Here is a 121,058-nt window from a genome sequence, read left to right as displayed (position 1 = left end):
TGCCAATTTTTGACTCGCAGACCTGTCCGCCTCTCAGACTGGAACTGTCTTCTGTCCGGACAGCCTCCAAGAGGGTGACACACATCAAATTGCTGGTGAACGCAGCAGGCCAGGCAGCATCTATAGGAAGAGGTACAGTCAACGTTTCGGGCCGAGACCCTTCGTCAGGACTAACTGAAGGAAGAGCCAGTAAGAGATTTGAAAGGGGAAGGGGGAGATCCAAAATGATAGGAGAAGACAGGAGGGGGAGGGATGGAGCCAAGAGCTGGACAGGTGATTGGCAAAAGGGATGTGAGAGGATCATGGGACAGGAGGTCCGGGGAGAAAGACGTGGGGGGGGCAAACCCAATGGGCAAGGGGTATAGTGAGAGGGGCAGAGGGAGAAAAAGGATCGAGAGAGAAAGAATGTGTGTATATAAATAAATAACGGATGAGGTACGAGGGGGAGGTGGGGCATGGTGAACCTGTTTTCAAGAGGTACATCCCCCGTAGTCTTCTGTACTCTTCCCTTCCTCATCGTCGGCCCCCCCCCCCTTCCGGTATCTTCAGTGACCGACTTGCAATATTGAAAAAGTAAGTAAAGAGAAATGGTACTCCATTGGTATAGAAAGGTGGGGAATGGTTGAGTGGAGAAATATGTTTGAAAAGAATGTAGTAACTACACTTCAAATATGGCTCTATATTACAACACCTGCGACCTGAGTTCAATTCCACCTCAGTCTGTAAGGTGTTTGTACGTTCTTCCTGTGATCATATGGGTTTTCTCAGTTTGCTGCAGTTTCCCCCCATAGTCCAAAGATGTACGTGTCAGCAGATTAAGAAGTTAAGAAGTTGCTTACCCTGCCAGCTGTTGAGCATATCGGTAATTTGTAAGTGAGGAATCCAAAATGTATGGAAGAGTTGTCAGACCAGCATTTGTGTTGGTGAATACAAAATTAGATACAGAAACAGCCAATCAAGAAGGAGGGAAGGGATTGAATCCCGACCGGGGTTATTGTGTAGTATGGACAAGTGCAAGTGAATGAACTTTAAACAAAATTACTATTTTCTCAAAAAGAGTCAGAAATTAAAACTGTGATTCCGTAGCAGTGATATTGGTCGCCGTGTTGGAAATTTCTATCACGATGCAATGTAAACAGCATTCATCACCATCATCATTAATGGAAATCAGGAAGCTGAAGCCCTGCGGCTGAAGCCTGGAGACTGGGGATTGGAGAACCGGATCTGGACAACTGTCCGCGTGTGGGGGTGGGAGGGAGGGTATCGAGGAGAAAAACGGCTCGTATCGCTGTTGTTGAGTTGTGTTTCTGTGTTGTTTTTCTGAACATTGTGGTCATGCTATGTTGGCACTGAATGCGTGGTGACATTTGTGGGCTGCCCCGGCACATCCTTAGATGTGCTGGTTGTTAACTCAAATGATGCATTTCACTGTGTGTTTCAGAGTACATGTGACAAATAAATCTGAATCTGAAAAATAGGAGCAGGAGGAGGGTGCTTAATTATTTGAGACAGCCCTGCCGTTCAGTATGGTTAGTATCTACCTCCATAACTCTTACCTGCTCTGTCCCCATACCCCCATTAACTTTTGCAACTAGAATCTAACAAACTTGAGTATATTCATCAGTCTGGTCTCTGTAGTCCTCTGTGGTAGAGAATGCTGCAATTTCACCACTCACTGAGTGAATAAATTTCTCCTTATCTTAGTCATAAATGGCTTATCCCAAGCCCTAAGATCCTTGTTCTCAACCCCCTTCCACGAAGATTAGCATTATTTGTCACGTACATTGAAGCATACAGTGAAGTGCGTCACTTCCGCCATTGATGAAGACAGTCTGGTGCCGTGCTGGAAGCAGCCCACAAGTGTTGCCACGCTTCTGGTACCAACGTAGCAAGCCCGTAGTTTACTAACCCCAACCCAGGGGTTCCCAAACTGGAGCCCACGGAGTTTCTCATACCTCACTGGATAACTCCACATTATACTGCATATACCAAATTGTTGCTCACTCACCCACTGTGTAACTCTCGTTAAAGTGTCTTTATATGCAGTTCAGTATTTATAATTTCGCTCAGTTTAGTGTCATCTGCAAACTTTTGAATATTGCATTCTCTTCCTTTATCCAAATCATTGATATGTAGGTTAGGATTAGCTGAGGTCCAAGCCCTGAGTTACTTATCTCCAGCTATTCCAAAAACTATCTTCTTTTTCCTCTCCATCAACCAATTTTCAATCTATGCCAACACAATTCCCCAAAAAGCCCATTTGCTTTAGAGTCGTAGAGCACAGAAACAGGCCCTTTGGCACATTTAGTCCATGCCGAGTTATTATTCTGCCTTGTCCCATCGACCTGAACCAGGCCATACCCTCCATACCCCTCCCATCCATGGACTCCTATCATCCTCTAGCTTGTACTCCTTCTCCTCCTGCCTCCCCACCTTCTTTTCTAGTCCTGATGAACGGTTTTGACCTGAAATCTCAACTCTTTATTCCTCTCCCTAGATGCTGCCTTCCCTGCTGAGTTCCTCCAGCGTTTTGTGTGTGTTCCTCTGGATTTCCAGCATCTGCAGAATCTCCTGTGCTTATCAATATCAGTAGAGCCTTGCATTATGAAGCCATTATCTCCATCCCTACACTGTCTCTCCCAGTCATCTATCGTCCATTATAATTTTCTTCAACCTGTAAAAAATTCAAAATATTGAGCCAGGCACATCTTTCGACTTTGGTGACAGCCATCTGCTTCCTACAGTGCTCCCACAAGCTGAGGTTCCTCTCTGATGTCTTTTGGGAATGCCAGATTATGCATCCAGCACAGAAAGATGCACATCGACAGAGCATCTGCAGTTCTCAGTGAGGAAGGCAATCAAAGCTTGCAGCAGGATCTGTACCAACTGGAAAAATTGGCCAAAATGGGCTCGGCATTCAGGAAGAGGTAGCAAATTAGATTACACCTTGGCTATATGGGAGAAGCCAGAGAGTAGGAATAGTGGATGTCGTTCTGACTAGAGGCCTGTGCCAAGTTGTGTGCCACAGGGATTGATGCTAGGTCCATTGTTGATTGTCATCTACGTGTCAATTTGGATGATAATGTGATAAATTGAATCTGTAACTTTATGGATGACACCAAGTTTGGGAGCTTAGTGATTCAGTGAGAAAGACCATCAGAGCTTGCAACGGGATCTGGACAAACTGGAAGAATGGGTTTCAAAATGGCAGATAGAATTTAATGTGGACAAAAGCGTGCAGTGTTGCACTTTGAGAGAACAAACCAGGGTAAGACCAACACGGTGAATGGTAAGGCACTAAGGAATGTGATAGAATAAAGGATCTGCAAATACAAAGGTCCAAGGATTCAAAGGTTCAAAGGTCCAACTTAATGTCAGAAAAATGTATACAATATACATCCTGAAATGCTTTTTCTTCACAAACATCCATGAAAACAGAGAAGCGCCCCAAAGAATGAACAACAGTTAAACGTGAGAACTCCAAAGTAACCCCCCCAATGCGTAAGTGGCAGCGAGCAACAATCCCCCCTCCCACTGGCAAAAAAAAGCAATCATCAGCACTGCCCCTGAGCACTCAAGCATGAGCACAGCAATAGCAAAGACACAGACTTGCAGTTACCCCAAAAACTTCACGTTTCATCCGGCATTCGACATATCACAGTCTCTCTCTCTCTCTCTCTCTCTCTCTCTCTCTCTCTTCCAGCAAGCGGGCAGACATAACAAACAACTCGCTGGTTTACAATGTTAAAAAGAGCTCTGTGCCTGAAGATCACAAAGATCCTGGGTCTGCGGGCACACAGCAGCAGTAGAGTTTCCGGCTCCCCCTACAACACACGGGTCTCTTGCCGTGACACCGACCCTTGATCTGCCAGTCTCCAGTGCCCCCTCAGGCTTCCAAATATGAGTCAGACTCTCAGACCGAACCCTTGGCATGCCGAGCAATGGCCGGTTATGAAACCCCGAGAGCGCAAAGAACCGAAGTCAGTGTGTAACTCCAGGTCAGGGTCTTCAAAAGAACCCTGAAAGGAAAAATAAAGATATTAAAGATGGAAATAGAGCTGTTTCTGAAGATGCAAACAAAGGAGTCGCCATTTAGCGCTATCTTAACTCCGCCTCCATCTCATAATACAGGTCCATAATTCCTTAAAAGTGCCTCACAGGTAGATAGAGTCATGAAGAGAGCTTTTGGCACATTGGCCTTCATAAATCAGAGCACTGAGTACAGGAGTTGGAATGTTATGTTGAAATTGTATAAGACACTGGTGAGGTCTAATTTGGAACATTGAGTGCAGTTCTGATCACCTACCTACAAGAAAGATATCAATAAGTTTGAAAGCGTGCAGAGAAAATTTACAAGGATGTTGCCTGGATTTGAGGATCTTAGTTATAGGGAAAGGATGAATATGTTAGGACATTATTCCCTGGATTGAAGGAGAATGGGGGGTGATTTTATAGAGGTGTATAAAATTATGAAGGGTATAGATAAAGTAAGTGCAGGCAGGTTCTTTCCACTGAGGTTGGGTAAGACTAGAACTAGAGGTCATGGGTTAAGGATGAAAGGTGAAGTATTTAAGGGAAGCATGAGGAGGAATTTCTTCACTCAGAGGGTGGTGCAAGTGTAGAATGAGCTACCAGTAGAAGTGGTAGATACATTATTGTTCGACTGTAACAGTTAAGAGAAATTTGATTAATTATGTGGATGGGACGTGCATGTAGGGTCATATGGGTCAATGGGACTAGGCTGAATAGCAGTTTGGCATGGACTAGATGGGCTGAAGGGCCTGTTTCTGTGCTGTACTGCACTATGACTATTACTCTGGAGTTGTAGCATCCAAACCACATGCAGAAGACAAATGATTGGTGGTACAAAAAAAGAAATTTGTGGAAAGATTAAAGAAACTCCAGCTGTCAAGCCTACAAAGGAATCTGTTGCAACATAAGACCATAAGACCATAAGACAAAGGAGCAGAAGTAGGCCATTCGGCCCATCGAGTCTGCTCCGCCATTTTATCGTGAGCTGATCCATTCTCCTATTTAGTCCCACTCCCCGCCTTCTCACCATAACCTTTAATGCCCTGGCTACTCAGATACCTATCAATCTCTGCCTTAAATACACCCAATGACTTGGCCTCCACTGTTGCCCTTGGCAACAAATTCTATAGAGTCACTATCCACTGACTAAAAGAATTTCTTTGCATTTCTGTTCTGAAAGGGCACCCTTCAATCCTTAAGTCATGCCCTCTTGTACTAGACTCCCCCATCATGGGAAACAACTTTGCCACATCCACTCTGTCCATGCCTTTTAACATTCGAAATGTTTCTATGAGGTCTCCCCTCATTTTTCTAAACTCCAAGGAATACAGTCCAAGAGCGGACAAACGTTCCTCATATGTTAACCCTCTCATTCCCAGAATCATTCTAGTGAATCTTCTCTGTACCTTCTCCAACGTCAGCACATCCTTTCTTAAATAAGGAGACCAAAACTGCCCACAGTACTCCAAGTGAGGTCTCACCAGCGCCTTATAGAGCCTCAACATCACATCCCTGCTTCTATACTCTATTCCTCTAGAAATGAATGCCAACATTGCATTCGCCTTCTTCACTACTGACTCAACCTGGAGGTTAACTTTAAGGGTATCCTGTACGAGGACTCCCAAGTCCCGTTGCATCTCAGAACTTTGAATTCTTTCCCCATTTAAATAATAGTCTGCCCGTTTATTTTTTCTGCCAAAGTGCATAACCATACACTTTCCAACATTGTACTTCATTTGCCACTCCTTTGCCCATTCTTCCAATCTATCCAAGTCTCTCTGCAGACTCTCCATTTCCTCAGCACTACCGGCCCCTCCACCTATCTTCGTATCATCAGCAAACTTAGCCACAAAGCCATCTATTCCATAATCTAAATCGTTGATGTACAATGTAAAAAGAAGCGGCCCCAACACTGATCCCTGCGGAACACCACTGGTAACTGGCAGCCAACCAGAATAGGATTCCTTTATTCCCACTCTCTGTTTCCTGCCAATCAGTCAACACTCTATCCATGTATGTAACTTTCCCGTAATTCCATGGGCTCTTATCTTGTTAAGTAGCCTCATGTGCAGCACCTTGTCAAAGGCCTTCTGAAAATCCAAATATACAACATCCACTGCATCTCCCTTGTCTAGTCTACTGGTAATTTCCTCAAAAAATTGTAATAGGTTTGTCAGGCAGGATTTTCCTTTAAGGAATCCATGCTGAGTTCTGCCTATCTTGTCATATGCCTCTAGGTACTCTGTAACCTCATTCTTGACAATCGACTGCAACAACTTCCCAACCACCGACGTCAAGCTAACAGGTCTATAATTTCCTTTTTGCTTCCTTGCCCCCTTCTTAAATAGTGGAGTGACATTTGCAATCTTCCAGTCTTCCGGAACCATGCCAGAATCTATCAACTTTTGAAAGATCATCGCTAATGCCTCCGCAATCTCCACAGCTACTTCCTTCAGAACACGAGGGTGCATTCCATCTGGTCCAGGAGATTTATCTACCTTTAGCCTATTCAGCTTCCTCAGTACTTTCTCTGTCGTAATTGTGACTGCGCACACTTCTCTTCCCTGCCACACTTGAGTGTCTGGTATACTGCTGATGTCTTCCTCAGTGAAGACTGATGCAAAATACTCATTCACTTCCTCTGCCATCTCCTCATCTCCCATTACAATTTCTCCAGTATCATTTTCTATCGGTCCTATATCTACTCTCTCCTGTCTTTTACTCTTTATATACTTGAAAAAGCTTTTAGTGTCCTCTTTGATATTATTTGCTAGCTTCTTTTCATAGTTAATCTTTTCTCTCTTAATGACCTTCTTGGTTTCCTTTTGTAAGGTTTAAAAACTTCCCAATCCTCTGTCTTCCCACTAATTTTTGCTTCCTTGTACGCCCTCTCCTTTGCTTTAACTTTGGCTTTGACTTCTCTTGTCAACCATGGTTGCATCCTTTTTCCACTCGAAAATTTCTTCTTTTTTGGAATATACCTGTCTTGCACATTCCTCATTTCTCGCATAAACTCCAGCCACTGCTGCTCTGCTGACTTTCCTGCTAGTGTCCCTTTCCAGTCAACTTTGGCCAGTTCCTCTCTCATGCCACTGTAATTTCCTTTACTCCACTGAAATACCGACACATCAGATTTCGGCTTCTCTTTTTCTAATTTCACAGTGATACATACACAAAATGCTAGAGGAACTCAACAGCATCTATGGAAATGCATAAATAGTCAACATTTTGGGCCAAGACCTTTCTTCAGGACTGGAAAGAAAGGGGGAACATGCCAGAATAAAAAGATGAGGGGAGGGGGGGAGGGAAGGAGGACCAGCTAGAGAGTGATAGGTGAAGCCAGGTGGCTGGAAAAGGTAAAGGGTTGGAGAAGAAAGAATCTGATAGGAGAGGAGATTGGATCATGGGAGAAAAGGATGAAGGATGGATGCCAGGGGAAGGCGATAGGCAGGTGGGGGGAAGAAGTAGGAGGCTAGAGTTGGGAATAGAAAATAAGGAGAGCAGAGCAAAAAAAAATACTAGAAGGAGATATCAATGTTCATGCCACAAGGTTGGAAGCTACCTCAACCTAAGGAGACCAGAAGACACGAGAGCAGAATTAGCCCATTTGGCCCATCGAGTCTGCTCCACCATTCAATCATGGCTGATCCTTTTTCCCCTTCTTCAGCCCCACTCTCCGGCCTTCTCCTTGTAACCTTTGATGCCATGTCCAATCAAGAATCTATCAATCTCTGCCTTAAATACACCCAAATGACCTGGCCTCTACAGCTGTCTGTGGTAACAAACTACACAAATCCACCACCCTCAGGCTGAAGAAATTTCCTCACGTCTCTGTTTTAAATGGATGCTTCTCTGTCCTGAGGCTGTGCCCTCTTGTCCTAGACTCTCCCACCATGGGAAACATCCTTTCCACATCAACTCTGTCTGGACCTTTCAACATTCAAAAGATTTCAATGAGCTCCCTCTTCATCCTTCGAAATTCCAGCGAGTACAGACCCAGACCCATCAAATGTTCCTCGTATGATAACCATTAATTTCATTCCCAGAATCACCCTTGTGAACTTCCTCTGAACTCTCGCCACTGCCAGCATATTCCTCTTGGATGAGGAGCCCAAAACTGTTCACAATACTCAAGCTGAGGCATCACCAGTGCCTTTTAAAACCTCAGCATCACATCTTTGCTCTTATATTCTAGACCTTGTGAAATGAATGGTAACATTGTATTTTCCTTCCTCACCACCGACTCAATCTGCAAGTTAACCTTTAGGGTGTTCTGCACAGGAACTCCCGGGTCTCTCTGCATCTCAGATTTTTGGATTTTGGATAATAATCGGCACATTTATTTCTACTACCAAAGTGCATGACCGCCCACTTTCTGACATTGTATTCCATTTGCCACTTTCTTACCCATTCTCTTGATCTAAGTCCTCTGTTGACTTCCTGTTTCCTCAATACTACCTGTCCCTCCACTGATCTTTGTATCATCTGCAAACTTAGCAACAAAGCCATCTATTCCATCATCTAAATCATTGATATACAGTATACCATAAAAAGAAACACTCCTAACACTGACCCCTGCAAAACACCACTAGTCACTGGCAGCCAACCAGACAAGGATCCATTTATTCCCACTCACTGCCTCCTACCAATCAGCAAATGCTCTAACCATGCCAGTAACTTCCTGTAATACCATGGGCTCTTAACTTGGTAAGCAGCCTCATGTGTGACACATTGTCAAAGGCCTTCTGAAAGTCCAAAAATACAACATCCCTACATCCCCTTTATCATTCCTACTTGTCATCTCCTCAAATAACTCCAAGTTCGTCAGGCAAGGTAGTCCCTTAAGGAAACCATGCTGACTTTGTCCTATTTTGTCTTGTGTTACCAAGTAAGTCCTCTTTTTTGCTTTTCCATTAACTTTGACTCCCTTTTCAGCTGCAATTTTACTATTTTGATATTTGAGTATTTCTTCAATTTTGCAATAGATCTACCCTGCACCTTCCTCATTTCTTCCAGGAACTCATGCAGTTGCCGCTCTGCTGTCATGCCTGCCAACATCTGCTTCCAATTTACTTTGGCCAATTCTTCTCTTCTCTCATACCACTGGAATTTCCTTTACTCCACTGAAATACTGCTACGTCAGACTTACTTTCTCCCTATCAAATTTCAATTGAACTTAATCATATTATTATCACTGGCTCCCAAGTATTCTTTTACCTTAAGCTTCCTAATTGCCACTGGTTCATTACAATAGCGCCCAATCCAGTATAGCTGATCCGCTAATAGGCTCAATGACAAACTGCTCTAAAAGGCCATCTCCTAGGCATTCAAGAAACTCAGTCTCTTGAGATCAATTACCAAATTGATTTTCCTGATGAACCTGCATGTTAAAATCTCCCATGACTATCATAACGTTGCGCTTTTGGTACGCCTTTTCTATTTCCCTTTGTAATCTGTGGTCCATGCCCCAGCTACTGTTGGGAGGCCTGTATGTAACTGGCATCAGATTCCTTTTACCTTTGCAGTTTCTTAACTCAACTCACAAGGTTTCAAAATCTTGTGATCCTTTGTCACATCTTTCTACTGATTTGATGCCATTCTTTACCAGCAGAGCCATGCCACTCTCCCACCCATTTTCCTATCCCTTAGATATTCAGCTCCAACTACAATCATCCTTCATGGGCACAACATTATTCCTGACAATCTGTAATAGTGCTAACAAGATCACCAACTTTATTCATGCATTGAGATATAACACTTTGAGTACTGCATTTGTTACCCTTTAGATTCTGCATCCCTAATACCCTCATATTCACTCTGCTGGCTGTAATTTTGTCCTATCATCTGTCTGCTCTTCCTGACAGTTTGACTGCCCGCTATCTTTGCTTTTTACCATCCGTCCTATCCTGAGTCCCTTCACTCTGGTTCCCACCCCCTGCCAAACTAGTTTAAACCCTCCCCAACAGCTCTTAAAAAAAACTGCCCGCAAGAATATTGGTCTCCCTCGGGTTTAGGTGTAACCCGTCACATTTGTATAGGTCAGACCTACTGCAGAAGAGATCCCAATGATCCAAGAACCTGAAGCCCTGGCCCCTGCACCAGTTTCTCAACCATTCATTTATCTGCCAAATCAACCTGTTTATACCCTCACTGGCTCATGGCACAGGTACCAATGTGAAAATTGCTACCCTGGATGTCCTGTGTCTCAGCTTTCTGCCTAGCTCTCTAAATTCTCTCTTCAGGACCTCCTTGTTTCTCCTTCCTATGTCATTCGTAACAATATATACCAAGACATCTGGCTGCTCTCCCTCCCCCTCCAAAATGCTGTGGACACGATCCGAGACGTCCCTGACCCTGGCACGTGGGAGGCTACATACCATCCAGATGTCCTGTTCATGTCCACAGAATCTCCTGTCTGTTCCTTTGACCATTGAGTCCCCTATCACTATTGCTCCCTTCTTCTCCCTTTTTCCCCTCTGCACCACAGACACATGCTCAGTGCTGTAACCTGGTCTCCGTGGCATTCCCTTGGGAGGTCATCCCCCACAACAGTATCCAAAATGCCATACTGATTACTAAGGGGAATGACAGGGGTGCATTGCACTAACTGCCTTTTCACATTTCCACTTATCCTCAAATGAGATGTCATCTCAAAACCCTGAGCGTGACCTCATCATTGCAAAAGAGGAGGCCATGGACCGAATAGGGATAGGAATTAAAATGGTTGGCTACCGGGAAATTCCGCTTTTGGCAGATGGAGCATAGGTGTTCAAAAACGTGGCACCCAATTTACTTTGGGTCTCTCAATGTAGAGGATGCTGCATCGGGCGCACTGGATTCAATAGGCGACCCCAACAGATTCGCAGGCAAAGTGTTGCCTCACATGGAAGGACAGTTTGGAGCACAGAGTGGAGGTACAGGTAGGGTTGGATTTAGTGGGGTCGGGGCCCCTGGGCTGGAGGCCCTGATGGGCCCCTGCCGACATCGTAAAATGCTGCTGTACCAAGCAAAAAAAGGCAAGAACAAGAGCAAAGGTCGTACTGGTCTAAATATCAAAGCCGTGGACCAAGACATTGGTTTAGTATAATACATAGGCTATAAACTTACATGCCTTAAGAGGGAGGAGAGAAAGTAATGCAGATTCTTAGTTTGAAGGACAGCATCTAAAACACAGAAAATAGAACAGAACAGCACAGGAACAGACTCTTCACCCCACAATGTTGTGGAAGTCAAATGAACAAACTAAACTAATTCCTTCTGTCTAGATAATCTTTCCATTTCCCTCACATTTATGTGCCAATCAAAACGTCTCTTAAAAATCCATAATGGATCTGCCTCTACCAGCTCAGTAGCCAACACACTGCAAGCACCCACCACTGTGTAAAAACTATTGCTTCTCTCATCTCCTTCAAACTTACCCCCCTCAACATCTTGTTAGAATTAGGGGCTAAACAGCTTCTTGTATTGCTGAGTCACATTTAGTGTGAGGTCTGGGGGTAAAACGAGCATCATCATTTTAAAGTGAGAGCAGGGTCAGGCCCAACATTGACAGTTGTTGGTAAATTTACATCTAACTACACCATTATCTCATTATTCAAGTTTAAGTTTAGTGATCATTCAGCCCTGCATGAATACAGCCAAATGAATCAGCATTCCTCTGCAGCCAAGGTACAAAACACAGCACAACAGTTACATACTGTACAGCACAAGACTGCATTCTTGTAGCCCCGATCCCCCCGTCACCTCCTGTCCTGTATCGAATTAAATCTCGGTTGCAGAAGACTAAATAAAAACTTTGCTGATGTTGACTGTCAATGGGGAATAAATGTTCTGATGTTATTTTTTCATCAGCAGCAGAGGCGCTGAAAGTCCATGAAAGGAGATGACCCGCTGCCTCGTCCACTGAATGCCTCTCCAGACATTGCTGGAAGACGGATGTGATCTTAAAGGTGAGTCACTCCCTGACTGGGTGACAGGCAGAAAGAGGTCAACTGTCCAATAAAAAGCAGCTCGTCGATCAATCCGCTGAATCTTCTTGCCTCAGTTTCCAAGCACAAAGAAGTAAAGAGAAACAGGTAAGTGAAGATGGTGATCGATGGACTTGTGTGAAGTGGTGCAGTTTGGAAGGAGGTGGCTGTGTAAGTAGGAAGGTTTTGTTATTTTGCTTTTTATTCGTCTTTTTGGGAATATTTGCATATTTCCTCAGGTGTGTGGAAAATGTGTGACATTGCAGTACGACTGTGACACTCACTGCTGCCTGTCCATCAGCCGGAGAGCATATCCTGAGGCACTGAGCTGCTCAGCAAAAAGGTCCAGTGACTGATCGGAGTCGAGTCGAGTTGCAGAAGGAAAGGCTACGGCTATTGGAGCCGCAGTTGCTGAGTGGTGAGTGCCTCCCCAGGATATGCAGTGGGATGGAATGTTGCAAAGTTCGTAACAACTGCTGGGTGAGGGACCTTGGCAGAGTGATGGGTCAGCTGTCACGGGGCAAGGTGGATGGAGGGGAGGTCGGGGCCATTGTGGGTGGGGTTGGGTCTTGGGGGTTGAAGGTGGGGCATTATGGTGAGGGGCCACTGGTGAAAATGGGAGACCTGGGGATGGTGGTGGGGAGTTAATGTAAGTTTGAGTGTGAAGACAAAAACAAAATTCTAATCCTGTTCATTATCGCTGAGATATGTCATGTACATCATTCTCTCTAAGCTGTGCGGATGCGTGGTCGTGCAGTGACTGAACTGCTACCACACACATAGCCTTTGTTTTACGCAGCTGAAATTTTCTTTTAAAGCACCGTGCTGTTTTCAGGCCGCGTGAAAATTTCCTGCTCAGAGCAACGGTTGGTTTGCGCAGCTGTAAAAAAAATAGGGGGAGGTTTGGTCATGAAATGTACTGTTTTGTAGCAGCAGTACAGTGCAAGGCATAAAAATGACCAAAAATAAATAAAATAAACCGTGGAACGGTTGGGTACCATGGACTTTTCAGAAATTGGATGGCAGAGGGGAAGAAGCTGTTCTTAAAACTTTGAGTGTGGGTCTTCAGGCTCTGTACCTCCTCCCTGAGGTAGTAATGTGAAAAGGGCATATCCCAGATGGTGAGGGTCTCTAATGCCACCTTCTTGAAGGTGTTGTCGTTGTTGGGGAGAGTTGTGCCTTTGATGGAACTGGCTGAACCTACAACCCTCTGCAGCCTGTCATGTGTATTGGAGCCTCCATACCAGACAGTGGTGCTCTACTGCAAGAGGCTTTGGTGACAAACCAAATGTTAATGCTCTTGAACTTGAAGCTGCTCACCCTTTTCACTGCTGACCTCTCAATAAGAACTGGTGTGTGTTTTCCTGACTTTCCCCTCTTCAAGCCTACAGTTAATTCCTTGGTGTTTCTGACAGTGGGTATAAGGTTGTTGTTGTGACACCACTTAATCATCCAATCTACCTCAATCTTCTATGTCTCCTCATCAACATCTAAGGTTGTGCCAGCAACAGTGATGTCAACACCATCATGAGTAGAAAGAGAGTAGGGCTGTGGGCTAAGCACACATCCTTGAGGAGACATTATTACTGATCTACTCTGACTGTGGTCCCCTGATGAGGAAGTCAAGGATCCAGTTACAGAGGGAGGTACAGAGGTCCAGGATTTGCAGTTTGTTGATTAATAGTGATGATATGATGGTGTTGAGCATTCAATAGCAATTGATAAAAGGTAGCCTGTTGTATACAAATAAAATTGAAAAGAGATATGATCATTATATATAAATAATATATTAATAAGCGGAGACAATTGCACTTGAGGTTCAGGAATTAGTGTGGGTAAGTGAGCTAATTTAATATCTCTGGGCAATGAGGGCTTTTTTATAAATGCATTTTATGATCTTACCAAATTACTTACTGCCCACTATGACACGGGTTTAGGGCAGCAATGAAGGTCCTCCATTTCTGGCAGTGACCCTATGAACAGCCGTAACATAAAGACCTGACTCCAACCAACGTAGCTCTCCAGGCCATTGAAGCACACAAGTTTCCAACCCAACAACATGGTTGTGTTCCTCTTGAAGGGTTATGATCTGAATAAGCAGAAAAGTCAAACACAAATAAATTTCGTATTTTCTTCTGTAAGGGTTTCTTCTTTTATGTTACTGTTAAGGCTAATGAAAATGGCTTCTTTGTTATGTTAACTGCTGAGAAAGTGCTTCTCTCTTGCAGCTTGCTTGGGTTATATTACTGATAAGAGGGTAATGAACCAATTGGGATAGATGTTATTCTTTCTTGTGTTTCTGTAAGCTATTGTTTTTCGCGGGCTTTGGGGCAGAGGGCGCAATGGGGACAGGGAGAGGAGATACGATGCTGTAAGCTGGGCGGCGGAACGGACCCCGAGCGGGAGTCCGAGGCCCAGGGTCCTCGGCGAGGACAGGAGACGAAGACAGACACTTGTGGAGCGTCTGGTCGACCACCATGGTTGGTCCCAGGCGGCGGGTTGAGGGGGTTGGAGGGGATCAAATGGTGGAAAGAAGACTCTGTTAATTGAGCTCCAACTGTTGTGCATGAAGTGGTTGAACTTTGATAAGTTTGGCGCCTTTTATTCTTTTATATTTTATCTCTATTAATTACATAGTTCCAGTAAGATTTATAAAGTGTAATCATTTAATCGTACATGGTGTATTGTCTGTTATTTTGTGGGGTGGGGTACATCACACAGCATCCACACAAACTTGATTACCCAGTTTGGCGGGGCCAAAGCTGCTCCCCCTAGACGAAAGCGAGCTGAGCGAGCCTGAGGCTTACCGGGGGCTACACTTCTGTATAAACATTTTGGCTAATCCAATGAATTTAGGTATAATCAGTTTAAATAGTGACATTAAAATGGCTGTATTTGAATTTTAAAACAATATCATTAATGATTATTTGAAAACGATTTCATGGTGAACCACATCTACTTCAGATTAATTTGTCTATCCTTTTCAGAGAGAAAGATGACTGGTGCAGTTAAACAGGTAAGTCTTGCAGATTTGGAAAAGCAAGATACGTTTATGACTCCAGGCATTGGCAAGTGCTCTAGACCTCTTGTTTGAGAGTTTTTGGTTTATGGAACGTGAAATTATAAACAATTCTGATGAAATATTACTGGCATACAGCACTGTGTAAAAGTCCTGGGCACATACACATACAAAGCCAGGGTGCTTCTGACTTTTGTTCAGTACTGTATTTGTCATCGTGGAGTGGAGAGCGAGCTTGCAATCTAGTGGACACAAAAGATGTTGGGAGTGTTGAGGCTGAAACGTTGGGTAATAGCGCAAACAACATGCTCTGGATCTCTTTATCGCTCTTCTGCCTGCTCTGGATCTCTTTATCGCTAACTGCCGACGGGACATCAACCGTCTCGACTTCACTGCACCTTGTCCCCATTCCAACCTCACTTCTTCAGAACGCTCTGCTCTCCACTCCCTCTGCACTAATCCTAACCTTATTATTAAACCCGCCGATAAGTGGGGTGCTGTTGTAGTCTGGCATACTGACCTCTACCTTGCCGAGGCACAGCGACAACTCGCGGATACCTCCTCTTATTTACCCCTCGATCGTGACCCCACTAAGAAACACCAGGCCATTGTCTCCCACACCATCTCCGACTTTATCCGCTCAGGGGATCTCCCATCCACTGCTACCAACCTTATAGTTCCCACACCCCGCACTTCCCGTTCCTACCTCCTACCCAAGATCCACAAACCTGCCTGTCCTGGCCGACCTATTGTCTCAGCTTGCTCCTGCCCCACCGAACTCATTTCTGCATACCTCGACACGGTTTTATCCCCCCTTGTTCAATCCCTTCCTACCTATGTTCGTGACACTTCTCACGCTCTTAAACTTTTCGATGATTTTAAGTTCCCTGGCCCCCACCGCTTTATTTTCACCATGGATGTCCAGTCCCTATATACTTCCATCCCCCATCAGGAAGGTCTCAAAGCTCTCCTCTTCTTTTTGGATTCCAGACCTAATCAGTTCCCCTCTACCACCACTCTGCTCCGTCTAGCGGAACTAGTCCTTATTCTTAATAATTTCTCCTTTGGCTCCTCCCACTTCCTCCAAACTAAAGGTGTAGCTATGGGCACCCGTATGGGTCCTAGCTATGCCTGCCTTTTTGTTGGGTTTGTGGAACAATCTATGTTCCGTGCCTATTCTGGTATCTGTCCCCCACTTTTCCTTCGCTACATCGACGACTGCATTGGCGCTGCTTCCTGCACGCATGCTGAGCTCGTTGACTTTATTGACTTTGCCTCCAACTTTCACCCTGTCCTCAAGTTTACCTGGTCCATTTCCAACACCTCCCTCCCCTTTCTAGATCTTTCTGTCTCTGTCTCTGGAGACAGCTTATCCACTGATGTCTACTATAAGCCTACTGACTCTCACAGCTATCTGGACTATTCCTCTTCTCACCCTGTCTCTTGCAAAAACGCCATCTCCTTCTCGCAATTCCTCCGTCTCCGCTGCACCTGCTCTCAGGATGAGGCTTTTCATTCTAGGACGAGGGAGATGTCCTCCTTTTTTAAAGAAAGGGGCTTCCCTTCCTCCACTATCAACTCTGCTCTTAAACGCATCTCCCCCATTTCACGTACATCTGCTCTCACTCCATCCTCCCGCCACCCCACTAGGAATAGAGTTCCCCTGGTCCTCACCTACCACCCCACCAGCCTCCGGGTCCAACACATTATTCTCCGTAACTTCCGCCACCTCCATCGGGATCCCACCACTAAGCACATCTTTCCCTCCCCCCACCCCGCTTTCCGCAGGGATCGCTCCCTACACGACTCCCTTGTCCATTCGTCCCCCCCATCCCTCCCCACTGATCTCCCTCCTGGCACTTATCCGTGTAAGCAGAACAAGTGCTACACATGCCCTTACACTTCCTCCCTTACCACCATTCAGGGCCCCAAACAGTCCTTCCAGGTGAGGCAACACTTCACCTGTGAGTCGGCTGGGGTGATATACTGCGTCCGGTGCTCCCGATGTGGCCTTTTATATATTGGCGAGACCCGACGCAGACTGGGAGACCGCTTTGCTGAACACCTACGCTCTGTCCGCCAGAGAAAGCCCAGTGGTCACACATTTTAATTCCACATCCCATTCCCATTCTGACATGTCTATCCACGGCCTCCTCTACTGTAAAGATGAAGCCACACTCAGGTTGGAGGAACAACACCTTATATTCCGTCTGGGTAGCCTCCAACCTGATGGCATGAACATCGACTTCTCTAACTTCCGCTAATGCCCCACCTCCCCCTCGTACCCCATCTGTTATTTATTTTTGTACTCACATTCTTTCCCTCACTCTCCTTTTTCTCCCTCTGAATATCCCCCTTGCCCATCCTCTGGGTTCCCCCACCCCACCTTGTCTTTCTTCCCGGACCTCCTGTCCCATGATCCTCTCATATCCCTTTTGCCAATCACCTGTCCAGCTCTTGGCTCCATCCCTCCCCCTCCTGTCTTCTCCTATCATTTTGGATCTCCCCCTCCCCCTCCAACTTTCAAATCCCTTACTCACTCTTCCTTCAGTTAGTCCTGACGAAGGGTCTCGGCCTGAAACGTCGACTGCACTTCTTCCTAGAGATGCTGTCTAGCCTGCTGCGTTCACCAGCAACTTTGATGTGTGTTATGTTGGGTAATAGAGTGTTTTGGGTACAGGCACACCCAGCTCTGAGACACCTGGCAAGGTTATTTGATACCAAACAACTGGTTTATTGATCATTACAGAACGTCCCTCTGGTGCTCCCTGCTTCCTCCTTTCTCCCTTTCCTTTTTCCCTTTCCTTTTTCCCAACCATGATTCCTATCTACCTGCCCTTTCCCAATCTCAGTCCACAACAGAGACAATGAGAGGGCTTAGTTTTAAGGTGCTTGGAAGCAGGTACAGAGGAGATGTCAGGGGTAAGTTTTTTACGCAGAGAGTAGTGAGTGCATGGAATGGGCTGCCGGTGGTGGCGATGGAGGTGGAAACGATTGGGTCTTTTAAGAGACTCCTGGACGGGTACATGGAGCTCAGAAAAAAAGAGGGCTATGGGTAAGCCTAGGTAGTTCTAAGGTAAGGACATGTTCAGCACAGCTTTTTGGGCCAAAGGGCCCGTATTGTGCTGAAGGTTTTCTATGCTTCTATCAGAATCAGGTTTATCATCGCTCACATACGTCAAGAAGTTTGTTTTTTGTGGCAGCACAGCAGTGCATTACGTAACATTCCTACAGTACTGTGCAAAAGTCTGAGGTACCTTATCTATTTATATGTGCCTAAGGCTTTTACACAGTACGGTACGTCTTGAAATTTGCTGCAGCAGTGTATTGCAATGTATAATAAAACTATAGATTACAATGATGAGTGTGTGTAACAAAATAATTAAATAAGTAGTGCAAACCTCAGGGGAAAAATACTGATTTTGTGTTCATGGGGTTATTGTTCATTCAGAAATCTGACGGTGGAGAGGAAGAAACTGTTTCTGAAATGCTGAGTGTGTGTCTTCAGTCTCCTGTAGCTCCTCCTTAATGGGAGCAATGAGAAGAGGGCATGTCCTGGGTGACTGACGTGTACTTGACTGCTTTCATGGTATCTCATACCGGTTCCCCTGGATGCTGTGGTTTCCTCCCATGTACCAGACTTATGGGTTAGGCTTTGTAAATCGTGAGCATGTTGTGCTGGCCTGATAGCACGATGACACAAGCTCTCTCTCTCTCTCTCTCTCTCTCTCTGTCTGTCCTTATTTGTTCATTCCTCATCTGTTAGGGCATAGTGGGTTAGTGAGATTGGCTCTGGGGTAGAGTTTTGTACATTGTGGGATGTGAGAATTCTGAGAAACATCCAGTCTCCAGGATAAGCACATCTACACTCGTTTCTGGAATGATACCAGATGACTGGGAAAATTGTAAATATCATTCCACTCTTCAAGAATGAAGAGAGGCAGAAGAAAAGAAATTATAGGCCAGTTAGTCTGACCTCAGTGATTGGGAAAATGTTGGAATCGATCAGTAAGGATGTGGTTTGGAGGCACATGATAAAACAGACAGTAGTCAGCATAGTTTACTTAAGGGAAAATCTTGCCTGACAAATCTGTTGGAATCATTGAAGAAATAACAAGCAGGATAGACAAAGGAGAATCGCTTGATATTGTGTATTTGGATTTTCATGAGGCCTTTCAACAAGGTGCCACATAGGAGGCTGCTTAACAAGTTATGAATCATGGTATTACAGGGAGGATTCTAGAATGGATAAAACAGCAGCTGACTGGCAAGACACTATTAGTGGAAATAAAGGGAGCCTTTTCTGTCTGGCTGCCAGTTACGAGTGGTGTTCCATTCTCTATTGGGACTGATTCCTTTTACCTGTAGTACCCTGGTTAAGGTTTCTAATGCTCTTCTGTGGGGTAGTTTAAATCAGCAGATTTCTGTAAAAGCAGTGTGCCATGCTGGAAAGTGTGTTTTGGCTTCGGCTAAAGATAAGGGCACATGTTATCCAACTTAGTAATGTGAGTCAGCCAATCAGGATGGTGGAATTGGGAGAAAGGTCTGGAGTGGACAAGGTGGACAGAGATGTGTGATGAACAGTAGACTGGTTCAGGTTTTTTTGGCAGAAGCTGTGGAGAGAACAGGAGGGAAAATGCCACAGAATGGCGTGGGAAGGAGAGTTCCCATCACAAGAAGTGATTTGTGCAGATGATTGGCTGCAAGGAAAAGGAACAATACTCCTGAGAGAGAGCCAGTTTGTTTGAGTTGGACTTTGAGGGAATTTCAGAATTGGGTGTGTGCTCTCACGCAGACCAGGAGTCTAGTTCGTAAGTAAAAGACAACTCCGGTATGAGAGCCAACAATCTGTGCATGTTGGACAGGTTTAACTGTAATGGACCCTTTTATTTTTTTTTTTCTTTTCTCTTTCCTATTAACTGTTAGATAAAGCTGAAATTTGTAATCATATTCTCTTTATAATTTTATGCAGTGTACGGTCAGTAATTTCTTGCCGACCGACAATTGCGTATGGGCAGTGTTTACACAGCATTTGCTCAAATGGAGGTTTCTTTAAAGGGAATTTCATGACATTCTCCTTTGGTTGAACCCCAAGTCATACTGACCCCAGATGCATGTTGTTTGTGAACGGTGGCCTTCTCACAGCTGAGTCACGTGGCTGCTAGCAGAGCGGCTAATGAGCCACGTTTGTATACGAGCCCGGTGAGGGGTCTACATACATTATATGTGTAGCCCCCCGGCCACCCTCAGGGTCACTCGGCTTGCTGTCGTCTAGGGAAACAGCCCTCGGCCCCGCCAAACTGGGTAATTCGTTTGTGTGGATGCTGTGTGATGTACCCCACCCCGCCCAAATAACAGACAATACACCAGATACGATTAAATGATTTACCGTTTATAGATATTACTGGAACTATATAATTAATAGAGAATAAAATATAAAAGGAAAATAAAAGGCGCCACACTTATCAAAGTTTGATCTCTTCGTGCACAGTTGGAGCTCGGGGCCCTTCTTCTTCACCCTGCGACCCCTCGGACCACTTCGACTGGCCGCCTGGGACCAACAATGGTGGTCGACCAGACGCTCCACACGAGTCCGTTTCTGTCTCCTCCTTGAACGCCCTCCTCAGGGTCCGACCCCATTAGCGGACTTCACAGCACCTGGTCCATTCTCTGTCTCTCTCTCCCGCCTTCTGCCCCAAAACCCTGCGCATACAATATCTTACAGCTACACCAAAAATATAACAACTAGTGCAATTGGTTCATAACATCTTCTTATCAGACGTGATTCAACAAACTGCTAGTGGGAAGGACTTTCTCAGCGTTTAACATAACAAAGAAGCACTCCTGAGTATAACATAACAAAGAAGCCATTTTAATTAGCCTACCCAATAACATAAGAGACGAAACCCCCTTACATATGCTAATGATTTGGATGATGGAATTGTCAGCATTATTGTAAGGTTTGCTGATGATATGAGGATAGATGGAGGCTCAGATAGTTTTTGCGGAAGTAGAGAGGCTGCAGGAGTACTTAGACAGATGAGGAGAATGGGCAAAGAATTGACAGATGACATGGGTATGGTCATGCACTTTGATCAAAGAAATGAAAGGTTTGACTATTTTCTAAGTGGAGAGAAAATACAAAAAACTGAGACACAAAGGGACTGTGGAGTCCTTGTGCAGGATTCCCAAAGGTTAATTTGCAGGTTGTGTCTGGTGAGGAATGTGAGCATACATTTTAAGAGGACTCGAACTTAAAAGCAAGGATGTAATGTTAAGACTTTATAAAGTACTGGTGAGGCCTCACTTGGAGTATCAGTAGCAGTTTTGAGCCCCTTGTCTTAGAAAGATATGCTGAAACTAGACTAGGTTCCAAGAAGGTTTACAAAATGATTCCAGGTTTCAACAGCTTGTCAAATGAAGAACGTTTGAGGGCTCTGGGCTTGCATTCACTAGAATTCAGAAGAATGAGGGTAACCTCATTGAAAACTATCAAATGAAGGAAGTCTGGATTGACTGGATATGGAGAGAATGTTTCCTATGGTGGGAGAGTTTAAGACCAGAGGACACGGCCTCAGAGTGGAGGGGTATCCTTTTAGAATGGAGATGAAGAGGAATTTCTTTAAGCAGAGAGTGGTGAATCTGTGGAATTCATTGCCACAGGCAGCTGATGCAGAGTTTGACAGGTTCTTGATTGGTCAGGGCATGAAGGGATACGGAGAGAAGGCAGGAGATTGGGGCTGAGAGGGAAAATGGATCAGCCATGATGAAATGGCTTGATGGGCTAAATGACCTATTTCTGTTCCTACGTTTTATGGTCTTATGGACGTTGATGCGAGAAACAACCTCGTCAGCAAAGAACCAGGAATATTATAGTAATCAGAATAGGTTCTGCAGGTGATGGAAATCTTGAACAACACACATAAAATGCTAGAGGAACTCAGCAAGTCAGGCAGCATCTTAGAGGAAAATGTTTTAGGCTGAGGTGCTTCATCCAGTCCTGATGTTGCCTGACTTGCTGAGTTCCTCCAGCATATTGTGACAACTGTATTTTGACATTTTGACAACTGTATTTTAATATAGTTGGGGTTTTATTGTCACTATATGTATTTTATTTTATATATTAAAATACATTATTCTGACAAGGGATCCATAGGCTTCAATGGACTGCCAAAGTGTCTGTGGCAGAAAAAAAGGCAAAGAACCCCTGAGATAGAATATAATATTTTCACAAGAAAAAAATTATGTTTTATCCTCAGTTGTCATTGAGTTAATACTCACTGAGGTTAAATCTAGAACCTTCCCAGTTCAGGCTGTGTTGATGCATCAGTATTTGAGCAAGGCAGTGAGGAAATGAATCGGCCTGACTCCTGATGTATCAGCTAGGGTGTTTCATTATTCCTATCTAGCCATCGACTGATCTGATACTCAAGGTATCTTTCACCTTTGAAGAGAGGGAAATTCATTGCCTTTCTTTCTGAGGTATGAAAGTTCTTTTGTGCCTTGGAACAACGCCAGAATAATAGAGTTTGAACATTATGACTCACAGTAGCATTTGAATATACAAGCCTTGGGTAAGTACAAATATTCAGAAGTTTACTCTACTTATTTATTTTTATATATCTTATTGCACTATATTGCTGCCTACAAACAACAGATTTCATGAGATATAAGACCATCAGACATAGGGACAGAATTAGGCCATTCAGCCCATTGAGTCTGCTTTGCTATTCACTCATTACTGATTTATTATCTCTCTAAACTTCATTCCTCCTCCCTTCTCCCCACAACCTTTGATGTCCTTATTAATCAAGAACCAATCAAGCTCCATTTAAAATGTACCTAATGACTTGGCCTCCTCAGCCATCTGTGATAATGAATCCCACAGATTCCCCACCCTCGGGCTAAAGGAATTCCTCCTCATCTCTGTTCTAAACAGACATCCATCTGTTCTGAGTATGTGCCCTTTGGTCCTAGTCTCACCCACTCTGAAGTATCCTCTCATGTCCATTCTATCTTGATCTTTCAATATTTGAAAGGTTTCATTGCGATTCCCTCTCTCATTCTTCTAAACTCCAACAAGTACAGACCCAGAGCCATCAAACGTTTCTCATACATTAACCCTTTCATTCCTGGGATCATTTTTGTGAACCTCCTCTGGTCCTTCTCCAATGCCAGCACAATGAATCTGATTCTGACTCTGAAACCTGCTAGAGGTGAATAGGGCAGTGCCAGGTTGTATAAAGCATGCTGAATGAGTTTGAAACCATTTTGTCTTTCAGATCAGGCTCAGTTGCTGAGAAACATGATTGAGAACACAATGTTTGAAGCAGAGCCCACGGACTTGCCCAAGTACTCACGCCTTCATATTGTGGAACCTAACGAAATTGAATATGAACCACTCAGTTCCCAGTTGCCAGTGCGTGGTTTGGATGAACACAATCTAGATGATAATGAGGCTGATGATAACTCATCTGTAATATGGCTGGACAAGTCGTTCATGAACAGGAGTTCCAACCACCGTAACAATGTGTCATGAGTGTATAACCGTCACTTGTGTTCACTGCCTGTTGGTCAAACTTTCCATGTTGGTGCATTTGTCGTTGTGATTATGCTTTCTATATCGATAGGGCTCTACTCTCTGCCTAAATGTACCTTACAAAAGAAGGCTGCCACAAATTGAACATGACTTCAACCCTCATATATCCTTTGGCAACCAATGGACGGGTTTTCCCTTGGCCAAAGATGAGATTGCCTAAAGCTGTTGTACCTGTGCACTATGATCTTACTTTGCACCCTAATCTCACCACCTTGAAATTCACAGGCTCTGTACACATAAGCCTTCTAATCATGGAAGATACCGAAAACATTACTCTTCACAGCTCAGGTCTCAAAATCACCGCGGCAACCATTACTCTGGAAGGAACCAGCCACCCTAAGAATGTCCAGGTTTTGGAATATCCAACGCATAAGCAAATTGCAATCAAGTATAACCCAATGCTGACAAAAGGAGAAAAATATGTACTGAATCTGAAATATTCAGCTGATCTATCTGATAATTTATCTGGGTTTCTTAAAGGCACTTATCAAGATAAAAACAAAACAAGGTCAGACAACTTCTATTTGCTTTTCAATTCCTAATGAGTTATATTTTGTATTTATCTTTCAATGGATTTGTAAAGGTATAAGATTCTGTGATTAAAGCCAAAGTAAATTTATTATCAAAGTACATATTTGTTGCTATGTGCTACCTTGAGATTTATTTTCTTGCAGGAAACAAAGAAATGCAATAGAATTTATGACAAACTATACATAAACAAAGACCATCATACAACCAATGTGAAAAAGAAGACAAACTGTCCCACTAAAAATAATACTGAGTACATGAGTTGTAAAGAATCCTGAACAGCGAGTCTGTAGGTTGTAGGGTCAGTTGAGAGTAGTGTGATTGAAGCTATCCACACTAGTTCAGAAGCCTGATGGCTGTAGAGTATTAATTGTTCCTGAACCTGGTATAGGTGTCACTGATTCTCACAGAAGTGCTGTTTCTTCCATTCCTAATGACACAGCTGTTTGTTTTTTTTTCAAAAAAGCCATTCAAGATTAAATACTTCCTAGTGATTACAAAGCAAGCAAAATTTGTACTACTCATGACTTGTGGGGTATCAGTTTTCCAGACACATTTTCTTCCATCGAAGCTGTTACACATACATTGTAAGTATCTGATTTGCACAGACTGGAGTAGCAGTGAGATCTGGTTGTCTTTGAGCAACGACAATAAAGTTCCATTCTATTCTGCCAAAAATCCAAAACCAGTTTATTCCATACAAGCCACTAGGCCATAAACCTTGCTTAATTTTTTTCCCTAGCGAGAAATGAACCAATTAATATAGTGCCTTCATTTTGTTCCATGATTTTTAACAGAGCAATTCCACTTCCTCCATTTAAGACCTTAAGGCAGTAAGATATCAGAGCAAATTGAGGGCATTTAGTCTCCAGAGTCTGCTCTGCTATTTCATCATGGCTGATCCATTTTCCTTCTCAGCCCAATCTCCTGCTTTCTTCCCATATATCTTCATGCCCAGACTAATCAAGAATATATCAGCCTCTGCCTAAAATATACACCATGACTTTGGGGGGTGGTTTATATGGGAGGCAGGGTTTGAGGGTCGGCCTGTACTGTACTGTGCTGTACTATTGTGACTTGGGCTCCACAGCTAAATGCGGCAATTATTTTCACAAATCCATTTCCCTCTGGCTAAAGAATTTCCTCCTCATCTCCATTCTAAAAGGATGCCTTCTGGTCTTAGACACCCCCACCACAGGAAGCATCCTCTCCACATCTACTCTCTTGTGACAGATCTTGTTACTGCATTAAGTTCATGACAGTAGTTTGACCTATTAGGTTTACTTTATTGTTTGATTTGGTGTCTTCAGTCAGATCATCTTCTGGATCATTCTTCGAGTGAGGCAGCTTCAGTTACTTTGGGTCTTCTACTTCAGGCAGCTTCAGTGTCTACTAATTAGTGCCCATAACATAACAACATGCTGTAATATTATGAACACTAATTAATAGACTCTGTCGTAGTTAATCACTCCAATTATATATCTCATTCTGGCTCGGTCAAGAGCATACAAGACCAAGAAAGTTTTACTTTCCTAAGATCATGAAAATATTGAGTTGGATTCTTTAAGATGAATAAAGGATGAATCTGTTGAAATGTATAAGATCCCAAGGGGTTTTGATAGATTGGATGTGGAGATGACTTTTCCTCTTATGAGGCAATATAGTTCTGGATGTCACTTTGAAAGAATGGGGTCACCAACTTAAGCCAAGAGACTTCCTTTGAGGATTGAGTTGCTGGAGCTCTCTTCCTCAAAGGATAGTGAAAGTAGAGACTTTGAATATTCTTAAGGCAAAGTTTGTATAAGTACCTCATGAGCAAAGGTTGAAGATTCCTGCAGGGGTATGGGAATGCAAAGCTATGATTTCAGTCAGAGCAGTCGTGATCTTTTAAATGACAGAGCAGGACTTAGTGCCTTCTTCCTGCTCAATACAAATTCCTATATCAGGGTGACCTGGACAACACAAATACCAATGTCAGGATACTGTATATTGACTACAGCTCAGCACTAATGAGTATTTATCCCAACAGTTCTGATCAATAAGCTCCGGCACCTTGGCCTCTGTTCCTCTCTCTGCATCTGGATCCTCAACTTCCTAACCAGACGACAACAATCTGTGTGGATTGAAAACAACATCTCCACCTCCCTGACAGTCAACACTGGCATTTCTCAGGGATATGTGCTTAGTCCATGACTCTACTCTCCCCACACGCATGACTGTGTTACTAGGCACAGCTTAAACGTCATCTATAAATTTGCCAATGATACAACTATTGTGGCAGAATTTCAGACAGTGAAGAGATGACATACAGGAGTGAGATATATCAGCTAGTTATACTTTATACTTTATTGTCACCAAACAATTAGTACTAGAACGTACAATCATCACAGCGATATTTGAATCTGCGCTTCACACTCCCTGATTGCAAATATTAAATATTAAAAATAGTTAAAATTAGTAAATATTAAAAATATAAATTATAAATCATAAATAGAAAATAGAAAAATGGGAAGTAAGGTAGTGCAAAAAAACCGGGAGGCAGGTCCGGATATTTGGAGGGTACGGCCCATATCCGGGTCAGGATCCGTTCAGCAGTCTTATCACAGTTGGAAATAAGCTGTTCCCAAATCTGGCCGTACGAGTCTTCAAGCTCCTGAACCTTCTCCCGGAGGGAAGAGGGACAAAAAGTGTGTTGGCTGGGTGGGTCGTGTCCTTGATTATCCTGGTAGCACTGCTCCGACAGTGTGCGGTGTAAAGTGAGTCCACGGACGGAAGATTGGTTTGTGTGACGTGCTGCGCCATGTTCACAATCTTCTGCAGCTTCTTTCGGTCTTGGACAGGACAACTTCCATACCAGGTTGTGATGCACCCTAGAAGAATGCTTTCTACAGTGTATCTATAAAAATTAGTGAGGGTTTTAGGGAACAAGCCAGATTTCTTTAGTTTTCTCAGGAAGTAAAGGTGTAAAGTAAAGAAGTAAAGTTGAGTGGTGTTGTAGCAATACCCTTGCATTCAATATCAATACGACCAAAAAACTGATGGTGGACTTCGAGAAGAGTAAGACGAGGAAGGCACACCAGTCTTCATAGAGGAATCCGAAGTGGAAAGAGTGAGCAACTTCAAATTCCTGGGTGTCGACATCTCTAAGGATCTAACCTGGACCCAACATATCAATGCAGTATATAGAAGCCAGGACAACAGCTCTGTTTCATGAGGAGTTTGAGAAGATTTGGTATGTCTCCAAAAACACTCAAAAATTTCTACAGATGAACCAGGGAGAGCACTCTAGTTGGCTACATCATGGTCTGGTATGGGGTGGGGAGAGGCTACTGCACAGGATTGAAGTCAGCTGAAATGTTGTAAGCTTAGTCAGCTCCATCATGAGCACTTGACTCTGTAGTATCCAGGACATCTTCAAGGAGTGATGTCTCAAAAAGGTGGCATCTATCAAGAAGGAACCCAATCCCCCAGGTCTTGCTTTCTTCTCTTTGCTACCATTAGGAAGGATGTACTAGGAAGCTTGAAGGCACACACTCAATGATTCAGGAGCTCCTTCTTCCCCTCTGCCATCCAATTTCTGAATGTACACTGAACACACGAACACTACTTCAGGATGTTTTTTTATTTCTATTTTTGCACTACATATCTAATTTAAATATTTCATATATATACTTGCACTAATTCATGTTTTTTTTCGCTTCGTTATTGAGTACTGCATTGTACTGCTACCGCAAATCAACAAATTTCATTACATATGCTGATGATATTAAATTCTGATTCTCCGAAACTATACATAAATTGTGTTGGATTAGACTGTACAATTGTTATTTTCTTTATAGCTTAACTTTTCTGCCCACTTGCATTGTTATAACTACCCATGTACATAAAACTTTGTAGTATGTTTCCTAGTGGTCATAGTATGTATATGTAATTGTTCAGTATGTTCCTTAGTGGTTACAGTTCTTTGTATGATTCTGGAAGCTTCTCTGGTGTCACATAATTTGAATAGGGGCTGTTTGGTTATTGAACTTTGAATGGAGTATTTCTTATGGTATAAGAAGGCCTGATCATCTTGGCCGGTCATCTTTTTCTTTAATCCTTCACTATTCTTTGCTCTTGGCTCCCAGACTTTTGTAGCTCCACATTTCTAACTCTCCTTGTTCTATTATTGTTTATTAAAATGATCATGAAGCATTACGTTTTGTGCTGCAGTGTTGACTTCTGAAATAACCTTGGATCAAAAATATCAGAATCCAACAATAGATTTCATTCCTCTGATAAATCTTCTAAAAACTTTATCGCGGATGTTCATTAAACCTGAGATCTACGGATTGATGTTTTGAGATGAAAATGGACTTGAGGTACAGGATTGTCCATAATCTTACTGAATGGTGGAGCAGCTTCAAGGGGATGGCTAACCTGTACCTGCTTTTGTTTTTAACGTTGTTATTTCTCCATTACAGGATATTGGCTGCCACTGCGTTTGAACCTTTTTTTGCACGAAGTGCCTTTCCATGCTTTGATGAACCAGCATTTAAGGCCACATTTGGGATCAGAATAATAAGGGAAGCTGACTATATCTCTTTATCCAACATGCCGAAGGTACCAGTAACAAAAGGTTTTGTTCATTTAATTAGCATACTGCAATGGAAGTATACACTCATTAGCCACTTTATTTGGTGCAGGAGTGGTACCTGGTATAGTCATTTGTTGCTCTAGCCCATCGACTTCAAGGTGCAACTTACTGTGCATTCAGAGTTCCTCTTCTGCACACCACTGTTGTAACATGTTTATTTGAGTTACTGTCACTTTCGGATCAGCTTGAACTAGCCTGGCCATTATCCTCTGATCCCTCCCATTAACCAGGCATTTTCACCCGCAGAACTGCCGCTCACCAGCTAATTTTTGTTTTTTTGCACTATTCTCAGTAAGCTCTAGACTTTTCATGTCTGTTGTGCATGAAAATCCCAGGAGATCAGCAGTTTCTGAGATACTCAAGTCACCCCCAATGACACCAACAATCACTCCATGGCCACACATTTTAATTCCACATCCCATTCCCATTCTGATATGTCTATCCACGGCTTCCTCTACTGTAAAGATGAAGCCACACTCAGGTTGGAGGAACAACACCTTATATTCTGTCTGGGTAGCCTCCAACCTGATGGCATGACAATTGACTTCTCTAACTTCCGCTAATGCCCCACCTCCCCCTCGTACTCCATCCGTTATTTATTTATATACACACATTCTTTCTCTCACTCTCCTTTTTCTCCCTCTGTCCCTCTGACTATACCCCTTGCCCATCCTCTGGGTCCCCCCCCCCTCCTTTTCCTTCTCCCTGGGCCTCCTGTCCCATGATCCTCTCATATCTCTTTTGCCAATCACCTGTCCAGCTCTTGGCTCCATCCCTCCCCCTCCTGTTTTCTCCTATCATTTTGGATCTCCCCCTCTCCCTCCCACTTTCAAATCTCTTACTAAAACTCTTCCCTCAGTTAGTCCTGACGAAGGGTCTCGACCCGAAACGTCGACTGTACCTCTTCCTAGAGATGCTGCCCGGCCTGTTGCGTTCAGCAGCAACTTTGATGTGTGTTGCTTGAATTTCCAGCATCTGCAGAATTCCTCGTGTTTACGTTTTTAAACTCCATGGTCAAAGTCACTTAGATAACATTTCTTGCCCATTCTAATGTTTGGTCTGAAAAACAACCTTTTGACTCTGTTTGCATGTTCTTTTGCTTTAAATTTCTGCCTCATGATTGGCTGATTAGATATTTGTATTAACAAGCAGGTGTACAGGTGTACCTAATAAAAAGGCTGGAGCAAAGTCTGTTAATTAGATGATAAATTGCAATTTCGGTTTTGCTGAGAATGGTTGGAAGTATGAGCTGATCACTGCATAGCAACAGAGCTTCTGGTACCTTGATAACAATTATATGTCATGTCTGAAGTAATTCAGGAAAATTAAACAATTGAGAATCAAACAGGAAGAACTGAGGTGTGTGATTTATGACAGATGAGTTCAGATTCAGAATCAGAATCAGGTTTATTTTCACTGGCATGTGTTGTGAAATGTGTTAACTTAGCAGCAGCAGTTCAATGCAATACATAATAACATTGAAAGAAAAAAAAATAAGTAAACCAATTACATAAGTATATATATAATAGTTAGATTAACAATCGTGGAAAACAAATAATAAAAAATAGTGAGGTAATGTTCATGTAGTGATTGGATGGCAGAGGGGAAGAAGCTGTTCCACAATCAATGAGTGTGTGCCTTCAGGCTTTTGTACCTACTTCTTGATGGTAACAATGAGAAGACGACATATCCTGGGTGAAGGGGTCCTTAATAATGGACGCTGCCTTTTTGAGGCACTGCTCCTTGAAGATGTCTTAAATACTACGAAGGCTGGTACCCAAGATGGCGCTGACTAATTTTACAACTTTCGCTAGCCTCTTTCGATCTTGTGCCTCCCTCCCCATACCAGACAGTGATGCAGCCTGTCAGAATGTTCTCCACAGTTAATCCTCAGATTAACTATAGAAAGAGAAACGTACAGAGTATAAAGATCAAGTAGATTGCGGAAGAAGGTATTGACAGAGGATCTAAGATTGATAAGTAATCAAAGGGATAGTTTATAAATTTATCAGGAAGTTGAATTGCTGAACATTCACCTGAGATGAAAAGTATTGGAAACAGTGGCATTAGAACTAGTGTGTCGGCAGGGGCGACCAAGGTAGTGTTAGTATTTCTTATGTACAAATGTAGGAAATTTCTATTTATCCATGGTAAATGTTGAAGTTATTTAATGATGCAGATATATCAAAGTGTCCATTTTTGCTGCTATTGCTAAGTAATGTTGATATTGATGTGGGGCTAAAAGTCTGTGTGTGCATGCGGAACCTGACACCAGGTCATCCAATAATGATACCATGATTTCCTAGAATCACCTAGGCAGCTGGATGACCTTTTAAACAAAAACAGCTCTCCTTTTAAACAAGCGTCTTTGACCTGCGAGAAACCTCGTCACTGTGCTCTGCTCCCGCCACTAATTGAGCCGCCGTTAAGGAGTAAAGATAGGAAGGTCTTCCTGAAATGTGCTCATCAGGACTTCCTTGACCGGTATGTTTACTGGCCAGTGAAGTGGAAAGCATTGTTGCTTCTGGATAGGAGGAGTGAGAGGGACCAAATGAGCTGGGCTCACACTCAGACTTACCAGGTAGTTAGTAGTGATCAGAACATGGGAACTGATGCCAACTGTGTAGCACAGTAGCAAAAGCACATTGTATGTTTCATTGTGGTGAAATGGTAATTGGCAAAAACCATCAAAAGGCTATATAATAAAGTTTGACTTTGTAAAGGAGACCCAGCACAGATTTGTTAAAGGGAAGTCATGTTCAAATAACCTGTTTTCAATTTTAGGGAATGTTGATGAAGAATTTGGAGCAGATATTGCCATGTAGATCTTTGGAAGGAAGCTGCTAAAATCCATGGGAAGGGATTGTTAACACAGTACCATAGCGATTAGTGTGATGCTATTACAGTACCCAGCATTCCCAAGCTTGGAGTTCAAATCCGGACCCACTCTGTAAGGAGTCTCTGTAGGTTCCCCGTGTGGAATACATGGGTTTTCCCAGAGTGCTCCGATTTCCTCCCACAATCCAAGGACGTTCTGAGTCGGTGAATAGCTGATTATAGGTGATTAGGTTTGGGTTAATCGAGATTGTGGGTTGCTGGGGCATCACAGTTGGAAGGGCTGCAAGGGCTGACTCTGAGCTCTATCGTTAAATAAATAAACAAATAAATAATGGAGACTCATGGAATTCAAAAGAATTTAGCAGTGATACTCCCCAGGAATGATTTGCAACACAGAATGCCCGTTTTAAGTTATGGCCAAAGCCAGAAGGACAGTATAAGGAAAAAGCTTGTTGACACAGATTTTCTCTGGTCTGAAAGTTGCTGCCTGTAGAGCTGGTGAAAAGAGAATTGATCTGGTGTTTCAGAGAGGAATTGGGTAAGCTTGAGAGATACAGTACAGATACAAACTCTCTGACCCAACGAGTCCATGTTAACCACAATGTCTAACCAGCTAATTCCAATCTCCTGCATCACCAATATCCCTCCACGCCCTGTTCCTCCACATACTCTGCTGGTCAGACTGCATCTACAGAGATAGAAACAGATGAAATTTCAAAGAGTCAATCATTCAAAGAGTCATTGACCTTTAATCTTATCTGCTCCTCTCTCCACAGGAGCTGCCTGACTTAGACCAAAAGGCAGAGTTAGGCCATTCAGTCCATCAAGTCTTATCTGCCATTTCATCATGGCTGATTTATTATCCCTCTCAATCCGACTTTCTTGCCTCCTTTCCATAACTAATCAAGAACCTATCAACCTCTGCTTTAAATATAGTCAATGAGTAGGGCTCCACAGCTGTCTGTGGCAATGAATTCCACAGATCCACCACACTCTGACCTATTCTAAAGGGATGTTCTTGTACTCTGAGGCTGCGCCGTCTGGTCCTAGACTCCCCCACTATTGGAAATATTCTCTTTACATCTACACTATCTCGGCCTTTCAGTATTCATAATTCATAGTACTGCTTGCAACTTTTGGAATTAGTTCAGATACCCAGCTTTTTTGTTTTGCTCTTTAGTGCATGTAATATCAAGACACTTTAGACAAAGCCGAATGAGTGGGTAATAAGATCCTAAATCAGAATCTCAGTTTGGGTATCTGCCTTTCCACACTTATCAGCTTGTTCTTCTGCAGATATTGTATTTACTCAGGCTGGTATTAAAATAGAAAATGCTGCGGATTCTCAGAATTCATACAGGAGAGAGGGAGAGGAAAATATTAATGTTTCTCATGTATAAAAAAATGTGACTGCGTTAGTTGTTTTATCAGGTAGTTGACCTTCTCTCCAGTCTAAATTTCAGGTACTTGTAGAACATTGAACACAACAGCACAGTACGTACCTTTTGCCCAAGATTTTGTGTCGAACTCATAACCTACTCTAAGATCAATCTAATCTTTTTCTCTTGCATATCATTCTATTTTTCTATTATCCCTGTGCCTAAGAGTTTCTCATAGAGATCATCTACACTGATGGATAGGTCTTTCAGTAAGAAGGGAAAAAGCCTCATTAGTATATGCAACTGTGGGTTAACTTGGGTAGTTTGCAATCAATCCCATCAAAGCAATTAGAAATATTTCCACTAACATCACTCAATTAAATAGTAAGGGAACTTTCTCATTCACTTGTCATGAGCCACGAGGTCTAACCTGGCATAAGCTCAGTAACAGAACTCCCAGCATGAGAGCAGTGTGCTGCAGGAGACTCGACACTGATGCTCCACGCAGTGAGAAGTTGTCCTGCATTCTTCTCTGTGTAATAGCTCTGTCATGGGCTTGCTTCCGGTTTATGGAGAAATATGCGCAAACATATAAAACACGAATAGCCTCAATCAGGTCTGAACCTCAAGTTCAATTTTAATTGTCATTCACCCACACACATAAAAAGCAGAATGAAACAGCTTTCTTGTGGGGCTAAGGAGTATATCACAGTACATACAATTACACACAGCATATACAGTCACAAAATGTCACATTACCACACGACCGTGAGTGGCATGGCTGGAATATTGATGGTGCACGGAACGTTGTCCTCGAGCCACTTTTCTGCAAGAACAAGTATGCAGCAGTTCCTGTGGGTAGGGGGATGAGTGCCAGAAGGAGGTGACCTGCAGATAAGGAGGTAAGGTGAGAGTGGGAAGCAGAAATGGGGAATGGTGAAGGAGAGGAGAGTGGGGCATTTACTGAAGGTTAAAGAAATTGATGTTTATGTAATCAGGTTGGAGGCTGCCCAGACAGAATATAAGGTGTTGCTTCTCCAACCTGAGTGTGCCAGTAGAGGAAGCCATGGACTGGCCGATCGTAATGGGAAGTAGAACTCAAATGAATGGCCAAGGGGAGAACCCCCTTCTTCTGGCAAGTGGAGCGTAGGTGCTTGGAGAAGCGGTCTCCCTATCTACATTGGCTCTGGATACAGCAGATGACCCCAACAGACTTGCAGGTGAAGTGTCACCTCGGCTGGAAGGTCTGTTTGGGGACCTCAATGGTAGTGAGAGAGAGGAGGTGTAGGGGCAGTTGTGGCACTAGTTCCACATGTAAGGGTAAGTACCAGGAGGGAAATCAGTGGGGAGGGACAAATGGACAAGGGAGTCATGTATGGAGTGATCCCTGTGGAAAGTGGGGCGGGGGAGGAGATTGCTTCGTGGTGGGATCCCATTGGAGATGGCGGAATGATGGAGAATTATGTGCTGGATGGGGAGGCTAGGAGTGTGGAAGGTGAGGATGAGAGGAACCCTGTCCCTGGTGTGGCAGGAGGAGAATGGGGTGAGGGCAGATATGCTCGAATTGGAAGAGATACAGGTGAGGGTAGGGTTGAAGGTGGAGGAAGGGAAGCCCCTTTCTTTGAAGAAGGAGGACATCCCAGTTGTTCTGGAATGAAAAGACTCATCCTGAAAGCAGATGAAGTGGAGATGGAGAAACTGAGAGAAGGGGATGGCATTTTTACAAGTGACGGATTAGGAACAAGTATAGTCCAGATAGCTCTGAGAGTCATTGGGTTTATAAAAGATAGCAGTAGATAGACTGTCTCCAGAGATGGAGACAGAGAGATCAAGAAAAGATAGAGAAATGCCACAGTTGTCATTGACTTCATTAAAACCTGTGTGGATGAGTGTATGCGTATGAAAACTTACTGTACCTACCCAAACCAAAAGCCATGGATGAACCTAGAGGTTCATAGTCTGGTGAGGGCTAGATCTGTGGAATTTAAGTCTGGTGACCCAGGTCTGTGTAAGAAAACCAGCTGGACTTGCGGAGGTCCACTTCAAGAGCCAAGAAACAATTTTGAGAGTGGTTGAAGGCGACATTGGATGCACGTCAACTTCGGCAGGGTTAGCAGGCCATAACTTCCGAGAAAGCAGAACCCAACGTTGTGAATGGCAGCAATGCCTCACTACCAGGTGACCTCAATGCCTTTTATGGTTGCTTTGTAAGGAACAATAAAACTACAGCTATGAGGGACCCCGCAGCATCTGGTGACCCTGTGATCTCTGTCTCAGGCCGATGTCAGGCTGTCTTTCAAGAGGTTGAACCTTTGCAATGGAGTACCTGGGAAGAGTTTGAAAACTTGTGCGAACCATCTGGCAGGGGTATTCGAAGATGTTTTCATTCTCTCATTGCTGTGGTTGGAAGCTCACACTTGCTTCAACAGGGTAAATACTATACCAGCACCCAGAGCAGCGTTTACCCCCACCTACAGCACTCACACCTATAGTGATAAAATGTTCTGAGAGGTTGGTCATGGCTAGAATCACCACCCGTCTCAGGAAGGACCTGGACCCACTGCAATTTCCCACCATACTATAGGTCAACAGCAGACACTATATCAATGGCTCTCCACACGGCCTTAGATCACCTGGACAATGCAAATACCCATGTCAGCATGCTGTTTATTGACTATAGCTCAGCTTTTAACACTATCATTCCTACAGTCCTGATCAGAAAGCTGCAGAACCTAGGCTTCTGTGTCTCCGAATGTTGAAAGGACTAGATAAGGTGGATGTGGAGAGGATGTTTCCTCCGCTGGGGTTATCCAGAACCAGAGGGCACAACCTAAAAATCAAGGGGCAACCTTTTCGAACAGAAGTAAGGAGGAATTGTTTTAGACGAAGAGTGGTGAATCTGTGGAATACTGTGCCGCAGACTGCGGTGGAGGCCAGGTCCATGTGTACATTCAAAGAGGAAGTTAATAGATTCCTGATTGGTTGGGGCATCAAGGAATATGGTGAGAGGGCAGGTTTCTGGGGTTGAATGAGATCTGGGATCAGCCATGCTGGACTGACATAGCAGACTTGATGGGCTGAATGGCCTAACTCTGCCTCTGTCTTATGGTCCTATGGTCCCTTTGCAACTGGATCCTCGACTTCCTGACTGGAAGACCCCAATCTGTGTGGTTTGGGAATAACATTGCCACTTCGTTGACAATGAACACTGGCACATCCCATTCCCATTCTGACATGTCTATCCACGGCCTCCTCTACTGTAAAGATGAAGCCACACTCAGGTTGGAAGAACAACACCTTATATTCTGTCTGGGTAGCCTCCAACCTGATGGCATGAACATCGACTTCTCTAACTTCCGCTAATGCCCCACCTCCCCCTCGTACCCCATCCGTTATTTATTTATATACACACATTCTTTCTCTCTCTCTCTCCTTTTTCTCCCTCTGTCCCTCTGACTATACCCCTTGCCCATCCTCTGGGTCCCCCCCCCCTTCTTTCTCCCCGGACCTCCTGTCCCATGATCCTCTCATATCCCCTTTGCCAATCACCTGTCCAGCTCTTGGCTCCATCCCTCCCTCTCCTGTCTTCTTCTATCATTTTGGATCTCCCCCTCCACCTCCCACTTTCAAATCTCTTACTAACTCTTCCTTCAGTTAGTCCTGACGAAGGGTCTGGGCCTGAAACGTCGACTGTACCTCTTCCTAGAGATGCTGCCTGGCCTGCTGCGTTCACCAGCAACTTTGAAGTGTGTTGCTTGAATTTCCAGCATCTGCAGAATTCCTGTTGTTTGCATCACAGGGGTGTGTGTTTAGCCCACTGCATCCCTCTCTACACCCAAAACTGAGAGACAAGGCACAGATCAAATGGCATTTATAAATTTGCTGAGATACAAGCATTGTTGGCAGAATTTCAGATGGTGACAAAAGGGTGTACAGGAACGAGATATTCCAGTTAGTTGAGTGGTGTTACAGCAACAACATTGTACTCACCGTCAGCAAGACCAAAGAGCTGATTGTGGACTTCAGGAACGGTAAGACGAGGAAACACAAAGCAATCCTCACAGGGGGATTAGAAGTGGAATGAGAGAGCAATTTCCAAGTTCCTCCGTGTCAATATCTCTGAGGACCTAACATGGACGCAACATATTGATGCAGCTAAAAAGAAGGCAAGACAGCAGTTTTATTTCATTCAGAGTTTGAGGAAATTTGGTTTGTCAACTAGAACACTCAAAAGCTTCTACAGACATACTGTAGCGAACATTCTGATTGGCTGCATCACCGTACAGTAAGGAGAGAGGGATAGGGTCTACTGCACAAGATCGGAGTAATTTGCAGAATTTTGTAAGATTAGTCAGCAATATTATGGGTACTAGCCTCCATAGTACCCAAGACATCTCTTTAAGGAGTTGTGACTTAGGAAAGCGGTGTCCATCGTTAAGGACCACTCCCCCCAGGTCATGCCCTCTTCTTATTGCTACTGCTAGAAAGGAGGTACAGGCACACACTCAGTGATATAGGAACAGCTCCTTCCCCTCTGCCATTCAATTCCGAAACAGACATTGAACCCTTGGACAAACAACAGGAATTCTGCAGATGTTGGAAATTCAAGCAATATACATCAAAGTTGCTGGTGAACGCTGCAGGCCAGGCAGCATCTCTGGGAAGAGGTACAGTCGACGTTTCAGGCCGAGACCCTTCTTGGCCTGAAGCGTCGACTGTACCTCTTCCCAGAGATGCTGCCTGGCCTGCTGCGTTCACCATTGAACCCTCGGACACTGCCTCACTACTTTGTTTATTTCTGTTTTTTTTGCTCTACTTATTTGAACAACTATTTAATAGACATATATATATATTAAACATATATTTGAACAACTATTTAATAGATATATATATATAAAGTACTGCATATATATATATATATATATATATATATACAGTACTTAATGTATTTTAGTTGTCTTTCTCTATATTAATTTAATATTTATTTCATTGTACTGTTGCTGTAAAGTTAACAAATTTCATGACATATGCTGGTGATATTAAACCTAATTCTGATTGTGAAATAGTCCAAAATAAATCTGAGAGCAGGGTGGAAGTTGGAGGCAAAGTTTTTGAAATCAACGAGGTACAAGAAGCAGCACCAGTGCAGTTACTGATGTACTATAGCAGGAGTTCGTGAGCAATGCCAGTGTACGCTTGGAACATGGTCTGTTCCATGTAGCCGATGAAAAGATAGGCTTAGCTGGGACTCAAGCGAGCCTCCCCTTTCAAATACTGCTAACAAAACTGAGAGCCTGTGGTGAATAAGTTATCTGTGGGAAGCAAATCTTCATTACGTGTCATACAGAAACACACTGTGGATTATTTATCACCCGTTGTGAAATGTAGGTTACAGACTCAGTCATAGAGAAGAACAGCACAGAAACAAGTCCTTTGGCCCATCTAGTCCATGCCAAAACCATTTAAAGTGCCTACTCCCATCTACCTGCACCGGGACTACAGCTCTCCATACCCCTACTAGCCATATGCCTATCAACGTATTCCACAGAGAGGACGTATAGAGACTCCTGACAAAACTGCACTGGAATTAAACCCCTAACGCCGGAATGCCCTGAGCAGTGATCACGTCATGCTAACGGCGCTATGCTGTCTGTGGCCTGTTTGCTTGTTTGTGCATGAAACTTGGCCAAATATAATTGTTGATATAATATATAGAATATGATCCTATAACTGTTCGTCATATTGTGAACAGTTATATACATTTATATACATTTGCATTCCCATTCACATGTAAGTCAATGGCCATGGCCTCCTCTTGTGCCATGATGAGGCCAACCTCAGGGCAGAGGAGCAACACACCTGATGCCATGAATATCAATTTCTGTTTCTGGTTAAAACATTTTTTCTCCCCTTCCCCTGTTCTTGAATTTCCCACTCATGCCTCTTAAAGTACCTCTTCTCACCTGCCCATCACTTCCAACTGGTACCCCTCCTCCTTCCCCTTTTCCTATGGTCCAGTCTCCTTTCCTATCAGATTCCCCCTTTTCCAGCCCTTTATCTTTCCCACTTCCCTGGCTTCACCGATCACCTTCAAGCTATTCTCCTTCCTTTCCCCCCATGTTTTTATTCTGGCATCTGCACTGTTTGTTTGCAGTCCTGAAGAAGAGTCTTGGCCTAAAACTTCCACTGTTTGTTCATTTCTATAGATGCTGCATGGCCAGCTGAGTTCCTCCCACATTTTGTGTGTGTACTAGTACATTGCATTTGCATAAATTGCTTAGATTCCACACACCCCTTGAAACACTGGCAAAAATCCAATTTCCTCAAAAAAAAAGCTGGTTTTCTTTCTTTCGTGATGTAGATTTTTTCCATGTGTGTTTAACCAACGTAGACCTCATAGAGGCCTACAAAGTGGTATGGATATGGTGGATGAGCATTGTCTATTCCACAGGGAAAAGGAGTCCAAAACTAGAGGGCATACAAACTCCTTATAGACAGCAGGGGGAATTGAACCCGGGCCGCTGGTACTATAAAGCATTGTGTTAACCACTATGCGACCATGCCACCCTGTTTTATTGTCATTCTGCACTGTGCTGTTTGTGCTTTCTGTGAAACTTAGTTGGTAAATTCCTCGATAGTACTTGGCTATCAATTCAGTATAGGTAAGATCAAAACTGTTACTCACACCCCGTATTATTTTTGATCAACATTAGCTGGTTTACGATGGTAGCATTATTTTTAAAGACAAAGTGGGCTTCAAACAACACACATGCACCTTCAAAAATTCCACCCTTTTCCCACCCATCATCTGCTGCGGATGTTGCAGAAGACACAACAGTGGTTAGCCTGATCAACAACAATGATGAGATGGTGTACAGACAGGAAGTGGAGCAGCTGTTGGATTAGTATCAGAAGAACAACCTAAGTCTGAACGTGGAGAAGACCAAGAATATCATTGTGGACTTCAGGAAGGTGCAGATGGACCATGCCCCTCTGCAAGTACATGGCTCGTCTGTAGAGAGAGGTAAGTGCACCAACTTCCTGGGAGTTCACACCACTGGTGACCTCACCTTGTCCCTTAATATCACCTCCCTGAACATGAAGGCACAGAAGCATCTCCACTTCCTCAGGAGATTGAGACAAGGAAGGCTCCCTTCCCATCACTTAACTGAATTATATAGGAACACCATTAAGAGTGTCCTGACAAGTTGATCTCCACCTTGTCGGGGAATAGCTGAATATCGGACTGCAAGTCCCTATGAAAGGCTGTGAGAATGGCTGAGAGGATCATAGGACTCTCTCTACCATCCAGTAGGGACATTTACCAGGAGTGCTGCAAACAGAGACACCTTAGTATTGTCAAGGATCTCACCCACCTATCCAGCATCCCCTTGGATTTCTACCATCAGGCAGGAGACTAGTGCATAAAAGCAAGAACAGTCAGGATGGAAAACAGTTCCTTCCCTCAGTCCATTAGGTTTCTGAACTCTCGGCTGCATTGCATTCAAAGTATCAACTGTTAATCTGTTCTGTACCTTACAATATATAATTTATGCAATTTGTTTTTTTTGGATAATTCATCTGTAGATTTTATCCTTACCTTTGCAAGTTATTGCGTATTATACAGTAGATGTACTACTGTGCTTTACACCCTGATTCGGAGAAACGTCTCATTTGTTGGTATACATGTATAGAATGAAATGACAGTAAACTTGAATTGACTTGACTTGTTTCAAATACATTCCTTTTGGTAAAACAGGATTTTGCTAACATTAAAAACTGTGCTGTTAAACACACATGATATTGTGCTTGACATTAATGACGCTGGTTTGTAATCTGTTCTAGGATAGCACAACTAAAGTTGAGAATGGACTTTATCAAGATACATTTATGAGAAGTGTTAAAATGAGCACTTACTTAGTGGCCTTTGTTGTTGCTGATTTGACAAACATCAGCCACATCACCACAGGGGGAACTCTGGTAAGTTCCATTTTTAAAAAAATTACAGCTAATATAAGTAAGCAACATACACAGACTGCTGGAGGAATTCAGCAGGCCAGGCAGCAACTTTGGAAAAGAGTACCGTCAACATTTCGGTCTGAGATCCTTCAGCAGGACAGGTGAAAAAAAGATGAGGAATAAGATGGTGGGAGGAGGGGAGGAAGAAATACAAGGTTATAGGTGAAACCGGGATGAAGGAAAGAGCTGGGAAGTTGACTGGTGAAAGAGATACAGGGCTGGAGAAGGAGGAATCTGATAGGAGAGGACAGAAGGCCATGGAAGAAAGAAAAGGTGGAAGAGCACCAGAAGGAGGTGATGGGCAGGTAAGGAGATAAGGTGAGAGAGAGAAATGGGACTGGGGAATGGTCCTCTCCTATCAGATTCCCCCTTCCCCATTCCTCTATCTCTTTCACCAATCAACCTCCCAGATCTTTACTACACCACTCCCCCCACCCCCGGTTTCACCCATCATCTTGTGTCTTTTTGTCCACTCCCTCCACCTTCTTACTCTCACTCCTCATGTGAAGCACCTTATCAAATGCCTTCTAAGTAAGTGACATCCACAGCCTCTCCTTTGTCCACACTGCTTGTTATTTCTTCAAAGAGCTCCAATAGATTTGTCAGGCAAGATTTCCTTTCACAGAGACCATGTTGACTTTGATTTATTTTATCATTAGTCGCCAAGTGCCCCAAAACATCATTCTTCATAATGGATTTCAACACTTTCCCAACCACTGAGGTTAGGTTAACTGGCCTATAATTTCCTCTATTTTGTCTTCCTTTTTTCTTAATGAATGGATTGACATTTTTGTAGTTTTCCAGTCCTCTAGGACCATGCCAGAATCAAGTGATTCTTGAAAGATCATGACCAAAGCATCCATTATCTCTTCAGCATTATCTTTCAGGACTCTGGGATTTAGTCCATCTGACTTACCCACATTAAGACCTTTCAGTTTGCCGAGCATTTTTTCCTTTGTAATAGCAATGGTATTCACTGCTGCTTCTTGACGCTCATGGACCTCTGATACACAGCAAGTGTCTTCCACAGAGAAGACCGATGCAAAGTCCCCATTAAGTTGATCTCCCATTTATTTGTCCCCCATGACTACAGCACCAGCATCATTTTCCAGTGGTCCAATATCAACTCTTAACTCCCTTTTATTCTTTATATAACTGAAAAAAAAACTTGTTGGTATCTTGCTTTATATTATCGGCTAGTTTGCCGTCATATTTCATCTTCCCTTTCATAATGCATTAGTTGCCTTTTAGTTGCCTTTCATTAGTTGCCTTTTGTTCGATCCTAAAAGTGTCCCAATCCTCCAACTTCCCATGCACTCTTGCTGCATTATATGCCCTTTCCTTGGCTTTTACGCAGTCCCTAACTTCCCTAACAGTCAGCCACTGTTACCTTGACCTCCTATTTGAGAACAACCTCTTCTGTGGGACATATCTATCCTGCGCCTTGTGAACTATTCCTAGAAACTTCAGCCAACTCTGTTCTGCCATCATCCCCGCCAGTATCCCCTCCAAACCACCCGGGCAACTCCACTCTCTTGGCACTGTAATTCCTTTTATTCCATTGCGATACGGATACGTGTGACTTATGTTTCTCCCTCTCAAATTGCAGTATGAACTCAATCATATTATGATCATGCCTTATCAGGGTTCCTTCATGTTAGGCTTCCTCATAAGATCTGGGTTATTACACAACACCCAATCTACAATAGCCTTTCTCGAAATTGGCTTCAGCTCAAGCTTCTCCAAAAAGCCATCTCACAGGCATTTAACAAATTTCCTCTTTTATGATCCAACACCAGCCTGATTTTCCCAATCCCCTTGCATATTAGATTATAATGACACTCAGTCCTCATTTATTGTCATTTAGAAATGCATGCATGCTTTAAGAAATGATACAATGTTCCTCCAGAGTGATATCACAAAAAAAAAGGACAAACCAGGACTAACACTGACAAGACCACATAATTATAACATATAGTTACAGCAGTGCAAAGCAATACCATAATTTGATAAAGAACAGACCATGGGAATGGTAAAAAAAAGTCTTGAACGGTAAAAATAAGTTCCGATTGACTCCCGATAGTCCCCGATAGCAGGCGGCAGAAGGGAGAAACTCTCTCTGCCATAAACCTCCACACACCGACAACTGTAGATGCATTGGAAGCACCCGACCCCAGCCGACTCTGAGTCCGTCCGAAAACCTCGAGCCTCCAACCAGCCCTTCGACACCAGCACCATCTCTGCCGAGTGCTTCGACCCCGTTCCGGCCGCCGAGCAACGAGCAAAGCCGAGGATTTAGGGCCCTCCGCTTCGGAGATTCGGGATCTCACAGTAACAGCGGCAGCGAAAAAGGCATTTCAGAAGTTTCCCCAGATGTTCCTCTGTTCTCTCACATCTGTCTCCATCAAATCAGAATTGTGCACGGCACCCTACTTGACAGATTACAGATATCATTGAAGTTCTCCATTACAATTGGTACATTATCCTTATTACATGTCCTTTCCAGCTCCCTTTGCAATCTCAACCCCACATCTGGGCTACTATTTGGATGTCTATATATGCTTCCCATACTGATTTTCTTATCTTTGCAGTTTGTTAACTCCACCACAAAGATTCAACATTCTCTGACCCTATGTCACCTCTTCTAAAGTTGTAATTCCATCTCTTACCAAAAGAGCCACACCACCGCCTATGCCTTCTGCCTGTTCTTTCTTCAGAGAAGATGGGAATGGTTCTTGTCTTAATCTCTGAAGTTATGCAATTTGTCCTCCCAACTTGATTTTGGTGAGAAATTTCAAAAATCTGACCAACCATGAAGTATTCGATGCTGCAGATTGTAATCAGCAGTATATAAAATTTCAACTGATTACAGAAGAGTTGCTGGTCTTGTTTATCATGGTGATTGAGATCCCAAAAGGGAAAATATCTAGAATTACTTGTCACCCTAAACACACAAGAGAATCTGCAGATGCTAGAAATCTTGAGCAACACTTGTAAAATGTGGAAGGAAATTGGAAAATCAGACAGTATTGATGGCAGGGAATAAGCATTTGATGTTTTGGGCCGAGACCCTTCAGCTTGACTGGAAAGTAAGGAGGAAGAGGCCAAAGTAAAATGCTGGGATAAGGGAAGAAGTACAAGCTGGAAAGTGATAGGTGCAACCAGGTGAGGGGGAAGATGAGTTGGTAGGGAGGGGGATGAAGTAAGAAGTTTGGAGGTGATAGGTGGAAGAAGTAAAGGGATGAAGAATTAACATTTTGAAAGGAGAGGGGAGTCGACCTTGAAAGAAAGGAAGGAGAAAGGGAACAAGAGGGGAGTGATGGGTATTTGAGGAGAGGGAAGGGGGTGAGAGGTGAACCTGAATGGGGAATGATGTAAATTGCAGTACCACGCCATCGAACAGCTTTGCTTCAGTTTGTTTGCTGCAAATGATGGGATATCATGGATACCCACTTCAATTCAACTTCCCATTCCCATTTCAACATGGTAGTCCACAGCCTCCTCCACTGCCATGATGAGGCCACAATCAGGCTTGAGGAGCAACACCTTATATTCTGTCTGAGTAGCTTCCAACCTGATGGCATGAACATCGATTTCTCTAACTTCTGGTAATTTTTCACCCTTTCTCTCCTCTCTTTTTCCATTCCCAATTCCAGTTCTCCTCTCACCACTTCTCTGACCTGCTTAGCTCCTCCAGTATTTTCTGTGTGTTTCCCTTGGCACCCTGTACCTCTTGCATGTTGCACCCTTTACGATGTTATTGTCAAATCTTGCAGAAGGAGAATTAACCTTGCCGGCTAGTCCATTCTGGATTCTATCACCCATTTGTCATGCATTAGCAAGGATGCAGAGTAAGCATTCCAGCCTGCTCTGGCTTGAGCCTTGAGGTTAATGGAAAGACTTTGAGGGATTAGGAGAGAAAATTCAGACACCAGCTGCTCTTTTCATCACTGGTGAAGGTCAACTGTCGAACAGTGGATTCCCATGATATTAATGTAGGGGAAATTGGTGATGACAGTACATTTGAAGGTCAATGTTCAAAATAAATTTACTATTAAGGTACGTCAATATCAACATATACAACCTTGAGATTCATTTTCTTGCAGGCATGCACAGTAAATCCAAGAAGAATCGAGTCTGCATTGATCTCTGTACTGGGCTTTGTGATACAGTATTTGAAAACTTATTTTAGAACTTGAAAACTTATTTTAGTGGAAATTCACTGTAGTCTTCAGCGACATAACAAAATCTCTTCAAACTCCTAATGAAACATAGCCACTGGTGTGCCTTTGTCATGATTGCATCAATATGGTGGGTTTTTGAGATGCTGACACACGGGACTTGAACCTGCTCTCCCTTTTCACCATTGACCCCTCAATAAATATTGATTGATGTATGTTCTCATGAATTCCCCTGACTGAAGTCTGGAGCCAGTTCTTTGATCAAGCCAACATTAAGTGTAAGGTTGTTTTTGTGACACTACTCAACCAGCCAATCTATTTCACTCCTCTACCTTCCTCACAACAAAATATTAAATTATTCAGCCATTGTTACTACCTGTGGTACACACCAACTCTGTGAAATTCTGTACTGGATTAGCCCCATCTTTGTTTTTTCCCTATCCCTCTTGACACAGTGTACCCTTTTGGAAAAGCATTGCAACACTTTTAGCCATGTGTGTCTTTGCTGTGGAAGCAAGCGTTTTGAATTAAAAGGTTGCTGTTCTGTAGATTCATATTCAAGAGATTATTTTCAGTGTCATAACTTATGGTTTGGTAATAGTTCTTATCACATGAATTTGATTAGGTATCGGTGTATGCTGTTCCTGGAAAGACGGATCAAATGAAGTATCCATTAGACGTAGCAGTGAAACTTCTCAACTTTTCTGAGAGCTTCTTCAATATATCTTACTCCTTAAAGAAACTAGGTAAGGTAAAAGAAGTATGTTTTGTAATAATGCCTTGTTAAGATGCTTGTCGATGACTGTACCAGTATGAGTATGTTCTTCCTCCAATGAAAAGCTGATGAATCTTTTTTGGGTTTCAGTTCGCTTTCACCTTTTCAACCGCATTTTCTGTTTGCTTGCCAAAAAGAAGTAAAATTCTAAATCTGGTTTACTCAGGACTCTGGTGCTGGACTGAGAATCTCTGGACTTTTGGATGCTAATTCAATTAATTCAATACATTTCAATTCATATTTATAATCAGTGGTTGGGAAGATGTTGCAGTCAATTGTTAAAGGTGTGGTTTCGGGGTACTTGGAGGCACATGATAAAAAAAGGCTGTAGTCAGCATGGTTTGCTCAAGGGAAAATCTTGCCTGATAAATCTATTACGATCCTTTGAAGAAATTTTAAGCATGATAGAAAAAGAGGAATTGGTTGACGTTTGTGTTTTCAGAAGGCCTTTGACAAAGTGCCAAACATGAAGCTGTTAAACAAGTTATGAGCCCATGGTGTTACAGGAAAGATTCTAGCATGGATAAAGCAGTGGCTGAATGGCAGGAGGCAAAGAATGGGAATAAAGGAAGCCTCTTCCTGTTGGCTGCCGGTACCTAGCGTTGTTCCACAGGGGTCTATGTTGGGACAGTTTCTCTTTACATTGTATGTCAATGATTTGGATGATGGAATCGATGTCTTTGTTCCAAAGTTTGCAGGTAATATGAAGGTAGTTGGAGGGGCAGGTAACTTGAGGAAATATGGAGGCTACAGAAGGATTTTGACAGAAATGGCAGATGGAATACAGTGTCGGGAAGTTTATGGTGATGCACTTTGGTAGAAGAAATCGAAGGGTTGACTATTTTCTAAATAGAAAGAAAATACAAGAATCTGAAGTAAAAAGGGATTTGGGAGTCCTGGCGCAGATTTCCCGAAAAGTTAAGTCTGTGGTGACAAAGGTAAGTGTGATGTTAGCATTCATTTCAAGAGGGCTAGAATATAAAAACAAGGTTATAATAGTGAGAGCAACACACATCAAAGTTGCTGGTGAACGCAGCAGGCCAGGCAGCATCTGTAGGAAGGGGTGCAGTCGACGTTTCAGGCCGAGACCCTTCGTCAGGACTAACTGAAGGAAGAGTGAGTAAGGGATTTGAAAGTTGGAGGGGGAGGGGGAGATCCAAAATGATAGGAGAAGACAGGAGGGGGAGGGATAGAGCCAAGAGCTGGACAGGTGAAAGGCAAAAGGGGATACGAGAGGATCATGGGACAGGACGTCCGGGAAGAAAGACAAAGGGGGGGAACCCAGAGGATGGGCAAGAGGTATATTCAGAGGGACAGAGGGAGAAAAAGGAGACTGAGAGAAAGAATGTGTGCATAAAAATAAGTAACAGATGGGGTACGAGGGGGAGGTGGGGCCTAGCGGAAGTTAGAGAAGTCGATGTTCATGCCATCAGGTTGGAGGCTACCGAGATGGAATATAAGGTGTTGTTCCTCCAACCTGAGTGTAGCTTCATCTTTACAGTAGAGGAGGCCGTGGATAGACATGTCAGAATGGGAATGGGATGTGGAATTAAAATGTATGGCCACTGGGAGATCCTGCTTTCTCTGGCGGACAGAGCGTAGATGTTCAGCAAAGCAATCTCCCAGTCTGCGTCGGGTCTTGCCAATATATAAAAGGCCACATCAGGAGCACCGGACGCAGTATATCACCCCAGTCGACTCACAGGTGAAGTGTTGCCTCACCTGGAAGGACTGTTTGGGGCCCTGAATGGTGGTAAGGGACTTTTTTTGACTTTGTCATGTTAAGCAAAGATCGCAAGATCCTACATCTATGGACTCCAGAGCCTGCCGGCCCCAACGCTAGCAGACATGAACTTCAGATTGCGGCCCCTGCCATTGATCTCGGCGGCTCCAACACCTCAGGGCATATTCAAAACCCGGACTCCAGCAACGACCATGGACACCTTCACAGCGATTGCGCAACCACCAACTGTGACGCCAGCCTTGAACTCCAGGCCCGGTCTTTATGTGCTGCTGTTGTGACTCCCGTCTCCCCTTCCCCCACCAATACTCTGCAACTCCGTCTCCTTCAGATCCCATCGTCAGCTCCTGGGTACTCAGAGGCTCCATCTTCCTCTCACCCCAACCCTCCCCTCTCCATTGACACCCCCAGCCTCCCCCCTCCCCCCTCTGATCCCAGCTCTCAAGATTCCAGCCTTGAACTCCAGGCCGGGTCTTTATGTGCTGCTATTGTGACTCCCGTCTCCCCTTCCCCCACCACCACTCCGCAGCCCCATCTTCCTCAGATCCCACCGTCAACTCCTGGGCCCTCGGAGGCTCCATCTTCCTCTCACCCCAACCCTCCCCTCTCCATTGACACCCCCAGCCTCCCCCCTCCCCCCTCTGATCCCAGCTCTCATCCGTGCCGGGTCTTTACCATCCCCTCCGACCTTCAACTGTCGGAGGCAGAACGCTTTGTTCTCCGTAAGGGCCTCACGTTTGTCCCCCTTCGCCCACACCTCAGCGAGTTCCGTGTTCGCCAGGATGCGGAACTTTTCTTCCGCCATCTCCGTCTCCGAGCCTACTTCTTCGGCAAGGACTCTTCCACCCCCACCGATGACCCCTTCTCCCGTCTTCAACCCTCCTCTTCTTCATGGACACCCCGCTCTGGTCTTCTGCCTGCTCTGGATCTCTTTATCGCTAATTGCCGACGGGACATCAACCGTCTCGACTTCACCGCACCTTGTCCCCATTCCAACCTCACTCCTTCGGAACGCTCTGCTCTCCACTCCCTCCGCACTAATCCTAACCTTATTATTAAACCCGCCGATAAGGGGGGTGCTGTTGTTGTCTGGTGTACTGACCTCTACCTTGCCGAGGCACAGCGACAACTCGCGGATACCTCCTCTTATTTACCCCTCGATCGTGACCCCACTAAGGAGCACCAGGCCATTGTCTCCCACACCATCACCGACTTTATCCGCTCAGGGGATCTCCCATCCACTGCTACCAACCTTATAGTTCCCACACCCCGCACTTTCCATTTCTACCTCCTACCCAAGATCCACAAACCTGCCTGTCCTGGCCGACCTATTGTCTCAGCTTGCTCCTGCCCCACCGAACTCATTTCTGCATACCTCGACACTGTCTTATCACCCCTTGTTCAATTCCTTCCGACCTATGTTCGTGACACTTCTCACGCTCTTAAACTTTTCAATGATTTTAAGTTCCCTGGCCCCCACCGCTTTATTTTCACCATGGATGTCCAGTCCTTATATACTTCCATCCCCCATCAGGAAGGTCTTAAAGCTCTACGCTTCTTTTTGGATTCCAGACCAAATCAGTTCCCCTCTACCACCACTCTGCTCCGTCTAGCGGAATTAGTCCTTACTCTTAATAATTTCTCCTTTGGCTCCTCCCACTTCCTCCAAACTAAAGGTGTAGCTATGGGCACCCGTATGGGTCCTAGCTATGCCTGCCTTTTTGTTGGGTTTCTGGAACAATCTATGTTCCGTGCCTATTCTGGTATTTCTCCCCCACTTTTCCTTCGCTACATCGATGACTGCATTGGCGCTGCTTCCTGCACGCATGCAGAACTCGTTGACTTTATTAACTTTGCCTCCAACTTTCACCCTGCCCTCAAGTTTACCTGGTCCATTTCTGACACCTCCCTCCCCTTTCTAGATCTTTCTGTCTCTGTCTCTGGAGACAGCTTATCCACTGATGTCTACTATAAGCCTACTGACTCTCACAGCTATCTGGACTATTCCTCTTCTCACCCTGTCTCTTGCAAAAACGCCAACCCCTTCTCGCAATTCCTCCATCTCCGCCGCATCTGCTCTCAGGATGAGGCTTTTCATTCTAGGACGAGGGAGATGTCTTCCTTTTTTAAAGAAAGGGGCTTCCCTTCCTCCACTATCAACTCTGCTCTTAAACGCATCTCCCCCATTTCACGTACATCTGCTCTCACTCCATCCTCTCGCCACCCCACTAGGAATAGGGTTCCCCTGGTCCTCACCTACCACCCCACCAGTCTCCGGGTCCAACATATTATTCTCCGTAACTTCCGCCACCTCCAACGGGATCCCACCACTAAGCACATCTTTCCCTCCCCCCCTCTCTCTGCATTCCGCAGGGATCGCTCCCTACACAACTCCCTTGTCCATTCGTCCGCCCCATCACTCCCCACTGATCTCCCTCCTGGCACTTATCCGTGTAAGCGGAACAAGTGCTACACATGCCCTTACACTTCCTCCCTTACCACCATTCAGGGCCCCAAACAGTCCTTCCAGGTGAGGCAACACTTCACCTGTGAGTCGACTGGGGTGATATACTGCGTCCGGTGCTCCCGATGTGGCCTTTTATACATTGGCGAGACCCGACACAGACTGGGAGACCGCTTTGCTGAACACCTACGCACTGTCCGCCAGAGAAAGCAGGATCTCCCAGTGGCCACACATTTTAATTCCACATCCCATTCCCATTCTGACATGTCCATCCACGGCCTCCTCTACTGTAAAGATGAAGCCACACTCAGGTTGGAGGAACAACACCTTATATTCCGTCCGGGTAGCCTTCAACCTGATGGCATGAACATTGACTTCTCTAACTTCCGCTAAGGCCCCACCTCCCCCTCGTATCCCATCTGTTACTCATTTTTATGCACACATTCTTTCTCTCACTCTCCTTTTTCTCCCTCTGTCCCTCTGAATATACCTCTTGCCCATCCTCTGGGTCCCCCCCCCCCCCCGTCTTTCTTCCCAGACCTCCTGTCCCATGATCCTCTCGTATCCCCTTTTGCCTATCACCTGTCCAGCTCTTGGCTTCATCTCTCCCCCTCCTGTCTTCTCCTATCATTTTGGATCTCCTCCTCCCCCTCCAACTTTCAAATCCCTTACTCACTCTTCCTTCAGTTAGTCCTGACGAAGGGTCTCGGCCTGAAACGTTGACTGCACCCCTTCCTACAGATGCTGCCTGGCCTGCTGCGTTCACCAGCAACTTTGATGTGTGTTGCTTGAATTTCCAGCATCTGCAGAATTCCTGTTATAATAGTGAGAATTTATAAAGCAATGGTAAGGCCCCACTTGGAGTATTCTGTGCATTTTGGGCCCCATATCTTAGAAAGCATGTGCTGAAACTGGAGAGGTTTAAAGGAGGTTCACGAACATGATTCTAGGATTTGGCCCCTTGTCACATAAAGAATGTTTGATGGCTCTGAGCTGTATTCACTGGAATTTAGAAGAATGAGGGGTGACCTCACTGAAACCCATTGGATGGTATATGGCTTTGATAGAGTGGATGTGGAGAGGATATTTCCTCTGGTTGGAGTGTCTAAGACACAGCCTCAAAGTAGAGGGGCATCCTATTAGAACAGAGATAAGAAAGGATTTTTTTTTAGTCAGAGATGGTGAATCTGTGGAATCCATTGCTACTGGCAGCTGTGGAGACCAGGTTTTTATGCATATTTAAGGCAGAGGTTGATAGACTCTTGATTGGATAGTGCACGGCTAGATTCAGGGGGAAGGTAGGTGCTTGGGGCTGAGAGGAAAACTGGACTAGCCATGATGAAATAGTGGAACCGACTCAATGGGGTCAAATGACCTAATGCTATTCCTACATCTTACGGTCCAAATGTAACTCTCTCATTCCGCTCCTCAATCATAGTTTCCTCCTCTCTGAGTAACTCAGTAAACGATGGAGGAGGATGCATCTTGTGGGTCATTCGAATACCTAGAGCAATCATGTCACGTGACAGCGAGCCCTTCACCACTTGCTTCACTCGCAAGCAATTTCTCTCAGACAGTTGAACACCCCCTTTGGGACACCAAACAGGGCAGCAGTTTCTCCAACCTGAAAAGGCAGGAAGAAAGCTTCTCTCCTTCCTCCTGGAAGTGCCTAAACTTCATCATGAGATCGGCAGAACTTTCAGCCGTGCCAAAAGCATCTTCCAGAGCTAGTGTATAGTTAGCTGATGTGGGTAATGGATTTTCTGCCCCTAGGAACCTCACTATATCAGCCACTGTACCCTTTAAGCACTCTACCAGTCTGGTTTTTCATATTATCTGAGCACTGCCATTCCTCCAATCTCTGAGATGTCTGCTCGCCCCAGCCTCATGTTCTTCTTCCCCATCAGGTGTGGGCTTGACTCCAGAGAACACTCTCAGCCGACAATGACTTTGGCTCTCGAGTAGGTACACTTTGGCATTGATCAACCAACGATGTAATAGCTGAAATCAGCTCAGAACTTAAATCAACAACTGAAGTACCTATTAGTCTTTTCACATCAGACAAAGTCTTCCCTTCACTCTACAGAAAAGAGAACAGCTTGTGTATAAAATCTTCACCCTCACTTGCATACTCACCAGCTCTAGAGATATGAACTGGCCATGGCCCCGTTTCTCTAGGTACCCCTGTCCCATTGATCCTATCATGTCACTGGTAGTCATATCACACACGACCTTAATCTCCGCAGTATCCATGATAATGTACCTTAATTATGACACACCGCACATCTTTGGAGTGTGGGAAGAGACCAAAGCACCAGGAGGAAGCCCTCGCATTCACGGGGAAAATGTACTAAGAACAGGCCGTCAGAGATTGGCCACAACCGTCTAGTGTGAAACAAGTCCAATAATCTCTGGGATTTTCTAGCTGTTACAGAAAGGTTGACAGGATCTTCAGCTCCATGGCAGCTCCACTGACAGTGCTAAGAGAGCCACAGGCCCTTTGGATTTCTGAAGTGGAGGCTACTTTGGCAGAACTCAAAACAGCAGTTCATGACAGCTCCCATTTTGGTCTTGCCCAACTCAGACCTTCCCTTCATCATGGGAGTGGATGCCCGGACATCGTTGCAGTTTTGTCTCAATGGACACCTTCGGACAACTAACTGCACCCACGTGCGTTCCTCTCCAGGCAACTAACCCCGACAGAGGTGAACTACGAAACTTAGAAAACCTACAGCACAATACAAGCCCTTCGGCCCACAAAGCTGTGCCGAACATGTCTTTACCTTAGAAATTATCTAGGCTTACCCATTCCCCTCTATTTTTCTAAGCTCCATGTATCCATCCAGGAGTCTCTTAAAAGACCCAATCGTTTCCACCTTCACCACCGCCACCGACAGCCCATTCCACTCATTCACCACTCTCTGCACAAAAAAACTTACCCCTGACACCTACTCTGTACCTACTGCCAAGCACCTTAATACTATGCCCTCTCGTGCTAGCCAATTCAGCCCTGGGAAAAGGCCTCTGACCATCCACACGATCAATGCCTCTCATTATCTTGTACACCTCTATCAGGTCACCTCTCATCCTCTGTCGCTTCAAGGAGAAAAGGCTGAGCTCACTCAACCTATTCTCATTAGGTAGTGGTCATCAACCTTTTTAAGCCCCAGATCCCCTACCTCAACCTTAGTGAAAAACAAGATCTACCTACTAAATCGTTTAGAGAAAAAACAGCTCAGATTGTACTGCCAATTTGAGGCCTTTTATTTGGGCTAATTGTATTTGAATTACACAAAATACTTTTGTCAAGCTTTCAAATTAATTCAAACAAGAAAACACTGTAACTAGCATATCTTTCTTTAAGAACATTACAATACTTCACACCTTTAATTCTAAATTTCATTATTTAATTTTATTTCAACACGAAAAATAAATGAATAAAAATTGACTGTTGCACTCAGTGTGATGACTGGGGCTGAATACTTATTTGTTAGTTCCCTGAAATTTGGCTCATAGCTACAGACAGCCAGTCTGAGACAGTCTGTGAGGTGTCTGTCAGTAAGACAAATCCTGTGCTTAGATTTAATAAGTTTCATCTGTGAAAATGCAATTTCACGTAGATAAGTTGACCCGAAGTAGGTACTGACTTTTAGTGCTATAAAACCAATGCGCATACTGCGCATTGCTGGGGCCCCATCAGTAGTAATTGCCACCAGTTTATGAATGGGGATGTTATTTTCACGGACATATTTTTTAAACTCATTGTAAATATCCTCACCTCTCGTTCTCTCCTTTAATTGCAAAAGAATGAGGAAGTCCTCCTTTGTTGTAAATTCTTGGAAAGCCATTCTGACAAATACAACAAGCTGAGCTGTTTGCATTACATTCAGAGATCCATTGAACTGTAGTGAAAAATATCCACGTCCTCTGACAGTGACTCTACCCTCCTTGTCACTGTTGCAGTGCCAAGTGGTATATTATGTATTGCGGTTGTGATGCCGTTTTTGTTTTTAAAGTCATTAAAAACAGTCTCTGCGGTAATGGACATTGCTTCCTTGAATAAATCACCATATGTAAAAGGCTTCTTGTGTTTAGCCAAAAGGTGACTTACACGAAATGATGCTTCAATAGCAGCCTTATTTTGAGCAGCATGTTTTGTGAAAAACGATTGCTGGGCCTTCAACCCTGATTTCAACTCCTCAACTTTCCTGGCATGAATTGCGCTCTCTGGGGGGTAGGTGTCTTTAAATTTCTGGTGGTTGGTGTTGCGGTGCCGCTCCAGATTCCCTCTTTTAGTCAGTGCTTGTGTTTGGTGGCACAACATACATACACACTTGTCTTTCACCAAGGTAAATAGAAATTCCTCTTCCCATTCTGGATGGAATTTCTATGTTTTTGCCTTCTTTCGTGGAGCCTCCGCCATGCTATCAGGATATCATGAGCGAGTTCTGTATGTTAATGTTTGCGATAGTCTGTACTCTTATCCAGTGGTCCCCAACCTCCGGGCCGTGGACCGATACATTGCCGCAAAGAATGCAATGGTACAGCAGTGGCCAGAATGCACCCAGCACATCTTTAAGATAAAAAGCTGAAATAAACAAGTTAATTAATTAGGTGTCACCCAGTGGTTGGGGACCACTGCGTACTTTGATGTGTGTTGCTATCTAATTTAATTGGTTACTTTGATGCAGCATAAGCTACGCTGAAAACGCAGTTCATGGCAGGGGTGCTACACACATGCACACTGGGCAGAAAGAACGGAACTAAAACCCTGCAACCTGGAAACAATCTCTCTTTACAAACAGCTTTGTAGCAGAAGTATTGCTATATTACCATTATCCTAATTAGTATTACTTATTTTTATAATGCTCACATTACAACAGTGTTTGTGTATCTCAAAGATCGACTGGTCGATCGCGATCGATGGGTTGGTGACCCGTATCAGAAGGCATGCTCCCTAATCCAGGCAACATCCTTGTAAATCTCCTCTGCGCCATTTCTATGGGTTCTACATCCTTCCTGTAGTGAGGCGACCAGGATTGATCACAGCACTCCAATTGGGGTCTGACCAGGGTCCTATGTAGCTGCAACATTACCTCTCGGCTCCTAAACTCAACCCCATGATTGATGAAAGCCAATGCACCGTATGCTTTCTTAACCACAGAGTCAACCTGCGTAGCAGCTTTGAGTGTCCTATGGACTCGGACCCCAAGATCCCTCTGATCCTCCATACTGCCAAGGGTCTTGCCATTAATGCTATATTCTGCCATCATATTTGAACCACCTCACACTTAACTGGGTTGAACTCCATCTGCCACTTCTCTGCCCAGTTTTGCATCCTATCAATGTCCCGCTGTAACCTCTGACAATCCCATACATTCCTCCACACTATCCACAATAACCCCCAACCTTTGTGTCATCAGCAAATTTACTAATTCATCCCTCCACTTTGTCATCCAGGTCATTTATAAAAATTACAAAGAGTAGGGATCCCAGAACAGATCCCTGAGGCACACCACTGGTCACCGGCCTCTATGCAGAATATGACCCATCTACAACCACTCTTTGCCTTCTGGATCCACAATGCAATGTCCCCTTGGATCCCATGCCTCCTTACTTTCTCAATAAGCCTTGCATGGGGTATCTTATCAAATGCCCTGATGAAATCCATATACACTGCATCTACGGCTCTACCTTCATCAATGTGTTTAGTCACATCCTCAAAAAATTCATTCAGGCTCGTAAGGCATGACCTGCCTTTGACAAGCCATGCTGACTATTCCTAATCATATTATGCCTCCCAAAATATTCATAAATCTTGCCTCTCAGGATCTTCTCCATCAACTTACCAACCACTGAAGTAAGACTCACTGGTCTATAATTTCCTGGGCTATCTCTACTCCCTTTCTTGAATAAAGAAACAACATTCGCAACCCTCCAATCCTCCGGAACCTCTCCCGTCCTCATTGCTGATGCAAAGATCATTGCCAGAGGCTCAGCAGTCTCCTCCCTCGCTTCCCACAGTAGCCTGGGTTACGTCCTGTCCGGTCCCGGTAACCTCTGCCATCTCCTCCGGTTCCATACACACTTTTCCACTGTCACACTTGATTGACATCAGAAAGAGAGGGCTGCTCACGGTCAATTTGGTATTGCAGGAATGGTGTCACTGGCTGAGTGAAACAAGAGCTAATTGTATGGAGAAACCTCAGCAGCCTGTCTAATGTGCAGGTGGCCAAAAGAAACCCTCTTTGCCCCACCCCACCCTAATCTATTCAATTTGCCATTTTTTTGGATTGAAGAATTGTGTTTCTTTTTTCTAGATCTGGTAGCACTTCCTGACTGTCAGTTGGAGTCCATGGAAAACTGGAGACTGATCATTTCTCAAGAATGGATACTTCTTTGTAAGGAAGAGACAGCTTCTGTAAGAGACAAACAAGTGCTTGCTCATGTAATTGCTCATGAATTGGCTCATCAGGTATTTAAAGTTTATTGAATAATATAGGTTTGATTTTAGTTAAGCAGCTGTTCACCTGTTCATTATTGAACAAATTTATTTCATTAGTATGTTCCACAAATTATTGATTAGCTTTAGACAGAATTTCTGCTTGTCCTAATTCCACTGCAGTGCTGTTATGTCCTGTTGCTACATACTTGTTGAAAGCTCACTGAGATTCCTTGTGGGTCACAATTTTTTTTTAATGTTTCCACCCTAGAATCTGAATCAATCCTTTGTTTCTCCTAGTTTGTTAACAGAAATGGAACGTTTATGAAATATATTAACTTTAGTTCTTCGCTACTTCGACTCCTGAGATGTTTCCCCCATCTAAAACTGCACTACTTCTACATGGAAAAAGAGCTCTCACTCTAACAACCTGATTGCCCCCACAATGTATTTTTCTTTTTGCTAGGAGCAACGAATAAAGAGTAGATAGTGTGAAAGAAGGGAGAGGAATTGAAATCTATCAATGTTGGCTGTAAGCCTAGTTTCTAAATTGAAGAAGATGAAGATGATGAGATTGGGGAAAAGGCTATAAAGAAAGAATACCGACTTCAGGCTCAGGGTTTATGGTCTGTTCAGAAATCTCATAGCAGAGGGGAGGAAGCTGCTCCTGAATTGTTGAGTGTGGGTCTTCATTTTCCTGAACCTCCTCCCATTCAGGTTCAGCTGTTGTCCAGACCAAACTTTAGAAGGGAAGAAATGTAATCTAAGTGACTTTGATCGAGCAATGATTGTTGGTGCCAGGTGAAGTGGTTTAAGTATCTCAGAAACTGCTGATCTCCTGGGATTTTCACAGAGAAAGGTGCAATAAGCAGTTCTGTGGATGAAGATGCCTTGTCACTGAGAGAGGTCAGAGGAGAATGGCCAGACTGGTTCAAGATGACAGGAAGGGATCAGGAACTCAGATAAACATGTGGGTCAACAGTGGTGTTCAGAGCAGCATATCTGAACACACAATACATCAGCCCTTGAGCATATGAGCTACAGCAGAAGACCACAAACATACACTCAGTGGCCACATTATTAAGTTCAGGAGGTACTTAATAATTGGTCACTGAGTACATATGTGGCATTCGTGTTTAACAGAAACTATGTTTGAATTTTACAGAGTAACTGTCACATCGTAAATAGGCACCCTTCCAATCTCAGTGACGGTAATCAGCAGGTAATGAAAGGCCAGTGAAAGGGCAGTTAATGCAGCTCGTAATCAAGTGCCCTACAAGAGTATAAAGTCCAGCATGGTCCTGGGATGGCTGAAGGGAGTTGATGGACAAGAATCTGAGTGGTTACAGTACTGAAAAAGGTTACATAGATGCAGCGAGACAGGGGCCTGAAGGATTTTGAACTGAAAATACAGAGAGCACAATACAAAAGACCCACTATAATCGTAATATAGGATCAAGAATTTGGTTTTCATTCAGAAAAAAATGATGTTTGGATTGATTATCTTGTTATTTGCCTGATGGATTCTGGATTTTAAATGACATTAAATTCTGTTTCTGTAAAAGCAGATGTAAACTTCTGGTAAGATATTTAAGTTCGTGTTTGAACGTTTAATGTCATTTTATTTTTTTTGAATGATTTTAAATTGCGTTTTACCACAGGAATATTATATGCTTTACCCTGCCATTGAATGGCATTTTAGTTTTCTACGAAGGTAGGGATAGGTGTGAGATGGTCTAGGCAGAGGTATGGAACTTTGAGGACGAAAGGCAGGTATCAAAGGCAGTGGAGCTGGGGGTTACACGATGCTTGGATGAAACAGGATCTTCCCAAGTGTAAGATCTCTTGGGCAGATCTTTGGAGGCTGGACCCCTTCCACATTTCTTTCCTCCTGCGGCCTGTGTATGACATACTCCCTACACCATCATAGGTGCACACATGGGTCTGAGACAGGATCTGAACTGCAAGCTTTGTGGTCAGCAGGGTTCACTGACACACATATGGTCAGGTTATGAAACAGCTTTAACACAAGGACGGTATAGGTGGTGCCACAGGAATACTATATGCTTTACCCTGCCACTTAAACCTACCCAACCCCCCCATTACTGACATATTTCATTCAGGGAAGAATACTTATTGCCAAATGCTGATTACAGAGTGCATTTTGACATGAATTAAGTTTGAAGGAGATTACGGAGTAGGAGGACATTTGAATGAAGCATGCTCTGTGTAAGAGTAATGTAACTCCCTTCCCCTTACCCAAAGCCCTGTAAATTATTTCCAATCAAATATTTACTTATTATGATTATGAAGACACGCAGTCCTCTTTTATTGTCATTTAGTAATGCATGCATTAAGAAATGATACAATATTTCCTCCGGTGTGATATCACAAAACACAGGACAGACCAAGACTGAAAAAAACTAACAAAACCACATAATTATAACATATAGTTACAACAATGCAACAATACCATAACTTGATGAAGAAGTCTATGAGCACAGTACAAGTTCAAAGTCTCTCAAATGTCCCACATCTCAGGCAGATGGGAGAAGGAAGAAAAACTCTCCCTGCCATACCGACCACAGTCCGACTCTGAGTCATCCGAAAACTTCGAGCTCTGATCAGCTCTCCGACACCAAGTACTGAGCGCCATCTCTATCTGAACGATTCAACCTCCATCTCGGTCGCCAACAGCAGGCAAAGCCAGGGATTTTGAGGCCTTCCCTCCAAAAGATTCCCGACCGCGCAGTAACGACAGCAGCGAATGAGCGTTTCAGAAATTTTTCCAGATGTCCCTCTCTGCTTTCATGTCCATCTCCATCAAATCAGAATTGTCCACGGCCCCTATTTAACGGATACGATATCATTTTTCACTGGAGGGCTGTGCACACGCAGCACGCTGCTTCTCTCTCTTCCTGCCAAATTAGCTCATAATTAGACATCATCTCTGAAATTTCTGCTTGCAAGATGTGATTGCTTAGATTTTCTATTTGTGTTGCTTCTTTGTTGAAACCGAAGACTTTGGACGAGCTGATTTCACTGACATTTTGTTAATTCTGCCCATGGCATCTACCCTTTGCCTCTGAAGTATGTTCTCTGCAGATATCGTTTTGTATGTCCAGACATTTATTATTCTCAGGAGGATGTATCTGTTGGTGACTAACTGTTAATGCCACTGGTGATGTTGACTCTTGCTTTTCGAGATGAAGGCAAGGGGAACCCCACATCAGTTGAAAATACATTGTGAAATGCACTAAGCTGCCTGGTGTGGCTTTGGTGTATTTTTACAGTGTATGTTACAGTCAGTGGCTTCTCTCCTCGATTTTAATGAGTAAGCTGGAAAACAGACAATACAGCTATATCTGATTTTGTTTTAAAAATGTTTAATTTTTTATTTTCATTTGCAAGACTGGTAATTTTTGATCATGATATTCGGAGATTTGGTAAACACAAAGATGATCAACAATTCAATGGGAAATTCATCCTATTTTGATATATTTTTTCCATTCAAATTAAAGCAATACAATGTAAAATGAATCTCAGGGTGACATGAATGCACTTTGATAATACATTTACTTTGAATTTTAATGTAAGAATGCTCAAATAACCGAATCATTTTTGTTGTCCTCAGTGGATTGGTAATCTAGTGACCATGGAATGGTGGAGCAACCTTTGGTTAAATGAATGATTTGCCACATTTATGGAACATTTTCTGCAAAAAAGCTATTCCCTGAATTTAAAATGGTAAGTTAAATATTAATTTCTTTCTTCATCTAGATTATCCATCATACAAACAGTTCGTTATTAAAGGAGAATGGAATTATATTCTTCACTCTAACCGATCTCTGTATGGATCAAGCTGTGACCTGAATTAAAGTTACAAGGACAAAAAATAGAATTTCCCTCCTAGTTTTTACATCAACAACAAGGCACTTTTTTTATATATGTTTCAATATTGTCAATATGTGAAGAAGTCCACTGTATTAAGACAAATTGATCACTGAACAAGTATGGCTGTTGAAATGTAGCTAGGGTGTATAAATATAAACACATGTTACAAGTACCACTTGGTCACTAACTTGGGCAGTTTGTTAAATTGTAATGCCAGAGTGTGTCAGATGACGTCGATGATCATCGTCTCTACGACCATAATTATTTTTAGCCAATGTTTCTACAGAAGTGGTTTGCCGGGCTGGCTGGTGATGCAACGACATCGGCGCCGGACCTGGGAGCAGAGGTTCCCAGGTTCGAAACTAATCGGGTCTTCTCCCGAGTACGCTTTCCATCCGTGCCGGATTGAGTGTCGAGAACACAACTCGACCTCATAAAATAAAGGGGAAATACTGCGAAAGTGTCTATGTGGGGAGCGGCGCGCCACACTGTCTCTCTCTCTCTCTCTCTCTCGCTCCGCGCCTTGTAAAAGCCACGAAAAAGACATCATCACGGACGCACGCACAGACTCACACGCATGCAGGCACACGCCAAAAAACAAGTGGTTTGCCATTGTCTTTTTCTGAGCAGTGTCTTTACTGCCATTATCAATACTCAGTGGTCATATAACCAAGACTTGTGATATGCACCAGCTGCTTATACGACCATCCATCTGCTCCCGCGGCTCTGCGTGACCCTGATTAGGGGGGCTAAGCAGGTGTTACGCCTTGTCCAAGGGTGACCTACAGGCTGATGGAGGGAAGGAGCACCTTACACCTCATTTGGTAGAGATGTACCTCACTCAGGGTATTTGTATACCCAAGCTGTAAATACTGGTTGTAATTTCTTCTTGGTTACTAACTTGGGAAGCTTGTTAAATTGTAATACCAGAGTATGTGCTGAAGGGTGGTGAACTTGTGGAATTCATTAACAGAAGCTGCTGTGGAGGACAAGTCATTCAGTATATTTAGATTCTTGATGAGTAAGGATGTTATGTGTTACTGGGAGAAGGCAGAAGAATGAGGCAGAGAGGAATAATCAATCAGCTATTGACATGGCAGAGGTTACTTGATTGGCCGAATGGTGTAATTTTGCTCCCATCTCATATGGTCTAAACAGGTCATTTTCATTTGAAATTGAATTGATGAGTAATTATCTATTTTCTACAGAGATTTGAACAATTTCTGTCCATGTACTACTATTTATTGAAATGCACAGCGTAGCATGAAACGGTTTTTGTTTCTATGCTTTATCCATAGGGTGACGTCCTGCTACCACTTTACTTCAAGCCAATAGAGGAAGATTCAATGAATTCATCCCAGCTGCTCTCCACTCCAGTTGAAACTTTTGAACAAATTGAGGAAATGTTTGGTTTTCGTTTCTATGAAAAGGTACCTAAATAAATACTTACTTTTTTTTAAATCTACATAAACTATAGATGTACTTCCAGGTGACCACAAATAAGTCAAATTGAATACTTCTGCATGTGGAGATCCTTGTACAACAGAACACTCAGATTGCCAATGAGCTGTTTACTCCATGAAGACTACAATCAGTATATTTAATAATCAACCTTTAAGTTGTCAGTTATGTTTGTGGAATTTCCCATCCATGTATGCAGATCACTGTTCATGGCGATTCACATTTAATTACTTTATTCTGCTTAAATGCTGAGATGAGGTCCACATTTATATTTTGGAGGTTTCAGTCTGTCATCACCAGGGGGATTCTTCCCATCTGATCCTCCGTCTCTGTGGGGGCCAGTGCCCAGTGCACAGGTGATCAGAACTGAGAAGGAAGCACCAGCATTCGTAGACACAAGAAGCCTGTGTCTAAACTGTAAGGACTGGGCAGGTGAGCTGTGTCTCACTTGGCTGTGAGTGTCACCATCTCAGCTGATTTAGAAAATGATATATGAAAATATGCTTATCATAGCTGCAATACAGTAGTGTGGTGGTTATCACAGCACTCTACAACATCAGTGACCTGGGTTCAATTCCTGCCTCTGTCTGTAAGGAGTTTGTAGATTCATCCTGTGACCGCGTGGATTTCCTCCAGGTGCTCTGATTTCCTCCCACAGTCCAAAAACTACTGGATGGTCAATTAATTGGTCAGTATAAATTGTCCTGTTATTAAGCTAGGGTTAAATTGGGGGTTGCTGGGCAGTGTACCTCGAAGGGCCAGAAGGGTCTATTTTGGGTGCTGTATCTCAATAAAAAAATACAATAAAAGGAAAATATGACCAGAATCTTAAAAAAAAATTCCATTCTCTCCAATTACTCCTTTTTTCAATTATTCTTCTTTTGTGCTGTGCCCTTTTGCCACAGGCAGCCTTGGAGACCAAGTCCGTATATACAGTATATTTCAGGCAGATGTTGATAGATTCTTGATTGGTCAGGGCATGAAGGGATTTGGGGAGAAGGCAGGAGATTGGGGCTGAGAGGAAATTGGATCATCAATTATGAAATGGCAGAACAGACTCATTGGGTCAAATGGCCTAAATCTGCTCCTATATCTTATGGTCTGAAAGTCTTAAAATTGTACATGTAATCATTATTTAGGTGCTAATCAACTGAAGATTTTGCTATTTCAGTTCTTGCTCTCGCTTTATTTTACAGAAATGAGGAGTTGATGGTGGTGATTGATATGTTCTTGATCAGTCAGGGCATCAAATGTTGTGGGGAGAAGGCGGAGGGGAATGGGACTGAGAGGGATCATAAATCATCCAGCATTTAAATGTTAAGGATAAAGAGATCGGGATTAGCTTTACTTGTATGCGTACATGAAAACATCAAAACGTAGTGAAATGTGTCATCTCTGTTAACAAACAACACAGTTTGAGGATGTGCTGTGGCAGCCTACAAGTCTCACCATGATTTCGTTTGCCAGCATAGTATGCACACAACTTACTGACCCTGTAGGTTTTTATACTATCTAAGGAAACCAGAGCACCCAGGGAAAACTCACGAGTTCACAAGGAAAATGCATAAACTCTTTAAGACTGCTGTGGGAATTGAACCCCAATTGCTGTCACAATGACGTGTTTTGTGAACTAAGTGAGATGACATGTCTTGAGAGTTTGGTAATAAAATATATCAATTTCTGACTGAGAATTCCTGATGTGGATTTGCTCTATTTTGCCCACTGGCACAGCAGGTCCCCAACAGATGCCATTTCATTGGCTCTTCCCCCAACCCTGGAACATCTCAACAGTAAAGATGCATACATCAGGATGCTCTTTATTGACTACAGCTTGGCTTTCAATATCACCCACCCCCTAAAAACTAATCATAAGCTTCAAGACCTTGGACAAAATACCTCCTTGTGCAATTGGATCCTTGATTTCTTCACTCGCAGACCCCAGAAATCTGCTCCACAATCTGCATCAGCACAGGTGAACTACAAGGCTGTGTGCTTAGCCCTGTACTTGACCTGCTTTGTACTTTTGATGTGTGGCTAAGCACTGCTCCAAAGCCATGTTTAAGTTTACTGACTGTCATAGGCTACATCATCGGTGGTGATGAATCAGCATGCAGGAAGGAGATTGAAAACCTGGCTGAGTGGTGCCACCATAACAAACTTTTACTCAATGTCAGCAAGACCAAGGAGCAGATTGTTGACTTCAGACTGTTGACTTCAGATTGTTTTCTCACATCAACTTGGTTAAATTCCAATATAATCTTTGGATTAAAGCCATTCGTATTATTTCTACTTTCCTCTATCCTATTTTCTCCACTAGTTTTCCACATAACCAATGGCTTCATGCTGGCTGGAAGTGCCCACGTGCCTATCTGAAATGGTCAGTATCTATATGCTTGGTAACAGGAATTACCAGCAAAATTAATGACTATTTCCATACACACATATAAATTTTACTGTAGAATTCACTGAATAATTTACATCATTCCTCAGTGTACATGTATTCGCTTAATAATGAGCACTGACATGATATCTTCAAAGATTTTTCCTCCATTCATTTTGATTTTGTACGTAAAAAAAACCTCGGCATTAATTCTGAACAGACTTGATGCCAGGAGTGTATTCCTGTAGCTCGTGAGTGATGTTGCTGTCAGCAAACACCAAACAAAACAGATTGAGTGCATGCTGCACTATCACAGTAGCTGCAGTTTTGGTCAATCAAATCTTCCTGTGGTTACCTGACCCAACCCATGTAGTGTTGACGTTATTTACAGCAGTGTTTGATATAAAAGGAACATCACTTCTGCTCAGTGTTTGTTCCAGCACCACATCAAACCACTAGCTTACAGTGTGTTCAAGTTTCTATTGTATAACTTGAGTCCAGGTGATTTGAATGAAAGGAAGATAATGTAACCTCTCTGACTGTAAAACCAATTTCATATATATCAAGTTCTGGATATTTCAGCTTCCACCTCAATCCAATGTGCACATTTCCATTCCTGATCTATTTTTGTAGGATCTTTAATAATAAATTAAAACAAGTTTTTTTCTTCCTGGCCAGCCATCCATGAGAATTCTTCAAATTGGCTGGATATTAATCCTATTTGATGTCATTGTTGTTGGTAGATGGCACAAATCCCCTATAGGAGTTTCCCATATCCCTGTCTAGAATGGTGAAGTCTACAATATGGTGTCCATTAAATCCTTGCTAGCACTTTTCCTAAATGTTCCATGCTTTTGCCGCTAACTGGATAATCTGTGCTCAAAAGGTGGAATTATACAAAAGACAACTGCAATCAAAGATAAATATTAAAAACAGCAACCTTTTTCCTCCCTCTTTTCCTCAGGGGGCTTTCATTCTGTTGATGCTGAACGATTTTATTCATGAAACTATTTTCCAGCGAGGAATCAGACGGTACTTGAAGAAACACAAGTACCAGAACACACAACCTGAAGACTTCTGGAAAGGTATGAGTGAAGTATGTATTTTTCTTATGATTATTATATTTTCAAACTAAATATTAGATGCAGCAGCAACTACTAAAATTAAAGTGGGACCAAATTAGTTGCTTAATGTCCATTCGGATAACGTCCAATCGCATATACGTCCGTCATCCCGATCGGAGAACGTGACGTAGCGAACGTAACCAATCTCGTGTATCGCGCGCCTCTTGAGTGTAGTAGCGTTATCTCTCTGTTTAATTTTCCTCTGAAAATATTACCGTAAAGTGCATCATGGCTTCCAAACGCAGCAAAACCACTCCCAGTGATAGCAGCAGCAAGAGGCAAAGGAAAAGTATTGATTTGGAAGTGAAACAAAAGGTTATTAAACAATATGAAGGTGGAAAACCAGTGAATGCTATTGCTCAGGATTTAGGCATGTCGCACTCGACAATCACGGCGATCCTGAAAGTGTTTACATAAAAGTTTAAAAAGTGAAAAAAATTAAAAAGTTTAAAATGAAATAAAAAAAGTTATAGTGTATGTATTATAGTGTACAGCATACAGTTTTAGTGTAAGTGCTTGGCTGTTTAGTCAATACAGGTACACTGCAGTAATCCATATTGGTTTGCTGAGTATATAATATGGCGTTCGCACAACGTCCAAATCACATAACATACGATTTCACAGAACGTATCATGGACGTTAAGTGACACATACCTGTACTGTAATGTGACTTAATTTCACTATTAACAGTCCAATTTGAGGTAGTGAAGAGGTACCCCATCATTCTGGGGAACATGGTGACTTGCCCTACAAAACATGCCATTTAAAAACAATGAGATAGGAGTAGGTCTTGAGTACCCTGAATCTCGTCTATGGTTCTTTAAGCTGCCGGACTGCTAGTTAGTCTCCAAAATCTATTGCCCACCCCTCCCCCCAACATTGAGTTGTTCAGTAAGTGGGCATCCACGGGGAATTCTCAAGATTTTTAACAGTTTCTGTGAAGTAATGTTGCTGTCAGCAAACACCAAACAGAACAGATTGATTGCATGCTGCACCATCACAGTAGCTGCAGTTGAGGGTCAATCAAATCCTCAGGTGGTTACGTGACCCAACCCATGTAGTGTTGACGTTATTTACAGTAGTGTCTGAAATAAAAGGAACATCACCCCTGCTCTATGTTTGTTCCAGCACCACGTCAAACCACTAGCTTACAACGTGTTTCCCAGGAGCAGTGCAATCATAACATAACAAACGCAACACTAAATAATAAACATAACAACAAATAGTAAAGCACAACAGCCACGTGTCAGTTAAAATCAAGTTATAAGTGTCCAGTGCAAGTTAAAAGTGTCCAAAGCAGAGTCAGGTAGAGCAGTCTGACTGCCTGTGGGAGGAAGCTGTTTAGTAGCCTTGTGGTTTTAGTTTTGATGCTCCTGTAATGTTTGCCTGATGGCAGAAGAACAAAGTGCCTTTGCTGGAAATTTGAAATAAAAATAAAAGGTTGGAAATTCCCGCTGGAACAGGCAGCATCTGCTCAAAGAGAGGCAAAGTTGATGTTTCAAGTCACTGACTCTTCATCTGAACGGCTTCAGTGAAATGTCTTCAATGTTTTAAGAGCAGTTTCAAAGCTTCAGGAATAGATTTTTTTGAGAATATATCAGGCTCACAGGCCCACTCATCAATGTACAGGAAGGGGTTGGAATGGTCTCTATTTGAATGACTGCAAGGACTTCTCCCTGGTGGCTTCCCCTTCTGAACTGTCCAGTCGATCGCTGGCCTGACAACTGAAAGGGCCCAGCTCATTTGTATTCAGTCCCCATTTCAGACTGGGGGTGACTGCCCTCAGATGCCACGCGCAATCTTTCTCAGTCTGCCACGACATTGAAGTTGTGGAACCTGGTGTCCCTGCTTAAAATTAAATCCTCCCCATCTAATTTCCTCAATGTCTCTGTTATGTGCTGTTCAACTAATTGCCTACCTTCAGCAACCAGCCTTCATTACAGAGTACCATCGCCATCACACTTCAGCATGCTATTCACGGGTTTCTGTCACGCTCTTGTTGTCTTCTGCCTTCACATTTGCTGCGTGTGTGTTTCCATCAACTGTGGTCAGGTCTGGTGTGGCCGGTTGGTGTTGCTCTGAGGTTCTCTGTATTCACACAGTTACTGGGTACACTTGACCCCCGCTCTGTCTGTGGGGGAACAAGAAGGTGAGTCGTACGGTTTAACCCGAGTCCTGTCTTTCCTTGGCTGTCTTGCCAAGTCTGCACACAGACTCAAGTGTCACTTGTTTCAAGGTACAATCTGTGGTTCTGTCCGTCTGGGAGCAAACCCGGCCCTTTTAGGCATCACATTCACTGTGAGTTGGTCACCTTGCTACGTGAGGACTATCTCTTTCCCCTCTGATCTGTAAGGTGCTGTTGCTGTTTCGCTCATTCCTGGTAATACATCAACCCATGTCTTTTCTGTCTCATTTTGGCTAAAGGACTCTTGATTGTTCGGTTTATCCTTTCTACCATTCCTGAACTCAGAGGGTGGTCGGGTGCATGGAACTGATGTTAAAACACTAGCAGTCAGTACATTTCCTTCATCACTTTCCCTGTAAACTGTGCTCCCTAATCCAGAACCACCTGGACTGGGGTTCCCCACCTTGGGAGGATTTCCTGAACTAGAATCCGTGCAGCCATGCTGTCGGAGCAATTCCCTCGCTGGGAAAGGCGCTGTCCACCGGGTGAAGTGATCCATCAGTCCATCTCAATGTTTCCCAGGATCCCCTCGACCATGGCTGGTTTGCCAGCTGTAGCTTTCTGCCCTTACCAGGGTTGTGCTGGGCACAAATGATACAACAGTCGCAGACTTTCTCAACATCCCCGCCTATCACCAGACAGAATTCTGAATTCCCACATGCGACCTTAAATGATGGCAACTCTGTAAAAATGCTCTGTTTCTCCTTGGGGGCGAAGGCCCCCCCCCAATCAGGGTCAAGGGCTGGCTTGGATCATCAGGGTTTTTGACCTGATATTGCCTGACCTCAACAGGTGCCATCCTGACAGATATATCTGGGTAAAACACTCCCTGAAATATCTCCACACTACTTCCCACACTACACACAATATAAGTGATGGGTACCAATTAAACAGTATATACTTACAACACAGAGTATATAGCGGAGGTAGGCAACCTACAACACGCGGGCCAAATCCAGCCCGTGAAGGTATTTTGACTGGCCCGCGAGCAAATATTGGGATACTATGCTTATCCGGCCCGTGAGCAATTTTTCCTTATTCTGAGTGTTTCACACGACCACACTGATGGACATGCATGGCGTCTTGTTACACTGGCCTCAGGTTCCGTTTTATTCCAAACCAAACACTGGTATATACAAATGACAGAAAGGCAGACTACCTTATTAATATGTATTAGATACTCTCCGTGCACGCGCAGGTTTTCAGATGGGATCGTTCAAATTTGTGAACAGAAACAGCGTCACTGTGTCTTAACCAGAAGTCCATGCCAAATGTCCAGATATTTACATGTGCTACGATACTTGTTGAATGGCTCGCGTTTCAAAATAAAATCGAAGAAAAAAATTCCAATGGCAATGAATGCAAAAGGCAGGAAAGTAGACACTGAGTGCTGAAATTTCCAACACACTTGGACACTAGATTACTTCTTCATTGAGCAAGCTGGGAAACCAATTTGTCTCATTTGCCTAGAAAATGTTGCTGTGAAGAAGGTGGCAAATATCAGGCGATGAGAGTACAGACTTGAGAGACACTGCTCAACTTGCAGTGTTTTTGTGAGGAGTGACCTCATCTTTTCAAATTTTTGAAGAGTTTATTGAATTAATTCCTGTGAAGGACACGGTTACTAGAGCAGACATTTTTGAAGCTTTGCTGAAAATGATGTCAGAAATGAAACTTAATGTGTCGAAGCTAATTGGCATCACAACTGATGGGGCACCAGCAATGGTGGGACTGAAAAAAGGCATCATCGCATTGCTGCAAGGACAAATGGCAAACCTTGGAATCGCACAGAAACTGGTTAAAATTCATTGCATTATCCATCAAGAGGTATTATGTGCCAAGTCTTTGAAATTAAAGGTTGTTATGGACATTGTTGTGAAGGCAGTGAATCTGAACTTATCTCGTGGATTGAATCATCGCCAGTTTCAGCAGTTTTTGTTGGATATGGAGGCAGAATATGGGGAACTGGCTTATTTCTGCAATGTACACTGGCTCAGCCGAGGGTCGATGCTGGAAAGAGTATTTGCATTGCATGAAGAGGTGGGAATATTCCTTGAAAGCAAAAATGAGGATACTTCACATTTTCGTGATCCTGATTGGCTTGCAACCTTGGCATTTCTTGTGGACATTACATCTCATTTAAATAAATTGAATTTACAACTTCAAGGAAAAAAATCAGCTGATACATGAGATGTATGGTCATATTGTGGCCTTTGAAAGAAAGCTGAAATTGTGGGAGTACAAGATACAAAAAGGAAATTGTGCACATTTTCCCACTTTCAAAAAAGTCAAGCACAAGATCCAGGCATTTTTGTGAATATGGTCCAAGAATTGAGAAAAGAGTTTTCATCTTGTTTTGCTGAATTTTGCTTGCATGCAAATAAGTTCAAGTTGTTTGCTACTCCATTTGATGTGGAAGTGGACACTGCATCAGAAATTCCATCTGCTATTTTCTGGCCCCTTTTTCCAGTTAGTCCCAATCCCTCTGCAAGCTTTGAAAGCCTTCCTCACTGTCCACAACACCTCCAATCTTAGTGTCATCAGTAAACTTGCTGATCCAATTTACCACATAATTATCTAGATCACTGATATAGACAACAAACAACAACGGTCCCAGCACAGATCCCTGAGGCACACCACTAGTCACAGGCCTCCAGTCTGATAAGCTATCATCCACTACTGCTCTCTGTCTTCTTCCATACAGCCAATTTCGAATCCAGTTTACAACCTCTCCATGGATACCTAGTGTCTGAACCTTCTGAACTAACCTTCCATGTGGGACCTTTTCAAAGGCCTTACTAAAGTCCATGTAGACAACATCCACAGCCTTTCCTTCATCTACTTTCTTGGTAACCTCCTTGAAAAACTCTACAAGATTTGTTAAACACGATCTACCACGCACAAAGCCATGCTGACTATCCTTAATTAGCCCTTGGCTGTCCAAATACTTGTATATCCGATCTCTCAGAACACTTTCCAATAATTTACCTACAACTGATGTCAGGCTCACTGGCCTGTAATTACTTGGTTTACTTTTGGAGCCTTTTTTAAACAACAGAACAACATGAGCTACCTGCCAATCCTCCAGCACCATACCTGTGGCTAAGGACATTTTGAATATTTCTGCCGGGGCTCCTGCAATTTCTACACTAGTCTCTCCCAAGGTCCAAGGAAATATGTCAGGCTTGGGGGATTAATCTACCTTTATTCGCTGTAAGGCAGCAAGCACCTCCTCCTCTTTAATCTCTATATGTTCCATGACACTGCTGCTTGTTTCCCTTCCTTCCATATACGGTATGCCAGTTTCCTGAGTAAATACTGATGCAAAAAAATTGTTTAAGATCTCCCCCATCTCGGGAGGCTCCACACATAGACGACCACTTTGATCTTCTAGGGGACCAATTTTGTCCCTTACTATCCTCTTACTCTTAATATACTTGTAGAAACCCTTCGGGTTTACCTTCACATTATCTGCCAAAGCAGCCTCATGTCTTCTTTTTGCCTTCCTGATTTCCTTCTTTATTATTTTCTTACATTTTCTATACTCCTCAAGTACCTCATTTATTCCTTGTTGCCTATAGCTGCTATCACCTCTCTCTTTTTCTTAACCAGGTCGCCAATATCCTTGAAAACCAAGGTTCCCTATGCCTGTTAACTTCGCCTTTAATCCTGGTAGGAACATGTAAACTCTGCACTCTCAAAATTTCGCCTTTGAATGCCTTCCACATACTGAACACATCCTTGCCAGAAAACAACTTATTCCAATCTACTCTTTCTAGATCCTTTCTCATTTCCTCAAAATTGGCCCTTCTCCAATTTAGATCCTTAACTCGAGGACCAGACCTATCCTTATGCATAATTAACTTGAAACTAATGACATTATGGTCACCAGACACAAAATGTTTGCCTACACATACTTCTGTCACCTGACCTGTCTGGTTCCCTAATAGGAGATCAAGTATTGCATCCTCTCTTGTAGGTACCTCTATATATTGATTTAGAAAACTTTCCTGAACACATTTGACAAACTCCACACTATCTAACCCTTTCACAGTGTGGGAGTCCCAGTCAATATGTGGAAAGTTAAAATCCCCTACTATTACAACTTTCTGTTTCTTACATTGGTCTGCTATCTCTCTACAGATTTGCTCCTCCAATTCTCTCTGACTATTGGGCAGTCTATAGTACAACCCTATTAGTGTGGTCACACCTTTCCCGTTCCTCGGCTCCACCCATATGGCCTCTGTAGACAAGCCCTCCGGGCTGTCCTGTCTATGCACAACAGTGATATTCTCCCTGACTAGTAATGCCACTCCTCCCCCTTTCATCCCTCCCCCTCTATCACGTCTGAAACAACAGAACCCTGAACATTAAGCTGCCAGTCCTGCCCCTCCTGCAACCAAGTCTCACTAATAGCAATAATGTCGTAATCCCACATGCCAATCCATGCCCTAAACTCATCTGCCTTACCTACAATACTCCTTGCATTGAAATAGATGCACCTGAGAACATTTCTAGGATGTACAAACATTTGATTTCTGTCTATACATGCAGCCCTCGCATGACCTTTATCCTCCTCCACCTGCAAATCTAGTTTAAACCCCCCTGAGCAGAACTAGCAAACCTACCCACAAAGATGTTAGTCCTCCTCCAGTTCAGGTGCAAACTGTCCTGTCGGAACAGGTCCCACCTTCCCTGGAACAAAGCCCAATTGTCTAGAAACATGAACCCCTCCCTCCTGCACCATCTCCTTAGCCACGTATTTAGCTGCATTATCTTCCTATTTCTATCCTCACTAGCACATGGCACTGGTAGCAATCCTGAGATTTGCAACCCTGGAGGTCCTGTCCTTCAACTTTGCACCTAACTCCCTAAACTCTCTTTGCAGGACTTCCTCCTCCTTCCTATCCACGTAATTGGTCCCTACATGGACCACGACATCTGGCTGCTCACCTTCCCTCCTGAGAGTACCGAGAAATCAGTCTGAGATATTGCGGACCCTGGCACCAGGGAGGCAACAGACCATCCGGAATTCACGATCTCTCCCACAGAACCTCTTAACTGTCCCTCTAACTATCGAATCCCCTATCACTACTGCTCTCCTCTTTTCCCTCCTTCCTTTCTGAGCTGAGGGTCCAGTTTTGGTGCTAGAGACGTGACCACTATGACTTGTCCCTGACAGGTCGTCCCCAGCAACAGTATCCAAAACAGTATACTTATTATTGGTGAGTATGGCCACAGGGCTGCTCTGCTCATTCTGTCTGCTCCCCTTCCCTCTCCTGATAGTCACCCAGCATGATTTTATTTAATTGATATGCAGTTGCACAGACACAATAGCAGGCATCAGTTGGGGAGATTTTCTGTGGAAAAAAGTCTGCGTGGCCCAATGCTGCACATCATTTTATGTGCTAAAGATCAAAGGAAATCCAGGACAATTGAAACAAATCCATATTTACAATGGCTTTTTTGAGCTACACATGGAACTGTTTCAAATGTCTGGATCATCCCACCATCACAGCCATAATAAGTGTTAATTACTGTTGCACCCATGCAATGGGATGTTGATTGGATTCATGCATATGTGGAGGATCAGTGCCTGTTTCCTGGTCTGTCTGCTCTGCATTTCGAATTTAATCTTCAATGCATATTCAAATAGTTATGTGTGCTAATTTCAAAAATTGCTCTAACTTGGGCCTGGTTGGGGCCTCAGAGATATTAACACCCAGGAATTTGAAATTGCTCACTCTCTCCACTTCTGATCCTTCAATGAGGACTGGTCTGTGTTCCTTTGTCTTACCGTTTCTGTAGTCCACAACTAGGTGTTTGTCTTACAGACATTGAATGCGAGGTTGTTGCTGTGACACCACTCGAATAGCTGGTATCCCTCACTCCTGTATGCGCTCCTGTCACCACCTGAGATGCTGCCAAAAATGGTTGTATCATCAGCAAATTTATAGATGACATTTGAGTTGTGTCTAGCCACACAGTCTTTGGTGTAGAGAGAGTAGAGCAATGGGCTAAGCACACATCCCTGAGGTGTGCCTGTGTAGATTGCCAGTGAGTTGGAGATATTATTACACCAGGAGGAATTGACCTGATCTGATCCTGATTATAATCTTCCAATAAATTTACAAAATCAATTAACCAATAAATAACTGATCTTCATCTGTGTAACCTAGCTGTGATTTGGTCTGATCTCTTGATGAATTTTATTTATTTCACAGGTTGGAAATGTAGGTTTGAATGTGAATGAGATCATGGAAACCTGGACACGACAGACAGGATACCCAGTGGTCACTGTCAAATTGGATACCACTGCCAATAAAATCCACCTCAGTCAAGCACGTTTCCTCAGGACCTCTCATTCACTGAATTCATCATCCTCCTATTACAGGTACAGCTACACACTTACTGAAACTAATTTTGGTGATTTAAAATTCATCCCAGAGTTTGTCAAATGTTCCCAGAGTCAGTTCCCATTCCATCTGATCTCTAAGTTGGTCATACAGGGCCTTGGCATTGTATTTAGGTACCGGTGCAAGAAGATTATGTTGTTTAGAAGTGATGATATCTATCCATTGAATTATTCACTTAATACAGCACCAGCTCGAAGAGTATGGTTTGATTCTCACCCTGTCTGTAAAGAATTTGTTCATTCTCCTCACGACCACCTTATTCTATTCCTATTCTCACTGTCGCATGGCATAGGCAGCAATCCCAAGATTACTACCTTTGATATCCTGGTTCTCAGCTTCCTTCCCAACTAGGTTTTCTTTTTTCAGAATCTCCTCCCTTTTTTTTTGACTTATGTCATTGCTACCAATATGTACCAGGACTTCTGGCTGCTCCCTTCCCTTTTCAGAATATTGTGGACGCGTTCTGAAACATCTCGAAGCCTGGCACCTGAGAGGCAAATTGCCATCCATGTTTCTATTTTGCATCCACAGATAGAATCACCTATCTGTCCCCCTGACTATAGAGTGGATTTTATTTCATGGGGTGAAAAATTTAGGAAAACATGATGTGAGGAAAAAGAAAATAATATGCTGGTGTAAAATGGCCAAGTGTCATTGGAAATTTTGCTAGAGGTGTGACAAATAAATTATATGCAAGTGTTATCAATTTGGAAATTGAATTGACTTTATTACTTACATCCTACATATATGTGAGGAGTAAATATCTTTACATTACGTCTCCGTCTAAATGTGCAATGTGCAATTTATAGTATTGTATAATAAATGGTATGTACAATAAGATAGTTAATTAACATAGAAATACAGTTGCATCAGCATGAATTAAGCAGTCTGATGGCCTGGTGGAAGAAGCTGTCCTGGAGCCTGTTGGCCCTGGCTTTTGCGCTGTGGTAACATTTCCCAGGTGATAGCAGCAGGAACAGTTTGTGGTTGGGGTGACTTGGGTTCCCAATGATCCTTGGGGACCTTTTTACACACCTGTCTCTGTAACTATCCTGAATAGTGGGAAGTTCACATCTACAGATGCACTGAGCTGTCTGTACCACTCTCTGCAGAGTCCTGTGATTGAGAGAAGTACAGTTCTCATACCAGGCAGTGATGCAGCCAGTCAGGATGCTCTCAGTTGTGCCCCTGTGGAAAGTTATTATGATTTGGGGGCCCATACCAAACTTCTTCAACCGTCTGAGATGAAAGAGGCTTTTTCACCTTTTTCACCTCACAGCCGGTATGTACAGACCATGTGAGATCCTCGGTGACCTCACTTGGAGACATGATTTCCAAAATTAGTGCTCTTGATACTTCTGAGCCCAGAATTTTTTTTCCAAGATATTTGCACAATGGATAGTATTTGGAAAATATCCTTAGTGTTCCCATGTATTATTTTTTATCATTGCTAACTATTGTACACAGCCTCTGTTCTTTCACTGGGAAAGTGAAAGGTCATCACCCTCTATAATTTACCAGAAAGAAAGAGACAGTAATGGAAATTGAACTATCATTTTCCAATCTACTTCAACATTGTTCCCCCACTTTAGTGCCCTTGTAACACTGACAATGTAGCCCTGCCAATGTTGTGGAAATCAAACTAAAATGGGCTGGAGAGCAAATCCATTTGGTCCACAAGGGTGATCTTGGTCACCAGGGTGCCTGTCACTTTAATTCCCAATCCCACCTCCATTTAGTCCCAATTTTTTTTTTTGTTTTGGAATGCTACACTAGTGCAACAAAACTTGATGTAATCTTAAAGAACAACACCTCATCTTTCAACGGGGCAGAAATATTCTCCCCCACCCGCTCCCCCAATGATAATTGAACAGTTTTGGCCTTGTAGCAAAGTAAGCCTCACTCTTTGTTCTGGTTTTGTCACTGTCTTGCTGCTTTTTTTTTTTGACGCAGTGCATTTCGTTTTCAAGATTCAAAGTACATGCATGTCACCATATAGAATCCTGAGATTTGTTTCCTTGCGGACATAAACAATAAATCAAAGAAGCAAGATCAGTGAAAGTCCACACACAACAGGATGGACAAACAACAAACTGTGCAAATGCAAAAGAAAATAATAGCAATAATATTGTACAAGAGCAAGAAAGAAACCAACATAAAGACCACAACAGTACTACACAAGAAAAAAATGAATATGCAACCCACTGAAGCACTGATGAAATACAATTATTTCAACTGCTTCACAATCAGACGATTCCAGTAACCACACAGATCCAGAGCCTCTGCAGAATGCTAATGATGAAGCTGGGGTTGTAGACAAAATTATCCCAATATTGGAATACAGCACAGATGCAACAGAAGTGCTCCTGTGCAGGTCCTGCGAAGATCTTTAAGAAGCAGGGAGTTTTTTGATGGGAGTCGTTGATTGAAGAACTGAGCAGGCGCCACAGAAGCATTCCCATGCAGGACGCCAAAGAGCTTAAAAAACCCAGTATCTATAAAAGGAGGGTACTGTCTAGCGGACCGGTCATCATTGGATTAGTCTGAGGCAGAGTAGTAAGGCTTTGGTTCACAGGGCTTCGGTGAGAACAGGTAGAGGCAAGGTAATAGAGGTGTATAAGATGATGAGAGGCATTGATCGTGTGGATAGTCAGGCTTTTTCCCAGGGCTGAAATGGTTGCCCCAAGAGGACACAGGTTTAAGTTGCCAGGGAGTAGGTACAGGGGAGATGTCAGGGGTAAATTTTTTTAAGCAGAGAGTGGTGAGTGCCTGGAATGGGCTGCCGGCAATGGTTCTTGAGCAAGTACGGAGTGTATCTACAGAGCCAGTGTTCTGCTCTGGGTGTCAGATGTGGGCTCCCCAGCCTCCTCGATGGCCACATCTGCCCCAGGTGCATCGAGACGCAGCTCCTTAGACTGACCGTGTTCATGAACTGGAGCTGCTGCTGGATGGCCTTTGGCTCGTTAGAGAAAGTGAAACAGTGATAGACAGGAGTGACAAGGAGGGTAAAGAGGGAAGGGGATACGTCGGATAGTGGAGAGCATCCCTGTAGCTGTCCCCCTCAACAATAAGTACTCTACTTTGTGTACTGTTTTGGGGGGGGGGGGGTCAACCTGCCTCGGGGAAGCAACATCGGAATATCGGCCATGCTTCTGGCACTGAGTCTGGCCCTGTGACACAGAAGGGGTGGCAACTGAAGAGGATGGCAGCAGTAAGAGGGGACTTTTATAGTCAGGGGGACAGACAGGCACTTCTGTGGATGCAAAACAGAAACATGGATGGCAATTTGCCTCTCAGGTGCCAGGGTCCGAGATGTTTCTGGCTGCATCCACAATATTCTGAAAAGAGTGGGGTGAGCAGCCTGATACGTATTGGCAGCAACAACATAGGTTAAATAAAAAGGAAGAGGTCCACAGAGTTAGGAAGGAAGCTGAGAAGCAGGACCTTAAAGATAGTAATCTTGGGATTGCTGCCTATGTCGTGCAACAGTGAGGATGGGAACAGAATGAGGTGGCAGATAAATGGATGCCTGACGGATTGGAGTAAAGGACAGTGATTCAGATTTCTGGATAATTGGGACCTCTCCTGCAGCAGGTGGGATCTGTACAAAAGGGACAGGTTGTGGGCAGGTTTACTAGAGCAGTTGGGAGTGGTTTAAACTAACATGGCAGGGGGATGAGAACCAGTATGATAGAGTTGTGGATGAGCCAGCAGGTTTACAAATAGATAACGGATGTAACATGAATGTAAGGAAGAATAAACCAATGAATGGGTATAAATGCGGAACGAAGAGTTAAATTGTACCACAGGGACAAATTTCAAAAGTACAAAGAATGCAGGACTGAAGGTGTTGTATTTAAATGTACGTAGCATTCAGAATAAGGTGGACGAACTCATGACACAATTAGAGATTGGAAGATTGTTGCAACGAACGAGGTGAACCCAAGTGCAGGACACAGGCACAGAGATTTAGTTGGGATGCAGACGTGAACGGCAAACAGGAGGGAGAGCTCGGTGCTGAAGTAAAACTTTAGGAGACTTACCTTGACGCGGAGAGGCTGGCTTTCACAGGTAAACCTCGGAACTGGAGTAGAACTCAGAAAACTGATCTTGACACAAAGAGACTGAGTTTCACAGGTAATTCTCGGTACTGGAGCAAAAGTTAGAACACACAGTCCTAAGCGGCCAGGAAACGTTAATTACCACACAGGCAAAACCAACGATCTGGCAACTAGTGGTTGTAAAGCCGGGGTTCTTGTGCTGCAGGTCTTGATGGAAACCAGGTGTGCCATCATCAAAGAGAATTGGGAGCAAATAGGGAATTAACGGTTGGGTCCGTGACAAAGATATGACGTGTGGGCATCATTGAGTCATGGCTGAAAGAAGGTCATAGTTGGCAGCATAACATCAGAGGATATATTGAAATTGAAATTGCTTGACATTGACTGCTGGGCATTGCTTGTTCTAGCTGGTTACTTGTTTTTATTTATTGTTTATTTTATTTGTTGTTTTATAGCATTGAGTACGAGAGTTACAAACTCATTTTCGCTGTATTGGTGCATGACAAATTGTACTATGCAATGACAATAAAGATATTTCAATTGCAATTTCATTATGGGAATCATATATAGGCCTTCAAATAGTAGCCAAGATGTGGGGTTGAGATTGCAAAGGGAGCTGGAAAAGGCATGTAATAAGGCAATGTGATGGGGGACATCGATATGCAAGGGGATTGGGAAAATCAGGTTGGTGTTGGATTGCAAGAGAGGGAATTTGTTAGATGGCTTTTTAGAGCAGCTTGGGTGTGTGCCTTTAGGGGAAAAACTATCTTTGATTGTGTGTTGTGTAATAACTCAGGTCTTATGAGGGAACTTATGTAGAGGAAATTTTTGGAGACAGTGATCATAATATGATTGAATTCATACTGCAATTTGAGAGGGAGAAGCATAAATCACATGTATCAGTATAACAACGGAATAAAGGGAATTACAGTGGCATGAGAGAGAACTTGCCCAGGTGGATTGGAGGAGGATTATGGCGAGAATGACAGCAAAGCAGAGAGCAGAATTTATGGGAATAGTTCACAAGGCACAGGATAGATTGGTTCCACATTGGAAGAAGTTCTCAAATGGCAGAAGCACACAACCGTGGCTGACAAAGAAAGTTAAGGACTGCATAAAAGTGCATATGAGGCAGCAGAAGTGAGTGGGAAGCTGGATGATTAGGAGGCTTTTAAAATCTAACAGAGGCAACTAAAAAAGCATTAAGAAGGGAAACAATGAAATATGAGGACAAACTAATGATAATATAAAGCTGTATACCAAAAAATTTTTTCAGTTATATGAAGAGATAAGATGATGTGAGAGTTGACATTGGACCACTGGAAAATGACACTGGTGAGGTAGTAATGGAGGACAAAGAAATGGCAGGTGAATTTAATGGGCACTTGGTGTCTTTCTTTCTTACTTCTGGCAGTGTGCCAGAAGTCCATGAGTGTCAGGGAGCAAGAGTGAGTGCCATTGCTATTACAAAGGAGAAAGTGCTAGGCAAGTTCAAAGATCTTATGGTGGATATGTCACCTGGACCAGACAGATTTCATCTCACAGTCCTGAGAGAGGTTCTGAAGAGAATAATGGATGCATTGGTCATGATCTTTCAAGATTCCATCGATTCTGGCATCATCCAAAAGGACTGGAAGATTGCTAATGTCATTCCACTCTTTAGGAAGGGAAAATAAATTATAGGCCAGTAAGCCTGACCTCAGTGGTTGTGAAAGTGTTGGAGTCTATCACTAAGGATGAGGTTTTAGGATACTTGGAGACTAATGATAAAAAAGTCAAATTCAGCATGGTTTCAGTAAAAGGAAAACTTGCCTGACAAATCTTTCAGAGCTCTTCAAGGAAGTAACAAGCAGGGAGGACAAAGGAGAGGCACTGATATCATTTACTTGGATTTTCAGAAGGCATTTGATAAGGTGCCACACATGAGGCTGCTTAACAAGATAAAATCGTATGGCATTACAGAAAACATTCTGGCATAGATCGAGGAATGGCTGACAGGTAGGAAGCAGCGAATAGGAATAAAAGGGGCTTTTCTGGTTGGCTGCCAATAACTAATGGTGTTCCTCAGCGGTCAGTATTGGGACAGCTACATTTCATATTGTTTGTCAATGGTTTGGATAATCAAATTAATAGTTTTGTGGCAAAGTTTGCAGATGATATGAAGATAGGCGGAGGGGTAGGTAGTGCTGAGGAAGCAATGTGATTGCAGCAGGACTTAGACAAATTGAAAGAATGGGCCAAAAGATGGCAGATGGAATACAGTGTTAGGAAATGTATGATAATGCATTTTGATAAAAGGAACAGTAGTGTGGACTATTATCTAAATGGGAAGAAGGTTCAAACATCAGAGGTGCAAAAGGACTTAGGAGTCCTTGTACAAGACTCCCAGAAGGTTAATTTACAGGTTGAGTCTGTGGTAAAATAGGCAAATACAATATTGGCATTTACTTCAAGGAGAATAGAATATAAAAGCAAGGAGATAATGCTGAGTCTTTATAAGACACTAGTCAGGCTGCACTTGGAGTACGATCAACAGTTTTGGGCCCCATATCTCAGAAAGGATGTGTTGAATTGGAGACAGTCCAGAGGAGTTTCACAAAAACAACTCTAGGAATGAAGGGGTTAACATGTGAGGAACATTTGGCAGCTTTGTGCTTCTCCCACTGGAATTTAGAAGAATGCGGGGGAATCTCATTGATACCTACCGAATGTTGAAAGGACTAGACAGGGTGAAGATGGAGAGAATGTTTCCTATGCTGGGGGTAGCCAGAACTAGAGGGCACAGCCTCAAAGTTGAGAGGCGACCTTTTAGAACAGAGGTAAGGAGGTATTTTTTTAGCCAGAGAATAGTAAATCTGTGGAATGCTCTGCCAACAAAACGATACTTTGGACCAAAACATAAAAGTTTGCAAAAATTGTTAATACTCTCAAACTCGAAACATTTAGGAAAACTTGAGACATTTGAAGAACTGCACACAATAACATACTGTTAGCATTAATAACAGTGCAGTGCAATGGCTCCAAAACAGAGGCACTCATTAATAGACTCAAAGCTGAGTAATGAAATGAGAACACTGAAATGGCAGAAGAGATTAAAAAACATTGAAACCTTAAGAGCAGAAATAGCACACCTAATGGAGTATAAACTGGACAACCCAAGCAAGAGAGTTAAGAGAAAAGCTAAGTTAAGAGAAAGGCACGATACTTGGTAGTGTGGAGGAGCAGAGGGATCTGGGGGTACATGTCCACAGATCCCTGAAAGTCACCTCACAGGTAGATGGGGTAGTTAAGAAAGCTTATGGGGTGTTAGCTTTCATAAGTCGAGGGACAGAGTTTAAGAGTTGCGAGGTAATGATGCAGCTCTATAAAACACTTGGGAATACTGTGTCCAGTTCTGGTCGCCTCACTATCGGAAGGATGTGGAAGCATTGGAAAGGGTACAGAGGAGATTTCCCAGGATGCTGCCTGGTTTAGAGAGTATGGATTATGATCAGAGATTAAGGGAGCTAGGGTTTTACTCTTTGGAGAGAAGGAGGATGAGAGGAGACATGATAGAGGTGTACAAGATAATAAGAGGAATAGATAGATTGGACAGTCAGTGCCTCTTCCCCAGGGCACCACTGCTCAATACAAGAGGACATAGCTTTAAGATAAGGGGTGGGAAGTTCAAGGGGGATATTAGAGGAAGGTTTTTTACTCAGAGAGCGGTTGGTGCGTAGAATGCACTGCCTGAGTCAGTGGTGGAGGCAGATACACTAGTGAAATTTAAGAGACTACTAGACAGGTATATGGAGGAATTTAAGGTGGCGGGTTATATGGGAGGCACGGTTGGCACAAGATTGTGGGCCGAAGGGCCTGTACTGTGCTGTACTATTCTATGTTTCTATGTTCTATGAAATGCTGGGAAAATATAAGGTCCATTGAAGATACTATCAGCCTAACAAAAGCACTGTAGAGATCATCGATGCATTTAAACAAAAGTTTGGTGGATATGAAACCAGACTAAATAGATACATGAAAGGCACCAGATGAAGAAAACAGAATTATCTGTTCAGAAACAATGTAAAAGGTTGATATAGGACATTATACAAAAGTCAATGCACCAAAATGTCACCAACCCTCGCACGGAATTACCAACAAACACAAAGATAATGAACTTTTTGTCTAATATATGGTCAGACAGGGTGACACACAATCAAGAAGTAAGCTGGATTAGTGAAGAAAAGGAATGCACACACATGACTGAAAAAATTCAAATACCTGAAGTTACAATGGATATGCTGAAAGAGGTTAAAAAAACTACCAACAATTGGAAAAAGTACTGGAAGTGACAATGTTCATAATTATTGTTATAAAAAAATTACATGCCTTCATCTGTACCTATTAATGCATATCAACCCGGCGGAAAAGCAGAAACCTTTCATGTTGCTTTGTTGACTACCAAAAGGCATTTGACTCTGTCCCACATTCATGGTTAAGAGAAGTTCTTAACATCTATAATCTCCACCCAATACTTGTGAAATTCCTGCAAAATCTAATGAAGCATTGACGCACTATAATCACCCTATCTATTAACCACCAAAAAAGAACAATCAGAATAAACTGAGGCATTTTCCAGGGCAACTCTTTAAGTCCTCTACGATTCTGCCTAGCTTTAAACCCATTTTCTAATTTACTGAATTCAACGAAATTTGGGTATCAAATCAGAAACAATGAAATGGGCTATAACTTAACACACCTCTCATACATGGATAGTTTGGAATTATACACTCCTAAAGCAATTAATTCAAATAGTTGAACTATTTTCAAAAGATATGGAAAGGGTACAGAGGAGATTTACCAGGATGCTGCCTGGTTTAGAGAGTATGCATTATGATCAGAGATTAAGGGAGCTAGGGCTTTACTCTTTGCAGAGAAGGAGGATGAGAGGAGACATGATAGAGGTGTACAAGATAATAAGAGGAATAGATAGAGTGGATAGCCAGCGCCTCTTCCCCAGGGCACCACTGCTCAATACAAGAGGACATGGCTTTAAGGTAAGGGGTGGGAAGTTCAAGGGGGATATTAAAGGAAGGTTTTTTACTCAGAGAGTGGTTCGTGCGGGGAATGAACTGTCTGAGTCAGTGGTGGAGGCAGATACGCTAGTGAAGATTAAGAGACCACTAGACAGGTATATTGAGGAATTTAAGGTGGGGGCTTATATGGGAGGCAGGGTTTGAGGGTCGGCACATTATGGGCCGAAGGGCCTGTACTGTGCTGTACTATTCTATGTTCTATATAAACATGGACCTTGGACTGGATAAATGCAGAACATTAAACATAAAGAAAGAAGCAACAGAGCTAACAGCATACAAGACAGAGCAGCAGGATACAATACAACCGATGGATAATTATGACTCATTTTAGTATCTGGGATATCAACAACGAAAGAAAATGGATGATAGTGTGATAAAGGAAAAGTTTTTCACAGAAAAGAGGGTCATGCTCTTCCATTGGTTAACTTTTACCTCAATAGTTGGAGGTTATGCTGAGTTTCCTGCAAACTTCTAAGGAAGTAGAGGCACTGTCATGCATTCTTCATAATTGCACTATGTGCTGGGCCCAGAACAAATCCTGTGAAATAATAACACTGTGAAATTTAAAGATGCTGACCCTCTCCACCTCTGTTCCCCCAATGAGGACTGGCTGATGGACCTCTGGTTTCCTTCGCTTGAGATCATTGATCAACTCCATGGTCTTGCTGACATGGAGTAAGAAGTTGTTGTTGTGGTATCACACAGCCAGATTTTCAATCTTCCACCTAATTTGTTACTACCTTTGATTTGCCCAAACTTAAATGTGGCATTGGATTTGTGAGTAAATTTGCTGATGACAAAAAGGTTGGAGGTGCTGTGGATAGTGTGGAGGGCTGTCAGAGATTACAGCAGGACATTGATAGGATGCAAAACTGGGCTGAGCAGTGGCAGATGGAGTTCAACCCAGATAAGTGTGAGGTTGTTCATTTTGGTAGGTCAAATATGATGGCAGAATATAATATTAATGGTAAGACTCTTGGCAGTGTGGAGGATCAGAGGGATCTTGGGGTCTGTATCCATAGTACACTCAAAGCTACAACGCAAGTTGACTCTGTGATTAAGAAGGCACACAGTGTATTGGCCTTCATCAATCGTGGAATCGAATTTAGGAGCCAAGAGGTAATGTTGCAGCTATGTAGGACCCTGGTCAGACCCCACTTGGAGCACTGTGCTCAATTCTGGTCGCTTCACTACAGGAAGGATGTGGAAACTATAGAAAGGGTGCAGAGGAGATTTACAAGGAGGTTGCCTGGATTGGGGATTATGCTTTATGAGAATAGGTTGAGTGAACTCGGCCTTTTCTCCTTGGAGCGACAGAGGATGAGAGGTGACCTGATAGAGGCGTACAAGATAATGAGAGGTATTGATCGTGTGGATAGTCAGAGGCTTTTTCCCAGGGCTGAAATGGCTAGCACAAGTGGGCACAGTTTTATCGTGCTTGGAAGTAGGTACAGAGGAGATATCAGGGGTATGTTTTTTATGCAGAGAGTGGTGAGTGAATGGAATGGGCTGCCGTCGGTGGTGGTGGAGGCAGAAACAATAGGGTCTTTTAAGAAGTTCCTGGATAGGTATGTGGAGTTTAGAAAAATAGAGGGCTATGGGTAAGCCTGGGTTGTTCTAAGGTAAAGACATGTTCGGCACAGCTTTATGGGCCAAAGGGCTTGTATTGTGCTGTAGGTTTTCTATGTTTCTGAGAAATGGCATACTACATGATGTAATTCAATGTGTTATAATTGGTTTAACAGGGTAGAATTCTTCTAATTATGAATGGAAATATGAAATATTTAGTTCCTTTCCTTTAGCATGTGGTTTGGCTCTTTACAAAGACAACAGTTTTGTGAACCAAAGATTAAAAATAAACCAACACACACAAAATGCTGGTGGAATGCAGCAGGCCAGGCAGCATCTATAGGAAGAAGCACAGTCGACGTTTCAGGCTAAAACCCAATAGTTTCTCAGAATTCTATTTTCATTAACTCTGCTCCTCTTTTTGTATCATTTTAGTAATTGCAACAAAAATTAATTAAAGCTTTCATGTTATTTTTAGTCACCTGTGGCACATTCCACTGACGTATATAACCAGTGGTTGTGTGGACTATAAACAGCCAAAGTGCATCAAAAAGTGGCTCCTTAAGAATAAAACAAGTAATTCTCTTTCACTTTTACTCTTTTATGTTAACCTATACTTGGCAGCTTTATCAGGGACTTTGGTGATTGAGAAAGCACGTTTCACATGGGTTCTGGTTTTTATCTCAGTTGTTGATTTGGACTGCAGGACTATTCATTGATCCAGCATTGAATTATCTCCAAATCTGCATCTTTGTATGAAGACTAATACCCTTCGTTAGAATTCAACAATTTACATTTTGAGATAAATTGTGTCCTTTAATCTGTTAACAAGTAGCATTTATTTATTCCTACATTGTTGGTTTATATTAATAACTCATTCAACTTTGCAATGTTTGAATTTCTGAATAATTTTTTCATTCTTATCGAATGATGCATATGTAAGGAGTTTCTTTTTTATGTCACTGCGTAGTCTAATTAAAATGACTTCTTTGTTATGTTATAATTGAAAGGGCTTCTTTGTTATGTTAACTGCTGCGAAAGTCCCCCTCACCAATTTCATTCAGTTTCATTCAGATTGACGACCTGGGTTTCCATCTCCAGGTCCACCACCGTCTGTTCCAACACCAGGAACTTCAATTGGTATGTTGGGTCATTTTTCTCACATTGCACCAAACTCCTCCAGCCAAAAACTCCTCCACGTTTGACACTTCGCTTCTGTCACCTGGGCTCAGCCACTCGCCTCGCCTCATAGTCCCCCCAGGCGAATCCAAGCTCTAGGCGGTCATCCACATACGCCAAAACTCCACACACCTTCATTTCCCCCATGGTCTTCCTCATGTCCTGCGGGAACGATGCAGGGGCTCCGGATATGCCCTTGGGCATCTTTTCGGATCGAAAGAATCCTAGGGAACTAATAACTGCCGTCTTTGGCTCAACAGCCGCACTCCTCGGGATCTGGCAACATCCACTCCTCAGATCCAGCACATTAAACCACGTCGCATAATCCACACACACGCTGCCTTCATCTTCCATGCCACCAGGGTCCAGTTGCCGCGACCCCTTTCTCACTGAGGTGTCTTCAGCGGTCAACTCCCCTCCCTCGTGGTAGCTCGGAGCATCTACTAAGAGGGTCTCACCCTCAGCTACTTTCCTCAGGCCGTACCACCGCTGGGTCTCATCTAAATTCAGTACTGGCTCAAGGCTGCTACACACGTCCTCAGAAGCAACTCGACACGCTGAGTGCCCAGGCAATGCCCCCATGAACTCCAGGGTCATTAAACAATCATCGTCTTCTGGATAACTACTGCCACTACTACCCAGAGTCTCTGGTGCCCTTACGGTTGTCAAGGGTAAATGCTTCAGACACCGGTTGTAAAACGAACTGTACAACTTGACCTGCGCCCCGGGGTCGAGGATGGCTTTAGCATCGCTTCCCTCTATCCGTAACGACACCCTGGGGCGTGGTCCCTCTAAGCCTTCAGGAGTAGGGTCTTTTCCTTTCGGAGGTTCATTGGTCATAGATTCCACCCTCACCATTCCCAACAAACTTTAGTCCTGCCAGATTTACAAAATCGTTGTCCTGTGTTGACCAGTACAGTACAGTGCAAAAATCTTAGGCACCTTAATATATCTACAATTGCCCATTGCTGTATATGTCACTACAGACACTCCTTTGGGAGCAATTGGCTAAGGATAACTAATGCCTGTTTTACCAGCAATATCCAGATCCCTTGAATGAATAGTTTTAAAAAATGGAGTACCGTATGATGTGGAATAACTCAGGGGTCCCCAACCTTTTTTGCACAGCGGACCGGTTTAATATTGACAATATTCTTGCGGACCGGCCGACCGTGGTGGGGTGTTCAAGTAGGGTTAAACTCACCTCAATATGTCTTTTACAGTTAGGGTTGCCAACTTTCTCACTCCCAAATAAGGGACAAAAGTAGCAGTCAAATCCCGGAACACTTGTGTTTACCCCAGGAAAGACTACTATGACCATGAAGCCTTACGCGGGCGCCTGTGTGCGCATGCGCGTACGTGCCGATTTTTTCCCCACAAATCAGTTTTGGCTTAATCTTCCTGACTACACTGTACATACGTTATTTTTACTTTCTATAGTAAGTGTAATTATCATATCATTCCTGCTTTTACTATATGGTAGTGTCATTTATTTTCGGTTTTATGTGTTATTTGGTAAGTTATTTTTTGGGTCTGGGAACGCTCAAAAATTTTTCCCATATAAATGAATGGTAATTTCTTCTTCACCTCATGCCACTTCGGTACGAAAGGTTTCATAGGAATGCTCTACCTTGGTGGGGAAATACGGGACAAGGGCGGTCCTGTATGGGACAAACCAATTTTGCCCAATATACGGGATGTCCCGGCAAATACGGGACAGTTGGCAACCCTATGTTCAAGTTCAACAGTGTGTGACAGGGAATGACGAAAGGTGCAGCTGACTCATATCGTTTCCTCGCAGCCCAGTACCACATGCTTTGCGGCCCGGTACTGGTCCGTGGCCCGGTGGTTGGGGACCGCTGGATTAACTGAATGCAAAATTCCAGCAAACTCTTTGATCTTCTATTTGCAGCTACTGTAGAAAGTTTATTCAGTCACTAATATTTTAATGATTGTTGGCTTTGAATATACTACTTTCAGAGAAGAGAGTTGATAGTGGTTTATTAACAGACATACAAGAAACATATCCCTGGACAGAATACGTTATTTTGAACTGCTATCAAGACAGCACAATAAGACAAAACACTTAACCTCAGTAACTTACAAACAGTAAAAATTGATCTCACTCCACAGCTGTTGTCTGTACTTATACAGTTACACTGTGCAGTGAAAATTCACTGCTATTGACATTTTATAACTAAAAGCAATATAAATAACCTTTATTGGTCTAGTTTAATCAGGAATTCAGCAATTGCTTAGAGATATATTTGCACTTTGTTTTCCATTAGATTCCATTGATCTTAAAGATCAAGGTGTCACTTGGGTGAAGTTTAACATAAATAGTAATGGTTACTATATCGTTGAATATGACAAGAGCAGCACAGGGGAATTAATGGGATTATTATGAACTAATCGTGAGGCTTTAAGTGATCATGACTGAGCGCAGCTTATCAATAATGCCTTTCTGATTGCAAGGTAATTGATACCTTTGGCTCTTTTATCATTCAATGCTCTACAAATGTGTATGTTTTGTTATTGTTGTTTATTGAAGTCATGGAACAACATGAACAGACCCTTCAACCCAACTATTCCGTGCCATCTGAGCATCCATCTGAGCAAATCACATGTTGGATCAGGGTGTAGAATTGTTATTTTTCAAGTAACTTTACTCTGTTTGCTTACAGTTTTAAGATAATCACCTACATTAGTGTAATTATTCAGTAACTTTTCTGGAAATAGATGATATTTTATTTACTAGAAGCTTCTGGGTTTTTCTGTAGGAGGTGACTCAGATAATTTAAAGATCAATTGTTAACAATGGAATGCCCCTTTATCTCAAGTCTGAATATCAGGCAACCATGATTTTTACTTTGTCTTTTTTTCTTTGTTCTTGTAACATTTCATAAAATGGCCATATTGACAAAGTTTTATATCTCATTCACGACTGTTGAAGCACCTCTGGATTAATGTCACAAGATCTGAGATGCATTTGTCCCTGTCCATCCCTTATCCCTGTAAATCAGTGTTTCCCAACATTTTTCCTGTCCGTGGACCCCAGGTTGGGAAGCCCAGCTGTACCTCCTTCCTATCCATACCTGTCCAAATATCTTTTAAATGTTGTTGTTGTATCAGCCTCAACCACTCTCTCTGTCAGCTTGTTGTACATGAATCCACTGCCATCTGCATGAGGAAGTTGCCTCTTGGCTCTCTTTTAAATCTTTGCTTCTCATCTTAAACCTTTCCCCTCTAGTTCTTGATTCCCTTTCCCTGGGGAAAAGTGAAAGACTGTGTGCATTCACCCTGTCTTTGCCCCTCATGGTTTTATACACCTGTAAGATTACCCTCCAGTCTCCTACACTCCCATGAATAAAATCCCGACCTGCCACAATGCAATTAAAAACTTACCAAATTGTAGAGATTAATGTGTTTTGTTATCCTGTAGTGTAGGGAAAATGTCAATCAAGAAGGTGCGGAAGTTGACCAGCTATTTGAAGCAGGAAACTAGCACTATGCCAATAAACGAGGCCCTGTGTCAGCTCTACAATATCTACATACTTCTGCAAAACAGAGGGGAGCTCACAATCTCTAATCGGATAAAGGTATCTGTTTTTTTACCTTCGTGATCTTGTTAATTTAACATATCCCTGAAGTAACATCAGAATCAGGTTTACTATCACTGATCATGAAATGTGTTGTTTTGTGGCAGCAGTACAGTGCAAGACATAAATATTATTTTCACTCAGTGGAGACAAATAATACTGTACATTTGTATATGTGTATACCTTTGTGGTCTTCTGCTGCTGTAGTCCATCCAATTCAGTTTTGATGTTGAGTGCATTCAGAGATGCTCATCTGCACACTACTGTTGTAACCCATGGTTATTTGAGTTATTGATGCCTTTCTGTTAACTTGAACCAATTTGGTCAGTCCTCTCTGACCTCTCTCATTAATAAGGTGTTTTCACCCACAGAACCGCTGCTCACTGGATTTCTTTTTTTGGGCACCATTCTCTATAAACTCTAGGGACAATTTTGCATGAAAATCCCAGAAGATGAACAGTTTCTGAGATTCTCTAAACATTCAAGTCACTCCACGGTATAAAGTCACTCAGATCACATTTCTTCCCCATCTACACAACTGAATTTCTTGCCCATGTCTAAATGCTTCTATGCTGGTTGATCAGATCTTTGCTTTAATGAGGTGTACAGGTGTATCTAATAAAGTGTGTTGTTGTTTTCTGGCAGCAGTTTGGTTCAGTGTATTAAAAAATACAAATGACAAAACAAAAAGTGTGGAAGAGGATTAGCAAGGTAGTGTTTTGGGTTCATGCATTTTTTAAAAAATTAGCATTTCAACCTGTGACATATATCCAACAACTGTGATCGATACTTGCCCAAAATTCCGTCAGTTCTGCACTATTTTCCAAAACATGTGAAAACCAACATTTCTAGAGGAGAATTAATTTGTTCTGGTTTAGATTTATATTTAGCAATACCTCAAGGTAACAGGTCACGCTGTCCAATTACATCCATGTGACCAATGAACCTACTAGCATGTACATCTTTGGAATGTGGGTGGAAACAGAACCACCCAGAAGAAATCCAGTGGTAACGGAGAGAACGTACAAACTCCTCACAGACTGTGGAGGAACTGAATCTGGGTCACTGATACTGTAATATCGTTACGCTAACCACTTCACTACCATGCTGCCCCAAGTTTGTGGAGATGTTCACTAGAAATTCAACAATATAACAAGTTGTTTGTCCATGCACCATGACCTCAATATCTTTTGCTCTGTTTTTGCAAGAATTATTTGATTATGTTGCACTACTAATTTAATTTATTTTTTAATATTTTCTATTTTAATTTATAGTTTTTATTATGTATTGCTGCCATAAAACAACAAATTTCATGATATTTGCCAGTGATATCACACCTGATTCTGATTATATTTCTGCATTGAGTGAATGATGGAGCAAGGGTCCTTCAGAACATTGCTGAGAGTAGATGAGTCAAGTTGACTCAAAGCATGTCTCTTGTTTGTGCATACGATCCAACCAGGTTTTATTAGCATTGTTTGTTCTGACAGTCATCATTACCACCATTACGTGCTGTGTCATATTATGTGGCGATCATGATTGTTCTTCAAACTTTTCTTCAGAAGTGGGTTACCATTGCTTTCTTCTGACAGTGACCCCAACATTTATCAATATTCTTCAGAGCCTGTCTGCCTGGTGTCAGTGGCCGCCTAACCAAGACATGTGATGTGTGCCAGCCACTCATTCAAACATCTACCACCTGCTCTCATGACTTCACATGACCTAAAGATGGGGATGGGGGTGCTTGGGGTGGTTCAGCAGGTGCTACACCTTGCATAAGGGTGACCTGCAGGGTAGCATAGGGACAGAGTGAAGGAGCAACTAGCACCTCCTTTGGTAGAGATGTTATCTCCACCCTGTCACCTATTCTTACGGTACAAGTTGTTTTTAAGTGACTCTCCCTGTTCATGTTCACATGACCTAAAGATGGCTTTCCCTGTTCATGATGGGTATCCAGTTTATTTATTGGCTTCCTTTGAGAGCTGCCCCCACCCTGGTGACAATCCTAACTCATGCCCCTTTCCCAATGACCACCTGTCATTTATCAACAAGCCCAGTTCACCCCCTATCCAGTGCAGGAACTGCTCTCCACCCCAAGACTCCCCGAGGCGATTATACAGGGGGTGATTTATCTATTTAGTGACATGGCGTGGAACAGACCCTCCTGGCCCAATGAGCCACACTACCCAACGTATGTTTAACCCTAGCCTAATCACACAGCAATTTACAATGGCCAACTAACCTACTAACCGGTGTGTTTTTGCAATGTGGGAGGGACCCTGAGCACCTGGAGGATACCCATGTAATCATGGGAGAACATACAAACTCCTTACAGAGAGCGCTAGAGTTCAACTCTGGCGCCCTGAACTGTAATAGCATTGCACGAACTGCTACTCTACTGTGGCGGCCCATGTGGATGTTGGCGGTAAGCTTTTTAAACAGAGAATGGTGGGTGCATGGAACATCCTGCCGGGGCAATGGTAGTGGCAGATTTATTAGGGAAATTTATAAAACTTTTAGTTGGGCACATGGATGTTTCAGAATTGGAGGTCTATGTAGGAGGAAGAGTTCGAGTGATCTTGGAATAGGTTAAAGGTCAGCACAACATTGTGGACCAGAGGGCATGGACTGTACTGTACTGTTCTATCTTCTAGACTCTCCTCCATAACCACCACCAACTGCACCACACCAGCACCAGATGCACCCATTTTCCTTTGTGTATTTTATATTGATGCTGCATGTGAAACAAAAGCCTTTCCAAGAGCAAGCCCAATTCAATAGCATGGGACACTTGATTGATTGAATTTCCATACATTGTGGCCCACAGCTAAATGATGTACTGCACAGCTGATAAATCTCTAGCAAAATGAAACAGAGATTAATATAATTGAGGAAAAAATAAAAAGTCTTTGTCTTTATTCTCATAGTTCCATCACTAAATATAATTCTGCAAATGCTACTTTTATGAAACTAATGTGTCGGTGGGTTAGTGGACGGAGGTGTTAATCAGCCTTACTGCTTGGGGAAGGTAAATGCTTTTGAGTCTGCTGGTCCTGATGTGGATGCTACACAGCCTCCTCCCTGATGGGTGTGGGGCAGTCAATCCATGATCAGGGTGGGCAGGATTCTTCATAATGATACTGGCCTTTATCTAGCACCTTTCTATTGATACAGGAGGTCCTTGATGGGGTGTAAGCTGATGCTGGTAAGAACATGAACTCTAAAACCCACGGGGGTCATATTCTCTGTAAATGGAACTTTTTGAATAATTATCTTCCACCAGAACTTAGAACATCACATCACATTACAGGCCCTTCAGCCCATCATGTTGTACCTTTCTTTTCACCTACTTCAGGATCAATCTAACCCTTCCTTCTCACATAGCCCTCGACTTCTACAGTTTGGAATGTTTCTGAAATGTGATAACTGCCACAGATAAGCTGGAATATACTTTATTCACCACATCCAAACTGTATGTGTTTGTGTTGCAGGATTATATTTTTGATATTTTTGGACACTTGATTGACCAACAAACCTGGAGCAACGATGCTTCCATTTCTGAAAAATCAATTTCGTTCCAAACTACTTGCTGTAGCATGCGATTTGAATTATGATACCTGTGTTCAGAATGCAAGTAATCTGTTTGGCAGGTGGATGAATTCTTCAGACTTCAGTGTGTGAGTAGCTTCAGTGACATTTCCTTCATGCTTTACATACGAGGGTCTATTTTGTATCTCCAGTAATTCGTATGTGTTCACACTTGTAGAATTTTAGTGTTACATTTGAGTTGCATACAGGTACAATTGAATAGTTTAAAAGGTGTTGTAGCTGGCGGGGGGGGTGGTAATAGGGACAAGCTCCCACTACTTATTAAAGGCTTCCAATGGCATGCACGTGAAACAGTCCCTGACAACCAAGTCCTGCCCCTAGACTTCACGTGTGGCTTAGAGATTAAGCCTGGTGGAACCATTTCTACTGACCAGGAGAAAGAGCAAAGGTGGGTTACTAGCACCTTAAAACCAGTCCATAAGACCATAAGATATAGGAGCAGAAGTAGGCCATTTGGCCCATGGAGTCTGCTATCAAGGGCTGATCCAAGTCTTCCAGTCATCCCAACTCCCTCACTTCTCCCCATACCCTTTGATGCCCTGGCTAATCAAGAACCTATCTATCTCTGCCTTAACTGCACCCAATGACTTGGCCTCCACAGCCGATCATGGCAACAAATTCCACAGATTTACCACCCTCTGACTAAAGTAATTTCTCCACATCTCTATTCTAAATGGACATCCTTCAATCCTGAAGTTGTGCCCTCTTGTCCTAGACTCCTCTACCATGGAAAATAACTTTGCCATATTAATCTGTTCAGGCCTTATAACATTCAGAATGATTCTATGAGATCCCCACCATTCTCCTGATCAAGAGCTGCCAGACGTCCTTATATGGTAAACCTTTCATCCCTGGAATTATTCTTGTGAATCTTGTCTGAACCCTCTCCAATATCAGTATATCCTTTCTAAAATAAGGAGTCCAAAACTGCACACAATACTCCCAGTGCGGTCTCACGAGTGCCTTACAGAATCTCAACATCACATCCCTGCTCTTATATTCTATACCTCTAGAAATAAATGCCAACATTGCATTCGCCTTCTTCACCACTGACTCAACTTGGAGGTTAATTTAGGGTATACTGCAAAAGGACTCCCAAGTCCCTTTGCATTTCAGCGTTTTGAACTCTCTCTTCAATAAAATGATAGTCTGCCTGTTTATTTCTTTCACCAAAGTGCATGACTGTACACTTTCCAACATTGTATTTCATTTGCCACTTCTTTGCCCATTCCCCTAAACTATCTAAGTCTCTCTGCAGGCTTTCTGTTTCCTCAACACTACCCACTCCTCCACACCTATCTTTGTATCATCAGCAAATTTCGCCACAAATTCATTAATCCCACAGTCCAAATCATTGACATAGAATGTAAAAAGCAGCCGTAACCGTGTAGAACTCTGCTGGTAACTGGCGCCAGCCAGAATAGGGTCAAACGTTAGAACTCCAAAGCACACCCCAGTTAGCCCCCTCCCACACACAAGCAGCAACAAGGCAACACCCCCTCCCCACCTGCAAAAAAAGCATCAGCATCCCCCACCATGTGCAGCAAAACATTGATAAAGACACAGACTTGCAGTACCCCAAAGACTACTTGTTCACCTGTTATTTGACAATACCACAGGCTCTTTCTCTCTCTCCCTAATAAGGGAAAAAGTGGTGTCCTCGTTTCACAACGAGAGGGGAGACAGAACAAAACAATTGGCTGATTTATGGTGTTAAAAGTCTGTTGCCTCGTTTTTTCCAGGCTCTTTGCCTTGGAGCACACAGCCAGCAGGAAGTCCACTGCTTCCGATCTTCCTTGTCCTCCCACGATGCATCAGTCAGTGGCGGCACCAGCTTTGAATCAGCCCGCCTCTAGAGCCATGAAAATCCGGCTAGTCTTCTCGGCTGCATCCTTGGCATATCGAAATGCAAACCATTGTGAGGCCCTGAACAGGTCCCATTCTTGCAAAGAACTGAAGTCAGAGTGTAACTCCAGGTCAGGGTCTTCAAAAGAACCTTGAAAGGGAAAAAAAGAGATATGAAAGATAGAAATAAAGCTGTTTCCAAAGATGCAAGTGAAGGAGTTGCTGTTTAGCACCATCACCAGATGGTGATGTAATCATTTAACTGTTACCTGAACTGATCTGCTGGAGTCTTTGGTGACATAGGAAACCTCCTCAAATTCCTCATGGTATTTTCATGAAATATAATGGAATATGAAGTGAGAAATGAAAGTATTTGTGTGGTATATTGCACACATTTTGTTTTGGTACCAGGTTGGTTCCATTATTTTGAAGCTTAAGTTAAGATACATTCTTTGAAAGAACAATCCACAATTAGTGCAGAATAGATATTCATACCGCATTTCATTTCTATAATTTCTGTTTCTAAACTGTCTCTATTTAATATCCTTTTATTTCCAGTACTTATATCCTTTCCACTTTCTCCCTACTCCACCCTTTCTAAAATATCTGACTCAGTTGAGTTTCTTTAATTAGCAGGTTACCATTGGATCTAGCCAGGACCATTTTCAGTGTTGGAGCCGTACCGATGAGGGCTGGGCGCTCATGCGCCGGATAGGTAATCATTTGCAATCAGGTATGGATCGAATGAATACACTTAGAGCTATGGCAAAAACCAACAAAGCTGAGCATCTGCTCTGGTTTGTAGGACATTGACTTTCAATCTGAGTAATAGTTTATTGATCTCATGAAATGTTCACATGGAAGCAGTGCATTTATTTTCCCCTTTTCCAATCTGTTCCATTAGAAATGCTCATCATTTATGAAATAAAACATATAACAGTACAGCACTGGTTCTGCCAAATTAATTCAAGACCTAACTAATTAAAGGATTAACTAAGCTATTCCCTCTGCCAACACAGTGTCTGTTTTGTGCCCTTCTCTGCATATTCATGTGTCAGTCTCAGAGGCTCTTTCACATTTGCTTCCACTACCACCCTTGGCAGCGCATTCCAGATACTGACCACTCTGGGGAGAAGGATTCCAGCTGCCTTCTCTGTCTAAGCCTGACATGACCTTATAGAGTTGTATCAGGTGTCCCTTCAACTTGCACTACTCCAAAGAAAACGGAGTCAAGGTAGTGTAGCAGTTAGCCTAACACTATTACAGTTGGGGTGTTTTGGAGCTCAGAGTTCAGTTCCAGCATCATCCTATAAGGAGTTTCTGTTCATCCTCACCGTGGAATATGTGGGTTTTCTCCGAGTCCTCCAGTTGCCTCTTACAGTCCAAAGAAGTACCGTTAATTTGTAACCATAAAATTGTCCTATGACTAGGTGAGGGCTAACCAGGATTGTGATGTTGCTGGCTAGCTGAGCCTGCTCCACGCTCCACACTGTATCATTACCTAAAATAAATAAACCCAAGTTTGTCCAACCTCTCATTTGAACCATATGCCCTCTAATCCAAGCAGTATCCAGATAAACCTCTTCTATACCTTCTCCAAATCTTCCACATACTTCCTCTTACGGGGTGACCAGAATTGAATGCAATGTGCTTCAATTCTGACAAATGATTTGTACTTATTATGATGTTAATGAATCTATTACCTCCAAAAATGTGACAACATTTTCCTTAACGTCGTCCAGGCACTCTGGTAATGTTGTAATGATATTAACCATCTTATTTCAATAGATCTTGAACACTAAAGGAAAGTGACGTAAAAGGTTGTTGAGAATTCCTCATTTTCATTTTCAAGATGCCAAGCTGTATTTTTGTTCATGAAAATGTGGTTAAATGCTACACAGTAAATGCCTTGGGAAGTTTCCTCTGCCACTTGCAAATAGTGTCGATTTAAATCAGAATATTTAGAGTTTCTTCATAAATGGTGGTGTATATTGCCCGCTGCATATTTAAACTGGGCAACAGGGTGGAGATGTGTCTCTTCTGAAGGAGGTGTAAGGTACTCCTTCCCTCTGCTAGCCTGATGAAAGGTCTTGGCCCAAAACATCGATTGTTTACTTTTTTTCATAGATGCTGCCTGGCCTGCTGAGTTACTCCAGCATATTGCGTGTGTTGCCTGGATTTCCAGCGTCTGCAGATTTTCTCTTGCTCGTTACCTCCGGATGAATACTTCTTAAGTTTCACTTTGCTGATATTGAATGGGTTATCTTCTTTTAATTTCTTAGGTTGATGTACAATAGCTTGAATCATGACACTGTAAGGATACAAGAATTACCCTTTCTCCTAGGAGCCTCCTGCAGAAGCCTGGTCGGATGTCTTGTAGCTTGGGATTTTGTTCAGGAAAATTGGGAGGCCCTGATTAAGAAGTAGGTACTTAATGGAGATTTTTTTTTGTTTATTATTAATACATCTATTCTGGTTTTCTGTATGCATATAGAAACATAGAAAATAGGTGCTGGAGTAGGTCATTCAGCCCTTCGAGCCTGCACCACTATTCAGTATGATCATGGCTGATCATCCAACTCAGAACCCCGTACCTGCCTTCTCTCCATACCCCCTGATCCCTTTAGCCACAAGGGCCTTATCTAACTCCCTCTTAAATATAGCCAATGAACTGGCCTCAACTGTTTCCTGTGGCAGAGAATTCCACAGATTCACCACTCTCTGTGTGAAGAAGTTTTTCCTCATCTCGGTCCTAAAAGGCTTCCCCCTTATCCTTAAACTGTGACCCCTTGTTCTGGACTTCCCCAACATCGGGAACAATCTTCCTACATCTAGCCTGTCCACTCCCTTTAGAACTTTATACATTTCAATAAGATCCCACCTCAATCTTCTAAATTCCAGAGAGTATAAGCCTAGTCGATACAGTCTTTCATCATATGAAAGTCCTGCCATCCCAGGAATCAATCTGGCGAACCTTCTTTGTACTCCCTCTATGGTAAGAATGTCTTTCCTCAGATTAGGGGACCAAAACTGCACACAATACTCCAGGTGTGGTCTCACCAAGACCTTGTAGAACTGCACTAGTACCTCCCTGCTCCTGTACTTGAATCCTTTTGCAATGAATGCCAGCATATTTCACCTTTTTCACCGCCTGCTGTACTTGCATGTCAACTTTCAATGACTGGTGTACAATGATACCCAGGTCTCATTGCCCCTCCCCTTTTCCTAATTGGCCACCATTCAGATAATAATCTGTTTTCCTGTTTTTGCCACCAAAGTGGATAACTTCACATTTATCCACATTAAATTGCATCTGCCATGAATTTGCCCACTCACCTAACCTATCCAAGTCACTCTGCATCCTCTCAGCATCCTCCTCACAGCTAACACTGCCGCCCAGCTTCGTGTCATCCGCAAACTTGGAGATGCTACATTTAATTCCCTCATCTAAGTCATTAATATATATTGTAAACAACTGGGGTCCCAGCACTGAGCCTTGCGGTACCCCACTAGTCACTGCCTGCCATTCTGAAAAGGTCCTGTTTATTCCCACTCTTTGCTTCCTGTCTGCCTACCAATTCTCTATCCACATCAATACCATACCTCAATACCGTGTGCATTAAGTTTGCACACTAATCTCCTGTGTGGGACCTTGTTAAAAGCCTTTTGAAAATCCAAATATACCACATCCACTGGTTCTCCCCTATCCACTCTACTAGTTACATCCTCAAAAGATTCTATGAGATTTGTCAGACATGATTTTCCTTTCACAAATCCATGTATGTATGTGTGTGTGTGTATATATATATATATATATATATATATATATATATACACACACACACACTGTACTGTGCACGTATATGAAGGTAGGGTGCCTCAACCCATTGCATAGCACTGCAATAATTTTATGTATTACACTGTACTACTGCCAGCAGACCAAATTTCGTGACCTATGTGAGTGATGATAGACTGGATTCTGATATGGGTTTCTATTACAGGCTGAGAGTGGGAAGGGAGCAAAGTGAGGAGAATCATGGTTGGGAAAAGAGAGATGGGAGGGAGCAGGAAGCACCAGAGAGACATTTTGTAATGATGCATCAACTAATTGTTTGGAATCCAATTATTTTGCCTGGTGTCTCAGGTCTGGGTGTCTCTACACTTTCACAAAACGCTCACCCTAATTATACTGTACATGTGCCTATGATGGTTGCAAGGTATTGTCAATATATATACAAGTTTAAATTACTTTATTTCATCTGGGCATAATATGAAGTTCATTGCACCAAAATATTTACATTTTCAAACTCTGTTATTAGGTTTCATTTTGGATCATTTGCTATTCAGAGAATCGTCATTCAAACAACATCAAAATTCTCAACAAAGGGCCATCTGTTTGAGGTTAGTGATGTCTGATTATGAAAACCTTAATACACATTTTAATCTTTCAGACACATAATATATTTATTGGGAATGCTTTTGAGTAGGTTTAGTAACTCCATATGACGATTAACAAGGGTCCCTAACACTGACCACTGTGGCATATCTCCAGTCACTGGTCTCCATTCTGAGAAACAGTTTTCAAACACTGTCCTTCACGTCTTACCTTCAAGCCAATATGTTTTAAATATTAATTAGAATTTCATGCCAAGCATGTTACAAAGAAATACCTTCTCATGCCATGTAGAATAGTCAGGGCTTTAAAACCTTATTGTAACAATGAATCAGGAGTCGGTGGGAATAAATATTAAACAAAACAATCTTTATTGCCAATCTAGAACATTTGATGGAGGATTATAAGATGAGAATGGTATGCCAAAGTCTCTGTGTCAAAAGCATATTCCTTTCCTCCTATTTTCCTCCATCTCTGACTCAGTGCTCCAGGCAAATGCCTTCTTGGATTCTCATGCAACTTTTTCACTTGTCCATTCATGGGTATTCTTGAGAAATCGGGTGCAGACCAAATCAATACCTTGGTACAACAGCTATCACTAAAGAGGTAGTGCTGAGCATGTCTGAACGACTGGTGTCCTGTCTCACTCACCTCAACAATAAGCAAATGCTTTCAGAGGCTGGTCAAGGACTACACCTGCAGCATGCTACCACCCTCACTGGAACCCTCACAATTCGCCTACCGACACAACCGATCGACAGATGACACAATAGCCACAGCTCCACACACCCTCCTTACACATCTGGAGAAGAAGGATGCTTATGTGAGAACGTTGTTCCTGGGCTACAGTTCAACATTCAACACCATAATTCCCTTCAGGCTTGACAGGAAGCTCAGAGTCCTCGACCCTCACTCTGCCTTGTGCAGCTGGATCCTGGACTTCCTGTCAGATCACCAGCAGGTAGTAAGAGTGGGCTCCCTCACCTCTGACCCTCAACACAGGAACCCCTCAGGGCTGTGTCCTAAGCCCCTCCTTACTCTCTGTATACCCATGACTCGCCACCCACAGCTCCAATCTGCTAATTAAATTTGCTGACGATACTACATTGATTGGCCTCACCTCAAATAATATGATGCAGCCTACAGAGAAGAAGTCATCACCCTGACACAATGGTGTCAGCAAAACAACCTCTCCCTCAAGGTCACTGAAACAAAGGAGCTGGTTGTGGGCGACAGGAGGAATGGAGACAGACTAACCCCTATTGTCATCAATGGATCAGGGGTTGAGAGGGTGAACAGCTTTAAGTTCCTCGGTATTCACATCACCGAGGATCTCACATGGTCTGTACATACCATCTGGGTGGAGAATAAAGCACAACGGCGCCCCTTTCACCTCAGACGGTTGAAGAAGCTTGGCCTGAGTCTCCGAATCCTAAGGACTTTCTGCAGGGGCACAATTGAGAGCATCCTGACTGGCTGCATCACTGCCTGGTATGGGAACTGTACCTCCCTCAATTGCAGGACTCTGCAGAGAGTGGTGTGGACAGCCCAGCACATCTGTAGATGTGAACTTCCCTCTATTCAGGACATTTGTAGAGACTGGTACGTAAAAGGGGCCCCAAGGATTATTGGGGACCCAAGTCACCCCAACCATAAACTGTTCCAGCTGCTACCATCCGGGAAATGGTACCACAGCATAAAAGCCAGAACCAACAGGCTCTGGGACAGCTTCTTCCACCAGGCCTTCAGACTGGTTAATTCACACCAATACAATTGTATTTCTATGCTATATTGACTGTCCTGTTGTACATACTAATTATCACAAATACATGTATTATAAATTGCACATTGTGCATTTAGGTGGAGATGTAACGTAAAGATTTTTACTCCTCATGTATGTGAAGGATGTAAGAAATAAAGTCAATTCAAATTCAACTTGTGGGCCTGAAGACAGATTTGTCCCCTGGTCCTGATGGAATACATCCCAGGGACTGAAAGAAATGAGAAAAGTTATCCTAGAGGCTTTGGTGATAATTCACCAAAATTCTCGGGACAATGGGTAGGTCCCGGCAGATTGGAAATCGGTGAATGTCATGACACTCTTCAAAACAGGATGTGGGCAAAAGGCATGTCACAGTCGGCCAGTTAGTTTAACATCTATAGTTGGGAAAATGCTCCAAGTTATCATTAAAGGAGAAGCAGAGAGGCATCTGGAAACAAATGGATCCATCAGGCAGATGTAACATGGATTCAGCAAAGACAAGTCCTGTCTGACAAAGTTAATGGAGTTTTTTGAGGATATATTGAGCACAGTGAATAGAGGGGAACATATGGATATTAGTTACTTGGATTTCCAGAAGGTGATCGATAAGGTGCTGCATAGTAGGTTTCAATAGGTACATCTAATATCAGAGAAATGTAAACAATAAGATGCATAGAGTTGGGGGTGATGTACTAGCATGAATAGAGGATTGGTTTTCTCATAGCAAGCAGAGAGTTGGGATACATGGGTGTTACCCTGGTTGGCAAACGGTGGTGAGTGGTGTGCCACTGGGGTTGGTGCTGGGCCCACAATTGTTTACGATATACGATAACGATCTGTAAGAGGGGCCGAGTGTAGTGTATCTAAGTTTGCTGATGATACTAAATTGAGTGGAAAGTAAATTGTGCAGAAGATACAGAGAGTCTGCAGAGAGATATAGATGGGTTGAGTGAGTGGGCAAGGATCTGGCAGATGGGTACTGTTGCAAGGACGTGGCCGAGGACGAACCCAAGTGCAGGACACAGGCGCAGAGGCAGAGTCGTGGGGTGTTAGCACAGCCGTGAACGGGGAACCAGTATCCAGGAGAATCTTTACACGGAGACAAAGTTTACATAGAGTATCCAGGAAATGATGCGGAGCTTAGAACTGACAGTCCCAAGAAATCAGGAAATGAGACTTACTCACACTAGAGTCAACCAGCGAACTGGCAAAGCATGGCTGTGCTGCCTGAGTTTTATCCTATGTTCGCTAATAGGAACCAGGTGTGTTGTAATTAAAAATCTTTGTAATTAGTGGAACTGGGAATGATTGGAAATCAGACGAGGGGATTGAGGCCTAATTGATGAGGTAATAGCAAGATGGGGAAATTGCCAGACGGGACCTCGATGTTACCCGCCCCCCCCCCCCCCCCCAACGGGAGCCTCCAGGCAAACCTCCAGGCTTGTCTGGATGTTCCCGATGGAAGTCTTGGATGAGGGAGGGGTCCAGGATGAAGGAGCGGGGAACCCAAGAACGCTCCTCTGGGCCGAACCCTTCTCGGTCAACCAGGTATTGGAGGCCCCCGCCCCGACGGCACACATCTAGTAGCTGCCGGACGGTGTATGCCGGATGGTTGTCGATGATCCGGGCAGGTGGAGGGGTTTCGGTCGGAGGACACAAGGGGCTGACGGAAAGTGGTTTTAATTGGGAAACATGAAAAGTAGGGTGGATGTGCATAGATCTTGGTAGTTTAAGTCGGACTGCTGTGGGGTTGATGATACTTTCGACCTCGAAGGGTCCCAGGAAGTGAGGGGCGAGTTTCTTAAGCTCGTTTTTGAGAGGGATGTCTTTGGATGAGAGCCACACCTTCTGCCCAGGTCGACACTCATGCACAGGAGTCCAGTGTCGATCAGCAATCCTCCGGTTGCGATCGGCTGATCTGAGCAGGGCCATGCGTGTGTCCTCCCAAACCTTGCAGCACTGGTCGATATGGGCCTGAACAGACGGCACCGCAATCTCCTCTTCTTGCGCGGGAAACAGCTGAGGTTGGTATCCAAGGGAGCATTCGAAGGGAGACCTTCCGATGTCAGTACTAACCAGAGAGTTGTGGGCGTACTCAACCCATGCAAGATGGTCACTCCAGGTAGACAGGTTGTAATACAACGTAGTGTCACCTCCAAGACCAGGTTGACCCGTTCCGTTTGCGCGTTCGTCTGTGGGTGGAAGCTGGATGACAGGCTGACCGAGGCATCTAAGGCTTGACAGAAGGCCTTCCATACCTGCGAGATGAATTGAGGACCTCGATCGGATATGATGTTTGCAGGAATTCCGTGGAGGTGGAAGATGTGGCGGATGAGAAGGTCTGCCGTTTCCTGAGCAGGAAGGAGTTTAGGGAGGGCTACAAAGTGCACCATCTTGGAGAACCGGTCTACCATGGTGAGTATGGTGGTGTTTCTGTGTGAAGGGGGTAGACCGGAAATGAAATCTAGGGCGATGTGCGACCAAGGACGACCAGGGACAGGTAGGGGACGAAGTAATCCCGCAGATGGCTGATAGGAGGCTTTTCCACGGGCATAGACGGAACATGCAGAGACATAGGAACAGGTATCCACCTCCATGGAAGGCCACCAAAAGTGTCTTTTCAGGAGAGCCAGTGCCCGATCACTCCCGGGGTGGCAGGCGAACTGAGATGTGTGCCCCCACCGGAGAACCTGAGATCTGACGGAATCAGGCACAAAAAGGTGATCGGTGGGTCCACTGCCAGGGTCAGGGTCATCCCGTTGGGCTTCCTTTACTACGGACTCAATCTCCCAAGTGAGGGTTGCTACCACACAGGATGGTGGAGGATAGTCCCTGGGCTGGAAGTGTCCTCCTTGGAGTTGTATTGGTGGGAGAGCGCGTCCGGCTTCCCATTCTTGGACCCTAGACGGTATGTGAGGGAAAACTTGAACAGTCTAAAAAATAATACCCAACTGGCCTGGTGGGGGTTCAAATGTTTGGCGTTCTGTATATATCCCAGGTTCTTAAGATCAACCCAAACAATAAACGGGTGTTCCACCCCCTCCAGCCAGTGCCTCCACTCCTCCAATGCTAGCTTGACCGCCAGCAGTTCCCAATTCCCCACGTCATAATTCCGTTCGGCGGAGAACAGTCAACGAGAAAAGAAGGCACGGATGAAGCTTTTCGTTCAGACTTGATCGTTGCTCCTACCCTGGAGTCGGAGGCGTCAACCTCAACAATGAATTGGCGGGAGGGCTCCGGTTGGACCAGGATGGGAGCGGTTGTGAACCGCCTCTTCAGGTCGGTGAACGCCGAATCTGTCTCGGAGACCCGACAAAAAGGTGTGGTAGGCGAGGCAAGTCGGGTGAGGGGCGCCGCCACCTGACTGTAATCCCTGATCATTCGGCGATAAGAGTTTGCAAACCCCAAAAACCGCTGAAGTTGCTTGCATGTCATGGGTCTGGGCCATTCTTCTACCGCCCAGATCTTCCTGGGATCTGCCCTCACCTTCCCGCTCTCGATGATGTAGCCCAGGAAGCTGACCGAAGGGACGTGGAACTCACATTTCTCCACTTTCACAAATAACTTGTTCTCCCACAGTCTCTGGAGGACTAGACGGACATGATGAATGTGTTTCTGAGGGCTGCTAGAAAATATTACGATATTATCTAGGTAGACAAACACGAAGTGATTAATAGAGTCCCTCAGTACATCATTGATTAGGGCTTGAAAAATGGCAGAGGCATTGGTGAGGCCAAACGGCATGACCAAGTATTCAAAGTAGCCCAAAGGTGTATTAAAGGCTGTCTTCCACTCATCTCCCTCCCTCATCCTGACTAGATGGTTGGCACTACGAAGGTCCAACTTTGAGAAGATGGTGGCTTCGTGAAGTGGTTCAAATGCCGAGTTAATGAGGGGTAGTGGGTACTTATTTTTAACTGTTATATTGTTCAGGCCTCGGTAATCAATACAGGGATGAAGTGACCCATCCTTCTTCTCTACAAAGAAGAAACTGGCGCCCACCAGGGAGGATGAAGGTCGAATAATACCAGCCGCGAGTGACTCACTAATGTCGTTCTCCATAGCCTCTCTCTCCGGTTGGGATAAGTTATAAAGATAACTGGTGAGTAATGAGGCCCCGGGTTGAAGGTTGATAGCACAATCATACAGGTGGTGTGGAGGCAGGGAAAGAGCCCATTGTTTGCTGAATACCTGTCCCAGGTCATGTTATTCTGCGGGGACTCCAGACAAATCGAAGGGTTCCAAGAGAGGCGGGGTCACGGTAGCCTCCCTAGGGGATGTAGCTGACCGCAGACAGGTGGCGTGGCAAAACGGGCGCCAGCTGGCTATCCTCCCGGTAGACCAGTCGATGTCGGGGTTGTGGTGGTTAAGCCAGGGATATCCTAGAACTACAGGGGCTTGAGGAGGATGGATGAGATTAAATCGTACCGCCTCTCGAAGTTTCTGGACAGAATCAAGGTCAGGGGTGGTGTACAGTGGGTAAGCTGAGCCAGCAGTTTTCCGTCCAGTGACCAGGCCTTCAGAGGGGTACTTGATGGCTCCCGAGGTATCCTGGCCCGAGGCTATGTCCTCATCCAGAAGATTTCCCTCAGCACCGGAATCCACCAAGGCGGATAGGGACAGGGACTGTTGTTGATAATTCACGGTGGCCGGGATCTGCATCCGGGTCTGGGGGTCTGAAGGGAGTGTCATTCAGCTCACCAGGGTCCCCTTTTCTACTGGTGAGCCCTCCCTTTTGGCCGCAGAGGACAGGTATCCCGGAAATTCCCGGCTGGCTGCAGTAGTAACAATCCCCAGCTCTCTGCCTCAGAAGCCATTCGGCAGGGGAGAGACGGTTCCGTCCCAGCTGCATCGGTTCCTCCTCCAGGGTAGTGGGGACAGTTGGAGCAGGAGCTATACTTGGAGCGGCTGGGGAAGGCAGGCTGGCTGAGGATGGTAAGGTGGGACTTGGGCTGACCCGAGGAGCGGGCCGACTGGTCTTTTCTCTCAGACGCTCTTGAAGTCGATTATCGAGCCTGGTGGCTAGAGAGATCGGAGTGTCCAGGCATCCTTCGCTGCCAGTTCATCTTTTACCTTATCTGAGAGACCCTGTCAGAACACTTCCTGTAGTGCCTCGTCATTCCACCCAGAGTCGGCCGCTAATGTTCGGAACTCGATGGAGTATTCTGCCACGCTTCGCAAATCCTGACAGAGAGTTAGCGAGTGCTTAGCGGTGTCCTTACCGCGAATGGGCTGTTGAAAGACCTTCCTCATTTCGGAGATGAAGCAGGGGAAGGAGGAACAGACCTCTGTTCGGTTGTCCCAGATCGCAGTGGCCCATGCCAAGGCATCCCCTTGTAACGCATGCAATCTTTGATCTGTCCGAGGTGTGCGTATGTGGCTGTTGCTCAAAGACCAAAGAACCTTGTAATAAGATGGCCCGGCACTTCCCTAGGTCCCCAGCGTAGGCTTCCAGTTTGGGTACGTATGGCTCTCGAGGGGATTGTGTTGCCGATCCGAGGGGCGTTGCCCTCCCAAGCTGTGCGGTTTGGACAGCTGGGGTTCTTGGAAGGGACAGAGTAAGGGAAGCGGATACCTGGTCAACCTGCTCACTGACCATCCTCACATTCGTGGACAGCGCACGGAGGTTTTCCGTGACCTCTCTGAGCAGTTGTCGTGGGTGCCCAGTAGGTAGCCCTGGCTGGCAAGAGCCTGTTGCACGGGGTCCGTGTCTGCTGGGTTCATTCTTGGCCAATTCGTTCTGTTGCAAGGATGAGGCTGAGGATGAACCCAAGTGCAGGACACAGGCACAAAGGCAGAGTCGTGGGGTACATTCAAGCAGGGTGACTTGCTCACACTTATTTCGGTGACATCCCACGACAATCTCACACCAAGTAGCTGTAAGCCCGACACTAAATACTGCTCATTCAGCTGAGATTCAAGTGCCTTTAATTGCAGAGCTCAAGAAACACAGGGAAACAATGAATTAAGGAAAACAAGGAGTCAACGGTCCTGATCGTGACACAAAGTAAATTTATACTGGCAGACTTCAAAAGAAGGCTAATTGTATTTCAAAGGATCCCACTCATCCTGGACATCACCTGTTTTCCCCTCTACCTTCTGGGAAGAGATACAGAGCATTAAGAACGAAAACAAGAGACTCCTTAACAGCTTCTACCCACAAGCAGTGAAATGTATAACACCCCCTTCCCTTCTCCTGCCCCCCTCCTAAGACGGCGGCAGCTAAATGCATCACACTTCCAGGAATGGCAGATGTGCAATAGTCCTATCCCCCCCATCCATATATTATTAATTGTGAACTGCACTCCTAAGGTTTTAGAGTTTACTTTATGTATATATTCTTTGTCATGCTGCAAAATGTTGAGCTGCTAAACTGTGTTTCATTGCTCCACAACAATGACAATAAAGATATTCTTCTTCTTCTTAAAGGGACCCAGGGAATAACCGATCAGGACTGTGACAGATCTAGGAGTCTCTTAAAAGTCCCTAATGTATCAACCTCTATCACCAACACTGATAGCGTGTTACACACACCCACCACTCTGAGTAAAGAAAACCTGTCTCTGACATTCACCCTGTAATTTCCTCCCAAAGCCTTAAAGGTAAACTCCCTTTTATTACCCATTTCTGCCCCGGAAAGGTGTCCCTGGCTGTCCACTCAGTCTAACACCTTGTTCACCTCCTTCAAGTCACCTCTAATCCTCCTCTCCAAAGAGAAAAGCCCCAGCTCACTCAACCTATCCTCATAAGGCATGTTTTCTCATCCAGGCCTTGGTGCTTCCAAACTGAATTCTGCAGTATTTCGAATTAAAATGGTAGGAACTGAAGCAAACAAGTGATTTACAGCCACTAAAAGAAAATTTTGAACACTTCAGTCTATTCAGGAATTGTTCCTTTTTTCTATTTTTGTTCTTATCAAGGATCAAGTTTATTTGCCATTTGCCTATCAGTTAATTGGGGCAGCTGCTTATTTGGGACAACTCTTAAGAACAAAAAGTCATCGAGAAAATAGCCAGGATTTCCTTAATTTATTTGGGACACTGTACCACTAAATTGGGACAGGAGACTGTTGCCAGCCAGTTTCTAACTACCATCAGTCACATGCACTTGTGTGGCCGATAGACACGATACCATGCTTAGAGTAAACAGTTTAAAAAACAGCATCAGTTGCATCTGCTTGTGTTTTGTAATCATTTGAGTTGACGGATGCTGATTCAAAAAAAAGTGATCTTTGGTAATGTTGCCAAGAGTTCTTGTTGGATTATGGCACCCCTTTAAACAGGAAGGCAACGCTGGCAGCCCATTATCTGCACTAGGTGTCTGTGTTGGTTTTGTTCATCTACAGTCAATCAAAGGAACACGACAGCAGAGACGGGGAGAATTCTTCCATTGATAACTGTTAGGAATTAATACACAGTTTTGTAATACTGTAACTATATTGGTAGTGTTCTAATTTGTTCTGTACTACATTTAAATACACCCTATCCTCGTTATATGCGGGGGATACGTTCCTCGAAATTGACGCATAATGTGAAATTGCATAATGTGCATAATTATTTAAATGGAAAAAATAGGGATGCCTTCCAGAGAGCTTCCTAAATCTGTTTTATCTGTAATTTATTCACATTTTCATACCAATACAACACAAAAGCAGTACTACAAGACAACATTTGTATTATATTTCATTAATTTAAGGTAATATTCAATATAATAAATCATAGAAAGTTATCATCTGAGGATGTACAGTACTCACCAACAGTGGCAGGTGTGTTCGCTCCGGGAGATGAGTGGTTGTTGTGGTGTCGGGCAGCTTTACATACATAAGGTGGATGGTTGTGGTTGTCAGGATCATATCAGGCACAGCAAGGGGTGAAGGAAGACTCACAGAACTCCTAGAACTGCCAGCAGCAGGAGGCGTTACCGATTTGAATAAAGTGGTGAGGGTTGTTTGTTTGGCAGCATTTTGTTTTAAATTTGCTTGTAGGGAAGGAGGGTTGACGGCAGGGAACGACTGAAATGCTGACTCCGTTCTAAACGTGGGTCCATGTCCATCGCCATTTGTGCCAAGTGTTCTGACTTCCACCATTCCCTCACCGTTGGTAAACTCCCGGGATTTTCAAAATCGTCTGTTGCTTGCAGCATCTGAGAGATAGTTTGTGGTTAAAAAAAATACGTACTCCTTGAATGTGGATTTTACACCTTGCTCGAGTGGTTGAATCAGCGATGTTTTGTTAAGCGGCAGGAAACACACTATTATGTTAGGATGAATGCTGTCCAAGTGTTTAGGATGGGCTGGCACATTGTCAAGCAACAAAAGAACTTTAAAGACAGGATTCTGTTCCCGGCAGTAGCATCCCAGAGCTGTGTTACCTTCAGCTGATGCCTGTTTAAAATTTCCAACTTTTTTTCAAGTGTTAAAGCAGTTCTCTGCCGCTCAGCTGATGGCCCAGGACGTGACATCGGATGCTTAGGAGGCATAGTTAAATATTTCAAGCACAAAATCACTGCACTGTAGCTAAAACCAACAGAAGTTTAAGATCGCGCATCCACACCTTGCCAAAACCAATGCGAGAGTGGCGGGAGTGAAATTGTGAGGTGCGCATACGTGACTTGTACTTGCAGGAAAGCGGTGCTTCTCGTCCCAACAGTGAGACTGTGAGGTATGCGCACGTGACCTGTATTTGCAGGAAGGTGGTGCTCCTCACATGACTGTGAGTTTGGACGCATATAACGAGATGTTGGTAGAAATAAGTTCCTCGCATAACTGAATCCTCATTGTCTGAAGACGCATATAACGAGGATAGAGTGTATGTAATTTATTACACAGTTGAATAGTGATTTGTCTTTTTTTTAAAACCATGTTCACTATTACCAGGAAACTTCTTCAGCTGACTGGGGCAGCTGCTGAATTGGGACAAAATTTACTAGACTGGATGCTCTCAATTAATCGGAATCCACTGTACATTTACACTGCACATTTGCTGTGGTGTGTTGATCAGGGTGCAGCATGTAACCAAGATGCAACATACAGCAATTATATGAAAATAATATTGGAGGTTAGAGTACAGATATGGAATAATATTTGCATAAATATATTTAACAAACATTGTTTTATTTTTAATTACAGGTCCAAGCATTCTTTGATTCAATGACAGACAAAAGGTCACATTGGTTGGCCCAAAAGGTACTGGATAAAATTCGGTTGAATATTCAATGGATGGAGGCAAACTTGGAAGCTCTGAGAAAGTAATAGAATTGTTTTTCTATTTTCAGTAAATTGATGTTCAGTAAATTTAATAGACTTAAATGCAAAGTGATGCTAAATTTCAGTTGTGTAAATCGAAATGGAATCAATTGTCATTTGCAATGCCAGTTTGTACAATTGGAGACAGCTGATGTCAGTTCAGAGTGATTTAGGGTGATTTTGGGTTTGTTCTGTTATGGGATATGAATTGTACTTGCGGGGAGCTGGAGACAAATCCTGCAGCTCTTCGGTAATGAGTGAAGGTATTTTACAAAACAAAGCATTTTAATAAGCAAAACAAAATCTTTGAGTTACTGGTTTTAGCCATTTGGTTTGAGTGGAAAAGTTGATTAAATGTGCTCTCTAGCAATTAATGGCAGAACATTCTGTTTTGGTACTTTAGCATATTTTACCATTTTGCTTTTCAATAAAGGGTTCTTTTTTTGCAATTTTGACTTAATCAGACATCATTTTGTGCTTCACGTTGTCACTGCCTCTCTGCCTAACAAAGACACCTACTGTGGAGTGGAGAGAGACTCCTTCTGCAAAGCATAATTATTATATAGTGTGGTGTACTCTGTGTATCACTATATATCAGCTCTGTGAATCCATACATCTTCAGCTACTGTATCCTTATCAGGACTACTGATTTGACAGACAGAAGTCAGTGATGGTGATCCCCAAAATTATTTATTTTGAAAAAATATTTTTATGTGATGCAATAAATTATGAATTTCACTGAAGTATCATCATAAACCATTGTCCTTAGCTTTTGTCTGCTTTCAGTTGTTTTTCATTACCTGTCCCAACAAGTTGCTATTGAATGTACATTGTTATTAACAAATGGCCTAATTTCTTCTCCCATGTCTTACGGCGTTATGGTCTTGTATATCATGAAACAATGCCTATCTCTGTTTACAAAGTTCTGTTTATCGAAGATTCTGTGATAATCTGAGTTTTGTAATCACATCAGAATTATGCAACTGAATCAGTGCGACATCTCACTGACAGCATGGACAGGGAGGTAATTGACAGATATGTTTAATTACAATTAATGTTTGTGAATTGTACCAGACCAATCAGAATGTAACATTTTTCAAATAGACATTCTTGTAAATCAGTATGTGTTGCAATAAATATTTTAACGGATGATAATCCTGTGTCAAAGAATGAAATGCAGGTCCAAAAATAACAGGAATTTGCAGAGTGACGTTTGAACCGTGAGGCTGATTTAAAAGAGTTTGCAAAAATGCAGCAATTTCTAATGTTAATGTACTTATTAATGTCAGGTATTTAACTCATTCACTAAATAAATTAGGAAATGCTCAGAATATTAACCAGTTTGTCAGATTAATTGCAAGTAATGCCTAGAATCACATGTTCAATAAATAACTGAAAAACATTGTAGGATTTTATGGAATAATCACAAATAATTAATCCACAGAATAACAATTAGCACAATTAATTTGTGTGTTGACCAACACTATTCATTTTTTTAAAATTCAGTGAGCATTTTTTCTTTAGTGATGAAACTAAAGAAAGGTTTAACCTACACATATGTGAGTTAAATGCAGGCCAAAGCCAGATAATTTATTTTTTTTAAAACAAAGGGAATTAGCATCCCACAAATTATTTTTGGATTTTGATAAAATGGGAATAATAGTGTTATAACATGAACAAAGTCACTGTAGAGACGCAGCAGGTAGCGATAAAGTAGTCCTTTCATTTGATATAAAAACACTCACAAAGAAGCTGATGGACTCTGGAGTCACTGAAGAGGGAAAGCGAATGGGGGGAGAGCGAAGAGAGAGGGAGGGAAGAGGGAGAGAGTGAGAAAAACAGAGAAAAGGGTTGGGGGAGGGGGAAAGAAAGAGAGACAGAGAGAAAGACTTTCCAACCCAAGATTACAGCACATTTTTATGTATTATGAACATATAAGGAGGAACTTAGTAAAAATAAAGATAACAGGACAAAGATGAGAAATTCAGCAGCTGCTGGAAATGTAAGCAACACACACAAAGTGCTGGAGGGACTCAGCAGACCTGGCAGTGTCTATAGAAAAGAGTAAACAGTCGACACTTCAGGCCGAGACCCTTCATCAGGACATTTCATGAGTGCTGTTGAAGGGTCTCGGCCAGATACATCGACTGTTCACTCTTTTCCATAGGTGCTGCCTAGCTTGCTACGTTCCTCCAGCAATTTATGTCTGCTGCAAAGGTAACAGGAAGATTTCTACAATTACAATGCCCTCATATTGATTCTTTTCAGTTGCATGTCATTTTCAAATGCCTTGACCTTCCAAACAACACACTCAAAATAAGTATTAATTACTGTCAGATTCATGCAATGAGATGTCGATTGGTGTCATGCATATGCAGACAATTTAAATACCTATTCCCTGGTCTGCTATTTACTGTACCGAGCTGCATTATAAATTTAATCTGCAATCCATATTCAGATCTGAAGGTTGTTTGCTGAAGTCAATGTTCACTATATTTATTAACCCCAAAATATACCCTAATAGAGAAATACAAGTCATTTAATCTTCAAAGTAACCATGCATTTTATATCCATACAAATTGTGTGATTGGTATTTTTCTTTCAAGCTTGTATGAAATCACAATACCAACTTGGAAGTACAGTCTAATGGAAATTGAAAACCATGTTTAAATTGCTATCTTCCTATCTTCGGCAAATCAAATAAACAAACATTATTAGTTTTGGACTTATGTGCTTCTTGCTGAAGTATAGGCAACACATTAAACAGAAACACTGATGTATTTGGTGGAATCAGCTAAGGAAAGTAGTTTGTGTATAAAGTTATGAACACATTTTATTCGTTTAGTATTGTAGGAACATGTTTGGTTTAAAACCAAAATGTAGTTATTTATAGTGTTAATGCACTTATTAACCTTGGGTATTTATTTCATTCTTCACATGAATTAAGGAACGCGAAATAGCAACCGACAAGTTAGTTTGGTGGCAAATAATGGCTAGAATATTACTTTCAATAAATTACTTGAAGATAATGGGAGGGCTTGATTAAATTAATGCAAACATAGCATGTAACACAGAAAACTGGTGCATTTGGACATTTTAGTTGCTTAATTTTGTAAACGTACAAGTTGCACATAAGGCAGACTAAACTTATCTTCAGAGTTGATTATGGGGCATCACTGTAGTGTATCATTTAGTGTAATGCTTTACAGTGCCAACAGTCAGTGATTGGGGTTCATTTCCCACCACTGTCTGTCAGGAGTTTCTACGTTCTCCCCATGACCATGTGGGTTTCCTTGGGGTGATCTGACTTCCTCCTACATTCCAAAGACGTACAGGTTAGGGTTTGTAAGTTGTGAGCATGCCATGTTGGCACCAGAATCATGTGGACACTTGTGGGCTGCCCCCAGCACATATTCAGATTGTGGTCGTTCACATGTGATACATTTCACTGTGTGTTTCGATGTACATGTGACAAATAAAGCTCACCTTTGAATAACTTATACCCTTATCACAGCAACATTCCCTATTCATAAAGACACCAACTTTTTTTTTAAAAAAATGAGAACCATTTTTGGGTACTGTAGCTAGTTATGGTCATTGTTGTCATTATCTGCAGTCTCTTCTCCACACCACCTTTGGCCACTGTTTCCAACACTAGATCTACATCCTCATCCAATCTTTGCCACTCTGTTGTCTGGCAGGCTTTGGGCCATCTGATCTGCACGGTCTGAGATGTGATGTTAGGATGCACAGCTTGCACCACGCGGAGGCTCTGGGGTACCGTGGGGTGCTTCCTGACCCTGCTCTTCCTCTGTCTCACCAGATTGGGAATCTCAGCATTGTGGCACTCTCTGTTGTTCTTTACACTTCATCCTTGACTGGTGGATTTTCAAACCTCTCTGGTTCTTACGAATTTTGCCACAGATGCACTGTATACTTGTTGTTTGTCCATTGCACTGGGTCGGTAGCCTTGTATCCGTCCGGCTGGGAAGCTCTTCCGCCCCCGCCTCCGGCTTCCCTGGGGGTATTTTTCCATTCTTTGATTTGTAGCCTTCTTGGGTACTCCTTTACAGGAGCTACGGTTAGGGCTATTAACTCACCTCGCCCTGGTTTGCTGTCTTTCCAGTCTGTCAACCAGACTCTTCCTGGTAGTCACTGGTGTTCCAGGAGGTAATTCTTACAGAAACATCTGCACGATGCTAAGCTAGGGCACATCATCAGTGATGATACCTGGGGTCGTCAGGTGTTTCGGGTCTTTCAACATCATACACCCTCACCCAGGCGACCCGATCGGGGTTGATCAGACCCCGGCCTGTGTCCTAGCAGCAACCCATGGATCTGCCCTCTTTATCCAGAGCCATCTTGACGCTTTCTTTGCTTGTGGCAGCCCACAAGTATCACTGTGCTTCAAGGGCCCACATAGCATTCTTTCCCTGCTTTCCATCCACCAAAAGCAGATTTCATGGTGGCCAAACATGTTAATCCTGATTTCCATTCCCATTCTTACATGTCAGTCCGTAGCCTCCTCTTGTGCTACAATAAGGCTGCCCTTAGTGTGAAGGAGCAACAACTTATATGCCATTCCCTATTTCCAGTTCCTCCGTCTCCACCGCATCTGCTCCCAGGATGAGGCTTTCCATTCCAGGACATCTCAAAGGTCCTCTTTCTTTAAGGATCGTGGTTTCCCTTCTACCATCATCAATGATGCCCTCACCCGCATCTCCTCCATTTCCAGCACTTCAGCCCTCACCCCATCCTCCCGCCACAACAGGGACAGAGTTCCCCTTGCCCTCACCTACCACCCCACCAGCCTCCGGATCCAGCACATTATCCTCCGCAACTTCTGCCACCTTCAACAGGACCCAACCACAAAGCACATCTTTCCCTCTCCATTCCTCTCCATTTTCCACAGGGATCGGTCCCTCTGCAACTCTCTTATCCACACATCCCTCCCCACGGATCTCCCACCTGGCACTTATCCCTGTAAGCGTAAGTGCTACACCTCCTCTCTTGCCACCATTCAGGGCCCCAAACAGTCCTTCCAAGTGAGGCAACACTTCACTTGTGAGTCTGTTGAGGTCATCTATTGCATCCGGTGCTCCCAGTGTGGCCTCCTCTACATCGGTGACACCCGACGCAGATTGGGGGACTGCTTCGTTGAGCACCTCCACTCCTTCCGCCACAACAGACAGGATCTCCCGGTAGTCACCCACTTCAACTCTGCTTCCCATTCCCATTCAGATATGTCCATACATGGCCTCCTCTACTGCCATGAGGCTGAACTCAGGTAGGAGGAGCAACACCTCATATACCGTCTAGGTAGTCTCCAGCCCCTTGGTATGAACATAGAATTCTCCAACTTCCAGTAATTCCCTCCCCCTCCTTCCTCTATCCCTATTTCACTCTTCCCCCTCCCCCAACTGCCTACCACCTCCCTCATGGTTCTGCCTCCTTCTACTACCCATTGTGTTTTCCCCCATTCCTTCCTCACCTTTCCTGCCTATCACCTCCCTGCTTTGCCTCCCCCACCCCTTTATCTTTCCCCTTACTGGTTTTTCACCTGGAACCTACCAGCCTTCTCCTTCCCACCCTCCCCCCACCTTCTTTATAGGGCCTCTGCCCCTTCCCTCTACAGTCCTGACGAAGGGTTCCGGCCCGAAACGTTGACTCATCGTTCCCAGGATGCTGCCTGACCTGCTGAGTTCCTCCAGCGTGTTGTGAGTGTTGCTTTGACCCCAGCATCTGCAGATTATTTTGTGGTAACTTATATTCCATCTGGGTGGCAAGTCCACATCAGACATATGGAGGTGTGTTTAAAGATCAATTGCACAGAGTACAGGAAAGGTATGCTCCTGTTGGAAGGAAGGATGGGGATGAAAATGTAAGAGAACCTTCGATGTCCAGAGGTGATAAATTTAGTCACAGAGAAAAAGGAAGAGTTTGTAAAGCTTCAGAAGTTAGGATCAAACCAAACACACAAGCAGTACAAAGAAGCCAGAAAGGGAAGAAAGAAGGGAATTGGGAAAGCCAGGAGGGCCGTGAAAAGTCCATGGCATGTAGGATTAAGGGACTAAATCATTCTGTACATACATCAAGAGTAAAAGGATAATTAGAGAGAAGATGAGACCACTCAAGGATAGAGGAGGGAACATTTGCTTGGATGGGGAGAATGCGAGTGAGGTACTTAAGGAAAATTCTGCTTCAGTATTTACCAATGAAAATGATATGGAGGACCAGGAGATGAGTGTGAGTGAATAAATACGTCAGGGAGTTTAGAGGTCAAGGAGGAGGAAGTGTTGTGCCTCCTAATAAGTATTAAGGTGGGTAAGTCCCCAGAGCCAAATGGAATTTGCCCGAGATTATCGAAGGAGGCAAGAAAGGAGATTGCTGGAGCCTTGACCAGTATCATTGTGTCCTCTCTAGGCACAGGCGAGGTCCCCGAAGTCCTAGCGAATGGCAAATGTTGTACCTCTATTTAAGAAAGGAACAAGGGAACATATTGAGAACTGTGGACTGATGAGTCTCACGTCAGTTGTGGGATACTGCTGGAGAAAAGCTTTTTCTGTTACACTTTTCTGTTCTCTGTGTAAGCTGCTTGTTTGGGTTACTGTTGAAGATAAGAGATAGGAGAAATGTGTGCCATCCAATGGGCTGAATGGATTCAGGGGAGATTTCTCTGGTGAGGGACACTAAGATTGGGCTTGGGGCTTTCAAAGGGGAGAAGAGAGAAGACGCCGGAGAGAAGAGGTTAGAGGAGTCGACCCAAAGTGGGACTGGGATTCGATGAAGCCCGGGGAGATCGAAGAAGGATCTCCAACTTTTGCACATTAAACTGTTTCACTTACAATGGGCCCTTTTCTTTTATTGTTTTTTCCTTACTAAACCTTTAGTCAAATTAAGAATTATACAGCTAAGTTTTTTTAACTATATGTGGTACACTGTCTGTTATTTCGTGGTACTGATTTGTAACAGGGTAAAAAATCAGCAGCATCCACACAAGGCACATAGAAGATGGAGGATTTGGAGATTGTGTAGATAGGAAACATTAATGGTTGCTTTTCAGCTGGCTCAGCACAACACTGTGACCGAAGGGCCTATTCCTGTGCTGTACTGTTCTATGTTCAATGTTTATATTATCTACAGGGCATCAAATGAAAAACACAAACCACCTTTATGGGGTTGTTTTTAATTTGTATACAGCTGATGTCCAACCCTGGTTCTCCAACATCATCTCTCATCTCATTTGCCCTGTGTACTCTGAAACATTATTGCCTCTCAGCAACAGTATACATGTCATTACCCCAAGACCATGTGTGTGTCCTTGAGCAGGCAGGCATGAATACCCAGGGGCACTTAATATCCATGGAGAAGAGCATGTTGGATCAACTTGCCAATGGATTGAGATCTTGCTATATCAAGTGCATGAGAGATGCAAGTTCACTACGTCTGGCGATCTACCAATTCTCTCCATTCACGTCTTCTATCCTCATCTCTCCCTGGCAAAAGACTGAAATCCCTGCTCCCAGACCCACAAGAAAGAACAACATCCTGCTCATTGGCTAACATACATTCCAAAGGCCCCGTTATCTCTACTCATAACCCAAACATTGCTGCTACAGAGAAACCATTACATTAGCAGTGAAACTTTGCAGAGCATTACACTCTCCCCTCACCAAATTTAGTCATGTCCTCATGACACTGAGATAACTCGCCAACCCTTTCAGCAAAACACAAAGTCCAATCCAGGTTTAAAAGGCAGTGACATAGCTCCCCAACACATTAGGGGTCACACTCTGTTTCCCTGGTGCTACATAGGCAAGCCTATCCAGTGGCTTCCAAATTCTGTGGGACTTCGGCATCTCCTCACCTAACTCTTCAGGTTCAGACACTACAAGGGATACTTCTGGTCTACCTGGCAAGGCCTCCCCCAACTAATTACTCATACTCACCAGCAACTTGGACACCTCTGTCCCGTGGCCAAGCCCCACTTTATCTCTTGCAGGGTCCTGCTGCAACCCAGGCTGTCCACAGATAGCAGCCCCCCCCGCCCCCGAACCTCACCTGACTCAGCGGGAGAAGGGCTGGAAGTCTCTTCCTCTACCAATGGGGAGTCAGCAAAACGCAGCATATCCAGGTCCTCATCCCTCTCAGGGATGGAGGCCGGCCTTTCCTCTCCTGCTGTGGGCCCTGCAGTCGCCCCGCGTTTCCGCAGAGTCCTCTTTCTAGGTGTCGTCTCCAAGTCGGGCTCTGGGTCCACCTGCACCTCCTGTCCCAGAGGCAGCAGGTGGTTCCGATGGAGAATCTTGACAGACCCATTCCCATCCTCTGGTTTCGCCCAGAAAACTGTTAGGTTTGGCATTTGACTCTCCACCACATAAGGTTTAGCCGCCCAATGGCCCGCCAACTTATGTTTCCCAGGTAGCCCCAAATTCCTCATGAGGACCTGGTCTCCCGGCAGGAGTTGGGAGAACCTCACCTTTTGATCATACCTCCTCTTATTTCCTTGATTCTGCTTGCCAACCACAGCCCCAGCCAATTCATAAGCCCTTTTCAGCTCTCTACTCATGTCAGATGCATACTTCAGATAAGTCTTCAGTGGTAAGTCGCCCTCGTCAGTCCCAAAACAAAGGTCAATGGGCAACCTCGCCTCGCGCCCAAACATCAGATAGCATAGTGAGTACCCGGTAGCTTCATTCCTGGTACAGTTGTAACTGTGGACCGGATGTCCAAGGTCCTGAGCATGTCTAGCAAGGTCCGATTAAACCTCACAGGCTGGGGATCACCCTGCGGGTGATAGGGCGTGGTCCTCGACTTCTCAACTCCAAGCATGCCCTGTAACTTACGGATTGATCTGCTTGAGAAATCCTGTCCCTGATCACTGTGTATCCACCTGGAAAAGCCATAATAGATTAAATACTTCTCCCATAACACTTTAACTGCCGTGGATGCCCTCTGGTCCTTGGTAGGGAACGCCTTTGCATATCTGGTGTAGTGCTCCATGATGACTAAGACATTCGTTGCATTGCTAGCATCGGGTTCTATTGACAGGAAATCCGTACACACCAGGGTCCAGGGGCCCCACGCTCTGCAAGCGGGACAAGGGAGCTGCCTGCATAGGCAGCGTCTTCCACCGTATGCATCGAATGCACAACTTGCAGTATTCTTTGACCTCCGACTTCATTCGGGGCCAGTAAAACTGATCTCTGAGCAATCCGTAGGTTTTTTCAACCGCCAAATGTCCGGAATCACCATGAAGTGACTTCAACGTAATCCTCTGATACTTCTCCAGCAGAACCAGCTGGCAACGCCAAGGTCTGTCCGGGGTTGACGTGACCCGGTATAGGATCTGGTTCCGCAACTCCAACCGAGGCTATTCTCCCAGCAATGGAGGCACCACCATGTGTTTCGTCTTCTCTTCTTGAGCTATGTCTCCCTTTTCGACCGCTGACAAAATGATACTGATGCTCGGGTCATCTCGCTGAGCAGCTGCCACTTCCCCAGAACTCAATTCCAGCAGCTGATTTGTCTTCAGAGCAGTCAGGTTACAATAAACCTGGGGAATGGGTAATCAGAAGCTCCCAATTGGTCCACTGCTCCATCCTGCCCCTCCTATCTCTCTGCCTTCACGGTGATGGCAAACTGACACATGGCCTTCACCCCTGGGGCAGGAATGCTCTCCCACTCCTTATCCCTGTCCAGTATCTCATGCGCCCATTTGGACAAAGCATCAGCATCAATATTCCTGCTTCTCGGCTGGCACTTCAGGCTGAGATCATAGGTATTTTTCCCAATATTAATCGTATTTACGACAGAGGTGGCTCCTTTAACTCATATGTTTTGGTCTTGTATCAAGATAGATAATTTTTGGAAAGATGTCTTTAAAACGTTATCAAAAGTCTTGAATTTGGACCTACAATCGAATTTATTTACAGCAATTTTTGGGATCATTCCATGGGAAGCAGGATATATTCCTGTTTCTGCTCAAAGGATGATAGCTTTTACAACTTTATTGGCTAGGAGAACATTTTGCTTAAATAGAAGGATTCTAATCCACCTACTGTTTTTTATTGGCTTTCCTCCATTATAACCTGTCTAAGCTTAGAGAAAATAAGAAGTTGGACATTTGATACATCCTTTAAAGTTGAAGAAACCTGGCGACCTTTTATTCAATATTTTCATATGGTTTGATTTATTGCTGTTCCAGTTACTTTCTCGAAACTTTGGATTTGATCAGAAAGTTTCTCTTTCTTCTTGCTTTTACTCTCAGCATGGGCTGTCCAGTCCTCTTTTTTTAAAAAAAAATTTTCTTTTTTTTATCTTTTTTGTTTATAGAGAATAGTGGGGTTATATATAAATATTATATATTTCAAAGTCAGGATGCAGTGTGACTTTGAGGGTAATCTGTAACAGTTGGTGTTTCCTTGTGCATAATGCCTTTGTCTATTTATAAATTTTAGAGGAATGTGTAAGACATAATTTGTTGAGTTATTGCAAGATATTGTTAACTGGTGATTGCAGGAAATGAATAAATACAAAATATTCTGTAGATGCTGGAAATCCAGAGTAACCAACACAAATTGCTGGAGGATCTCAGCAGGTCAGGCAGCATCTGTGGAAAGGAATAAAGTTTCGGGATGAGACC

The 121,058-nt window shown here is 43.5% G+C and overlaps 1 pseudogene; it reads left to right on the top strand.

The window, feature by feature from the left end:
* The first annotated feature begins 23,284 nt into the window (after positions 1-23,284).
* On the top strand, positions 23,285-110,422 carry LOC140211351 (leucyl-cystinyl aminopeptidase-like; annotated as a pseudogene).
* Positions 110,423-121,058: the final 10,636 nt, after the last annotated feature.

Source organism: Mobula birostris, chromosome 17 (genome assembly GCF_030028105.1).
Source record: "Mobula birostris isolate sMobBir1 chromosome 17, sMobBir1.hap1, whole genome shotgun sequence".
Classification (NCBI taxonomy): domain Eukaryota; kingdom Metazoa; phylum Chordata; class Chondrichthyes; order Myliobatiformes; family Myliobatidae; genus Mobula; species Mobula birostris.
The sequence above is the reverse complement of the archived record's forward strand: the minus strand, read 5'-3'. Positions and strand labels throughout refer to the sequence as shown.